The sequence below is a fragment of the Nomascus leucogenys genome, unplaced genomic scaffold (assembly GCF_006542625.1).
Source record: "Nomascus leucogenys isolate Asia unplaced genomic scaffold, Asia_NLE_v1 Super-Scaffold_3068, whole genome shotgun sequence".
Classification (NCBI taxonomy): Eukaryota; Metazoa; Chordata; class Mammalia; order Primates; family Hylobatidae; genus Nomascus; species Nomascus leucogenys.
Genome location: NW_022095790.1, coordinates 37160 through 181338, shown reverse-complemented (window position 1 = coordinate 181338; position 144179 = coordinate 37160). Strand labels below are relative to the sequence as shown.

Here is a 144179-nt window from a genome sequence, read left to right as displayed (position 1 = left end):
CAGGCGCTGAGTCTCACACCTGTAATCCCAGCACTTTGGGAGGCCAAGACAGCCCTATCATGGTCAGGAGATCGAGACCATCCTGGCTAACACGGTGAAACCGCGTCTCTACTAAAAATACAAAAAAAATTTAGCCAGGTGCGGTGGCAGGTGCTGTAGTCCCAGCTACTCGGGAGGCTGAGGCAGGAGAATGGCGTGAACCTGGGAGGCAGACCTTGCAGTGAGCTGAGATCGCACCACTGCACTCCAGCCTGGGCAAAAGAGTGAGACTCCATCTCAAAATAAATAAATAAATAAAAAATAAAAAAAATTAGCCAGACATGGTGGCATCCACCTGTGGTCCCAGCTTCTCAGGAGGCTGAGGCAGGAGGATCACTTGAGCTGGGAGTTGGAGGCAGCAGTGAGCTATGACCGCAATACGGCACTCCAGCCTGGATGACAGAGCAATATGCTGTCACAAAAAAATAAATAAATAAATAAAAAATAAGGCCAGGTGCGATGGCTCACTCCTGTACTCCCAATACTTTCAGAAGACAAGGTGGGAGTATTGTTGACCCCAGGAATTCCAGACCAGCCTGGGCAATATAGTGATATATCATCTCTACAAAGAATATTTTAAAATTTAGCCAAGCATGTTGGCAAAGGCCTGTAGTCCCAGCTACCTGGGAGGCTGAGGTGGAAGGATCACTTGGGCCCTGGTCAGGAAGGCTGTAGTGAGTTGAGGCAGCACCATTGCACTGCAGCCTGAGCAACACAATGAGAAAAAACAAAAACAAATCAACAAAAAAGAACTTTCCCTAGGCTGCTGCGGTGGCTCATGCCTGCAGTCCCAGCACTTTGGGAAGCAGGCTGATCACCTGAGGTCAGGAGTTTGAGACCAGCCTGGACTACACGGTGAAACCCCGTCTCTACTAAAAATGTAAAAATCAGCCAGGTGTGGTGGTGCATGCCTGTAGTCTCAGCTACTCAGGAGGCTGAGGCAGGAGAATTACTTGAACCTGGGAGGCAGAGGTGGCAGTGAGAAGAGATCACGCCACTACATTCCAACCTGGGCGATAAAGCAGGACTCCGACTCAAATAAAACAAAAAAAAAAAGAACTTTCCCATTACTCCAGGGAGTTCCCTCTGACCCCTCCCAGTCAATCCACCTTCCACCCCAACCCAGGCAACCACTGATCTGCTCTGTGTCACTATGGATTAGATTTGGTGTTTCCAGAATTTCACATCAATAGAAAAATACGGGATGCTCTTTTGGGTCTGGCTTCTTCCACACGGCATATTTTTGATATTCATCCATTTCCTGCATGTTTAAGTATCTTGTTCCCAAGTACCATTTTTAGCAACAGAAAACAGAACAAATTTCGTATTTCAATTACACATCTTATTCAGATAAGATTCTTTGAATCAATTTTATGACATGAAATGTTGTCTACCACTTTGCAGCTGCTGAAGAGACACATCCTCTTTCTTTTCTTTCCTTCTTTTTTCTTCTTCTCTTTTCTTTGAGATGGAGTTTCACTCTTATTGTCTGGGCTGGAGTGCAATGGCACGCTCTCAGCTCACCAGAACCTCTGCCTCCTGGGTTCAGGCGATTCTCCTGCCACAGCCTCCTGAGTAGCTGGGATTACAGGCGTGCGCCGCCTTGCCTGGATAATAATTTTTGTATTTTTGGTAGAGACGGGGTTTCACCAGGTTGACCAGGCTGGTGTCGAACTCCTGATCTCAGGTGATTCACCCGCCTTGGCCTCCCAAAGTGCTGGAAACATATTTTATTACATTTTTTAAATATCACAAAGAGGTCTTAGGAATCATTTGACATCTTCCTTTTTTTTTTTTTTTGAGATGGAGCCTTGCTCTGTTGTCCAGGCTGGAGTGCAGTGCAGTGCAGTGGCATGATCTCGGCTCACTGCAACCTCCGCCTCTTAGGTTCAAGCGATCCTCCTGTCTCAGCCTCAACTCACAGCTGGAACTATAGGTACACGCCACCATGCCCGGTTAATTTTTATATTTTTAGTAGAGAAGGGGTTTCGCCATTTTGGCCAGGCTGGTCTCAGACTCCTGACCTCCGGTGATCCACCAGCCTTGGCCTCCCAAAGTGCTGGGATTACAGGCGTGAGCCACCGTACCCAGCCAACATCTTCTTATTTCTGTAGGTCTTACTCATAGACTCTTAGATCTTATTCATCGGCATCCTGATCTGTTTCTTTTTTTTTTTTTTTTTTGGAGATGGAGTCTTGCTCTGTCGCTCAGGCTGGAGTGCAGTGGCACAATCTCAGCTTACTGCAAGCTCCACCTCCCGGGTTCATGCCATTCTCCTGCCCCAGCCTCCCAAGTAGCTGGGACTACAGGCACCTGCCACCATGCCCGGCTAATTTTTTTGTATTTTTTGTGGAGACGGGGTTTCACCATGTTAGCCAGGATGGTCTCTATCTCCTGACCTTGTGATCTGCCCGCCTTGGCCTCCCAAAGTCCTGAGATTACAGGAGTGAGCCACTGAGCCCGGCCTGATCTGTTTCTTTTTCAGAGACACAGATACTATCCAATATTTTTCTTTTTTCTTTTTTTCTTTTTTCTTTTTTTTGTTTTTTGAGACAGAGTCTTACTCTGTTGCCCAGGCTGGAGTGCAGTGGCACAATCTCAGCTCACTGCAACCTCCACCTCCCAGGTTCAAGCAATTCTCCTGCCTCAGCCTAACAAGAAGCTGGGATTACAGGCGCTCACCACCACACCTGGATAATTTTTGTATTTTCAGTAGAGACGGGGTTTCACCATGTTAGCCAGGCTGGTCTCAAACTCCTGACCTCAGGTGATCCTCCAGGCTTGGCCTCCCAAAGTGCTGAGGTTACAGGCATGAGCTGCCATACCTGGCCATCCATTCAACATTTTTCTGATATCTTTGTTTTAGATGTCATGTTTTGCTGAATTAAAGCATCTGAATTTGGTGAACATTTGTAAATCAAAGAAAATTACTGAAGCATGCCTCAGTCATCTTTAGAGATCATTTTGTGAAAGTTGAGGATGCAGTGGGAGGAAAAAAGAAATAAAAACTGCAGGAAATATTTGTGATGCATGCCTTTTTTTTTCCAAAAACGGTCTGGGGACTTCAATATTTAAAGGGAAAAAGAGGTCGGGCTGGGTGGCTCATGCCTGTAATTCCAGCACTTTGGGAGGCCTAGGCAGGTGGATCACCTGAGGTCAGGAGTTTGATATCAGCCTGGCCAACATGGTGAAACCCCGTCTCTATCAAAAATACAAAAATTAGCTGGGCATGGTGGCACATGCCTGTAATCCCAGCTACTAAGGAGGCTGGGGCAGGAGAATTGCTTGAACCCAGGAGGCAGAGGTTGCAGTGAGCCGAGATCACACCACTGCACTGCAGCCTGGGCAACAGAGCAAGACTCGGTCATAAATAAATAAATAAATAAAGGGAAAAAGAGTGAGTAGTAGGGGAATGCAAAATAAAAAAACAAGTGGGGAGGGAGAACAAACTGAAGCGCCAAGTGATCGTGTTCCTTTGAGTCTTTGATCAGCGTTTACGGAATCCACATTTTACATGTTGAAAGAAAAGTGTGGAGAAATAGTCAATTGTGCATTTATCTTGCGCTCAGTGAATCTGCATTTTTTCATAAGATAAATAAACATAGAGTACAGGAAGCAGTCAGATATGCTTTTGTCTCCAGTGCACAGAGGGATGACTTTTAGTTCTGCCCTTTGTCCTTTACCTGTGAAGACAAGTTTTTCATTTATGTTGTCAGGGTGAAATTCAACAGAACTGTTTTGGCCAGGCATGGTGGCTCATGCCTATAATACCAGCACTTTAGGAGGCCAGGGTAGGTGGATTGCATGAGGCCAGGAGTTGGAGACCAGCCTGGCCAACATGGTGAAACCCCATCTCTACTACGAATACAAAAATTAGCCAGGTGTGGTGACGCACGCCTGTAATCCTAGCTACTCAGGAGGCTGAGGCAGGAGAATCACTTGAACCAGGAGGTAGAGGTTGCAATGAACTGAGATGGTGCCATTGCACTCAAGCCTGGGCAACAGAGCAAGACTCTGTCTCAAAACAAAACAAAACCAGAACTGTTTTAGATGAAATTCAAGAAATTAAACAGAACTGTTTGTTTTCCTTTCACATATTCAATGTCAGTACTCATCTTTCTGGGTTTGAGATATTGAATGAGCAATGTCTGGCCTCATCCAAACCCTGGTAGATTTATCACCCAAGAAATTTTGAATATCAAGACCCCACCCTCTTCCCTGAATAATGACTGTGAAAGGAAAATAAATCTCAGGACCACCGACTCACTAAGCCAAAAGCAAAAGTCAAGCTGGAAACTGGATCATGCAAACCTGCCTCTCCCATTTTGTTCCTGAATAGATAGCTACAAATATATATATATATATATATATATATATATATATATATTTTTTTTTTTTTTTTTTTTTTTTTTTTTTTGAGATGGAGTCTCGCTCTGTCACCCAGGTTAGAGTGCAGTGACGCGATCTCGGCTCACTGCAAGCTCCGCCTCCTGGGTTCATACTTTGGGAGCCCAAGGCAGGCGGATCATGAGGTCAGGAGATCCAGACCATCCTGGCTAACACGGTGAAACCCCATCTCTACTAAAAATAAAAAAAATTAGCCAGGCATAGTGGCACATGCCTGTAATTCCAGCTACTTGGGAGGCTGAGGCAGAATTGCTTGAACCCAGGAGGCAGAGGTTGCAGTGAGCCAAGATCATGCCACTGCACTCCAGCCTGGGCAACAGAGCAGGATTCCATCTCAAAAAAAAAAAAAAAAATAGAGACAGGGTCTATCTCTGTCACCAAGGCTGGCATGCAGTGGTGCAATCATAGTTTGCTGCAGCCTTGATCTCCTGGACTCAAGTGATCCTCCCATCTCCACCTCCTGGGTAGCTGGACCATAGGCATGCATTACCATGCTTGGCTAATTTTTTTATTTGTAGAGATGAATTCTCACTATGTTGCCCAAGCTGGTCTTAAACTCCTGGCCTCAAGCAATCTTCCTGCCTTGGCCTCCCACAGTGCTGGGATTTCAGACATGAGCCACCACGATGGCACGATCGATTAAATCATTGGTCACTGGTGATCAACTCAACCTTCAGCTCCTCCCTATCCCTGGAAATCTGGGGGCAGGGGGCTGAAAGTTCCAACCCCCTAATCATGAGATTGGTTCCCCTGGCAACCAGCCCTCATTTTGAGGCTATTCACGAGGCCCCAGAGATCAGTCGTCTCATTAGCATCCACAAAGACACTTACCACTTTGCAGATTTCCAGGGTTTCAGGAGCTGTGCACCCACGACGCAGGGGCAGAGACCATAAATATGTTTTTGTGTATATATGTATATATGTTTGTGTGTGTGTGTGTATTCTTTTTGTGTGTTCTTCTTTCTTTTACACTGTAGTTTTCAGATCTTACAAATACATATTATTATTTCATGTTTATATTATAAAAGGAAAATAAAATCTCGGGACCTCAGACTCACTATGCTACAGGGAAAAGTCAAGCTGGGAACTGGGTCACGCAAACCTGTCTCCCATTTTTTTTTTTCTAAAGAGATAACTACAGGCCGGGTGCGGTGGCTCACACCTGTAATCCCAGCACTTTGGGAGGCCGAGGCGGGCAGATCACGAGGTCAGCAGATCGAGACCATCCTGGCTAACACGGTGAAACCCCGTCTCTACTAAAAATACAGAAAAAAAAAAATTAGCCGGGCATGGTGGCAGGTGCCTACAGTCCCAGCTACTCGGGAGGCTGAGGCAGGAGAATGGCATGAACCCAGTAGGGTTCATGAGCTGAGGAGCTTGCAATGAGCTGAGATCGCACCACTGCACTCCAGCCTGGGTGACAGAGTGAGACTCCGTCTCAAAAAAAAAAAAAAAGAGAGATAACTACAAAGATAAAAGACTGCATACCTCCCTCCGAATTTGCTCCAAGAAAATTCCTTGTGGGCCTGAAGATATTGACCCTAAAAGAGTTCTGTTGAGACTGGGTGTGGTGGCTCACGCCTATAATCCCAGCACTTTGGGAGGCTGAGGCAGGTGGATCACCTGAGGTCAGGAGTTCAAGACCAGCCTGACCAACATGGTGAAACCCCATCTCTACTAAAAATACAAACATTATCCAGGTATGGTGGTGGGTGCCTGTAATCCCAGGTACGTGGGAGGCTGAGGCAGGAAAATTGCTTGAATCTAGGAGACAGATGTCGCAACAAACCGAGATCATGCCACTACACTCCAGCCTGGGTGACAAAGCAAGACTCCGTCTCAAAAAAAAAAAAAAAGAGTTCTGTTGAATTTCACCCTGATAATGTCAATGGATAACTTATGTTCACAAGTGATGGACAAAGGAGGACAGAACTAATCGTCACTCTTCCACCCACCTGAGACAAATCCATATCTGGCTGCCTCCTCTACTCTGTGTTTATTTATCTTATGTAACATGCAAATTCACTAAGTGCAAAATTAATGCCCAGGTGACTGTTCTTCTACCCTCTCCTTCCACATGTAAAATGTGGATTCAGTAAACACGGATCAAAAGATTCGAATGCAATTGCTTTCTAATGCAACTCTATTAGATATATACCTTCTCTTTTTACTTTCTTTGCTCTTTCTCCTACTGCCCGCTATTTTCCCTTTATTTATAGAAGTCCCCAAACCCTCTTTGGAAAAAGCACAGATAGCAGATGTTTCCTGTACTTTTGGGTTTTTTTTTTTCCTGTACATGCCCTTAACGTTGGCAAAATCAACTAAAATGATTCAGACTCACCTCAGTCCTTTTTTTTGGCTTGCGATATAAATGGAATCATAGAGGCCAGGTACGGTGGCTCACGCCTATAATCCCAGCACTTTGGGAGGCGGAGGCGGGTGGATCACCTGAGATCAGGAGTTCAAGACCAGCCTGGACAACATGGCAAAACCTTTTCTCTACTAAAAATAAAAAAAAATTAGCTGGGCATGGTGGTCCCGCCTGTAATACCAGCTACTTGAGAGGCTGAGGCAGAAGAATCACCTGAACCTGGGAGGCGGAGGTTGCAGTGTGCCAAGATCATGCCAGCACACTCCAGCCTGGGAGACAGAGTGTGACTCCACCTCAAAACTAAATAAATAAATAAACAAATGAAATCATATAATGTGTGATTATTTGCCTCTTAATGTTTTAAAATCAAACGTTTACACTGCAATTCTGCTTTGTACCAAAATTCATCAGAAACAATCTTTTTAGCTCTGTGGTTTTATTTTCTTTTCAAAATTAGCTGAACATTATAGCAAAACTAAGTTACAATTTTCTCCTGCCTTCCCTGAAGAAAAGCCCTGAGGGATTTTGTTTTATTTTGTTTTTAGGTTTTCTTGTTTTGTTTTGTTTTGAGACACAGTTTCACTCTTATTGCCCAGGCTGGAGTGCAGTGGTGTGATCTCAGCTCACTGCAACCTCCGCCTCCCAGGTTCAAGCAATTCTCGTGACTCAGCCTCCTGAGTAGTTGGGATTACAGGCATGTGCCACCACAACTGGCTAACTTTTGTATTTGTAGTAGAGATGGGGTTTCACCATCTTGGCCAGGCTGGTCTTGAATACCTGACCTCATGATCCACCCGCCTCGGCCTCCCAAAGTACTGGAATTACAAGTATGAGCCACTGTGCCCAATGTTGCCATCTGTTTTCCATTAGTGGAAACATGTCTGTTGTACTGGAACAGGAATTAAAAGAAATTAAAGAAAGAGTAAGCAGAAACTCAGTTGTATGTGAGAAAACCCAATTCCCCCTTAGAAAGAAAGAGCTGGAGTCCTTTAAAAATTAACTGCCTGTTTTTCTGTGGCTAGTGAGCCTTATCTCTCCTCCTTTCCCAGGCTTTGTGAAGACCCTGTTTCTTTTTTCTTTCTTTTTTTTTTTTTAAGGGTGAGAAGGGCAGGGTTTATTGGGCAAGAGGGAAATAAAAAGGGAAACAGGGACTCTCAGCAAAGTGAGAGTTCTGCTGGTAGCTCCCTGCCTCACTGATTGAATTCCCAGTTACCACCCCAGAACAGGGGAAGCCAGAATCCTCCCCTCTGCAAATGGTGTGAAATTCCATGGCTCCACCCCAGTGCACATGCCTCCCTGTGCACAGGCCAGTTGAAAGTTCTCAGGGAACCACTTTATACTTGGCTGTCTCACTGGGGTCAAACAATCCTCCAGCCTTGACCTCCCAAAGTTCTGGGATTACATGCATAACCTACTGCATCCAGCCTCCAGTACTTTTATCATTGTGTTTCTGTGAGATTTCTTTACATATATATATATATATATATATAGATTTTTTTTTTTATTATACTATAAGTTCTAGGTTACATGTGCACAACGTGCAGGTTTGTTACATATGTATACATGTGCCATGTTGGTGTGCTGCACCCATTAACTCATCATTTACATGAGGTATATCTCCTAATGCTATCCCTCCCCCCTCCCCACACCCCACAACAGGCCCCGGTGTGTGATGTTCCCCTTCCTGTGTCCAAGTGTTCCCATTGTTCAATTCCCACCTATGAGTGAGAACATGTGGTGTTTGGTTTTTTGTCCTTGTGATAGTTTGCTGAGAACGATGGTTTCCAGCTTCATCCATGTCCCTACAAAGGACATGAACTCATCCTTTTTTATGGCTGCATAGTATTCCATGGTGTATCTGTGCCACATTTTCTTAATCCAATCTATCATTGTTGGACATTTGGGTTGGTTCCAGGTCTTTGCAATTGTGAATAGTGCCAATATCCCTGATGAACAATGATGCAAAAATCCTCAATAAAATACTGGCAAACTAAATCCAGCAGCACATCAAAAACTTATCCACCATGATCAAGTGGGCTTCATCCCTGGGATGCAAGGCTGGTTCAACATATGCAAATCAATGAATGTAATCCAGCATATAAACAGAACCAAAGACAAAAACCACATGATTATCTCAATAGATGCAGAAAAGGCCTTTGACAAAATTCAGTAGCTCTTCATGCTAAAAACTCTCAACAAATTAGGTATTGATGGGATGTATCTCAAAATAATAAGAGCTATTTATGACAAACCCACAGCCAATATCATACTGAAAGGGCGAAAACTGGAAGCATTCCCTTTGAAAACTGGCAAAAGACAGGGATGCCCTCTTTCACCACTCCTATTCAACATAGTGTTGGAAGTTCTGGCCAGGGCAGTCAGGCAGAAGAAAGAAATAAAGGGTATTCAATTAGGAAAACAGGAAGTCAAATTGTCCCTGTTTGCAGATGACATGACTGTATATCTAGAAAACCCCATCATCTCAGCCCAAAATCTCCTTAAGCTGATAAGCAACTTCAGCAAAGTCTCAGGATACAAAATCGATGTGCAAAAATCACAAGCATTCTTATACACCAATAACAGACAAACAGAGAGCCAAATCATGAGTGAACTCCCATTCACAATTGCTTCAAAGAGAATAAAATACCTAGGAATCCAACTTACAAGGGATGTGAAGGACCTCTTCAAGGAGAACTACAAACCACTGCTCAATGAATTAAAAGAGAATACAAACAAATGGAAGAACATTCCATGCTCATGGATAGGAAGAATCAATATTGTGAAAATGGCCATACAGCCCAAGGTAATTTGTAGATTCAATGCCATCCCCATCAAGCTACCAATGACTTTCTTCACAGAATTGGAAAAAACTACTTTAAAGTTCATATGGAACCAAAAGAGAGCACACATTGCCAAGTCAATCCTAAGCCAAAAGAACAAAGCTGGAGGCATCACGCTACCTGACTTCAAACTATACTACAAGGCTACAGTAACCAAAACAGCATGGTACTGGTACCAAAACAGAGATACAGACCAATGGAACACAACAGAACCCTCAGAAATAATACCACACATCTACAACTGCCTGATCTTTGACAAACCTGACAAAAACAAGAAATGGGGAAAGGATTCCCTATTTAATAAATGGTGCTGGGAAAACTGGCTAGCCACATGTAGAAAGCTGAAACTGGATCCCTTCCTTACACCTTATACAAAAATTAATTCAAGATGGATTAAAGACTTAAATGTTAGACCTAAAACTATAAAAACCCTAGAAGAAACCTAGGCAATACCATTCAGGACATAGGTGTGGGCAAGGACTTCATGTCTAAAACACCAAAAGCAATGGCAACAAAAGCCAAAATTGACAAATAGGATCTAATTAAGCCAAAGAGCTTCTGCACAGCAAAAGAAACTACCATCGGAGTGAACAGGCAACCTACAGAATGGGAGAAAATTTTTGCAATCTACTCATCTGACAAAGGGCTAATATCCAGAATCTACAAAGAACTCAAACAAATTTACAAGAAAAAAACAAACAACCCCATCAACAAGTGGGCAAAGGATATGAACAGACACTTCTCAAAAGAAGACATATATGCAGCCAACAGACCCATGAAAAAATGCTCATCACTGGCCATCAGAGAAATGCAAATCAAAAGCACAATGAGATACCATCTCACACCAGTTAGAATGGCCATCATTAAAAAGTCAGGAAACAACGGTGCTGGAGAGGATGTGGAGAAATAGGAATACTTTTACACTGTTGGTGGGACTGTAAACTAGTTCAACCATTGTGGAAGTCAGTGTGGTGATTCCTCAGGGATCTAGAACTAGAAATACCATTTGACCCAGCCATCCCATTACTGGGCATATACCCAAAGGATTATAAATCATGCTGCTATAAAGACACATGCACATGTATGTTTATTGCGGCACTATTCACAATAGCAAAGGCCCTGTTTCTTTAGCTGTGCAGCTGCAAGGTCACTAGACAGATAAACTCAAGTTGTAAAACATGTTTTTCCTTGAAAAGTAAGAAATGATGTAATGCATGTCTCAGTTAATTAAATAACTCTTTGTTTCTCTCTTCTGTAATATGCTTCCCCCTGCACAGATCTCTCCCCACCCCATGAAATGCTTTTTTTTTTTTTTTGAGACAGAGTCTCACTCTGTCCCCCATGCTGGAGTGCAGTGGCACGATCTTGGCTCATTGCAACCTCCACCTCCTGGGTTCAAGCAATTCTCTGCCTCAGCTGCCCGAGTAGCTGGGATTACAGGCACCCGCCACCATGCCTGGCTAATTTTTGTATTTCTAGTAGAGACGGGGTTTCACCATCTTGGCCAGGCTTATCTTGAACTCCTGACCTCAGGTGATCCACCTGCCCTGGCCTCCCAAAGTGCTGGGATTACAGATGTGAGCCACATCACCCGGCCCATGAAATGCTTAAAAGGTAAGTTAACTCTTTATTCAGGGCTCAGTCCTTTGGATGTTAAGCGGACTGGGCCGGTACACCTAAGTAATAAATATCCTCCTCAATCCAATCGGTCTCTCTGATTCCTTATCAATCTCACTACATTTCCTTATAAAAAACATACTCGGCCAGGCATGGTGGCTCATGCCTGTAATCCCAGCATGTTGGGAGGCTGAGGTGGGCAGATCATGAGATCAGGAGATTGAGACCATTTGGGCCAACATGGTGAAACCCTTTCTCTCCTAAAAAAATACAAAAAAAATCAGCCAGGTGTGGTGGCGGGTGCCTGTAGTCCCAGCTACACCTGTAGCTCACACCTGTAATCCCAGCACTCTGGGAGGCTGAGGCAGGAGAATGGCATGAACCTGGGAGGCATAGCTTGCAGTGAGCCAAGATTGCACCACTGTGCTCCAGCCTAGGCAGCAGAGCAAGAGTTCATCTAAAAAAAAAAAAAAAAAAAGAATACCCTATTTTCCTTGCATACTTTTCACACAGTCACCTGTATTATATTTAGTAGGTCAATTATGTATATTGATCAGAATTCTTAATGCTTCCTAACTTTAATTTCCAGTGAAAATGAGGTTGTAGGCAATTGTGGACTACTTGTCATTTAACAGCATTCTCTAGTAGATTAGCATACTTATTAATACACCATTTTATAATTTTTTTCTGAGACAGGGTCTCACTGTGTCAGCCAGGCTGGAGTACAGTGACATGATCATAATTCTCATGGAAGCCTCAAACTCTGTGGCTCAACAGACCCTCCTGCCCCACCCTCCAGAATAGCTGAGACTACAGGCACGCACCACCACATGCTGCTAATTTTTGTATTTTTAGTAGAGTTGGGGTTTCACCATGTTGGCCAGGCTGGTCTCAAACTCCTGACCTCAGGCGATCCACCTGCCTGGGCCTCCCAGAGTGCTGGGATTACAGGTGTGAGCCACTGCACCCAGCCTCATTTTCTTTTACTTCACTTTATTGTGCTCCACAGATATTGTATTTCTTAATTTTTTTATTTAAAAATATAATTAATATTTAACACAATTGAGATGGAGTCTCTCTCTGTTGACCAGGCTAGTCTCGAACTCTTGGCCTCAAGCAGTCCTCCCATCTGAGCCTCCCAAGGTGCTGGAATTATAAGCATGAGTCACCATGCCCGGCCCGTTTCTTTCTTGTTTTTTGTTTTTTGTGGTTTTTTTTGTTTTTTTGATGGAGTCTTGCTCTGTCGCCCAGGCTGGAATGCAGTGGCGCGGTCACGGCTCACTGCAAGCTCTGCATCTCAGGTTCATGCCATTCTCCTGCCTCAGCCTCCCAAGTAGCTGGGAGTACAGGTGCCTGCCACCATGCCCAGCTAATTTTTTTTTTTTTTTGTATTTTTAGTAGAGACGGGGTTTCACTGTGTTAGCCAGGTTGGTCTTGATGGTCTTGATCTCCTGACCTTGTGATCCACCCGCCTCAGCCTCCCAAAGTGCTGGGATTACAGGCATGAGCCACCTGCCCAGTCTCTTTTTTTTTCTTTGAGACAGAGTCTTGCTCTGTCGCCCAGCCTGGATTGCAGTGACGTGATCTCAGTTCACTGCAACCTCCGCCTCCTGGGTTCAAGTGATTTTCCTGCCTCAGCCTCCTGAGTAGCTGGGATTACAATAGTGTGCCACCATGCTCGGCTAATTTTTGTAATTTTAGTAGAGATGGGGTTTCCTCATTTTGGCCACACTGGTCTCGAACTCCTGACCTCGTGATCCGCCCACCTTAGCCTCCCCAAGTGCTGGAATTACAGAGGCTGCAGTTCAACGGCACGATGTTGGCTCACTGCAAACTCCACCTCTCAGGTTCAAGCGATTCTCCTGCCTCAGCCTCCCAAGTAGCTGGGATTACAGGGGTCCATCACCAGGCCCTCCGAATTTTTGTATTTTTAGTAAAGATGGGGTTTCACCATGTTGGCCAGGCTGGTCTCGAACTCCTGACCTCAAATGATCCGCCTGCCTTGGCCTCCCAAAGTGCTGTGATTCCAGGCGTGAGCACTTGTAACATGCTGGGGAAAATGATGTCTGGACCGTGCAACTTGGTGTTGTGTTACTGTCATTCTTCTATTTACTGATCGCCTATGACTTGATTCACTTTACAGAATCTTGTTAGAACAGATCATTCTGGGCTCTGTGTCAGACAATATAGTGATAACCATGTAAACAATATATACTGATAGAACCAAAAATTTTGACATAAGTACAAATTATGGTATAATTGGGAGGGGGACAGGGAAGTGAAAGTCTACCAAATCATAGTCTAGTTTAGCATACAGTGATAGATGATCCAAAAATAATAAGTGGCCAGGCCTGGTGGCTCATCCCTGTAATTGCAGTGCTTTGGGAGGCTGAGGTGGGAGGATCACTTGAGCCCAGGAGTTTGGGACCAGCCTGGCCAATGTAATGAGACCTCATCTCTACAAAAAAAAATTTTTTTTAATTAAAAAATATGAGTAAAAATAATAAGGCATTTTTGTAAAAAGAAATTTGTGGGTAAATATGAGAGAAACCACTAAATTGAGTTGCTTCTAAGGAGGATAACTCAGGGGTCAGAGGAATGCTGCTTTTTGTTCCAAGTCTTGTAGCACTATCTGATTTTTTAAACTATATATATGTATAACTGTAATAACATTAAAAATAATGAAAACAAAACAGCAACTTACCAAATAAGTTTACAAATCTTCCACTAAGTTCCTCAGAACATCTTACATGCACCCTTCTAAGCCTCGCAAATTTTTCTCCCACCTTTTTAGACTTTCCAAGGTCCATTCTTCCTTTTTAATGGTTAGGAGTTCGAGACCAGCCTGGCCACCATGGTGAAACCCCACCTCTACTAAAAATGCAAAAAAATTAGCTGGAGGTAGTGGCAGGCACCTGTAATCCCAGCTACTCAGGAGGCTGAGGCAGGAGAATCCCTTGAACCTGGGAGGCAGAGGTTGCAGTGAGCCAAGATCGCACCACTGCATTCCAGCCTGGGCAACAAGAGTGAAACTCTGTCTCAAAAATAAATAAATAAATAAATAAGGATAATTTTAAGATTATTGTTTTAAAGAATAAATGTTGATATTCTTAAAAGTGGTAAAAGCAAGATGATTGCATATTTATGGTAACAAAAATTTAAACAACAAAGAAAAAAGGAAATGATTTCCAAAATATCTATAACGAATCAGTAAATAAAGGTAATCAGAAATTTAACTTACTTAAGGCTGGGCCCACTGGCTTGTGCTTGTAATCCCAGCACTTTGGGAGGCCAGGGTGGGTGGATCACTTGAGGTCTAAAAAATTCAAAAAATTAGCCAGGTGTGGTGGAACATGCCTGTGGTCCCAGCTATTCAGGAGACTGAGACAAGAGAATCACTTGAATCCAGGAGATGGAGGTTGCAGTGAGCCGAGATCGTGTCATTGCATTCCAGCCTGGGCAACACAGCGAGACTCCATCTCAAAGAATAAATATAAAAATAAATAAAAGAACTAAAAGTAACTCTCAAGGGATGAGTATGTAGAGGTGAAGATGAAACAAGAAAGGCATAATTATTAAAGCTGGGTAATGGGTACATGGGTTTTTTTGTTTTGTTTGGCCTGTTTGTTTTGTTTTTATTTGGCTTTTCTCTTTACCATAGCAAAACAATACATGGGGGTTTATTACACTCTTCTGCTCACTTAGTGTATATGTATTTGAAGTTTTTTAGTATAAAATAAATTTTAAAAAAATTCAACTGGGCACAGTCATTCACGCCAGTAATCCCAGCACTTGGGGAGGCCAAGGCAGGTGGATCTCCTGAGCTCAGGAGTTCAAGACCAGCCTGGGCAACATGATGAAACCAGGCTCTACCAAAAATACAAAAACTTAGCCTGGCGTGGTGGTGGGCACCTGTAATCCCAGCTATCCAAGAGGCTGAGAAAAGAGAATTACTTGAACCCGGGAGGCAGAGGTTGCAGTGAGCCGAGAAAGTGCCATTACACTCCAGCCTGGGTGACAGAGCAAGACTCTGTCTCAAAAAATAAAAATAAAAATAAATAAAAGAACTAAAAGTAATTCTCAAGTGATGAGTATGTAGAGGTGGAGATGACACAAGAAAGGCATAATTATTGAAGCTGGGTGATGGGTACCTGGGATTTTTTGTTTTTTTGTGTGCGTTTTGTTTTTATGATACCTTTTCTCTTTACCATAGCAAAATGATACATGGGTGTTTATTACACTATTCTCTTCACTTTGTGTATATGCATTTGAAGTTTTCTATTACATAGTAAACTTTTTTTGTTTTTAAAGAAGCAATATTTGGCCAGCCACAGTAACTCACACCTGTAATCCCAGCATTTGGGGAGGCCAAGACAGGTGGATCACCAGAGCTCAGGAGCTCGAGACCAGCCTGGGAAACATGGTGAAACCCTATCTCTACCAAAAATACAAAAATGAGCCAGGCATGGTTGTGGATGCCTGTGGTCCCAGCTACTTGAGAGGCTCAGGAGGGAAGATTGCTTGAGACTGGGAGGTTGCAATGAGCCCAGATCCCGCCACTGCACTCCAACATGATTGACAGAGTGGGACCCCGTCACAAACAAAACAAAACAAAACAAAACAAAAAAAAACAAGCAACATTCTGGCTTACCATATTGGAAAGTCAAAAGATAATATTTAGGGCTGGATGCAGTGGCTCACGCCTGTAATCCTAGCACTTTGGGAGGCCGAGACGGACTGATAACCTGAGGTCAGGAGTTCGAGACCAGCCTGGCCAACATGATGAAACCCCATCTCTACTGAAAATACAAAAATTAGCTGGGCGTAGTGGCGGGTGCTAGTAATCCCAGCTACTCAAAAGGCTGAGGCAGGAGAATCACTTGAACCCAGGAGGCAAAGTTTACATTGGGCTGAGATCGTGCCACTGCGATCCAGCCTGAGTGACAGAGTGAGACTGTCTCAAAAAGAAAAAAAAAAAAAAAGAAATAGCAATGTAAACATATTATTTAGAAATGTGGAAGTAAATAAGAGTGAAAACAATTAACAGACATCAAAGTGGTTGCCTCTGGGGATGAGAACTGACTTGGGGAGGGCTGGAGGAGGGAACATCTCTGTATTAGAAGGCTTTGATGTTATTTTATTTTGAAACCTTATGCATGTATAACTTTGATAATATATTCATTTGTGGATTGCCACATTGTTTTCGAGGAGAATACCCATGTGGTCTTACATGAATAATCAGGCATAGACCAATGCTTTGAATATATAAAAATTCTGTTTAGCCATGATAATTTTGGCAGTATGCCACTTATTTCTGTTGACAAAGGCAGTGATTTAAATTGGAATTCCTGCCTGGGATGAGTAGGGCTAAGAGGTTTGATTGCATATCATTTCCCCCTGTCTCTACTCTGGCCCCCAGCAGTTTGTTCTTTATGCAACAGCGAAGAGTGATCATAAATAAGCTTATCTCACTCTCCGGTTTGAAAGCTACTAAACATCTTTCATTGCAATTAGAATAAAATTCAAACTCTTCGGCATGGCCTACACACAAGGCCCTAAATAATGTAAATGATTGACTCGCGCCCAGTTCTCCTGTCACTCTCCTCAATCAGCATGCCCCAGCCTCAGTGGCCGTCCTTGGCACACCCACAGCTCATTCCTACCTCAAGGCCTTTGCCTTGCCATTGCTCATGAGACCGATTGCTTACCATCACTCAGGATCTCATTCAAAACTTAATTCCTGGAATAGGTCATTCCTGACCATCGAGCTAGAGGAGCTTGCTGCACCCCTTCTCTGCCCACAGCTGTGGATCTCCAAGTGTGGTCTTCAGACCAGAAGCGTCAGTGTCGCCTGCAAGCATTTCATTTTGTGTTGTGTTTTCTCTGGAAATGCAGAGCCTTAGGCCCCACCACAGACTCACTGAAGGAAAAGCTACATTTTAACCAGACCCCAAAGTGATTGCGCTTTAAAAATTTCAGAAGCACCAATCTAGAGTTTCCCCTTCTAATTTTCCTGTGTATCTGTTACAAGGTGTGTCCATTGCTGCAGGTAATCTGGCATTTGTTTACCTGTTTATTATTTCTCATCCCTAAAAGAATTTAAGGTCCACAAGGGCAGCACCTTGTCTGGCTCATTCACTTCTGGATCCCTGGCACCTAGCACCAGTGCACACAGTACATGCTCAATAAGTATTTAGATGAGTGAAAGAATAAATGAATATAATGGAAATTATTGTATGTTCTTTGAAATGTATAACTGAAGGCTGGGTGTCGTAGCTCAGCCTGTAATCCCAGCACTTTGGGAGGTCAAGGTGGGAGGATTGCTTGAGTCCAGTACTTTGAGACCTGCCTTGGCACATGGCAAACCCCAACTCTACAAAAAATACAAAAAAAAAAAAAAAAAGGATTGTATAATTGTACAATAAAAATCTTCATGGCAACTGGGCCCGGTGGCTCACGCCTGTAATCCCAGCACTTTGGGAGGCTGAGGCGGGTGGATCATGAAGTCAGGAGATCGAGACCATCCTGGCTAACATGGTGAAACCGCATCTCTACTAAAAAAAATACAAAAAATTAGCCGGGCGTGGTGGCGGGTGCCTGTAGTCCCAGCTACTCTGGAGGCTGAGGCAGGAGAATGGCGTGAACCCAGGAGGCGGAGCTTGCAGTGAGCCGAGACCATCCACTGCACTCCAGCCTGGGTGACAGAGCAAGACTCCATCTCAAAAAAAAAACAACAAAAACTTCATGGCTTTCACTTGTTTGTAAAGTCGGGGTGATTTTTCTCTCCCAATATCATCATTATGCAGGGGTTTCATTCTACATCTTGGGCATCGAGTGCCATTAAACTATTGTGGTCCATGAAGAATCACTTATTTGTCCTTGCTTTGGAGCAGTTTGTCTTCAGAACCGAAGTTTAGATTTTGTTTAGAGTGTTTCTCTACTGACTTAACATCATAACTGGTTATTTTTTTTTTTAGTATTTAAGAAGCACTCTCGTTCCTTCCAGAGTTAACATTATCTTTAAAGGTTTTGTTATTCACAGTGAATGTTAGCGTGTTATTTGTATCAAGTTTTATCAAATCGGTATTAACAATTTAAAAAAAGAAAATCAGGGTTTAAAAATGTTAAGTCAAATCCAAGATTTAAAATTAAATTGCAAATAAAAACTGATAGGTCATATAATGTATCCGGTTTTTTACTTCTGAGGTAGGATTCCAGGAAAGACCTACAGTTTCTGATATTGTCCTGCATTTTTTTTTGAAGTGGAGTTTTGCTCTTGTTGCCCAGGCTGGAATGCAGTGGTGCAATCTTGGCACACTGCAACCTCTGCCTCCTGGGTTCAAGCGATTCTCCTGCCTCAGCCTCCAGAGTAGCTGGGATTACAGGCGCACGCCACCATGCCCAGCTAATTTTATGTATTTTGAGTAGAGACAGGCGTTTCACGATGTTAGTGAGCCTGGTCTCGAACTCTTGACTTCGTGAACTGCTCACCTCGGCATCCCAAGGTGCTGGGATTACAGGCATGCGCCACAGGCCCGGCCCTACGTTTAAAAAATACATTCTCAGTATATTTCTTAATGTATATCCTGGTGAAATTTGTGAAGAAACAACTTTTCAATCTATATTCTTTGAGTGAATAAATAGCATCCCTTACATCTATGGCTTTCAACTGGGGGCAGTTGTGTCCCAGCGGACGTTTGGTAATGGCTGTGACTGCGTTTTTAGTAATCACACCTGGGGTGGAGGAGTACTGGCAGCATCTAGTAGGTGGAGCCCCAGGGTACTGTTAGTTATGTAACGCACAGAACACCCCACAGCACAAAGAATTATCTAGCCCAAAATGTCAGTGGTCCACTGTTAAGAGACCCTGGCTTAAGCATAGAGAAGTCTCCTTCTGCAAATACTAATGCCATTGGAAAACGAATACTTTGCCCTACGTTCTGGAGAAGAGAATATATAGAAATTGGCAACTGAGAGATTCAGATGGGTATACTGGCACTTTTAGATATGTTCATTTTAGATGATTATTTCTAAGGAGAAATCTAGTGACTGGCCTCCCTCTCTTTGGGGCAAATCACTCTCTCAACACAGGACATTTAAGACATTTGACAACTTAGTTGATTTTAGAATTGGATAACGTTCTCAAATAATTATACTTTTTTAAAATAGGGAAATTCAAATCTAGGGTTACTGGTTTTCCTTATTTTACAGATGGGGTGGAGGATTTGGTCTTTTGGGTTCCATTTTTGGAAAGGATGGTGTATTAAACCAGCCCAACAGTGTCTTTGGACTTATATTTTATATACTACAGTTATTACTTGGTAAGTATTTATCAATACAAAAATAAGTTTGTTATATTCTGTTTAGTACTTTGTGTCTTTGCCCTGAAGTGTCTTGATGTTAAATAAAAGCATGTGTTATTTATAGAACCACTAGCGTGTACAACATTTTTGTGTTTTGAAAACTTGATTGACCAAGATTTTTATTATATTAATGGTGAATTTATGTCAATTGCTGTTTAATCATGGAGAGCAGTCTCTCATGATGTCCAGAAAAACCAGTCCCATTCCAGGAAATTGTCACTCCCATCTTCCCTGTTAACGTTTTTCCTTATTTTATAGACTCTGCAGCCTTGAAAAATATCATATATGAAGGTGACATTAACAAGAAACCATATTCATAATCCCATCACCTTTATATCCACTAATTCTACAGTCTTCTGCTTTAAAAAATAATTTTGGGGCTGGGCGCGGTGGCTCACGCCTGTACTCCCAGCACTTTGGGAGGCTGAGGTGGGTGGATCACCTGAGGTTGGGAGTTCGAGACCAGCCTGACCAACATAAAGAAAACCCATCTCTACTAAAAATACTGAAAGTGTGGCCTTCCCCTCCACACCTGTGGGTATTTCTCGTCAGGTGGGAGGAGAGACTGAGAAAAGAAATAAGACACAGAGACAAAGTATAGAGAAAAAAAGTGGGCCCAGGAGACCAGCGTTCAGCATACGGAGGACCCGCACTGGCCCCAGTCTCTGAGTTTTCTTAGTATTTATTACTATTTTTGCTATTTTAGTAACAGGAATGTGGCAGGAGAGCAGGGTGATAGTGGAGAGAAGGTCAGCAAGAAAACGTGAGTAAAGGAATCTGTGTCACAAATAAGTTTAAGGGGAGGTACTATGTCTGGATGTGTACGTAGGCCAGATTTATGCTTTTTTCCATCCAAACATCTCAGTGGAGTAAAGAATAACAAAGCAGCATTGCTGCCAACATGTCTGGCCTCCCACCACAGGGCAGTTTTTCTCCTATCTCAGAATTGAACAAATGCACAATCGAGTTTTATATCGAGACATTCCATTCCCAGGGGCAGGCAGGAGACAGAGGCCTTCCTCTTATTTCAACTGCAAGAGGCCTTCCTCTTTTACTAATCCTCCTCAGCACAGACCCTTCACAGGTGTCAGGCTGGGGGATGGTCAGGTCTTTCCCATCCCACGAGGCCATATATCAGACTATCACATGGGGAGAAACCTTGGACAATACCGGGCTTTCCAGGGTAGGGGTCCCTGTGGCTTTCCGCAGTGCATTGTGCCCCTGGTTTATCGAGACTGGAGAATGGCGATGACTTTTGCCAAGCATACTGCCTGTAAACATTTTGTTAACAAGGCACGTCCTGCCCAGCCCTAGATCCCTTAAACCTTGATTCCATACAACACATGTTTTTGTGAGCACAAGGTTGGGGCAAAGTTACAGATTAACAGCATCTCAGGACAAAACAATTGTTCAGGGTACAGGTCAAAACGGAGTTTCTTATGTCTTCCTTTTCTACATAGACACAATAACAGTCTGATCTCTCTTTCTTTTCCCTACAAATACAAAATTAGCTGGGTGTAGTGGCACATGCCTGTAATCCCAGCTACTCGGGAGGCTGAGGCCAGAGAATCACTTGAACCCAGGAGACAGAGGTTATAGTGAGCTGAGATCATGCCATTGCACTCCAGTCTGGGCAACAAGAGCGAAACTCCGTCTCAAAAATAATAATAATAATTTGGGGCCAGGTGTGGTGGCTCACGTCTGTAGTCCTAGCACTTTGGGAGGCTGAGAAGGGCAAATCACTTGAACCCAGGAGTTCAAGACAAGCCTGGGCAACATGGTAAGACTCCATCTCTACAGAAAATACAAAAATTAGCTGGGTGTGGTGGCACACACCTGTTGTCCCAGCTACTTGAAAGGCTGAGGTGAGAGAATTGCTTGAGTCCAAGAGATGGAGGTTGCAGGGAGCCGAGATCACACCACTGCACTCCAACCTGGGGGACAGAGCAAGACCCTGTCTCAAAAACTAGTAATAATTTAATGTGAACTTTGTTTCAACATAGTGTCGTTTGTCCTAAGTGTTATTGTTAACATCTAGGTTTCACACCTTTTACATCTAAATAATGCTGCAGTGATCAACTTTGTTTAAAGACCTCCTGCTCCTTCCTTCTTTGAATTATCTCCACAAAATAAATTTCCAGGCATAGGATCAAAAAACACAGATATTTTCAATTTTAATCAGTGTTACCAAGTTGCTTTTCTCTCAGTTATTTGGTTTCCCTGAAGCTCCAGCTGTCTTTATTTTTAAAAAGTGTTTTGTAAAATTTCTTTTTTTATTGTAATGATAATCTTCTTTATTGTAATGATTATCATTACATTATTCATGTAATTATAATAATTAGAAAAATTGCTAATACTTACACATTAGTACCTATTACTTTAAATTTTACTCTATTTAATTTCCTTTTATTGCCCATTTAGTTATTGGGTTCCTGATAATAGTACATTTTTATATGTGTTACAAACATTTTATGCATTCTTTATCCTTTTTTGTTACTGTTATGACTTTGTATCGTATTAAGTTTTTACACTTTTAGAGTTAAATCCATCCATTGTTGCCTTTGCATTTTATTTTACTTCTTTTTTATAGATCTTGTTGCATACCAATGCTTTTGTATTTTAATTGTTAATATTCCATTATCTGTCAGCTCTTTTGATTTGGTTCATTAAAAATACATGTAACTCTTCTATCTGAAATTGATTTGTTATGAGGCAAATTATAAATCTAAATCATTCTCAGTAGTTCTGTCGAGTTTGCCCAGTTCCATATCTATGTATTTATCTTGCGGAAGTACAAAGATGTGTGCACAAGGATATTCATAGCAGTACAGTGTAAAATAGCAAAAAAAAAAAAAAAAAAAAAGGAGGTAGCTTAGAAGTAGGTAATGGTTGAATACATTAGAAAATACTATGAAATACTATGTAGCCATTAAAGGAAAAAGGAGATCTATATTATATCCTAGAAAGATAAAGACACTATTTAGTGAAAAAAGCAAATTTTGGTATAATAGGTATAGGATAAACGTGTTTGTATACATATAAATGCATAGAAAAGGGTCTGGTGGTTGGGAAGGAGGGAGAAATTTCACGCTGTATTCTGCATATTTCCATTGTGTTGGATTTCTAGAGAAGAATATGAAGTATAAACCCCAATGCAAGGCATTTTCCTCTTAAAGGCAAAGAACTTAAGAAAAGCCTTTGACTAGATTAACTTTGGAAGATAGAGGTGTGACAGCCAAATTTTTGTTTTACCATTAATTTAATGCCATGGTATATACATATTTTAAATCATATTTATCATATGTGTTTTTTCATTTGCATTTTTTGACTTGCATTTAGATGGTTCACGTGCCTTTTAATGTTGGTGTCTTCATGGGAGGCACATTTGAACTAACCTAACAGTTTCCAGAGCACAGCATCTGTACTCCCTTCTAAGCTGTTTGAGATACAGCATTTTTAATTTAATTTTTTCATAGGCAATCCATTCACATGGTTCAAAAGTTTTAAAAAAGGACCAGGTGCAGTAGCTCATGCCTATAATTCCAGCATTTGGGGAGGACAAGATGGGCAGCTCACAAGGTCAGGAGTTCAAGACCAGCACGGCCAACACAGTGAAACCCCGTCTCTACCAAAAATACAAAAAACAGCCAGGCGTGGTGACGCACACCTGTAATCCCAGCTACTTGGGAGGCTGGGGCAGGAGAATTGCTTGAACCTGGGAGGTAGAGGTTGCAGTGGCTGACATCACACAATTGCACTCCAGCCTGGGCGACGGAGCAAGACTCCTTCAGGAAAAACTATATATATATATAAAATATTACACAAAGAAAAATCTGTCCCACCCCTTCCCTTTTTGCCTGGTTTCCACTGCTCCTCAGCCCCGACTGGTAGCTTGTTATTTATTGTCTCTATATATACTATACTATATATTATATATATATATATATATACTATATATAATATATTGGCCATGTTGGCCAGACTGGTCTCCAACTCCTAACCTCAGGTGATCCACCCACCTTGGCCTCCCAAAGTCCTGGAATTACAGGCATGGGCCACCATGCCTGTCCAAATGCCAGTTTTATAGCTGCAATATATGTTTTTTATATACATATACATATAATATAATATATAAAAACCTGCTGCAAAATAAATATATTATATATTATATATACTATATATAATATAGTATATATGTATATATAATATTTATCAATAAATATATATTATATATAAATAAATATAATATATGTTATATTATATATAAATAAATATATTATGTTATATTATATATAAATAAATATATTATATATTATATATAGTTATATATATTATATATTATATATATTTTTCCAAAGCACATACTTCACATCAGAATTGATGCACCAGCCTTGCCTTACTGGAGCCTGAGAGGGAGGACAGATTCCTTAAGGAAAGACTGTGCTCTGGGAGGGGGCAGGTGGCGTCATTTTGGGGTGTAAAGACATGGAATGCTGATTCGTAGGCAGAGTTGTTTAAGGAGGTCTTGTCACATTCAGCGGCATCCGCTATGATAAAGCCAATGGGCTTTTATACTCATCTGTCCATTTCTGTCAAGACCCTATGGCTGAGGTCAGAACAATGTTCTGGGAGAACCAGTTACCTCTAACCTTCCAATTCAGACACTGCCAGCTTAACTATGTGGAAACTGGCACACAGACCCTGTTGTTAAGTGCTGCAGCAATGACAGCGTTTCTATGAATTTGTTGGTACATGTGGGACTTTAGCTCATCTGAGGAGTCGAACAGCAGCTGTGAGAGTCTTCTACTCACTCCCTGTCGAGGCTGGCCTGGTTTGCTACACAAACACGGTGGCCCTAGGACCATGGGGCCATTCCTGCAGACACCCTCTGGAACCAGCTGCTCTGAACGTGGTGGGGGTGTTGGAGCAGCAGTTTCTCAAAAGTCCACACATAGTTAAGGCTCTGAAAACAGCGCGACGCACAGAAATGATTTCAGATGCTTTTCAGTAGCCACTTTCATGCCAACTCTTTATTTCCATACTAGAAAATCTTTTATTTCCACCTTTAGTGTTCCCCGCTAGCACAGATGACCACAGAACCCAGACCAGAAACGTTCTGGTCTGTCGTGAACAGTCCAGGAGGCACTTGTTCTGCTGCTGTGGAAGTTGCCCTGACGCGGGGAGGAAGGGACACGCAGGTGGTGTCAGTCTTGCTCAAGTAAACCGGCTGTTTCCCAAACATTGTGACTTGGCTACTGAGTGGGGATACCTGGTTTCATTGGCAATCTTCCAGTATCTCTCTCGCAAAAGGAACGCTGCACTTTTTGGTTGTCTCTGCCGAGTGAAGATCCCCTTTTTATTCCCCAGTACTCTCGTCGGTGCTAAAAAAAAAAAAAAAAAGAAGACACAAAGCGATTCAGATGACTTCTGATGGGTCAAGTTAGAACCAGTCTGGATCCAACGTAGGCACTAAATACAAATGTCTTTTTTTTTTTCTTTTTGAGATGATCTCACTGTCGCCCAGGCTGGAATGCAGAGAACAATCATAGCTCACTGCAGCCTCAACCTCCTGGGCTCAGGCGATCCTCCTGCCTCAGCCTCTCAAGAACCACCATGCCAGGCCGGGCGCGGTGGCTCACGCTTGTAATCCCAGCACTTTGGGAGGCCGAGGCAGGCGGATCACGAGGTCAGGAGATCGAGACCACGGTGAAACCCTGTCTCTACTAAAAATACAAAAAAATTAGCCGGGCGTGGTGGCGAGCGCCTGTAGTCCCAGCTACTCGGAGAGGCTGAGGCAGGAGAATGGCGTGAACCCGGGAGGCGGAGCTTGCAGTGAGCGGAGATTGCGCCACTGCACTCCAGCCTGGGCGACAGAGCGAGACTCCGTCTCAAAAAAAAAAAAAAAAAAAAAAAAGAACCACCATGCCCGGCTAATTTTTTATTTTTATTTTTTAGTAAAGACAAGGTCTCATTATGTTGTCCAGGCTGGTCTCAAACTACTGTGCTCAAGCAATCTGCCCTCCTCAATCTCCCCAAAGTGCTGGGATTATAAGCAAAAGCCACCATGCTCACAAGCCACCATGCTCAGCCAAACGTCCTCTTATAGTCTCCGAATGCTTGCTCTGAAGTGACAATTTATGGTTTGAAATATTTAAATACCACTGCTCTGCCCAAACACCCAGGTTCCCTGGTGTGTTAATTTCTAGTTTTCTAGTCTGTTAGGGAAAAAACCCAAAACAGTGGCCAGGTGTGGTGGCTAACGCCTGTAATCCCAGTACTTTGGGAGGCTGAGGCAGGTGGATCACCTGAGGTCAGGAGTTGGAGACCAGCCTGGCCAACATGGTGGAACCCCATCTCTACTAAAAATACAAAAACTGGCTGGGCACATTGGCTCATGCCTGTAATCCCAGTACTTTGGGAGGCCGAGGCAGGTGGATCACAAAGTCAGGAGTTCAAGACCAGCCTGGACAATATGGTGAAACCTCGTCTGTACTAAAACTACAAAAATTATCTGGGCGTGGTGGTGGGTGCCTGTAGTCCCAGCTACTCAGGAGGCTGAGGCAGGAGAATTGCTTGAACCCAGGAGGCAGAGGTTGCAGTGAGCTGAGATCACACCATTGCACTCCAGCCGGGGGACAGAGTGAAACTCTGTTCCCCCCCCAAAAAAATACCAAAAGTTTATCTTTTATTTGCAAACTAAGGTTTACATGCTGGGTACCCAGCTGTCTGGTAACTGGGTAGGCAGAGGGTTGGGGGTATCTGGGACAGTTACCCTTGAAAAGGCTTGGGCCTTTCTGAAGAGATAGCGCCTAGTGGGAGCCAGGGTCCTGACCAGCCACAGGTGCCTATGTGGGACCTACTCATGGAGTTCAAAGTCCACCGGGGCTGACATCCAGCTTGGCAGCACCCACCACCGGTGGTCATTCCCCCCAAGCTGAGGCTGGTGGGGAGCACAGCTAGCAACGACCTGTCAGGGCTGGGCTCTCAGGACATTCTCTGTCCCTGGTGAGAACACCACTAAATGGAAATGTTAAATGGAAAGGAGGCCTTCCCCACCAAAAGGTTCAAGGCTGTTTCTTCCGTAAGTGAACACAGGCACCGCCAAGTACTTCATCAAATGCAGACCTTACAACAACCCACAAGGAGGTGGCATTATCCCCACTGGACAGGCTTATGAAAAGCTTAGAAGACTTGCCCAACGTGATGCAGCTCATTTTTTTCTTTTTAAGACAGAGTCTCAGCTGGCCATGGTGGCTCACACCTGTAATCCCAGCACTTTGGGAGGCTGAGGCAGGCAGATCACCTGAGGTCGGGAGTTCAAGCCCAGCCTCACCAACATGGAGAAACCCCGTCTCTACTAAAAATACAAAATTAGCCGGGTGTGGTGGCGCATGGCTGTAATCCCAGTTAATCTGTAGGCCGAGGCAGGAGAATTGCTTGAACCCGGGAAGCGGAGGCTGCAGTGAGCTGAGATAGCACCACTGCACTCCATCCTGGGAAACAAGAGCAAAACACCATCTCAAAAAAAAAAAATTCTCACTCTATCATCCAAGCTGGAGTACAGTGGTGTGATCTTAGCTCATTGCAACCTCCATCTCCCAGGTTCAACCAATTCTCCTGTCTCAGTTTCCCAAGTGGCTGGCATTACAGGCATGCACCACCACACTGGCTAATTTTGTATTTTTAGTAGAGCCAGGGTTTCTCCATGTTGGCCAGGCTGGTCTCAAAGTCCCCACCTCAGGTGATCTGTCCACCTCAGCCTCTCAAAGTGCGGGATTACAAGCATGAGCCACCGCGCCCAGCCTGCAGCTCATTTCTTATCACATAAAGCCTCGCACCTCTCCACAAAACTGCCATCAGGGATGTCCCCAGAGACCATTTATCGCAGGTGTCACGCAGAGGAGAGCTTCCTGTTCTCTTTTTCCCTTTACCTCTTCCTTCTCACCTCATCTTGTTCATTCGTTCAGCTCTTTTCCATTCTCATTTTTAAGCTTTAACCATTCAAAGGCCTGTCTTCCCCTATAAGGAATGTATTGTAATTCCTGCCATCACCATATCCTTCTCCAACCCACCAAACTGCTATCTTCAGTTTATGGTAAGTCCATAAACTAAGAAGAAATGGGACATATTCATTGCGAACTTGGCAGCCCCTCGTCCATCCTCATATGAGAGTGCAGATGTTATTCTCTTTGAAGACCAATTTTGTTTTTTAAAGACAAGTCTCACTCTGTTGCCCAGGCTCTCTGGGCTCACTGCAGCCTCCAACTCCTGTGCTCAGGTTATCCGCCTGCCTCAGACTCCAAAGCAGCTGGGACTACAGGCACACACCACCACACCTAGCTAATCTGTTTATTTTTTATAGAGATGGGGTCTTGCTATGCTGAACAGGCTGGTCTTGAACTCCTGGCCTCAAGCGATCCGGCCAGCTTGGCTTCCCAAAGTGCTGGGATTACAGGAATGAGCCACCACACCCGGCCTGAAGACTTTTAAATGCTGCCAAATTCAAGATGCATTGAAACTCACCTGTATTCGATGAGCCTGCTTTTCGCAAGTGAGTAATATACAACAGACTGAAATACCTTAAGCTTCTCAGGCTTTGTACCCTTCTATGGAATAATGAGTGTATCCCAAAAGTAAATCCATAATGAGGTCCCGCTTTTCCTTCCTCCTTGGCTATGAAATAGACAAGAAAAAGGCAAGCCAGCCCTTTCCGATTCACTATAGCAGACTCTCCTGTTTGCTTTTTGACCATATTTGGGAGGTGGGGGCCTGACTGCTTTCCTACTTCCTAAGCACAACTTACTTTTCCTAGGAAATTCTCAACACAACCTACATGGATTAAACCAGCTTCCCCACTTTGTTTCCAATATTCTTACAACCGAAATGGCTAGAATTGGAAAGGCAACCTGAAAAAATAAGGACGGGTACATTATCCCATGAGCCAAACTGCCACTTACACTGTTCAGTCATGAAATCGGCAAAATTCCAGATGAGCTCTCCAACCACGTATTTTCTGCGTTTTTGATCCAGACCCAGATGGTACTGCTCTAGCAGACTTTTCTGGTACTCTTCAGTGAACATCAGAGGTGGATCCTGGGATTCAAGGCAAAGAGAATGTAAGAGTCAGAACTGGCAGAATTGTAAACGTTAGATAAAAATAAAGATCTACTTGATGGTGACCAAAATATCTGTCCTCGCAGGGGGCTATAGTGACTGCAGGACTCACTGAGGTAAAGACAGCTAGGGAATGATGTAACCCAGAATAAAAAAGGATGCTTAAAAAAAAAAACCTTAATGAGCAACTGCTTTATTTATTTATTTATTTATTTTTATTTATTTATTTTTTTTGAGATGGAGTCTCGCTCTGTCGCCCAGGCTGGAGTGCAGTGGCGCGATCTGGGCTCACTGCAAGCTCCGCCCCCCAGGTTCCCGCCATTCTCCTGCCTCAGCCTCTCCGAGTAGCTGGGACTACAGGCGCCCGCCACCACGCCCGGCTAATTTTTTTTGTGTGTTTTTAGTAGAGACAGGGTTTCACCATGGTCTCGATCTGCTGACCTCGTGATCCGCCTGCCTAAGCCTCCCAAAGTGCTGGGATTCCAAGCGTGAGCCACCGCGCCCGGCTGAGCAACTGCTTTATTTATAAACGTAATTTGATATTCACTTTACATTACTTTTCCACCTCTATCTGCTGGTACAGTCTTAAAGCTGAACTACACTACAGGTAAAAATATGTCTTTGGGCCAGGTGCAGTGGCTCATGCCTGTCATCCCACCACTTTGGGAGGCTGAGGTGGAAGGACTGCTTGAGCCCAGGAGTTCAAGACCAGCCTGGGTACCATAGCAAGACCCCCATCTCTACAAAAAAATACAAAAATTAGCCAAGCCTAGTGGCACACATCTGTGGTCCAAGCTAGTTGGGAGACTGAGGTTGGAGGACTGATTGAGCCCCAGAGATCGAAGCGGCAGTGAGCTGTGTTCACACCACTGCACTCCAGCATGGGTGACACAGTGAGACCCTGTCTCTAATATATATATAATTTAATTATCTGAACTAAACTAGGCTGGGCATGGTAGCTCAGGTCTCTAATCCCAGCACTTTTGGAGGTTGAGGCAGGAGGATCACTTGAGCCCAGGAGTTCAAGACTAATCTAGGCAACACAGTGAGACCCAGTCTCTACAAAAAATCAAACTATTAGCCAGGCGTGGTGGCGCACGCCTGCGGTTCCAGCTACTTTGGGGGCTAAGGAGGGAGGATCGCTTGAGTCCAGGAGGTTGAGCAGTGAGCTGTGATTATGCCACTGCACTCCAGCATGGGCAACAGAGTGAGGCTGTCTCAAAAAAATGGTTTTTAATTAAACTAAATCAATTCAGTTATCCTAGTCATATCTCAGGACTTCAATAGCCATGTGTAGCTAGTGTGTACCATTGCAGACAGTGCAAATATAGAACATTTCCATCATTGCAAGAGTTTCTTTGTTTTTGTTTTGTTTTGTCACCCAGGTGGGAGTACAGTGGTGCAATCATGGCTGAATGCAGCCTCAACCTACTGGGCTCAAACAATCCTCCCACCAGCCTCCCAAGTGGCTTGGACTACAAGCACTCATAACCATGCCCAGCTAATTTTAAATTTTTTGTAGAGATGGGGTCTATGTTGTGCAGACTGGTCTCAAACTCCTGGGCTCAAGAGATCCTCTGACCTCGGGCTCCCAAAGTGCTAGCATTCCAGGTGTGAGCCACCATGCCCAGCACTGCAGAGGTTCTATCAGCACTGACCTAGACCCTCTCAAGAGTTTCTTAAGAATTCAGAGCTGGGGCTTGGCACGGTGGCTCATGCCTGTAATCTCAGCACTTTGGGAGGCCAAGGCGGGCGGATCACTTGAGGTCAGGAGTTCAAGGCAAGCCTGACCAACATGGTGAAACCTCATCTCTACTAAAAATACAAAATGAGGTAGGCATGGTGGCGCATGCCTGTAATCCCAGCTACTCGGGAGGCTGAGGCACAAGAATCACTTGAACCTAGGAGGTGGAGGTACGTGAGCCGAGATTGTGCCATTGCAATCCAGCCTGGGTGACAAGAGCAAAACTCTGTCTGAAAAAATTTTTAAAAATTAAAAAAAAAATCAAAGCTGGTTACATTTTCAAAGAGGTTGAGCAGGCGTGCACTTCCCCCTACTTGACTAGTTTGCAGAAGTGGCATTCTGTAAGCACCATAAATTTAAGTGTGCAAACAGAACAGCGCAGTCCACTGTGGGTGGCTGTTCCCAGTGTGTTAACGAGAGTCCCAGGAGCTGTGACAAACAAGTGTGAGCTGGCTGGGGTGGGAAAAAGGGGCTGGACGGGGTTCAGGAATCCACAGGAAAAAAAAACCTCACAAGATAAACCAATATGTCTTTGGTGAGGAGGACAAAAAAATGAGATGGATTAAAAAAATGAGGACAGGCTGGGCATGGTGTCTCATGCCGGGATTCCCAGTATTTTGGGATTCCAAGGCAGGAGAATCACATGAGGCCAGGAGTTCCAGACCAGCCTGATAGGGAGACTCCATCTTTACAAAAAAATTTAAAAATAGTCTGCACATGGTGGTGCATGCCTGTCATCCCAGCTACTCAGGAGGCTGATGCAGGGGAATCATTTCAGCCCAGGAGTTCAAGTCTGCAGTGAGCTATGATGACACCACTGCACTTCAGCCTGGGCAACAGAACAAGACCCTGAAAAAAAAAAAAAGGCTAGCACAGGGGATCACGCCTGTAATCCCAGCTCTTTTGGAGGCCAAGGCAGGAAGATCAATTGAGTCCAGGAGTTCGAGACCAGCCTGGACAACATAGCAAGATCCTACCTCTAAAAAAAGTTTTAAAAAAGGATCTTTTATTTGATGATTATGGTGTCAACATGGGCATTCCAGGCAGAAGAAACAGCTCAAGCAAGAGCAGGAGAGCAAACGAGTGCAGTGGAAACAGATCAGTGGCTGGGAGTGAGGGGAAGAGGATGAAAACCCAGGAGAGAGCAGAGGACACTGAGTGTCCTGACCAGGGGTTAGGACTTTGTCCTGTGGGCCTGGGGGAGCCAATGACAGGACTCCCAAAATTTTCATCTGTGGCTGGCACAGAGGCTCACACCTGTAATCCCAGCACTTTGGGAGCCTGAGGCAGGAGATCACTTGAGCCCAAGAGTTCAAGACTAGCCTGGGCAATATAGCAAGACCCCATCTCTACAAAAGTAAAAAAATTAGCCAGGCACGTTGGCATGTGCCTATGGTCCCAGCTACTCAGGAGGCCCAGGTGGGAGGATCACTTGAGCCCAGGAGGTTAAGGCTGCAGTGAGTAGTGATCGCACCACCACACTCCAGCCTGGGTGACAGAGAGACCCGGTCTCAAAAACAAACAAATACAAATTTGGATTTGTTAGAAAGACTACTTGGGGCCAGGCGTGGTGGCTCACGCCTGTAATCCCAGCACTTTGGGAGGCCAAGGTGGGCGGATCATGAGGTCAGGAGATCAAGACCATCCTGGCTAACACAGTGAAACCCCGTCTCTACTAAAAATACAAAAAATTAGCCAGGCGTGGTGGTGGGCGCCTGTAGTCCCAGCTACTCGAGAGGCTGAGGCAGGAGAATGGCTTGAACCCGGGAGGCGGAGCTTGCAGTGAGCCGAGATTGCGCCACTGCACTCCAGCCTGGGCAACAGAGTGAGACTCTGTCTCAAAAAAAAAGAAAGACTACTCGGGCACGGGTGATAGGAGCCTGTCTGGTAACAAAGCCAGTAAGGAGGCCACCTCTGAGGACCAAGCGAGTGGGGCAGAGGCCTGGCTGCTGGCGGGGAGGAAACGTGGATGGGGCAGTGGGAGATGAGCCCAAAGCTAAAGCGAGGGGAGCAGTGCAGTGGGCGCAGGGCAGGCTGGAGGAGGCGAGTGACATCTCTGCCCTTAGAGAACACACAAGCAGAAAGCTCAACACTGCTTACCTGGTGAAACCCTGCAATCGTTTCTGCTCCATACTCGCTCTGAATAATGGGCTTCTGATACTTCTTATACCAGTTCTCAAACTGGGTGGCCAGCTGCCGCTGAATCAACTCCAGGTGCCCAAAGTCGTAATACCAAGAGTAGTAGCTGTTCAAACAGATCACATCCACATACGAAGCCTAGGACCAGAGCGGCAGAGCCCGTTCAGCACCCAGAAGACAGCATGACTCAGCACTCACACAATGCAGAGGCTCTTCTGGCAGAGAAGGTAATAAGGGGATGTAATCCCAGCACTCTGGGAGGCTGAGGCAGGAGGATGGCTTAAGGCCAGGGGTTCAAGACCAGCCTGGGCAACACAGCAAGACCCTAGCTCTACAAAAAATAGTAGTAAAAAAATTAGCAGGGCATGGTGGCTCATGCCTGTAATCCCAGCACATTGGGAGGCCAAGATGGGAGGATCGCTTGATCCCAGGAGTTTGAGACCAGCCTGGGCAACATCGCAAGACCTCATTTCTACCGAAAAAAAAAAAAAACCCTAGAACGGGAACAGCTGCCTCCTGGGGCTGAGAACATCCAAGTGCACCAATTTAGATCCTGAAATTACCCTGCTCCATAGGCAGGAAACATGGTCACAGAGTGGCCCAAAGGAGGCAGGCCTGTGACTCCGTGCTGATGCTCACAACGTGCGCAGCTGGGAAGGGCTGTGAGAGGCAGAGCAGCTGCCAAAGCGCAGTCCTCAGCCAAAGCCCAGGGCCCCCACCACTGGAAATGACTCCTCTCCAGGCAGCACTCCCATCACTGGGCTTCCCCTCACCTTGCCCTGGAGAAGCGCTCCCACCCGAAGGGCTGATGCAGTCATTCTCACAGAGAATCTTTTTTTGTTTCGTTTTGGAGACAGAATCTCACGCTCTGTCGCCCAGACTAGAATGTTAGTGGTGCCATCTCAGCTCACTGCGACCTCTGCCTCCCACCATCAGGTGCTTCTCATGCCTCAGTCTCCCGAGTAGCTAGGATTACAGGCGTGCGCCACCACGCCCAGCTAATTTTTTGTATTTTTGGTAGAAACGAAGGTTCACCAGTTGGCTGGGCTGCTCTTGAACTCCTGACCTCGAGAAATCTGCCTGCCTCGGCCTCCCAAAGTGCTGGGATGATAGGTGTAAGCCACCATGCCCGGCTGTCACAGAGAATCTTGAGGCAGCTTTCACGAGGCAGCACTGTGGGCTGCAGAGGGCCTGGAAGAGTCCGTCCTGAGAGCATGGCAGAGAAGACCGAGTGGGACCACCCCAAGCTTCAGCACAGCAGTGCTCACGGCTGAGCAGCACGGGCTTCTGTGTCCAACTGGCTAGTTTCTAATGCGTCCTGAACACACTTCTTTCTAGTAAAAATGCTGGCCGGGTGCGGTGGCTGACGCCTGTAATCCCAGCACGTTGGGAGGCCAAAGTGGGCAGATCACCTGAGATCAGCAGTTTGAGACCAGCCTGGCTAACGTGGCAAAACCCCATCTCTACTAAAAAATACAAAAAAGCCAGGTGTGGTGGCGTGCACCTGTAATCCCAGCTACTCAGGAGGCTGAGGCAGAATTGCTTGAACCTGGGAGGAGGAGGTTACAGTGAGCTGAGGCTGCACCATGTCACTGAAGCCTGGGCAACAGAGGAAGACTCCAACTCAAAAAAAAAAAAAAAGAAAGAAAGAAAAAAAAATGCTAATGTCAGCCAGGCACTGTGGCTCGTGCCTCTAATCCCAGCACTTTGGGAGGCCAAGGCAGGATATCACTTGAGCTGAAGAGTTTGAGACCAGCCTGGGCAACATAGAGATCCCACCTCTACAAAAAAAATATAAAATTAGCCAGGCGCGGTGGTGAAAACCTGGAGTCCCAGCTACTTGGGAGGCTGAGGCAGGAGGATTACTTGGGCCCAGGAATTCAAGGCTGCAGTGAGCTGTGATCGCACCACTGCATGCCAGCCAGGGCAACAGAGTAGGACATTGCCTCTACAAAAGAAAAAGAAAAACTCAGGTTCCAACCCTGGACTTACTAAATCAGGATCTCAGAATGCAGAGATCTGGCATTTCATAAAAACTTGCCCTAGAGATTCTCATCAGCCAGGTGTGGGCCAGATGAACTCTAAGCTCCCTAAAACCTTAGACATTTTATGTCTATTAAATCAAAGTGCAAAAAATGCCGAGTCCAAACTGAGCAAACAAATCCCATCTCCCTATGCCCAGCCTCCTTGGATTGAGAAAGCCACACTGCCTGGCGAGTAAGCAGGGGGAGAATTCTCATTAACCCAAAGACAATCTGTGAAAACAGACTGGCTGCAGCCGGGGTGTGGTGGCCCACACCTGTAACCCCAGCCCTTTGGGAGGCCAAGGCAGGAGGATCGCTTGAGCCCAGGAGTTGGAGACCAGTCTGGGCAACGTGGCAAGACCCTGTCTCTATCTTTTTAAGTAAAAAAGAAAGTGAAATAAAACCCAGACTGGCAGCGCATGGTTCTTTCCAGCTGTCCCCATGAGCAGGCTTCAGGACAAACCCAGGCAAAGGCAGAGAGAAGTGGGGTGGGGACTCCCAGGCTCACCGCCTTGTCTGCTGTATAGTTGGATTTGGACACAAAGGTCACAGGCCGGGAGGGGTCCAAGGCTTTGGTGTGAGCGATCACCATCCTGTCCACAAAAGGCAGAAGACACAGGTTCCATCAGTCCAGGAATGGCTCAGACACCCTCCCATCCTCTCTGTCCCATCTTCCCCCGCCAGAACACAACACGGGGCCAGGCATGATGGTTCACACCTGTAATCCCAGCACTTTGGGAGGCCAAGGTGGGTGGATCACTTGAGGTCAGGAGTTCAAGATCAGCCTGGCTAACATGGCAAAACCCCATCTCTACTACAAAAACAAAAATTAGCCAGGCATGGTGGCGCATGTCTGTAACCCCAGCTACTCGGGAGGCTGAGGCACAAGAATCACTTGAACCCCCGAGGTGGAGGTTGCAGTGAGCCGAGATCGTGCCACTGCACTCCAGCCTGGTCCACAGAGCAAGACCTATCTCAAAACAAACAAAAAAACAAAAACAAAAAAAGAAAAAAAAAAAACAAAGCGTGGAGCCTCTGCTTTCTTCCCTAACTTGAGATGTATTTTACGTAAGGGCATATGATCTTCTAGTCCTAGACTGAGCTCTCTAACATCACTCTTTCTCCCCCCATCTCCCGAATCCTATCCCCCAAGAGGAGCAGCCACTCTTCCAGGTACACAGAGATGAGGCCACTGGGCTGAACACTGGCAAAAATGAAGTTGACTCCCTGAAACAGCTCTTGAACACAGGAGTGGATGGATGCAGATTTGGGTGGGGTATTTATTAATGCATCAAGCAAACAGGGGCACTCCCTGGGAGGTAGGCATAGGGCTGGGTGAGAGGTTCTCAGCAGTGACTCAAATCTAAGTCCACAGGTCCTGGGCAGTGGGAGTGGAGACGCATGCACAGAGAAATGGTGCAAGTGCCGGGCAAGGTGGCTCACACCTAGAATCCCAGCATTTTGGGAGGCTTACTGAGACCAGGAGTTCAAGACCAGCCTGGGCAACATAGCAAGACCTTGCTTCTACAACAAATTTAAAAATTAGGGGTGGGCATGGTGGCTCACGCCTGTAATCCCAGCACTTTGGGAGGCCGAGGCGGGTGGATCATGAGATCAAGAGTTTCAGACCAGCCTGGCCAGCATGGTGGAATTCCATCTCTACAAAAAAAAAAAAAAAAAAAAAAAAAAACTAGCCAGACACAGTGGCACACACCTATAATGCCAGCTGCACATGAGGCTGAGGCAGGAGAATTGCTTGCACCCAGAAGGCAGAGATTGCAGTGAGCCGAGATTGCACTACTACTCTCCAGCCTGGGCAACAGAGCAAGACTCCATCTCGGGAAAAAAAAAATTTTAAACTTAGCCTGGCATGGCGTTGCACACCTGTGGTCCCAGGTATTTGGGAGGCTGAATGGGGAGGATCACTTAAGCCCAGGAGGCCGAGGTGGCAACAAGCCGTGATTGCACCACTGCACTCCATCCTGGGGAACAGAGCAAGACCCTGACTCTGAAAAACGAAACAATGAAAGAAATGTTGCGAATGGAAGTGACAAGTGGTGGCAGGAATTGGGCTCTGCGAGACAATAAATATAACTTGGACTGGAGAGTCAGGGACAGCCTTATAGAAGAAATGGCCCTCAGGCTGGGCCCAGTGGCTCACACCTGTAATCCCAGCACTTCAGGAAGCCGAGGCAGGCAGATCACTAGGTCAGGAGTTCGAGACCAGCCTGACCAACATGGAGAAACCACGTCTCTACTAAAAATACAAAATTAGCCAGGCATGGTGGCATGTGCCTGTAGTCCCAGCTACTCAGGAGGCTGAGGCAGGAGAATCACTTGAACCCAGAAGCCAGAGGTTGGGGTGGACTGAGATCGCACCATTGCACTCCAGCCTGGGCAACAAGAGCAAAACTCCATCTCAAAAACAAAACAAAACAAAAACAAAAACAAAAAAAGAAGAAACAGCCCTTATGCCGAGTAGAGTTAACCAGGAGGGATGAAGGGAAGAAAAACCCAACAGAAGGACCCATCCATGCTCAGAGCTCCCAGCACCCGCCCAAGGCCTCCACAGTAGACTGTTTTTGTTTGTTTGTTTGTTTGTTTGTTTGTTTGTTTGTTTGTTTTGAGAGACAGAATCTCACTCTGTAGCCCAGGCTGGAGTGCAATGGCATGATCTCGGCTCACTACAACCTCCGCCTCCCGGGTTCAAGCGATTCTCCTGCCTCAGCCTCCCAAGTAACTGGGATTATAGGCGCCCACCTCCGTGCCTGGCTAATTTTTGTATTTTTAGTAGAGATGGGGTTTCAATATCTGTTGGCCAGGCTGGTCTCCAACTCCTGACCTCAGGTGACCCACCCACCTTGGCCTCCCAAAGTGCTGGGATTACAGGCGTGAGCCACTGCACCCGGCCTAGACTGTTGTTGAAGCCTGTTTTCCTCTTCTCTTTCCTCAGTTAATTTCTTCTTTCACGCCCTCCCCCATCATTGCCCTGCCCATCCGAAGGCTGTGGCTGGCACAGGTCAGAACAGAACCCCCTGGCCTCAAGTTCCAAACCCACACTCTCCCACAGCCAGGCTCTCAGATGGGAAACTTCAAAGCCTTGTGACAGCCTGGCTGAACCTCTCCAGCCTGGGTGGCTCCCTCCAAATCCTGCCCCAGAAAACAGGCATCTCCTCTGTCCACCTCCCAAAGAAGCCTCCAACACCTGCTCCTGGAAGCCTGTACTCTTCCCCTTCGCAACAAACGTCCTGTCCACCCAGTCCTGCTGAGCACACCCCTGTGCCCCGAGCTCTGAATTGTCCTTGGCCCAGCCTGCAACAACTTCTCAGAGCCTTCTGCCTGCTGCAGACTTGGCTCAGCCCAAAGCACTGCATGAAATTGGGGTGTGCTGTATGAGTCAAGAAGCATTTCTACCACCTCTCCTGCCTCTACTCAAAGTGAAAAATCCAACTCTGAACGCTGAGTTACAACTGCATGATTGTAAGGAAGAAAAGGGGGCCGGTGGCGGTGGTTAACACCTGTAATCCCTGCACTTTAGGAAGCTGAGGCAGGAAGATCACTAGAGGCCAGGAGCTCCAGGCCAGCCTGGCACACATGGTGAAACCCAGTCTCTACTAAAAATACAAAAATTAGCCGGGCACGGTGGCTCACACCTGTAATCCCAGCACTCTGGGAGGCCGAGGTAAGTGGATCTCCTGAGTTCAGGAGTCCAAGACCAGCCTGGCTGAACATAGTGAAACCCCGTCCCTACTGAAAAATGCAAAAGTTGGCCAGGCACGGTGGCTCACGCCTGTAATCCCAGCACTTCGGGAGGCCGAGACGGGCGGATCATGAGATCAAGAGATTGAGACCACCCTGGCCAAACTGGTGAAACCCCATCTCTACTAAAAATACAAAAATTAGCAGGGTATGTTGGTGAGTGCCTATAGTCCCAACTACTCAGGAGGCTGAGGCAGGAGAATCACTTGAACCTGGGAGGTAAAGGTTTCAGTGAGCTGAGATTGCACCACTGCACTCCAGCCTGGCCGCAGAGTGAGACTCCATCTCAAAAGAAAAAAAAAAAAAAGCAAAAGTTACCTGGGCGTGGTGGCACAGGCCTGTAATCACAGCTACTCAGGAGGCTGAGGCTGGAGAATCACTTGAACCCGGGAGGTGGAGATTGCAGTGAGCTGAGATCATGCCCCTGCACTCCAGCCTGGGCAACAGAGGGAGACTCCATATCAAAAAAAAAAAGCAAAAATTAGCTGGGTGTGATGACACACATCTAGAATCCCAGCTACTTGGGAGGCTGAGGCAGGAGGATCACCTGAGCCTGAGAAGTCGAGGCAGCAGTGAGCCAAGATAGTACCGCTGCACTCCAACCTGGGCAACCAGAGTGAGAACCTGTTTTGGAAAAAAAAAAAAAAAAAAGTCCAGGCAAAGTGGCTCATGGGTGCCTGTAATCCTAGCTACTCAGGAGGCTGAGGCAGGAGAATCACTTGAACCCAGGAGGCAGAGGTTGTAGTGAGCCAAGATCATGCCACCACACTCCAGCCTGGGCGACACAGTGAGACTCCATCTCAAAAATTAAAAATAAATAAATAAAAAGAAAACCACAATTTGGGTGGGTAGATATTTTGTCCCCTGAACTTTCCGGGTATGGACGACCTTCCCATTGGGCTGAACATGAGGCTGATCTTGAACAGCACACGCCCACCCCAGCCAGCCACCTGCCAGGATCTCCTTCCCAATCTAGCCGAGGGCAGGCAGGGGGAACTCACTTCAAGTAGTAGCCAGCGGATTCTAGGTGGGACGCAGGCTCATTGGCCACAGACCACATCACGACGGCGGGGTGGTTCTTGTCCCTACGCACCACTTCCTCCATCACCTGCACGTGGTGATGCAGAGACACGTTGTTGAAGAACTGCCTGCAGGCCAGGAGGGAAGGGACAGAGGGTCATGGTGAGGCCCCCAGGCTGGGCAGGCAGAGCAGGTGCACAGCGGGGACTCACGGCAGCGCCAGGCCCACGCCGGGACACTCATCGATGACCACAATCCCATGGCGGTCACACATCTGCAGCACTTCCTCCGCATAGGGGTAGTGGCTGGTGCGGAAGGCGTTGGCACCAAGCCAGCGAAGCAGGTTGAAGTCCTTCACCAGCAGCGGCCAGTCAAAGCCCTTCCCTCGGATCTAGGAGACAGCAGAGCCGAGTGACCCCTGTCCCTGTTAAAGCTGCACTTCCTCCGAGAGCCAGGACCCTGGAGAGCCACCCCAGGAGCCCCCTCTCCATTTGGAGCCATTTGCCTCATTGCCTTGAGCTGCCCTCAACTGCAGGACGCAGGGAAGGTGAAAGTGGAGGGTGACCAGAAGCAGCCCCCACAAGGACCCAGGAGCCCCGACGCACGTCCGCATCCTCGTGCTTGTTGACGCCGTGGAAATAGAAAGGTTTCCCATTGATGAGGAACTGGCTCTCGGTGACAGCCACAGTGCGGATCCCCACAGGGAGCGTGTAGAAGTCAGACACAGGCCCCAGTGACGTCTGTGCAGTCAGCCGCACCTACGACAGCCAAAGTGCCAGGTGTGAGCACCCTGACAGCCTGAGCCCCATCCGGCCTGCCCTCTGGCAGGAAGGCCCCTCGTGCACCCCAGCAGCCGCCTCTGGGCCTGTAAGCAGAGATACAGCAATCAGAGGCTCTGCCCTTCCCTGGCTGACCCTGGGACCTGCCCTTCAAAATGGGGCCTACCCTGGGGCATTCCCCTTGACCAGACGAGGAGGCTCATGCCTGGAGATCTCACACTTTGGGGGCTAAGGCAGGAGGATCACTTGAGACCAGTAACTCAAGACTAGCCTGGCGACAGACTGTGACCCATCTCTATAAAAAAAAATTTTTTTTTGAGATTCTCACTCTGTCCCCCAGGCTGGAGTGCAGTGGTGTGATCTCAGCTCACTACGGCCTCTGCCTCCTGAGTTCAAGCAATTCTCCTACCTCAGCCTCCCGAGTAGCTGGAATTACAGGTGTGCAACACCATGCCCAGAAAATTTTCAAATTTTTAGTAGAGATGGGGTTTCACCATGTTAGCCAGGCTGGTCTCGAACTCCTGGCCTCAAGTGATCCACGTGCCTCAGCCTCCCAAAATGCTGAGATTATAGGCATGAGCCACTCTGCCCAGCCTACAAAATGCTTTTTTTTATTAGACAGGCATGGTGGCATGTGCCTGTAGTCCCAGCTACTCAGGAGGCCAAGGTAGGAGGACTGCTGCAGGCTGAGAGTTCCAGGCTGCAGTGAGCTGTGATCAGGCCATTGCACTCCAGCCTGGGTGACAGAGTAAGACCATCTCAAAAAAAAAAAGAAAAAAAAACACTGGGCCTCCCACCAAGGGTGAGAAACATCAGAAAGCTCAGAGGACCATGCCTGCCCGTCCACCTGCCTTGGGCTCCTGCTGAAGCCGGGGTCACCAGATGGGGGCAAAAGACCTCCCTTAGGCATGTCCCAAACCACCATTACCTCCAACGAGTACAGATAGGCGGGGCGTTCGTGCATCAGATACGGCCACCAGAGGCTGGCACCCGGCACCTTCAGTTGGCCCTGGGTCACAGACCCGTTTGCCACAACTTTGTTTTCTGCATCCAAAAGACGCACTTCCAACTCGAACAGGTTATTGCCCTTGACAGAGATCTGGTAATTCACCAGCCCTGCAAGAAACAAGAGAGACCAGGGCTGAGGGAGGGACACGACCTGAGTCACGCAAACGGGAGTGCCCTGCAGCCACTGCTGCCAGGCAGCCATTTGTTTCTGTTGCTTTTTTTTAAATTTTTTAATTTTTTTTTTTGAGACGGAGTCTCACTCTGTCCCCCAGGCTGGAGTGCAGTGGCATGATCTTGGCTCACTGCAACCTCCACCTCTGGGGTTCAGGTGATTCTCCTGCCTCAGCCTCCCAAGTACCTGGGATTATAGATGTGCACCACCATGCCCGGCGAATTTTTATATTTTTAGTAGAGATGGGGTCTTGCCATGTTGGCCAGGCTGGTCTCGAACCCCTGACCTCAGGTGATCCACCTGCCTTAGCCTCCCAAAGTGCTGGGGTTACAGGTATGAGCCACCACACCCGGTGCTTTTTTTAATTTAAAAAAAGATTTTTTTGGCCAGGCGCAGTGGTCACACCTGTAATCCCAACACTTGGGGAGGCTGAGGTAGGAGGATCGCTTGAGACCAGGAGTTCAAGACCAGCCTGGGTAACATAGGGAAACCACGTCTTCCCTAAAAATACAAACAATCAGCCAGGCGTGGTGGTGCGTGCCTGCAGCCCCAGCAGCCCCTGCAGCCCCAGCTACTTGGGAGGCTGAAGTGGGAGGATTGCTTGAGCCAGGAGTTCGGGGCTGCAGTGAGCTATGATCTCGAGGCAGGGTAGGTAGTCAAGGAAGTGACCGTGTCCTTCGGACATGCCAACCACGGTGCTGAGACACGTGACGTGTGAACAAGCATGTACAGCTACTACGCATGTGCAACCAGAGGACCTGTGCTTACAGTAACACCTCTTCCCAGCTCCTTAGGAATTCATCATGGAAGACTCCCAGAAAGGGAGTTTCCCCAGTAATAATCGGCGCTGTCTCATCCTTACGAGCAGCCTGTCCTGAATTCTCTGTCTCAGGGTAAACTGTGCATTCTGCACTTTACCATTTTTTTTGAGATGGGGTGTCGCTCTGTCGCCTAGGCTGGAGTGCAGTGTTGCAATCTCAGCTGACTGCAACCTCCACCTCCCGGGTTCAAGCAATTCTCCCATCTCAACCTCCTGAGTAGCTGGGATTGCAGGCTCACACCACAATGCCCAGCTAATGTTGGCTAAGCTGGTTTGAACTTCTGAGCTCAAGTGATCCACCCACCTCGGCCTCCAAAAGTGCTGGGATTACAGGCATGAGCCAGTGCACCCAGGCTGTTCAAAACTTAACTTCCAAAATAGTTTTCCTTGGCAATAAATTGCTCTATGCTGCATAGCCTTTGCTGTGTGATTCTTTTTTAAATTCTTTTTTATTCATTTATTTTATTTATTTATTTTTTCTCAGACAGGGTCTCACTATGTTGCCCAGGCTGGTCTCAAACTTTGCAGCTCAAGTGATCTGCCCACCTTGGACTCTCAAAGTGCTGGGATGACAGGCATTAGCCACCACACCCAGCCTAAATTATTTTACACTTAGAACTGCAGCCCCACAACAGCTGTCAATAATCTCACCACTGCACTCCAGCCTGGGCCACAGTGCAAGACCTCATCTCAGAAAGAGAAAACGATATATTTTTAGAAAGAAAAAAGCTCAAAACAAAAATTTTTCTTAAATACAGAATATCCCAGGCCGGGTGCGGTGGCTCACACCCGTAATCCCAGCATTTTGGGAGGCTGAGGAGGGTGGATCCTGAAGTCAGGAGTTCGAACCAGCCTGGCCAACATGGTGAAACTCTGTCTCTATTAAAAATACAAAAATTAGCTGGATGTGGTGGCGCATGCCTGTAGTCCCAGCTGCTTGGGAGGCTGAGGCAGGAAAATTGCTTGAACCCCGGAGGCGGAGGTTGCAGTGAGCCAAGATCGCACTCCAGCCTGGGCAACAGAGCAAGACTCCATCTCAAAAAAAAAAAAAAAAGGTATCCCAGCTGGGCGCAGTGGCTCACACCTGTAATCCTTGCACTTGGGCAGGCTGAGGAGGGTGGATCACCTGAGGTTAGGAGTTCAAGACCAGTCAGGCCAACATGGTGAAACCCCGTCTCTACTGAAAAAAAAAATACAAAAATTAGCCCGGCCTGGTGGCAGGTGCCTGTAATCCCAGCTACTCGGGAGGTTGAGGGAAGGGAATCGCTTGAACCCAGGAGGCAGAGGTTGCAGTGAGCCGAGATCACACCATTGCCTTCCAGCCTGGCAACAGAGTGAGACTCCATCTCAAAAAAGAAAAAAAGAGAGAAAGAAAGACAGGGTCTCCCTCTGTTGCCCAGACCAGACCAGAGTGCAGTGGCACGGTCATAGCTCACTGCACCCTTGACCTCCCAGGCTCAAGTGATTCTCCTGCCTCAGCAGCTGGGACTACCGGCACGCATCACCATGCCTGGCTAATTTTTTAATTTTTCGTAGTGATGGCCTTGCTATGTTGCTCAGGCTGGTCTTGAACTACTAGCCTCAAGTGATCCTTCTACCAGGGCCTCCTTGCAATGTGCTGGATGACAGGCATGAGCCACCATGCCCGGGCCCCCAAAGCTGCCTGTTCCTTGAGCATGATGTGTATGTAGCAAGGGGAGCTGGAGTGAGAGCAGCACAGTGGCAATGGGACAGGATGGCCACCCTGAGCTGTGTGACCTTAGGCCAGACTCCTCTTCTCAAAGTGAAGTCAACCACACAGGTGATTTTGGGAGACCGTGCCCGCTCAGACAGGCTGGATTTTAGCTTTGTAGGTGGATGGGAACCTGTGAGGGTGTAGAGATGCTGGGAGAACCTTTTTCCTGGGAGAGCTTTCCAAACAGGGAACAAACAGAGCCACCCTGGGCCCGCTGAGGGAGGATCCTACCAGAAGCCCTCACCACTGTCTTGCTCCACGTCGGTGGTGACGGTGATGTCATCGATGTAGGTGGTGGGTGTTGTGTACAGAAGTACAGACCGCTGCAGTCCCGCATAGTTGAAGAAGTCAAAGTATATGTTCTGTACAAAGTAACCCTTGGGATACCTAGGGTGGGAGGACTGTGGTTCGCTGGGCCCTTGCCCTGGGTCCCCTGACCTCAGCTTACATGCCTCCCCAGCCTCCCCAGATCCAGGACCTCCACTCTGCGAAGGCCACCTTGTCCCTAGCAGGAAGACCACAGGGTGGGGCGGGAAGGTGGGTGCGTGCAATGGAGGCAGGATGGTACCCACTTGGAGGTGTCGTTCATGTACTGGATGGTCCCTGGTGGCAGGGTGGAGGGGGTGAGTGTGTTGTTGATGGCGATAGTGATGCGGAGCCAGGAGGGCAGGGCCCCTACCTGGACCAAGTTGCTGATATCGGCCTCGAAGGGGAGGTAGCCCCCCTCATGCTCTAGCGTGTGGACCCCATTCACCCACTGCAGACACAGGAGACATGGGGAGGGGGCGGCAGGTCAGTGCATGAGGAGGGGCCCTGCTATCAGGCACTCCCTCACATAACCTGCAGCATGGGGCTCTGGGGCCTGCCAGCCAGACAGGAAGAATAACATCCGTAGATCAGGCCACCTATCCCCCTATACAGGGCACAGCCCCCAGGGCAGGGCAGGACCCCCCACCATCCCACCCCTGCAGACACACTGTGGGTGGCAGCTGGAGGTCCCATGCTGTTCAGCAGCCGTGCCCACCCATCCGCCCTGCCTGCTCCTGGCCGCACTGACCACGATGGCATAGGAGTGGGCACTGCCAATCCTCAGCACCACTCTTGTGCGCAGGTCCTGGGTCCATCGCTCTGGCAGGATCACCTCCCGTTCGTACCACACCCAACCGACAAAATCCCACAGACGCCAGTCCTGGCCGATGTCGTTGAAGCTGGACGGAACTGGCATGTCCAGGGTGGGGCCTGACTGTGGAGAGAAGGACCGAGCTCAGCTCCTAGGCCCCCAAAGTGATCCGGGACCAGTGTGCTGCACAGCTGTGACCCCAGGCCTAGCGCAAGCCCTGACACATAGCGGGGACTCTTGGCAGAACAGACATAACTTGCTGATGACAGGTCAACTGCCAGGGCGGTTTGTGCACCTGGGCCAGTGGGGCAGAAGTTCCTCCTCGGAGTGGATGGGGCCCAATATCTCCTGAGACAGGGGCGAGCCCAGGGCCACATCCCAGCCAGAGGCAAGAAGGTTCAGACCCGTGACTAAGAGGCAGATGGCCCACTGCCTGTCACAGGGAGGAGGGCTGGTTGGGGGGAATGGGGGGACCTTTGCCTAGGACACTGTGAGTGGGGCACGCACTGGTGAGAGGTGACAACATGCTGGCAGCCCTGGCAGCCCTCGCTCGCTCTCCGCACCTCCTCAGCCTCGGTGCCCACTCTGGCCATGCTGGAAGGGCCCTTCAGCCCGCCGCTGCACTGTGGGAGCCCCTATCTGGGCTGGCCTAGGCAGGAGCCGGCTCCCTCAGCTTGCAGGGAGGTGTGGCGGGAGAGGCGCTGGCGGGAACCGGGGCTGCGCATGACGCTTGCGGGCCAGCGCAAGTTCCGGGTGGGCATAGGCTCGGCGGGCCCCGCACTCAGAGCGGCCAGCCAGCACCACCGGCCCCAGGCAGTGAGGAGCTTAGCACCCAGGCCAGCAGCTGCAGAGGGTGTGGCAGGTCCCCCAGCAGTGCCTGCCCGCAGGCGCTGGGCTGGAATTCTCGCTGGGCTTCAGCTGCCTCCCCGTGGGGCAGGGCTCGGGACCTGCAGCCCGCCATACCTGAGCCTTCCCCAACCACCCCCACCCCCACCCCACCCTCTACCCCCCACCCCTCCAGCCCCCACCGTCCACCCCCCACCGCACCCCCCACCAAGTGAGACCAAGAACCCACCAATTCCGGACACACTGGCACCCAGCCCCCTCCTCTCTCCCTCCTGTACTGAATGCACAAAGTCAGAAAAAGAGGATGTAGACCTCACCGGGTCCCACTTTTCTGCTGACCACATCCAAGTCAGGAGGGGAACAGGGGTGGCGTCCTTGGCCTGATGTCAGGTCCTGTCCTCTATCTGAACCATGAAAACCAAGGGACCTTCTTTCCTCAGCAGAGCTGACCTCAGGACGTCTAAACTGTCCCCTCCTCCCTATCCCCTTGCCCAGCTTGTGCAGCACCTGTCACTCTGGCCAGACGAATGTGTGGGTGGCTCATGCCTGTAATCAGTGCTTTGGGAGGTCAACGTGGGAGGATGTCTTGAGGCCAGGAGTTCGAGACCAGCCTGGGAAATGTAGTGAGACCGAGACCCTTTTTTTTTTTTTTTTTGAGACGGAGTCTCGCTCTGTCGCCAGACTGGAGTACAGTGACGCGATCTCAGCTCATTGCAAGCTCCGCCTCCCAGGTTCATGCCATTCTCCTGCCTCAGCCTCCAGAGTAGCTGGGACTACAGGCACCGGCCAACACGCCTGGCTAATGTTTTTGTGTTTTTAGTAGAGACGGGGTTTCACCGTGTTAGCCAGGATGGTCTCGATCTCTTAACCTTGTGATCTACCCGCCTCAGCCTCCCAAAGTGCTGTGATTACAGGCGTGAGCCACTGCACCCGGCCAAGAGACCCTGTATCTTAAAAAAAAAAAAAAAAAAAAAAAGTTTTTTTTTGTTGAGTTTTGTTTTGTTTTTGAGACGAAGTCTCGCTCTGCTGCCCAGGCTGGAGTGCAGTGGCACAATCTCGGCTCACTGCAAGCTCCACCTCCCGGGTTCACACCGTTCTCCTGCCTCAGCCTCTTGAGTAGCTGGGACTACAGGCTCCCGCCACCACGCCCAGCTAATTCTTTTGTATTTTTAGTAGAGACGGGGTTTCACCATGTTAGCCAGGATGGTCTCCATCTCCTGACCTCCTGATCCGCCCTCCTCGGCCTCCCAAAGTGCCGGGATTACAGGCATGAACCACCACACTCGGCTAATTTTATACTTTTAGTAGAGATGAGGTTTCATCATGTTATGTTGGCCAGCCTGGTCTCAAACTCCTGGCCTCAGGTGATTCGCCCGCCTCCTTCTCCCAAAGTGCTGGGAGCCACCGAGTCTGGATAAGGTAGTTTTTTTTTGTTTGTTTTTGTTTTTGTTTTGTTTTAAATTAGCCAGGCGTGGTGGCCCCAGCTAAACTGCAAGGCTGGGGCGGGAGAACTGCTGGAGCTCAGAAGTTAGGATGGTGCCACTCCGTTCCAGCCTGGGAGACAGGGGCAAACCCAGTCTCAAAAAAAATTTTTTAATTAAAAATAAATATTAAAAGGAAGGACACTGCCCAGGCTCAGCCTTCACCTCGGGAAGGGGCTCGGCAGAAGCCTTTTCTCCTCCTCCTGCCTCCTCCTGCCTCCTCCACCCCAGCCCTCCAGGGTGCTCCCGTTCCCCCGTCCCCCAACCCCAGCCCATTGACCTTTAACCTCCTGCGGGCCCCTAGCTGGGGACGCCCAGGGGAAGGAGCTTGAGGGGGCCCGGGCTCTCCGACTCCCACCGCCGGGCTTCCGGGCGCCTGCCGGCCCTGCCCGGAGATCGCACCTCCCGCAGCGGCCGCCGGTACCACTGCTCTTCGAAGCCCCGGCGTCGATTGTCGGAGAAGTCGGCGCGGAAGCTCCAGAGGCCGTCCAGCTCCTTGCGCTCCCGCGACGGGCTCTCCTGGGGGTACAGCATCCCGCCCTGCAGCGCCAGGGCGCAGCCCCACAACAGCGGCCCGAGAGCCGCCCAGGCCACCAGCGTCCTCAGGGCCATGCTTCCCGCACCCCCGCTCGGCCACCATCTGCGGGGTTAAGAGCAGCGCGGGAGGTGCCCGTAGGGCGGGTAGCGTGACACTCCCCGGTGGCGTGACGCCCCCGAGGCTGTCTGCGCAATCTTGGTTCAGGATGAGTGCCAGCCTGGAGGGGCGGGGCGGGGCCGGGCGCTGCCCATTGGGGCTTGCGGCTGGAACGCCAGGCTAGGCCTCTGGGGAAACGGGACCCTCACCCTCAGCCCCAGCCAATAAGGGCGAGGTCTGCTCCCCACCCTGGCCCAGGCTGGACGATCCAGGGCCACAGGCCAGGACAGAACCCCTGAGATCGGTGGGATCCCCATTTCTTCAAGGAGCACCTCCACTTGCTTTCCCCAGCAGGAATTCGAGGAGGCCCCAGCGGAGCCTCTTCCATGCCTGGCAGATGCAGCCTCTTGCAGGGATGCACGTCCTTAGGATGCGGCCGTAGCCTTGACCCTGGGCCTCTGGGGCCCTGACCCTAATCCAGGGGCCAAGAGCTCCCTCTTGGTGTTGCAGGCACATAAAGATGCAGGGAGAGAGGCCAGGTGCAGTAATCCCAGCACTTTGGGAACCAGAAGGGGACGGATCACTTGAGGCCAATGTTTTCCCATGTATCTGTTACCAGGTGTGTCCATTGCTGCAGGTACCTGGCATTTGTTTACCTGTTTATTATTTCTCTTCCCTAAATAGAATTTAAGGTTCACAAGGGCAGCACCTTGTCTGGCTCGTTCACTTCTGGATCCCCAGCACCTAGCACCAGTGCACACAGTACATGCTCAATAAGTATTTAGATGAGTGAAAGAATAAATGAATATAATGGAAATTATTTTACCTTCTTTGAAATGTATAACTGAAGGCTGGGTGTGGTAGCTCAGCCTGTAATCCCAGCACTTTGAGAGGCCAAGGTGGGAGGATTGCTTGAGCCCAGTACTTCGAGACCAGCCTTGGCACATGGCAAAGCCCCAACTCTACAAAAAATACAAAAAAAAAAAAAATAGCTGGATGTCGTTGTCTCAGCTACTTTGGGAGGCTGAGGCAGGAGAATCACTTGAACCTCGGAGGTAGAGGCTGCAGTGAGTCATGATTGCAACTGCACTGTAGCCTGGGCAACAGAGAAAGATCCTGTTCCCCACCCCGCTCCCCCCTCCAAGAAAAGGATTGCATAATTGTACAATAAAAATCTTCATGGCTTTCACTTGCTTGTAAAATCAGGGTGATTTTTCTCACCCATCATCATCGTTATGCAGGGGTTTCATTCCATATCTTGGGCATTGAGTGCCATTAAATTATTGTGGCCTGTGAAGAATCACTTATTTATCCTTGCTTTGGGGCAGTTTGTCTTCAGAACCAAACTTTAGATTTTATTTAGAGTGTTTCTCTACTGACTTAACACCATAACTGGTTATGTTTTTTATATTTAAGAAGCACTCTCGTTCCATCCAGAGTTAACATTATCTTTAAAGGTTTTGTTATTCAAAATGAATGTTGGTTTAATATTTGTATCAAGTTTTATCAAATCAGTATTCACAATTTATAAAAAGAAAATCAGGTTTTAAAAATGTTAAGTCAAATGCAAGATTTAAACTTAAATTGCAAATAAAACCTGTAGAGCATATAATGTATCTAGTTTTTTACTTCTGAGATAGGATTCCAGGAAAGACCTACAGTTTCTGATATTATCCTACTTTTTTTTTTTTTTGAAATGGAGTTTTGCTCTTGTTGCCCAGGCTGGAGTGCAGTGGTGCAATCTCGGCTCGGCTCACTGCAACCTCTGCCTCCTGGGTTCAAGCGATTCTTCTGCCTTAGCCTCCCAAGTAGCTGGGATTACAGGCGCACGCCACCATGCCCAGTTAATTATTTGTATTTTCAGTAGAGACAGGGGTTTCACCATGTTGGCGAGCCTGGTCTCGAACTCTTGACCTCGTGATTTGCTCACCTTGGCCTCCCAAAGTGCTGGGAATACAGGCGTGAGCCACCATGCCTGGCCCTATATTTAAAAAATACATTCCCAGTATATTTCTTAATACATATCCTGGTGAAATTTGTGAAGAAACAACTTTTCAATCTATATTCTTTGAGTGAATAAATAGCACCCCTTACATCTATGGCTTTCAACTGGGGGCAGTTGTGTCCCAGCGGACGTTTGGTAATGGCTGTGACTGCGTTTTTGGTAATCACACGTGGGGTGGAGGAGTACTGGCAGCATCTAGTAGGTGGAGCCCCAGGGTACTGTTAGTTATGTAATGCACAGAACACCCCACAGCACAAAGAATTATGTAGCCCAAAATGTCAGTGGTCCACTGTTAAGAGACCCTGGCTTAAGCATAGAGAAGTCTCCTTCTGCAAATACTAATGCCATTGGAAAACGAATACTTTGCCCTACCTTCTGGAGAAGAGAATATATAGAAATTGGCAACTGAGAGATTCAGATGGGTATACTGGCACTTTTAGATATGTTCATTTTAGATGATTATTTCTAAGGAGAAATCTAGTGACTGGCCTCCCTCTCTTTGGGGCAAATCACTGTCTCAACACAGGACATTTAAGACATTTGACAACTTAGTTGATTTTAGAATTGGATAATATTCTCAAATAATTATACATTTTTTAAAATAGGGAAATTCAAATCTAGGGTTACTGGTTTTCCTTATTTTACAGATGGGGTGGAGGATTTGGTCTTTTGGGTTCCATTTTTGGAAAGGATGGTGTATTAAACCAGCCCAACAGTGTCTTTGGACTTATATTTTATATACTACAGTTATTACTTGGTAAGTATTTATCAATACAAAAATAAGTTTGTTATATTCCGTTTAGTACTTTGTGTCTTTGCCCTGAAGTGTCTTGATGTTAAATAAAAGCATGTGTTATTTATAGAACCACTAGCGTGTACGATATTTTTGTGTTGTGAAAACTTGATTCACTGAGATTTTTATTATATTAATGTTGAATTTATGTCAATTGCTGTTTAATCATGGAGAGCAGTATCTCATGATGTCCAGAAAAACCAGTCCCATTCCAGGAAATTATCACTCCCATCTTCCCTATAAATGTTTTTCCTTATTTTATAGACTCTGTAGCCTTGAAAAATATCACATATTAAGGGGACATTAACAAGAAACCATATTCATAATCCCATCACCTTTATATCCACTAATTCTATAGTCTTCTGCTTTAAAAAATAATTTTGGGGCTGGGCGTGGTGGCTCACGCCTGTAATCCCAGCACTTTCAGAGGCCAAGGTGGGCAGATCACCTGAGGCTGGGAGTCGAGACCAGCCTGGCCAACATGGTGAAAATCTGTATCTACTAAAAATACAAAATTAGCCGAGTGTGGTGGCAAACGCCTATAATCCCAGCTACTTCGGAGGCTGAGGCCAGAGAATCGCTTGAACGAAGGAGATGGAGGTTTTAGTGAGCTGAGATCGCACCATTGCACTCCAGCCTAGGCAACAAGAGCAAAACTCCATCTCAAAAAAAAAAATAATAATAATAATGATAATGATAATTCTGGGCCAGGTGCGGTGGCTCACGCCTGTAATCCTAACACTTTGGGAGGCCAAGAAGGGCAGATCACTTGAGTCCAGGAGTTCAAGACAAACCTGGGCAACATGGCGAGACTCTGTCTCTACAAAAAATACAAAAATTAGCCGGGTGTGGGGGCACACACCTGTAGTCCCTGCTACTTGAAAGGCTGAGGTGAGAGAATCACTTGAGCCCAAAAGATGGAGGTTGCAGGGAGCCAAGATCACACCACTGCACTCCAGCCTGGGGGACAGAGCAAGACCCTGCCTCAAAAACTAATAATTTAATGTGAACTGTGTTTCAACATAGTGTTGTTTATCCAGTTATTGTTAACATCTAGGTTTCACACCTTTTACTTTTTTTTTTTTTTTTTTTTTTAAGACGGAGTCTCACATTGTTGCCCAGGCTGGAGTGCAGTGGCATGATCTTGGCTCACTGCAAGCTCTGCCTCCCGGGTTCATGCCATTCTCCTGCCTCAGCCTCCTGAGTAGCTGGGACTATGGGCACCCGACACCACACCCGGCTAATTTTTTGTGTTTTTAGTAGAGGTGGGGTCTCACCGTCTTAGCCAGAATGGCCTCAATCTCCTGACCAGTGATCCGCCCACCTCGGCCTCCCAAAGTGCTGGGATTACAGGCATGAGCCACTGCGCGGGGCCCACACCTTTTACTTCTAAATAACGCTGCAGTGATCAACTTTGTTTAAAGACCTCCTGCTCCTTCCTTCTTTGAATTATCTCCACAAAATAAATTTCCAGGCATAGGATCAAAAAACACAGACATTTTCAATTTTAATCGGTGTTACCAAGTTGCTTTTCTCTCAGTTCTTTGGTTTCCCTGAAGCTCCAGCAGTCATTTTTAAAAAGTGTTTTGTAAAATGTCTCTTTTTAAAAATTGTAATGATAATCTTAACCTGGAAAAATTGCTAATAGCTACACATTAGTACCTATTACATCAAATTTTAGTCTTTTTCCTTTTATTGCCCATTTAGTTATTGGAACCCTGACAGTAGTATGTTTTTGTATGTGTTACAAACATTTTACGCAGTCTTTATCCTTTTTTGTTAGTGTTATGAATTTGTATTGTATTAAGTTTTTACACTTTTAGAGTTAAATCCATTGTTGCCTTTGCATTTTATTTTTCTCCTTTTTTAAAGATCTTGTTGCATACCAATGCCTTTGTATTTTAATTGTTTAATTCCATTATCCGTCAGCTCTTCTGATTTGGTTAATTAAAAATACATGTAACTCTTCTATCTGAAACTGATTTGTTATAAGGCAAATTGTAAATCTAAATCATTCTCAGTAGTTCTGTCGAATTTGCCCAGTTCCATATCTATGTGTTTATCTTGCAGAAGTACAAAGACAGGTGCACACGGATATTCATAGCAGTACAGTGTAAAATAGCAAACAAACAAACAAAAAAGAGGTAGCTTAGAATTAGGTAATGGTTGAATACATTAGAAAATACTATGAAATGGCTAGGTGCAGTGGCTCACGCCTATAATCCCAGCACTTCGGGAGGCTGAGGCAGGCAGATCACGAGGTCAGGAGATCGAGACCATCCTGGCTAACATGGTGAAACCCCATTTCTACTGAAAAATAAAAAATAAAAATTAGCCAGGCGTGGTGGCAGGTGCCTGTAATCCCAGCTACTGGAGAGGTTGAGGCAGAAGAATGGCGTAAACCAAGGAGGCAGAGCTTGCAGTGAGCCAAGATCATCCCACCGCACTCCAGCCTGGGCAAGAGAGAGAGAGAGACTCCATCTCAAAAAAAAAAAAAAAAAAAACAGAAAGAAAGAAAAGCCTTTGACTAGATTAACTTTTGAAGATAGAGGTGCTACAGCCAAATTTCTGTTTATAACATTAATTTAATGCCATGCTGTATACATATTTTAAATCATATGTATCATATGTGTTTTTTTATTCGCATTTTTTGACTTGCGTTTAGATGCTTCATGTGCCTTTTAATGTTGGTATCTTCATCGGAAGCACATCTGAACTAACCTAACAGTTTCCAGAGCACGGCATCTGTACTCCCTTCTAAGCTGTTTGAGATACAGCATTTTTAACTTAATTTTTTCTTTTTTTTTTTTTAGCATTTCCCATCAGTTTTTAAAAGCCATTTACAAAGTGTTATTCTACTACCACTTTTAAATACATCAAGCACTTCCAAATATCTAGAAAGACTAGATATTTCATATAACTTGTCCACCACATACACAGCACAGTTAATTTTTTCATAGGTAGTCCATTCACATGGTTCAAAAGTTTTAAAAATGGACCGGGCTCAATGGCTCATGCCTATAAGCCCAGCATTTTGGGAGGCCAAGACAGGCGGATCACGAGGTCAGTAGTTGGAGACCATCCTGGCCAACATGGTGAAACCTCATCTTTACTAAAAATATAAAAACCAGCCAGGGGTGGTGTTGCACACCTGTAATCGCAGCTACTCAGGAGGCTGAGGCAGGAGAATTGTTGAACCTGGGAGGCAGAGGTTGCAGTGAGCTGACATCATGCCATTGCACTCTAGCCTGGGTGACAGAGTGAGACTCCATCTGGAAAAAATATATATATATAAAATGTTACACAAAGAAAAATCTGTCTCTTTAATTGACTTCTTTAAACCTGTTCCCACCTGTTATTTTGTTCCTGTTTCTGTTATCCTTATCCATGAGTCACTGGGTAGGAGGGTAGTTTAACATGCTCTGCCTTCTCTGTCCTTGAAAATAAATGCACATATTCTCCATACTATTGCAAATAGGAAATTAAAAACAATACATGCGAAGATAGAGTCCAGAATTCAGGTGCCTTTTTTATCCTTTTTTAATTTTTGTTGTTGTTGTTGAGATGGAGTCTCGCTCTGTCGCCCAGGCTGGAGTGCAGTGGCGCAATCTCGGCCCACTGCAACCTCCACCTCCTGGGTTCAAGCAATTCTCGTGCTTCAGCCTGCCTTGTAGCTGAGGTTACAAGTGTACAATACCATGCCCGACTAATGGTTTTTGTTTTTGTTTTAGTTTTTGTTTTTTTGGTATTTTTTAGTAGAGACGGGATTTCACCATGTTGGCCAGGCTGGTCTCAAACTCCTGACCTCAAATGATCTGCCTGCCTCAGCCACCAAAAGTGCTAGGATTACAGGCATGAGCCACCGCGCCTGGCTTCAGATGCCTTTTTGTATTGATAGCCTGGATTTAGCACACATGTCCACCATTTTTCTTGATCAGATTTGACCCACATGCAGCCAACGGGCAAAATGTGGTTTCCCTTATCCACCAGGGTGAGCCCTTCCTGAAATGTTTATCAAGAGTTTCTTTTTCTCTCTTCAGCAGCTTGTTGGTGTAGTCACGTCTTATTGTGGATTTTGAATCAATTTGATCTAAACATGGAAAAGAAAATTTTACTTTCTGCAGATGGGGAGGCTGTAGTGAAAGTCCAGAGAAGGTTCTCACCAAATGTGTGCAGCTCAGAAGAAAAAGACTCCTCATGTCCCTTTATTCATTTGGTGTCTTGGGGCTGTTGATGTTACAAGTCAGCTTCATTGCTTAATGTAATTTTGAGATTGCATGTTTTCTTTGTGTGCGTATTTTCAACTAGGCTAGTTTGTGAAATTAGTAATATTTCACCAGAAAGATTGAGAAATCAAAAACATTGCAGCTATAAAACTGGCATTTGGCCGGGCATGGTGGCCCATGCCTGTAATCTCAGCGCTTTGGGAGGCTGAGGCAGGAGGATCACCTGAGGTTAGGAGTTGGAGACCAACCTGGCCAACATGGTGAAATCCCGTTGCTACTAAAAATACAAAAATTAGCCAGGCATGGTGGCACGTGCCTGTAATCCTGGCTACCTGGGAGGCTGAGGCAGGAGGATTGCTTAAACTCAGGAGGTGGAGGTTGCATGAGTCAAGATTGTGCCACTGCACTCCAGCCTGGGCGATAGAGTGAGACTCCATCTCAAAAACCCCAAAACCTGGCATTTGATCTGCAGAGTCAACCTGTGTAATTTTAACAAAACAGACCAGTATTTCTGTTCTCATTTTCAGAGTTGGCAGGAAGACCATATTCAAACACTGCAGCAAGTCACACAGTGTTAGTCTTGTCACTCAGAAAGCCTCTCTCCAGCACCAAGGCCTGACTGAGCCCGCATCTCTTCTCTTACAGGCATGACAGCAAGCGCTGTGGCGGCTTTGATCCTCATGACGTCCTCCATCATGTCGGTCGTGGGGTCCCTGTACCTGGCCTACATTCTGTACTTTGTGCTGAAGGAGTTCTGCATCATCTGCATCGTCACGTACGTGCTGAACTTCCTTCTTCTCATTATCAACTACAAACGACTAGTTTACTTGAACGAGGCCTGGAAGCGGCAGCTGCAGCCCAAGCAGGACTGACGCCCGACAGACTCTGCCCTGACAGAGTCTTTCCATTCAGTTTATTTTGCCGCAGGTTTTTATTTTTTATTATTATTATTATTATTATTATTATTCACAACAGACACTTTCCCTAAGAATCTCAAACTGATTTTTTAAAATCCTGTAAATTAGAAGGGGCCCTCGCTATTTTCTGTGTCAGTCTTCATTTTAAATATTGATACAAAAAGGACAAGCTGAGCCAATCAAAGACAAGCTTTAACTTTACTTTGAAGATGTTTCTGAAATGACAAAATGTAGCCCTAGCCCCCTGCCCTCAATTGTAACGTGAGCAACCATTGCTAGTAATTCTTTAATGTGTATAAATTCAATTTCAGGTATAACAAATGTGATAATAACATGAAAATATTCTAGAATAGATACTGTATTAAATATTGCCATGTTTACAATATGTAATGTTTTTAGCCGATGGATTTAAACATGTAGATTCCACTAGAATCCATTCATGTGATATTTGTAAATAAAGGTAGAAATATTAGATCCATTTCTGCAGAACTTACTGTACAGTGTAGTTGGAGTGTAGCACTGAAGAACTGTCAGCTCAGCATTGACTGAGGAGATAGTGAAAACAGCCTATACACAGCATCTTGTGAAAAGTACTGGCAACCGTGGGTGCAGCAAATAATAGGGTGAAAAAAATAATAATAGGGTGGTCGGTTCCCTTTCATCTCCCTCTTCTCAAAGGAAGTCATTGAATTGGAACGTTCAAGTCCGGTTTGTGTTCAGTCATAAAACTGGGCCAATTGTTAACCTTACAGAATGAGTCATGCGGCCAGACCTTCAAGTCCAAGGCCTTCAGGACACTAAGGATGGGAAAATGGGTATTTTTCCTTTTTTTCTTTGAGATGGAGTCTCACTCTGTCACCCAGGCTGGAGTGCAGTGGCGCAATCTTGGCTCACTGCAAGCTCTGCCTCCTGGGTTCACGCCATTCTCCTGTGTCGGCCTCCCAAGTAGCTGGGACTACAGGGGCCCACCACTGCACCCGGCTAATTTTTTGTATTTTTAGTAGAGACAGGGTCTCATCGTGTTAGTCAGGATGGTCTCGATCTCCTGACCTCGTGATCCACCTGCCTAGGCCTCCCAAAGTGCTTGATTTACAGGCTTGAGCCACCGCGCCTGGCCGAAAATGGGTATTTTTATTTGGAGAAAAGCTGGAAATATAAACATTTTTCTTTTTTTTTGAGGCGGAGTCTCGCTCTGTCGCCCAGGCTGGAGTGCAATGGTGCTATCTCGGCTCACTGCAAGCTCCGCCTCCTGGGTTCACACCATTCTCCTGCCTCAGCCTCCCAAGTAGCTGGGACTATAGGCACCTGCCACCGTGCCCAGCTAATTTTTTTTGTATTTTTAGTAGAGACGGGGTTTCATCGTGTTAGCCAGGATGGTCTCGATCTCATGACCTTGTGATCCACCCACCTCCGCCTCCCAGAGTGCTGGGATTACAGGCAGAAGCCACTGTGCCCGGCCAAATATGGCATTTTTAGGTAAAGTTTCTTCCACCAGTTGAATTTTCATGCAGATATTTTTCCTTAACGTTGGTGCCAGTCACTCAAACAGTATTATGATGGAAAAGACCAGTCCAAGCCCCATCGCTCCAGAGTGGGAGCCAGTGTTCTTGCTAATTGTTTCTTTCTGCAAATACTGGATTTGTAACCTTCAGGGCTGACATGCTGCGCAGTTTGCTTCATCGGGAGAATAGCAACAGGTAGACACATCTCAAGGCTAAATCTGGTTGTGTCGCCACTGCTTTCATAATGACACACATGCAGTTAAGAATTTTGGAAGGGGATTCAAGTAAACCCAAATGAAATGGTGACAGGACGTTTGTATGGTTAACATCTGATATCAGAATGTTAAAAGTGCCTTCTGTCTTAAATCTCAAGCCAAATATTCTGTGTGTTGACCTTGGGCAGAAGAAGTGTCCTTCCCTCCTTTCTTCACCATCAGGTAGAAAACCTGCACTCTGCAGAAGGGTCCTGTGTGATCATTTAATCTTCTGGTTGAGAAGCAGCAGTAATGTTTTTGCTTCCAACCAGATTAATCATTTTATGTTAAAAATAGTCAATGAGACCAGTATCTCTTGAGTACTTTATTTGCCTTCTCTTTGAAGGGAGGGGACAGGCTCTGCTCTGTAAACTCAAATGTGTAGAGTCAGCAACAATTCCGTAGCTTCCAACTGACTCAGAATTAATGCAATGCAGGTCTTCTGGCCCGAGGCACGTATCAAGTCCAAATTGTAATGAACTTTTCACCAGTTTCATCCAGTTTCTTAAAAGAAAGCTTAACTCAAGATTTCATCAAGACTTGTGTTTTCCCATGAATGTGAATCTTTCAATGGCTGTTGGAGTATGTATGTACTGTTCTTGTATTCTGAAGTAGTTAAAGAACTCTAGAAAGCACTGATTGGCCATCTGGTGTCTATGGAGAAAGAAGTCCTCAAGTTTGAGCGCTGTACAGTGAGGCCATCTTGTAGCAGCGCATCCAGCTCTACCAAGGCAGTCCTCTGGTTCTTTTTTCTAAGCTCCAGTGGAAATGGCCTAATGGTTAAAACTGTGGTATACATAACATCGGTTGTGCTAAACAAGTTCCTTGTGTCCCAATATCTAATGGTTTTTCATCCTATTTTGTATCAACAGAGTATAGTTAAAGCTTGTCTTGATGTTGCATTCTTGCAAATGTCTTCAACTCTTACCTGAGAAAACATGGGAAAATGGTCAGCCAGACCCTTCCAGTTTTTCCTTTGCTTTTCTAAGCCTCGGGGAAACCACTGTTTCAGTTGTATAAAAATTTTTGCCACATTCCTATGGCCCAGTCGAATTAATACCCTTTTTCTCACTGAGAGGAACACGTACAGTCTGTCATAACAGCATTGTAATGCCAGTATCTCAGTAAGTAACAGAACCCTGGCGGTTGTTAATTGGGTGTTTTTTGCCCTGGAGAATTCAGATTCCCTTCTATACCTTCTATTCTGCCCAGAAGAGGGGGGAATCACCAGTGTTATAAAATTAGAAGATTGTTTTGCCTGTTTTAGACTGAATATTTGAACACTGCAGCATTACTAGCCACCAGTGTTAAAGGACAGATGAGGGGAAACATTTGTTTTTAGCAGTAATTCCATGCTTCATCTTTTTTAAGTAATTTGTTCCAAATGAAGCCATTTATTGACTTGATGTTCACAAATATCATTTGAAGAAATAAGAGGAATTGGGGTTAGATGATAAATTCTAGGGAATCTAGGTGATTTGGAGGATTTCATTTGGTTTTGCATTACAGCTAGTTGCTCTCAGTAAAGGTAAATTTCCGGTGAAATAACTCAGGTTTAACTAGCTGTGTGCCGAGAATCACTGTTCCTTCAGACATGTGTCCTCTCCTTAAATTCATTACTTTCAAATGATGTTCAAAGCATTGACTATTTTCATTCAAAGAGACTACATTCAAAGAGGACCAAGACTAAAATGAAATTAAAACTATTTGCTGGCTGGGCATAGTGGTTCACACCTGTAATCCCAACACTTTGGGAGGCCAAGGCGGGCGGATCACCTGAGGTCAGAAGTTCGAGACCAGCCTGACCAACATAGTGGAACCCTCTCTCTACTAAAAATACAAAAATTAGCTGGGCATGGTGGCAGGCACCTGTAATGCGAGCTACTCCGGAGGCTGAGGCAGGAGAATTGCTTGAACCCCGTAGGTGGAGGTTGCAGTGAGTCCCAATTGCACCATTGCACTCCAGCCTGGGAAAGGAGTGAAACACTGTTTCAAAAAAAAAAAAAAAAAAAAAAAAAAAAAAAAAAAAAACTATTTGTTGAAGTTTTTCATTTAGTTTTTGAAAAGACTGCAAAAGTAGAGAGTTATCTTCAGCAATTACTTCGTAACAGATTGGTACCAAGAGTGGCAGGAGATCTTCTCTTGAAAATCATTATTAGACAGATGCCAACAAGGAGACCCACGGTGATTTCTGGTAACCTATTTGGGGAGACAGACCTAATGACCTATTATGCAATCTCTGTCCTCAGGTCTTTTCCTCCAACACACAAGCATTGGTGAAACATTTCAGACCCCTCGGGCAGCACTTATGGTTTCTAATTGTGAGAACTACCCTTCCATCAAACAAAAGGGGCAAGGGTGGGATCCCCAGCTACTTGGTTAAATATTTTTTACTACAAATTTGCCTAGAAAAGGTAAAATGTTTTGTTATAAAACTGTATTAGGCATGGCCTAAGTATTAGGTGTATGATCTGTGTAGTATGTTCCATCAGAAATATTTCTTACTAGTGCTTTAAGCTTCAGAGTAAACATTCATTTAAAATGGAGTTCACTGTGCAGGTTTCCCCTTTAATTTAGATAGAAATACTCTTTATCAGAGATTTAAGGCACCGTTTTGCTAACCGGTAAATAAAACCAAATGTAAATATGTAAGAATGTTTATTTGTTGCACATAACTTTTTTGGTATAAAATAAATGTAGAAGTTACCTGTGGAAGTTGTCCTCCCATTATTCTTAAACTGCAGGGTTGCATTCCAAAAGAGCTGAAACGAAGTCTTTTTAGACTCAGTAGGAGCCTTATATTCTTGAAGTCAATACTGTAACCTCATTTCTAAGGTATGCAGGGTTGATTCTTTTTCCCTTAAATCATATGTAACTTGCAGAAGATTCAGAGTCCTCAGACCTCTAGTTCTTGGAATTCCTGTGGGTTTACGGTGTATGTGATTGTCAAGAATTAATGACAAAATAATGTCACTGCCCACAGTTCTGTGAACACTCAGAATGTATTAATGAGCTGTTTTTCCGTAGTTTTACTTTTGCTTACCGTGAGTACTCCATGTATAATTCTCTAAAAAGGTAGCATCAGCAAGAAAGATGAATCCATTGGAAATACAGCTGAGCCATACTTCACGGAATAGAACAAGTGTGTTCTGTGCTGGAGCTTAAGACCTGTGGAAAGGGACTGCCCCCATTGGGTGCAATGGTTCACGCCTGTAATCCCAGCACTTTGGGAGGTGGAGGCAGGCAGATCACTTGAGGTCAGGAGTTCAAGACCAGCCTGGCCAATATGGTGAAACCCCATCTCTACTAAAAATACAAAAAAATTAGCCAGGATTGTGGTGTGTGCCTGTAATCCCAGCTATTTAGGAGGCTGAGGCAGGAGAATTGCTTCAACCCAGGAGAAGGAGGTTGCAGTGAGCCATGATCACGCCACTGCACTCCAGCCTGGGCAACAGAGGAAGACTCCATGTCAAAAAAAAAAAAAAGAAAGGAAGAAATGACTGCTCCTAATTTGTAAACCATTTAAATGTGTCTATTAAATTTAATTTTTCTTAATGTTTGTCAACTAAGTTTTATTCATTATACTTTGACATACTGGAACACAAAAGTTGATTCCTTTGAAAAACTAAAGAGAAGTTGATAACAAAAAATATATAGAAGCCCTAGATTCTTAATTGGAACTGACTACACTCTGATTTTTAAAAAATGGACTGACGATGCGTAATAAAACCACGTGAAATTATCTTTATTCTTTCCTTCATGCAGCTTGCACAGGAAAGCTAAAAAGGGGGATCTGTGTGGAGACATGGGCTCAACCACAAGAGAGGCAAAAATCAAGTTGTATAGCAAGAACCATATTGGAGGACAAGGCATGGTGGCTCACACCTGTAATCCCAGCACTTGGGGAGGCTGAGGCGAGCGGATCACCTGAGGTCAGGAGTTCAAGACCAGGCTGATCAACATGGCAAAATCCCATCTCTACTAAAAATATTTTTAAAAAAATTAGCTGGGCATGGTGGCAGGTGCCTATAGTTCCAACTACTTGGGAGGCTGAGGCAGGAGAATTGCTTGAACCCCAGAGGCAGAGGTTGCAGTGAGCCGAGATTGTGCCACTGCACTCTAGCCTGGGTGATGGAGCAAGATTGTCTCAAGAAAACAAAACAAAACAAAAAACACAAAAAAGACTCTATTGGTTCATTGTGTTCCAACTGACTGGACACCAAAAGGAATATTTTTCCAAAGCACATACTTCAAATCAGAATTGAAGCACCATCCTTGCCTTACTGGAGCCTAGGAAGAGAGGGAGGACAGATTCCTTAAGGAAAGACTGTGCTCTGGGAGGGGGCAGGTGGCGTCATTTTGGGGTGTAAAGACATGGAATGCTGATTCGTAGGCAGAGTTGTTTAAGGAGGTCTTGTCACATTCAGCGGCATCCGCTATGATAAAGCCAATGGGCTTTTATACTCATCTGTCCATTTCTGTCAAGACCCTATGGCTGAGGTCAGAACAATGTTCTGGGAGAACCAGTTACCTCTAACCTTCCAATTCAGACACTGCCAGCTTAACTATGTGGAAACTGGCACACAGACCCTGTTGTTAAGTGCTGCAGCAATGACAGCGTTTCTATGAATTTGTTGGTACATGTGGGACTTTAGCTCATCTGAGGAGTCGAACAGCAGCTGTGAGAGTCTTCTACTCACTCCCTGTCGAGGCTGGCCTGGTTTGCTACACAAACACGGTGGCCCTAGGACCATGGGGCCATTCCTGCAGACACCCTCTGGAACCAGCTGCTCTGAACGTGGTGGGGGTGTTGGAGCAGCAGTTTCTCAAAAGTCCACACATAGTTAAGGCTCTGAAAACAGCGCGACGCACAGAAATGATTTCAGATGCTTTTCAGTAGCCACTTTCATGCCAACTCTTTATTTCCATAGTAGGAAATCTTTTATTTCCACCTTTAGTGTTCCCCGCTAGCACAGATGACCACAGAACCCAGACCAGAAACGTTCTGGTCTGTCGTGAACAGTCCAGGAGGCACTTGTTCTGCTGCTGTGGAAGTTGCCCTGACTCGGGGAGGAAGGGACACGCAGGTGGTGTCAGTCTTGCTCAAGTAAACGGGCTGTTTCCCAAACATTGTAACTTGGCTACTGAGTGGGGATACCTGGTTTCATTGGCAATCTTCCAGTATCTCTCTCGCAAAAGGAACGCTGCACCTTTTGGTTGTCCCTGCCGAGTGAAGATCCCCCTTTTATTCCCCAGCCCTCTCGGCAGCGCTAAAAAAAAAAAAAAAAAAAAAAAAAAGAAGACACAAAGCGATTCAGATGACTTCTGATGGGTCAAGTTAGAACCAGTCTGGAGCCAAAGTGGGCACTAAATAAAAATGTCTTTTCCATTCTTTTTTCTTTTTGAGATGATCTCACTGTTACCCAGGCTGGAATACGGTGACACAATCATAGCTCGCTTCAGCCTCAACCTCCTGGGATCATGCGATCCTCTTGCCTCAGCCTCTCAAGCACCACCATGCCTGGTAATTTTTTTTTTTTTTAATTTTTTAGTAAGGACAAGATCTCATTATGTTGCCCAGGTTGGTCTCAAACTAATGGGCTCAAGTAATCTGTCCTCCTCAGCCTCCCCAAAGTTCTGGGATTATAAGCAAGAGCCAATGTGCTCAGCCAAATGTCCTCTTATAGTTTCAGGATGCTTGTTCTGAAGTGACAATTTATGGTTTGAAATATTTAAATACCACTGCTCTGCCCAAACACCCAGGTTCCCTGGTGTGTTAATTTCTAGTTTTCTAGTCTGTTAGGGAAAAAACCCAAAATGGTGGCCAGGTGTGGTGGCTAACGCCTATAATCCCAGTGCTTTGGGAGGCTGAGGCTGGTGGATCACCTGAGGTCAGGAGTTCAAGACCAGCCTGGACAACATGGTGAATCCCCATCTCTACTAAAAATACTAAAACTGGGCTGGGTGCGGTGGCTCACGCCTGTAATCTCAGCACTTTGGGAGGCTGAGGCAGGCTGATCACAAGGTCAGGAGATCAAGACCAGCCTGGCTAACATGGTGAAACCCCGTCTCTACGAAAAATACAAAAAATTAGCTGGGCATGCTGGCGGGCGCCTGTAGTCCCAGCTACTCAGGAGACTGAGGCAGGAGAACGGCATGAACCTGGGAGGCGGAGGTTGCAGTGAGCTGAGATCGTGCCACTGCACTCCAGCCTGGGCGACAGAGTGAGACTCTGTCTCAAAAAAAAAAAAAAAAAATACAAAAACTGGCTGGGCGCGGTGGCTCATGCCCGTAATCCCAGCACATTGGGAGGCTGAGGTGAGGCAGGTGGATCACAAGGTCAGGAGTTCGAGACCAGCTTGGACAATATGGTGAAACTCGTCTCTACTAAAAATATAAAATTAGCCAGGCATGGTGGCAGGCGCCTGTAGTCCCAGCTACTCAGGAGGCTGAGGCAGGAGAATTGCTTAAACCCAGGAGGCAGAGGTTGCAGCGAACTGAGATCGTGCCACTGCACTCCAGCCTGGGTGACAGAGTGAGACTCTGTTTCAAAAACAAAAAAAAGTACCAAAAATTTATCTTTTACTTGCAAAATAAGGTTTACATGCTGGGTACACAGCTGTCTGGTAACTGGGTAGGCAGAGAGTTGGGGGGTATCTGGGACAGTTACCCTTGAAAAGGCTTGGGCCTTTAGAAGAGATAGTGCCTAGTGGGAGCCAGGGTCCTGACCAGCCACAGGTGCCTATGTGGGACCTACTTGTGGAGCTCAAAATCCTCTGGGGCCAATGTCCAGCTTGGCAGCACCCACCACCAGTGGTCATTCGCCCCAAGCTGAGGCTGGTGGGGAGCACAGCCTCCTGTCAGGGCTGGGCTCTCAGGACATTCTCCATCCCTGGTGAGACCACCACTAAATGGAAATGTTAAATGGAAAGGAGGCCTTCCCCACCAAAAAAGGTTTGAGACTGTTTCTTCCATAAGTGAACACAGACACTGCCAAGTACTTCATCAAATGCAGACCTTACAACAATCCACAAGGAGGTGGCATTATCCCCACTGGACTGGCTTATGAAAAGCTTAGGCGACTTGCCCAACATGATGCAACTCATTTCCTTTTTCTTAAGACAGAGTATTTTAGCTGGCTGTGCGGTGGCTCACGCCTGTAATCCCAGCACTTTGGGAGGCCAAGGCGGGAGGATCACCTCAGGTCGGGAATTTGAGACCAGCCTGACCAACATGGAGAGACCCAGTCTCTATTAAAAATACCAAATTAGCTGGGCATGGTAGCACGTGCCTGTAATCCCAACTACTTGGGAGGCTGAGGCAGAATTGCTTGAACCCGGGAGGCAGTGATTGCTGTGAGCTAAGATACTGCTGCAGCACTCCAGCCTGGGCAACAAGAGCAAAACTCCATCTCAAAAAAAAAAAAGGATCACATTCTATCGCACAGGCTGGAGTACAGTGGTGTGATCTCAGCTCATTGCAACCTCTGTCTCCCAGGTTCAACCAATTCTCATGCCTCAGCCTCCCAGTTGGCTGGCATTACAGGCATACGCCACCATGCCTGGCTAATTTTTGTATTTTTAGTAGAGACAGGGTTTTGCTATGTTGGCCAGGCTGGTCTCAAACTCCTGACCTCAGGTGATCTGCCCATCTTGGCCTCTCAAAAGTGCTGGGATTACAGGCGTGAGCCACTGCACCTGACCTGCAGCTCATTTCTCTCATTTTTCTTTTTTTTCTTTTTTTTTTTTGAGATTGAGTCTCACTCTGTCACCCAGGCTGGAGTGCAGTGGCGTGATCTCGGCTCACTGCAAGCTCTGCCTCCCAGGTTCACACCATTCTCCTGTCTCAGCCTCCCAAGTAGCTGGGACTACAGGCGCCCACCACCACGCCTGGCTAATTTTTTGTATTTTAAGTAGAGACGGGGTTTCACCATGTTAGCCAGGATGGTCTCGATCTCCTGACCTCGTGATCTGCCCACCTTGGCCTCCCAAAGTGCTGGGATTACAGGCATGAGCCACCATGCCTGGCCATCATTTCTTATCACATAAAACCTCACGCCTCTCCACAAAACTGCCATCAGGGATGTCCCCAGAAATCATTTATCACAGGTGTCACACAGAGGAGAGCTTCCCATTCTCCTTGTCCCTTTACCTCTGCCTTCTCACCTCATCTTGTTCATTCATCCATTTTCCATTCTCATTTTTAGACTTTAACCTTTGAAAGGCCTGTCTTCCCCTATAAGTAATGTATTGTAATTCCGCCATCACCATATCCTTCTCCAACCCACCAAACTGCTATCCTGAGTTTATGGTAAGTCCACAAACTAAGAAGAAACGGGACACATTCATTGCGAACTTGGCAGCCCCTCATCCTTCCCCACGTGCGAACACAGATCTTACTCTCTTTGAAGATCAATATTTTTTTAAAGACAAGTCTCACTCTGTTGTCCAGGCTCTCATGCAGTGGTGCAATCATAGCTCACTGCAGCCTCCAACCCCTGTGCTCAGGTTATCCGCCTGCCTCAGCCTCCCAAGCAGCTGGGACTACAGGCACACACCACCACACCTAGCTAATCTGTTTATTTCTTGTAGAGATGGGGTCTTGCTATGCTGAACAGGCTGGTCTTGAACTCCTGGCCTCAAGCGATCCTCCCACCTTGGCTTCCCAAAGTGCTGGGATTATAGGCGTGAGCTACCATGCCTGGCCTGAAGACTTTTAAATGCTGCCAAATTCAAGACACGTTGAAACTCACCTGTACTCACTTTTGCTAGTGAGTAATATACAACAGACTGAAATACCTTAAGCTTCTCAGGCTTTGTACCCTTCTATGGAATAATGAGTGTATCCCAAAAGTAAATCCATAATAAGGTCCTGCTTTTCCTTCCTCCTTGGCTATGAAATAGACAAGAAAAAGGCAAGCCAGCCCTTTCCGATTCACTATAGCTGACTCTCCTGTTTGCTTTCTGACCGTATTTGGGAGGTGGGGGCCTGACTGCTTTCCTACTTTCTAAGCACAACTTACTTTTCCTAGGAAATTCTCAACGCAACCTACATGGATTAAACCAGCTTCCCCACTTTGTTTCCAATATTCTTACAATCGAAATGGCCAGAATTGGAAAGGCAACCTGAAAAAATAAGGACGGGTACATTATCCCATGAGCCAAACTGCCACTTACACTGTTCAGTCATGAAATCGGCAAAATTCCAGATGAGCTCTCCAACCACGTATTTTCTGCGTTTTTGATCCAGACCCAGATGGTACTGCTCTAGCAGACTTTTCTGGTACTCTTCAGTGAACATCAGAGGTGGATCCTGGGATTCAAGGCAAAGAGAATGTAAGAGTCAGAACTGGCAGAATTGTAAACGTTAGATAAAAATAAAGATCTACTTGATGGTGACCAAAATATCTGTCCTCGCAGGGGGCTATAGTGACTGCAGGACTCACTGATGCTGGGGTAAAGACAGCCAGGAAATGATATAATCCAGAATAAAAAAGGAGGTTAAAAAAAAAAGACCTTAATGAGCAACTGCTTTATTTATAAACGTAATTTGATATTCACTTTACACTACTTTTCTGCCTCTATCCACTGGTATAGTCTTAAGGCTGAACTACAGTACAGGTAGAAATATGTCTTCGGGCCAAGTGCAATGGTTCATGCCTGTCATCCCAGCACTTTGGGAGGCCAAGGTGGGAGGACTGCTTGAGCCCAGGAGTTCAAGACCAGCCTGGGCAACACATCAAGACTCCATCTCTACAAAAAGTGCAAAAATTAGCCAAGCCTGTGTTTCACTGTGTTAGACAGGATGGTTTCGATCTCCCGACCTCGTGATCCACACACCTCAGCCTCCCAAAGTGCTGAGATTACAGTCATGAGCCACCATGCCCGGCCTATTAGTAGTGTTTTAAGATTTACTTTCTATATTCTTACATATTTTAAAGAACTTAAGATAACAGAAATAGTCTTTTATGTCTACCCAATGTCATCGTTTTTTTCGCTCTCTATTCCTGAAGTTCTCTGTGTCCTTTTTATCATTTACTTCACCTGGAAGAACTTCCTTTGGCACTTTTCTGAGAATAGGTCTGCTGGCTACAAATTCTCTTATTTTCATTTAGCTGAGAATGTTATTATTTTCTTTCATTCCTGAAAGATAATTTCACTGGGTTGATTGGTCTTTTCCTTCAGAACTTTAAAGATGTCATTTCAGTGACTTCTGGCTGTCACAGTTTCTGATTAGAAATCTGTGATCAGGCCGGGTGTGGTGGCTCACACCGGTAATCTCAGCACTTTGGGGGACCAAGGCAGGATGATCACTTGAGGCCAGGAGTTTGAGACCAGCCTGGGCAACATAGCAAGACCCCATCTCTATTTTTTTTTTTTTTTTTTTGAGACGGAGTCTTGCTCTGTCTCCCAGGCTGGAGTGCCGTAGCCCAATCTCGGCTCACTGCAAGCTCCGCCTCCTGGGTTCACGCCATTCTTCTGCCTCAGCCTCCCGAGTAGCTGGGACTACAGGCACCCACCACCACACCCAGCTAATTTTTTGTATTTTTTTTTTTTGAGATGGAGTCTGCGCCCAGCTAATTTTTTGTATTTTTAGTAGAGACGGGGTTTCACTGTGTTAGCCAGGATGGTCTCAATCTCCCGACTTTGTGATCCGCCCGCCTCAGCCTCCCAAAGTGCTGGGAATACAGGCATGAGCCACCGCGCTTGGCCTCCTGTCTTTTTTTTCAATAGAGACAGGGTTTCACTCTGTTGCCCAAGCTGAAGTGTGGTGGCGCGATTAGGCTCACTGCAGCCTCCCAAAGTGCTGGGATTACAGGCGTGAGCCACTGCGCCCGGCCGGTATATGGGACATTGTAATACAGGCATACAATGTGTAATAATCACAGTAGAGTAAATGGGGTAGCCATCACCTCAAGCATTTATCCTTTTTCTTATAAACATCCAGTTATACTCTTGTAGTTATTTTTAAATGTATAATTAAACTATTATTGACCATAGTCACCCTGTTGGGCTATCAAATACTAGATCTTATTCATTCTTTCTATTTTTTTCATACCCATTAACCACGCAAACCTCCCCCCGCCTCTCACACCCCACTGCCTGTCCCCGCCTTTGTTCTGCTACGTTCTAGTCCTTCTCTTCTCTCTGTCTCCAGAAAGCATGGACTTCTTGGTTACAGCCTGTAGTGGTAGCTGAGATTGTGAGGCCTGGGTGAGGACGTCAGTAGGAGGGTCAGAGGATGCAAGTCAGCACCATGAGAGTGCCAGAGCCTCGCTGGAGAAGAGAAAATCCAGAAGGAGATGAAGAAGGGAGAGTCGGAAAGATCAGAAAAGAATTGAGAAAGAAGGTGTCATGGAAGCCTGAGGGCAGGCAGTTTTAAGGAGGGAATGATCAGCAGTATCAGATGTCACCAACAGGATGGAGTAAGACTGAAGAGCAGCCACTGGATTTGTCCGTGTGGAGGCACCAGGCCCTTGAAGCAAGATCACACTTTTGGTGATCACTTGGGCAAGAGCTAGGGTGCAGGGAGTTGAGAAGCAAGGGGAGAGAGTAGAGACAATGAAAGAGGCTTGGTTAGGCTGGCCGTGGTGGTTCATGCCTGTAATCCCAGCACTTTGGGAGGCCATGGTGGTGGATCATGAGGTCAGGAGATACAGACTATCCTGACCAACATGGTGAAACCCTATCTCTACTAAAAAAATACAAAAATTAGCTGGGTGTTGTGGTGTGCTCCTCTAATCCCAGCTACTCAGGAGGCTGAGGCAGGAGAATCACCTGAACCTGGGAGGCGGAAGTTGCAATGAGCCGAGATCACACCACTACACTCCAGCCTGGGCGACAGAGCAAGACTCCAGCTCAAAAAAAAAAAAAAAAAAAAAAGAAAAAGGAAAGAAAAGAAAAAGGCTTGGTTCTGAAGCCAGCGGGGAATGTTTGTGCGCTGACCCCCTTAATTCCCCCACCACCCCAGACTGGAGTGTGGACTGCGTAAGGGCCTGCTGTGACCACAGCAGTGCTCAGCTCCTTGGGTGTAGGACGGGGAACTTGCTTGGTGGTTTGACCTCGAGTTGGAGTTTTTCAGGGAGCGGTTGTGAATGTCGTTGCTGATCTTACTTCTGGTCGTCTCGTTACCAGATCCCCTGCAGCTTTTAGTCCTTGAGATCCCTCTTGTCCCTCTTCACGTGGAGACCTCTCAGATGGGAACTGAGAAAACTACCCGAAATGAACTCATCTCCCTTCCAGTCCATTCCAATTGGCTGCCGCTTTCCCCTCACCATGGTCTCGGTGGAATATCCCTTTGCTGGAGGTTTCAGCAGCAGTTTATGAGGGTCTTTCCCTTTCCCTCCTGGAGTTTCAACCTCTCCATGTGTTTGTCTCCCCAGCCAGTGGCCATTCTCCACTCTCCCTCCAGACCCTCCCTCCTTGGGCAGCAGTTGCTTTTTTACTTTCGTGTTATCAAGAGGCCGTTTCCTCTACAATCATTCCTCAGTCCCCAGAGTCCAGTTGTCATTCCACTAACACCAGAGCACAGGTGTCATTCCACTGAACTGCACAGGCCACCAATGACCTCTTGGTTAGCAAATCCAGTGACTTCTTTTTTTTCTACAAAAGAAAAATTTTATTTATTTTTATTATATTTTAATTTCTAGGGTACAGTGCACAACCTGCAGGTTTGTTACATATGTATACATGTGCCATGTTGATGTGCTGCACCCATTAACTCGTCATTTACATTAGGTACATCTCCTAATGCTATCCCTTCCCCCTCCCCCCACCCCATGACAGGCCCCGGTGTGTGATGTTCCCCACCCTGTGTCCAAGTGTTCTCATTGTTCAATTCCCACCTATGAGTGAGAACATGCGATGTTTGGATTTCTGTCCTTGCATTAGTTTGCTGAGAATGGTGGTTTCCAGCTTCATCCATGTCCCTAGAAAGGACATGAACTCATCCTTTTTTATGGCTGCATAGTATTCCATAGTGTATATGTGCCACTTTTTCTTAATCCAGTCTATCACTGATGGACATTTGGGTTGGTTCCAAGTCTTTGCTACTGTGAATAGTGCTGCAATAAACATACGTGGCATGTGTCTTTATAGCAGCATGATTTATAATCATTTGGGTGTATACTCAGTAATGGGATGGCTGGGTCAAATGGTATTTCTAGTTCTAGATCCTTGAGGAATCACCACACTGTCTTCCACAATGGTTGAACTAGTTTACAGTCCCACCAACAGTGTAAAAGTGTTCTTATTTCTCCACATCCTCTCCAGCAGCTGTTGTTTCCTGACTTTTTAATGATCACCATTCTAACTGGTGTGAGATGGTATCTCATTGTGGTTTTGGCAAATCCAGTGACTTCTACATTGACCCTGTCAACCTATTTTTCTTTCTCTGTCACCCAGGCTGGAGTGCAGTGGTATGATCATAGCTCACTGCAGCCTCAGACTCCTGGGCTCAAGCAATCCTGCCTCAGCCTCTCGAGTGGCTAGGAGGACTACAGGTGTCTGCCACCACACTTGGCTAATTGTTTTATTTTTAGTTTTTGTAGAGACAGAATCTCACTTTGTTGCCCAGGCTATTTTTGAACTCGTAGCCTCAAGTGATCCTCCTACTTTAGCCTCCCAAACTGTTGGGACTACAGATGTGAACCACTGTGCCTGGCTTCTCCTGGCCCCTTAAATGGAGGCACTTTATGGTGTTTTGTCCTGGTCTTCTCTCACTCCACAGTTGGTCTCTGGACCCATAATATCCACTCCATGGTTTCATGTAACTCCTTGCAAATAAATATAGTGCTGGTTTTTTTCCTTTAGTTCTAGACCAAATTAGACCTCAAACTAGGCACACTTTTTGACAGAAACCTCTTCAGAGTTATAAAGATACTACAAACTCAAATTTCATTTTAAATAATATATTTTTTTCTAAACACCCTAACCTTGACTCTATCTGTTCCCTCACTCCTCCTCCCCCCACACAATCTATGCAGGTCCTGTTAACTTTACCTGAGGGTGACGGGAAGCATTTCACGTATTTAGATGATTACTGGCATGCCTGTTGCTGCTTGCCAACTTCATAACCTTGTTCTCGCTCACCCAGGAGTGTTACAGTGCATTCCTCACTGTCTACCTCCATTTTTTGGGGGTCTTCCAGAATCACTGCCACCACCAGCCACAGCATGCCCCTCTTCCTTGGTTGTTCTCCTGTATTGACCAAGTCACACCCAGCGTCTTGATATTCAGAGCCCTTTTTGATCTTGTCCCAGATGACCTTTTCACCCCATGTCCTACCCCTCTAGCTGTTTTCTAAAATTCTGGGAGCTTTCTTTCCTCTGGGCATGTCCTTGTGTTGTTCCTGCCCTGGCTGTCTGTCCCTTCCATCCCTTTTGAGTTGAAAAGTCATCAGGGTCTAGTGCAAGGGTCATCTCTGTGGAGTCTCTCTTTTTGAGTCTAGAGTAAATGTTTGGGGGATTACAAGCAGTAGAAATTGACTAGAACTGCCCTAATAATGACTGCCATTTATGGAGAAACTATCGTGGGACAGATGACATTATGACACTTTCCACCCGTTATCACATGTACACTAGAAGCAGATGGCCAAGAACAGGAGCTTCTCTGCCATTTACTAGCTTTGCAACTATGGACAAGTTATTTAATATCTCAGTGTTAGTGAAATCTGAGGATTCGATGTACTTCCACGTGGAAAGCAAGCAATAAATACTAGTGGCAGCCTCTGGAAAGATTTTCATCCCTCTTAATCCTCTCATAAGATAGTAAGTACTGTTATCATTCCTATTTCACAGATGAGGAAACTGAGGCTCAGGGACAGTGGGTAAGTGTTCTGCTTCCCCCAACACATGGCTGCAGGAGTCGTGGCTTCTTCATGTTTTCACTCCAGAAGGTCTTTAATGCAATAAATACTTACTGAGCTGATTGGAAAGATGGATCTGCAGCTCCAGAGTCAAACTGAGAGAGAAATGTAGAAGTTGTCGCCTGCACAGGGGTGGTCACTGCAGTCGTTTGATCTCCTCTGAAGTTCTGTAGTCTTTCAGGGTCCACACGATTCGGCCACCCTTTCAGCAATGAGCTGTGTCTTTCTTTGAGGCAGATGATCACTATATCTGTCACTCAGATCTTTTGTTGTGAAAATTTGCATGTATTTGTCTTCTTTCTCCAGCTGGGTTAAGTGCTTTCAGGGCAGAGGCACTGTACCTTGTATTTCTGTGTATTAACTCCTGCCTCTTTAAGTCCCTGTTTTGTTTAGTAAGATAATAGGTCAAATCTGGGAAACAGTAAATCTTAATCTCAAAAAGGAATTCACCCATTTCTAGGAGATGACCAAACAAGATAATTTTGTGTGTTTTAATTTTTTAGTTTTAGTTTGTTGCAGCCCGAACCTGGCTTTCCCAGCGTTCTCACCGGGCACGGTCGTTATTTCTTTGGCTCTCTTTGATGGTACTGTGGGCTCAGGAGAGAGAAGGAGTCCTATTTATTGTTGCTTCGCATGTACTCTGCAATATCTGACACAGCATGCGTTAAGTAATACCTACTGAAGGCATGGGTGAGATCTTAGAGCCACATTTAATCACTCACTGTGTCCTTTTTTTTTTTTTTTTTTTGAGATGGAGTCTTACTCTGTCACCCAGGCTGGAATGCCATGGCATGATATCAGCTCACTGCACCCTCCACCTCCTGGGTTCAAGCAATTCTTTTGCCTCAGCCTCCCAAGTAGCTGGAATTACAGGCACCTGCCACTGTGCCCAGGTAATTTTGTATTTTTGAGATCACCTCAAGTGATCCCCGCTTTGGCCTCCCAGAATCCTGGGATTACAGGCATGAGCCACCATGCCCAGCCTGTTCTCATTTTTTTGCCCTCCTCAACAAAGATACGTTGCTTTGTCTTGTGGGTTTTTTTTTTTCATGTGGATTGCTGAACCCCAACCAGCCCCTCGTGCCCTCCCCATCCAGCTCACACTCATTCGTCACAGCTCCTGGAACTCCCGTTGACACACAGGGAACAGTCACCCACAGTGGACTGTGCTGTTATGTTTGCAGTCTTAAATTTATCATGCTTACAGAATGCCACTTCTGCAAACTATAGTCAAGTAGGGGGAAGTGGCTCATGGATATCCTCGCTTGCTCATCCTCTTTGAAAAGGTAACTAGCTATGAATTCTTTTTTCTTTGAGACAGACTTTCACTCTTGTCACCCAGGCTGGAGGACAGTGGCACGATCTTGGCTCATTGCTGCCGCCGCCTCCCAGGTTCAAGCAATTCTCCTGCCTCAGCCTCTCAAGTAGCTGGAATTACAGGCATGTACCACCACACCCACCTAATTTTCTACTTTTAGTAGAGATGAGGTTTGACTATGTTGGTCAGGCTGGTCTTGACCTGCTGGGATTACAGGTGGCTGGGCGCGGTGGTTCACACCTGTAATCCCAGCACTTTGGGAGGCTGAGATGGGTGGATCACGAGGTCAGGAGTTCAAGAACAGCCTGGCCAAGATGGTGAAACCCCATCTCTACTAAAAATACAAAAATTAGCCGGGTATGGTGGTACACACCTGTAATTCCAGCTACTAGGGAGGCTGAGGCAGAAGAATCACTTGAAGTCAGGAGGCAGAGGTTGCAGTGAGCTGAGATCGTGCCACTGCACTCCAGCCTGGGTGACAGAGAGTGAGAGTCTGTCTCAAAAAAAAAAAAAAAAAATTCAGCCAGGTGAGCCAGGTGTAATGGCTCACACCTTTAATCCCAGCACTTTGGGAGGCCAAGGTGAGCAGACCACTTGAGGTCAGGAGTTCAAGAGCAGCCTGGCCAACCTGGCAAAATCCCGCCTCTGCCAAAAATACAATAATTAGCCAGATATGTTGGTACACACCAGTAATCCCAGCCACTTAGGAGGCTGAGCATGAGAATCGCTTGAAGCTGTAAGGCTGAGGTTGTAGTGAGCTAAGATCACACCATTGCACTCAGCCTGGGTGACAGAGAGAGACTCAGTCTCAAAAAAAGAAAAAAAAATGGCTGGGTGTGGTGGCTCATGCCTGTAATCCCAGCACTTTGCGAGGCCAAGGCGGGTGGATCACAAGATCAGGAGATCGAGACCATCCTGGCTAACATGGTGAAACCCCATCTCTACTAAAAATACAAAAAAATTAGCCGGGTGTGGAGGCAGGCACCTGTAGTCCCAGCTACTCAGGAGGCTGAGGCAGGAGAATGGCATGAACCTGGGAGGTGGAGCTTGCAGTGAGCCAAGATCTCGCCATTGCACTTCAGCCTGGGTGACAGAGGGAGACTCTGTCTCAAAAAAACAAAACAAAACAAAAACAAAATAGCCAGGAGTGGTGGCAGATGCCTGTACTCCCAGCTACTTGAGAGGCTGTGGAGGGAGACTTGCTTGAGCCCAGGAGGTTAAGGCTGCAGTGAGCTATGACTGTGCCACTGCACTCCAGCCTGGGTGACAGTGCAAGATTCTGTCTCTAAATAAATAAATAAATATTTTTTCTCTAGTATTTTAATAGATTAACAAATCAGTTTAACTCTTTAATGCATCTGTTATTAACTTAGATGTAAGGTGTGTTTACTTAAGTCAATTTTTTTCCCAAGACTTATATATATATATATATGTGTGTGTCTGTGTGTGTGTGTGTGTGTGTGTGTGTGTTTGTGTACATACACCTCAATGATTTATCTATTCTCATTCTGGTATTACACATTATTACAGTTTTACTTTACAGTGTATTTTTCCATATAAGAGGAAGAATCTCTGTTATTACTTTTTTTTTTTTTTTTTTTTTGAGCCAGAGTTTCTCTCTTGTTGCCCAGGCTGGAGTGCAATGGCACGATCTCGGCTCACTGCAACCTCCACCTCTCCGGTTCCAGTGATTCTCCTGCCTCAGCCTCCTGAGTAGCTGGGATTACAAGCATGTGCCACCATGCCCAGCTAATTTTGCATTTTTAGTAGAGATGGGGTTTCTCCATGTTCGTCAGGCTGTTCTCCAACTCTCGACCTCAGGTGATCTGCCTGCCATGGCCTCCAAAAGTGCTGGAATTATAGGCATGAGCCAGCACGCCCAGCCTATTACACTTATTCTTCACAGATTTCTCAGTGGTTATTATGTTTATTTTTTGTTGTTGTTGTTGTTTTTTGAGATAGGGTCTCTGTGTCACCCTGGAGTACAGTGGCACCATCTCAGCTCACTACAGCTTCAACCTCTCAGGCCCAAGCAATTCTCCCACTTCAGCCTCCCAAATAGCTGGGACTACCGACGCATGCCACCATGGCCGGCTATTTTTTGCATTTGTTGTTTTTATTTTTTTAGAGATGGGATTCTTGCTATGTTATCCAGGCTGGTCTTGAACTCCTGGACTCAAGCAATCCGTGCACCTTGGCCTCCAAAGTGCTGGGATTACAGGCATATGCCACCATGCTCAGAATTTGCAAACACAGATCAAGAAACAGTGACTGCAGTGACTGCCAGCCCTGGCTGCACTTTGAAACCATTTGGGGACCATTTAAGAAAATATTGATGTCGGGACAGCAGGTTACTCCTACAACTCAAAGCTTTTCCCCATGGACCACTTATTGATTACAAAGAGGGAAAAATTACCTGTACAGCAGATAACTCTGGCAGACACCACATAAGTGACAAGCTTAGCACAAATAGTGGGACAACGTGACAAGAGGAAACTTCCACTGTGATGCCACAAGAGGATCACAATGTCATCCTTGTAGAATTTCTGCCCAAAATGATGAACTTGAATCTAATAATGACAGGGAAAAAAACAAACAAATCCAAATTGTGAGATAATCTGTAAAACAGATGCCCGGACTCCTGAAAAAATGTGTGTGTGTGTGTGCGTTTTCTTTTTTTTTTTTTTGAGACTGAGTCTTGCTCCATCGCCAAGGCTGGAGTACAGTGACATGATCTTGGCTCACTGCTACCTCTGCCTCCCAGGTTCAAGCAATTCTCCTGCTTCGGCCTCCCGAGTAGCTGGGATTACAGGCATGGGCCACTACACCTAGATAATTTTGTATTTTTAGTAGAGACAGGGTTTCACCATGTTGGCCAGGCTAGTCTCAAACTCCTGACCTCAAGTGATCCACCCACCTTGGCCTCCCAAAGTGCTGGGATTACAGGCTTGAGCCACCGCGCCCAGCCCAAAAATGTCAGTTTCATGAGGATCAAAAAAGACTGGGTGCCAGTGCAGCAATGTGTGCCTGTGTCCTAGCTCCTCAGGAGGTTGATATGGGAGAATCGCTTGAGCCCAGGAGTAAAAGTCCAACCTGGACAACATAGCAAGACCCCATCTCTGTATAATAAAATAAATAAAATGTTAAAAATAAAACAAGTAATATTAAAAATTTTTTGAGACAGTGTCTCACTCTGTACCCAAGCTGGAGCTGGAGTGCATTGGTACAGTCACAGCTCTCTGCAGCTTGAAACTCCTGGGTTCAAATAATCTTCCTGCCTTAGCCTCCCCAGTAGCTGGAACTACAGGCATGAGCCACCATGCCCAGCTATTTTTTTTTTTTTAACTATTATTACTTTTTTGTCTAGACAAAGCCTCACTGTGTTGCCCAGGCTGGTCTTGAACTCCTGGCCTCAACTGGTTCTCTCGCCTCAGCCTCCCAAAATGCTGGGATTACAGGCAAAAGCCACTGCTCCTGGATAAAAATTATTTGTTAAACAGACTGGGCAACCGCTCTAGATCAAAGGCAACTGGCTCAACAGGGAGACCCTGTCTCTACAAAAAATACAAAAATTAGCTGGGCATGGTTGTGCACACCTGTAGTCTCAGCTACTTAGGAGGCTAAGGAGGGAGGATCACTTGAGCCTGGGAGGCAGAGGTTGCAGTGAGCTACGATTGCACCACGGCACTCCAGCCTGGGCAACAGGGTGAGACTCTGTCTCAAAAAAAAAATAAAATAAAATAAAAACGTATGGTCTAGCTTAAAGGCAACTGACTCAACTTTATGCATTATGTGGTTACATAGTGCATTGGGGGGAAAGGCTCTGAAGGACATTTTCAGAACAACTTTGGAGAAATCTGAATAGTAATTAATAGAATTATATTAATGTTCAATGCTCTGGGTATGGTTAACTGTGATGTGGTTTATGTAGGAGAATACAACTGCTCTTAGAGTTACCTGCTTGTATGAATCTGTTCTCATGCTGCTAATAAAGACATACCCAAGACTAAGTAATTTACAAAGGAAAAGAGGTTTAATGGACTCACAGTTCCACATGGCTGGGGAGACCTCACAATCATGGCAGAAGGCAAAGGAGGAGCAAAGGCGTGTCTTAGGTAGGCAAGAGAGTGTGTGCAGGGGACTCCCCTTTATAAAACCATCAGATCTCATGAGACTTATTCACTCGCAGGAGAATGGCACGGAAAAAACCCACCCCCATGATTCAATTATCTCCACCTGGCCCCGCCCTTGACACGTGGGGATTATTACAATTCAGGATGAGATTTGGGTGAGGACACAGCCAAACCATATCATTGCCGAAATTTATAAAAACAAGTGTCATATCTATAATTTATTTTAAAAGGTTTTAAAAACAAAAGACCCAAAGAGAGTGATAAAATAAAGGTGGCAATATGCCAAATGCTAATTTGGCTGATGAAGGATCAGCAGACATTTTCTGTAAAGAGCCATATTGTAAATTATTTAGGCTTTGCAGCCTATAAAGTCTCTGCCAAAATACTCCACGTTGCTGTTTTAGCATGAAAACAGCCATAAACAATATATATACCAATAAGCATGGGTTGGGTGTGGTGACCCATGCCTGTAATCCCACCACTTTGGCAGGCCAAGGCAGGAGGACTGCTTGAGCCCAGGAGTTGGAGACCAGCCCTGGCAACATAGCAAGATCCCATCACTACAAAAAAATTTTTTTAAGTAGCTGGGCATGGTGGTGCACACCTGTAGTTCCAGCTACTTGGGAGGCTGAGATAAGAGGTTTGCGTGAGCCCAGGAGTTCAAGGCTGCAGTGAGATGTGCTGGCACCACTGCACTCCAGCCTGGGCAACAGAGCAAGACCCTGTCTCAAAACAAACAAAAAAGCATGACTGGGTTTCAGTAAAACTTGATTATGAACAACGAAATTTGAATTTTTTTTTTTTTTTTTTTTTTTTGAGATGGAGTCTTGCTCTGTCACCCAGGCTGGAGTGCAGTGGTGTGATCTCGGCTCACTGCAACTTCCGCCTCCCAGGTTCAAGCAACTCTCCTGTCTCAGCCTCCTGAGTAGCTGAGATTACAGGCATGTGCCACAATGCCCAGCGGATTTTTTTATTTTTGAGAGAGACTGGGTTTTACCATGTTGGTCAGGCTGGTTTCAAACTCCTGACCTCAAGTGATCTGCCCACCTCAGCCTCCCAAAGTGCTGGAACTACAGGTGTGAACCACTGTGCCCCAAATTTGGATTTCTTATCATTTTTATGTGTCTTGAAGTATTTTCTTCTGTTAATTCCTGCTTCCATAAGCATGAATTTTATCTAAGACCAGTAAACAGCCATTTCAAAACTTGGCTCTCTGAAAGTATATACACCAAAATGTTATCAATGATGACTCCTTCAGGATCAGGAGGGAGAAAATGAAAAGGAATTTTGTTTGTTTTTTGTTTTTGTTTTCCTGAGACAAGGCCTCACTCTGTCACCCAGGCTAGAGTGCATTGGTGCAATCACAGCTCACTGCAGCCTCAACCTCCAGGGTTCAAGTGATCCTCCCAGCTCAGCCTCCCATATAGCTGAGAATACTGGCATGCATCACTATGCGCTGCTTTTCTAAAAATTATTTTTTGTAGAGATGGAGTCTCACTATGTTGCTCAGGCTGGTCTTCAACTCCTGGGCTCAAGCTATCCTCCCACCTCGACCTCCCAAAGTGCTGGGATTACAGGCATGAGCCACCACACACCCAGCCAGAACTTCATGTTTTACTTTATATATATCTATATTGTTTAAATGTTCGCAAGAGGCCAGGCACGGTGGCTCACGCCTGTAATCCCAGCACTTTGGGAGGCCGAGGCAGGCGGATCACAAGGTCAGGAGATCGAGACCATCCTGGCTAATGCGGTGAAACCCCGTCTCTACTAAAAATACAAAAAATTAGCTGGGCGTAGTGGCGGGCGCCTGTAGTCCCAGCTACTCGGGAGGCTGATGCAGGAGAATGGCATGAACCCGGGAGGCGGAGCTTGCAGTGAGCAGAGATCGCGCCACTGCACTCCAGCCTGGGAGACAAAGCAAGACTCCGTCTCAAAAAAAAAAAAAAAAATGTTCGCAAGAATGCATGTGCTGGGCACAGTGGCTCACACCTGTAATCCCAACACTTTGGGAGGCCGAGGCAGGTGGACTGTTTTGAGCTCAGGAGTTCAAGAACAGCCTAGGCAACAAGGCAAAGCTCTACAAAAAACACAAAAATTAGCTGGGCGTGGTGGTGCAAGTCTGTGAACCCAGCTACTCAGGAGGCTGAGGTGGGAGGATCACTTCAGCCTGGGAGGTGGAGGTTGCAGTGAGCCGAGACTGCACCACTGCACTCCAGCCTGGGCAACAGAGTGAGACCCCATCCCCCAAAATAAATGAATGAATGGATGAATGAATGTTCACAAGAGAGCTTTGGTTTGAGGAGGTGGTGTATTTTTTGTTTTCTTTTAATTAAGCTGCTTCTTAGTCAGCTTTTGCTGCAGTAACAAACAACCCCAACATTCCAGTGGCTTACAACTACACATATTTGTTCCTCATATTACAGGAGGGCTGAGGGTGGGCTGGACATCAGCCCAAGGCATTTACTCACTCTGAGACCCAGGCCGAAAGAACAAACGTATCTAGAACCTGAAGGCAGAACACCTAGAGAACAAGCTAAACCACGCAACTGCTTCTGCTCAGATGTAATATAAACCATGCACTTCAAAGGTTAAAATAAGTGACATGGCTGAGCCTCACAACAGAAGGCATAGTTAGGGTGGTTTGTAAAATCATTGTAGAGGGGAGGGAATGAGTAATTGTGAGGCAATGATATATTTTACTACACTTCTATTGATTTTTTTTTTTTTTTTTTTGAGATGGAGTCTTACTCTGTCACCAGGCTGGAGTGCAGTGATGCAATCTCAGCTCACTGTAACCTCCACCTCCTGGGTTCAAGCGATTCTCCTGCCTCAGCCTCTTGAGTAGCTGAGATTACAGGCATGTGCCACCAGGCCCAGCTAATTTTTGTATTTTTAGTAGAGATGGGGTTTCATCATGTTGGTCAGGCTGGTCTCAAACTCCTGACCTGAGGTGATCCCATTTGCCTGCCTTGGGCTCTCAAAGTGCTGGGATTACAGGCGTGAGCCACCATGCCCAGCCACTTCTATTGAATTCAATTGGTCTATTTTGAAGAAATTTGTTTTGGTTATTGTGTAATTTTTTTCCTGTTGACTCATTTTTCTTTTCTTTTTTTTTCTTTCTTTCTTTTTTTTTTTTTTTCCAGAAACAGGGTCTCTGTCACCAGGCTGGAGTGCAGTGGTGCAGTCTCAGCTCACTACAACCTCCGCCTCCTGTGTTCAAGCGATGCTCCTGCCTCAGCCTCCTGAGTAGGTGAGATTACAGGCATGGGCCACCACACCCAGCTAATTTTTGTATTTTTAGTAGAGATGATGTTTCACCAGGTTGGCCAGGCTGGTCTCAAACTCCCGACCTCAGGTGATCCGCCCACCTTGGGCTCTCAAAGTGCTGGGATTACAGGTGTGAGCCAGCATGCCCAGCCACTTCTGTTGAATTCAATTGATCTACTTTGAAGAGATTCTTTTTGGTTATTGTATAATTATTTTCCTGTGGACTCATTTTTCTTTCTTTTCCTTTTGTTCTTTTTTTTTTTTTTTTTTTTTAAGAAACAGGGTCTCTCGGCTGGGTGCGGTGGCTCACGCCTGTAATCCCAGCACTTTGGGAGGCCGAGGTGGGCGGATCATGAGATCAGGAGATCCAGACCATCCTGCCTAACATGGTGAAACCCCGTCTCTACTAAAAATACAAAAAATTAGCCGAGTATGGTGGCGTGCGCCTGTAGTCCCAGCTCCTCAGGAGGCTAAGGTCTGAGAATGATGTGAACCCGGGAGGTCAAGCTTGCAGTGAGCTGAGATCGTGCCACTGCACTCCAGCCTGGGCGACAAAGCGAGACTCCGTCTCAAAAAAAAAAAAAAGAAACAAAGAAAAAGAGAAAAAAAAAAAAAGAAACAGGGTCTCTGTCACCCAGGCTGGAGTGCAGTGGTGCCATCACAGCTCGCTGCAGCCTCAAACTCCTGGGCTCAAGCAATCCTCGCACCTCAGCCTCCCAAGTAGCTGGGACTACAGGCACACACCACCAGTGAGCTATGATTGCGCCACTGCACTCCAGCTTAGGCAATAGAGCAGAACCCTGTCTCTTAAAAAAAAAAATAAGTAAGTGGCTCACGCCTGTAATCCCAGCAATTTGGGAGGCCAAGGTGGGCGGATCACAAGGTCAGGACATCGAGACCATCCTGGCTAACATGGTTAAACCCCATCTCTACTAAAAATACAAAAAATTAGCCAGGTGTCGGGGTGGGCGCCTGTAGTCCCAGCTACTTGGGAGGCTGAGGCAAGGGAATGGCATGAACCTGGGGGGCGGAGCTTGAAGTGAGCAGAGATCACACCACTGCACTCCAGCCTGGGCAACAGAGTGAGACTCCGTCTCAAAAAAATAAATAAATAAAAATAAAAAAATAAATAAGTAAGCAGCTCACGCCTGTAATCCCAGCACTTTGGAAGGCCGAGGCAGGCGGATCACCTGAGGTCAGGAGTTCGAGACCAGCCTGGCCAACATGGCAAAACCCATCTCTACTAAAAACACAAAAATTAGCTGTGCATGGTGGAGGTGCCTATAATCCCAGCCACTCAAGAGGCTGAGACTGGAGAATCTCTTGAACCCGGGAGGCAGAGGCTGCAGTGAGATGAGATCACACCACTGCACTCCAGCCTGGGCAACAGAGTGAGACTCCATCTCAAAAAAATAAAAATAAATATATAAGATAAATAAAGCATTTAAAGAAGAAACAAAGAGAGGGCTGGGGCCTGACTGAGTGAGTCATCACAGCAAATGAGGAGCTAGGCCAGCTGACCCCAGCTGATAGGATGCAGAGGCTGAACCCCCAGGGAACAGAGGTGGGTATGGTCCTGCAGGGCCTATTGGAAATGCCCAGCTGCAGCTGGAGAGGTGAACGTCCACCACAAAGCCTGATCCTGGAGGATCCCTGCAAGCAAGACCTGTTCCCGGCCTCATGCATCCCCAGCCCTAGGCCAATATACCAATCTTGGGCCACTATCAGACCAGGCGAGCAAGCCTCCAGCATCAGAGATCTGCAAATACAGGCTCAGGCTCCGCTGCCCTGGTCCTATGTGATCCTGGCTCACCAGAGCTTGTTCTTGGCTCCAATCCTTGACTGCAGTCCCCTCCTGTGACCTCGCCTGCATCAGTGACTTCCGCATCTCCCAGCATTGAGACCCTGGTTGTCCTCTGGTTTCCCTGGTTCAGTGCACCAGCCCTGACTCAAGACTGGTGTCCCTATGACTCAAGACTCTGGCTCCCTGTCCCAGGAACCCACCCTGCCCATGTTCTGATCCTCCCAGCTAAGGCCCCACAAGGGGGAGGAATAGAGAGCATTTAACCCAGAAGCTGCCAGGTTCCTGGAACCCTCTGCCCCTGCCCTTTGAAAGGACAACATGGGGCTTCTGGTTCTATGAACACAGCCACTGACCCAGCCGTGCCTGCAAGACACTCCAGAAGTGTAATTAATGACCCACGAAGCTTCAAACGGGCTCATTCTGAGCAGCTGGTACTATAGGGGGAGTGGGCGGGGGAGATTAACTCTTGGCCGCAAGCCATACCCAGCATGTCACAGCCCCCAGCCCTAAAGTCTACTTGCTCCATCTTCCTCCTTGGTCAGGGGTGTTTGGGAACAAGAAGGAAGGAGCTTTAGAAACAGGCTTGCTCAATAGAGCTGATACTTGGGCATTTCGAGTTCCCAGCAAACACTTGCTTCCCAAGACCTAGCACGTGATCTCTAGCTCTGGAGCAGACAGGTCTAGGTCTGCCTCCATCTCTTTTTGAGACATAGTCTCACCCTGTCTCTTAGGCTGGAGGGCAGTGGCACGATCTTTGGTCACTGCAACCTCCACCTCCCAGGTTCAAGGGATTCTCCTGCCTCAGCATCCTGAGTATCTGGGACTACAGGCGTGCACCGACCATGCCCGGCCAATTTTTGTAATTTTTGGTAGAGACAAGGTTTCGCCGTGTTGGCCATGTTGGTCTTGAACTTCTGACCTCAGTTGATTTGCCCGCCTCGGCCTCCCAAAGTGCTGAGATTACAGGCGTGAGCCTCTGTGCCCGGCCTAAAAAAATTTTTTTGTAGAGATGGGGACTCACTTTGTTGCCTAGCCAGGTCTCAAACTCCTGGCCTTAAGCGATCCTCCTGCCTCAGCCACCCAAAGTGTTGAGATTACAGGCATGAGCCACTGGGCCCTGCCATCTGCCTCCACCTCCACTGTTTGCTCCCTGGGAGTGCCTGGGCCATTGTTTTACTCTGCACGTTTGGTTTCCTCCTCCATGACACAGGGACAAGGCACGCAGAGCCCTTAGTGCAGCACCTGGAATTTGGTTGGTGTTCAAAAATAGTAGCTATTGGTTGAAGCAAGAACCATCACTAGATGCTAAGAGTAGTGAGTAAAAATGTGGTGAGAAAGAGAATATATCTATCTTAAATATCTCCCATAAATTGCTTGTTAATTAAAAACAGGAGCCAGGCACAGTGGCTCACGCCTGCAATCTCAGCACTTTGGGAGGCCGAGGTAGGAGGATTGCTTGAGGCCAGGGGTTCGAGACCAGCCCAGGCAACATAGTGAGAACCCATCTCTACAAAAAATAAAAATTCTTTTGGCTGAGGATTGACTTGGCAATGTGGGCTCTTTTTTGGTTCCATATGAACTTTAAAGTAGTTTTTTCCAATTCTGTGAAGAAAGTCATTGGTAGCTTGATGGGGATAGCACTGAATCTATAAATTACCTTGGGCAGTATGGCCATTTTCACGATATTGATTCTTCCTATCCATGAGCATGGAATGTTCTTCCATTTGTTTGTGTCCTCTTTTATTTTGTTGAGCAGTGGTTTGTAGTTCTCCTTGAAGAGGTCCTTCACATCCCTTGTAAGTTGGATTCCTAGGTATTTTATTCTCTTTGAAGCAATTGTGAATGGGAGTTCACTCATGATTTGGCTCTCTGTTTGTCTGTTATTGGTGTATAAGAATGCTTGTGATTTTTGCACATTGATTTTGTATCCTGAGACTTTGCTGAAGTTGCTTATCAACTTAAGGAGATTTTGGGCTGAGACGATGGGGTTTTATACAGTCATGTCATCTGCAAACAGGGACAATTTGACTTCCTCTTTTCCTAATTGAATACCCTTTATTTCCTTCTCCTGCCTGATTGCCCTGGCCAGAACTTCCAACACTATGTTAACAGGAGTGGTGAGAGAGGGCATCCCTGTCTTGTGCCAGTTTTCAAAGGGAATGCTTCCAGTTTTTGCCCATTCAGTATGATATTGGCTGTGGGTTTATCATAAATAGCTCTTATTATTTTGAGATACGTCCCATCAATACCTAATTTATTGAGAGTTTTTAGCATGAAGGGCTGTTGAATTCTGTCGAAGGCTTTTCTGCATCTATTGAGATAATCAAGTGGTTTTTGTCTTTGGTTCGGTTTGTATGCTGGATTACGTCTATTGATTTGCATATATTGAACCAGCCTTGCATCCCAGGGATGAAGCCCACTTAATCCCTGGATAAGCTTTTTGATGTGCTGCTGGATTCAGTTTGCCAGTATTTTATTGAGGATTTTTGCATCGATGTTCATCAGGGATATTGGTCTAAAATTCTCTTTTTTTGTTGTGTCTCTGCCAGACTTTGGTATCAGGATGATGCTGGCCTCATAAAATGAGTTAGGGAGGATTCCCTGTTTTTCTATTGATTGGAATAATTTCAGAAGGAATGGTACCAGCTCCTCCTTGTACCTCTGGTAGAATTCGGCTGTGAATCCATCTGGTGGCTGGAGGCATCGTGCTACCTGACTTCAAACTATACTACAAGGCTACAGTAACCAAAACAGCATGGTACTGGTACCAAAACAGATATATAGACCAATGGAACACAACAGAGCCCTCAGAAATAATACCACACATCTACAACTATCTAATCTTTGACAAACCTGACAAAAACAAGAAATGGGGAAAGGATTCCCTATTTAACAAATGGTGCTGGGAAAACTGGCTAGCCATGTGTAGAAAGCTGAAACTGGATCCCTTCCTTACACCTTATACAAAAATTAATTCAAGATGGATTAAAGACTTAAATGTTAGACCTAAAACCATAAAAACCCTAGAAGAAAACCTAGGCAATACCATTCAGGACATAGGCATGGGCAAGGACTTCATGTCTAAAACACCAAAAGCAATGGCAACAAAAGCCAACATTGACAAATGGGATCTAATTAAACTAAAGAGCTTCTGCACAGCAAAAGAAACTACCATCAGAGTGAACAGGCAACCTACAGAATGGGAGAAAACTTTTGCAATCTACTCATCTGATGAAGGGCTAATATCCAGAATCTACAAAAAACTCAAACAAATTTACAAGAAAAAACAACCCCATCAAAAAGTGGGCAAAGGATATGAACAGACACTTCTCAAAAGAAGACATTTATGCAGCCAACAGACACATTGAAAAAATACTCATCATCACTGGCCATCAGAAAAATGCAAATCAAAAGCACAATGAGATACCATCTCACACCAGTTAGAATGGCCATCATTAAAAAGTCAGGAAACAACAGGTGCTGGAGAGGATGTGGAGAAATAGGAACACTTTTACACTGTTGGTGGGACTGTAAACTAGTTCAACCATTGTGGAAGACAGTGTGGCGATTCCTCAGGGATCTAGAACTAGAAATACCATTTGACCCAGCCATCTCATTACTGAGCATATACCCAAAGGAATATAAATCATGCTGCTATAAAGACACATGCACACATATGTCTATTGCGGCACTACTCACAATAGCAAAGACTTGGAACCAACCCAAATGTCTAACAATGATAGACTGGATTAAGAAAATGTGGCATATATACACCATGGAATACTATGCAGCCATAAAAAGGATGAGTTCTTGTCCTTTGTAGGGACATGGATGAAGCTGGAAACCATCATTCTCAGCAAACTATCACAAGGACAAAAAACCAAACATCGCATGTTCTCACTCATAGGTGGGAATTGAACAATGAGAACACTTGGACACAGGAAGGGGAACATCACACACCGGAGTCTGTTGTGGGGTGGGGGTAGCGGGGAGGGATAGCATTAGGAGATATACCTAATGTTAAATGACAAGTTAATGGGTGCAGCACACCAACATGGCACATGTATACATATGTAACAAACCTGCACATTGTGCACATGTACCCTAGAACTTAAAGTATAATAAATATATATATATATATATAAAATAAATTAAAATAAATAAATAAAAATTTAGGCTGAGTGCAGTGGTTTATGCCTATAATCCCAGCACTTTGGGAGGCCAAGGCAGGCAGATCACCTGAGGTCGGGAATTCGAGACCAGCCTGACTAACATGGAGAAACCCCGCCTCTACTAAAAAATATTTAAAAATTAGCTAGGAGTGGTGGCACACGCTTGTAATCCCAGCTACCTGGGAGGCTGAGGCGGGAGAATCGCTTGAACCCAAGAGGCAGAGGTTGCAGTGAGATTGAGCCATTGCACTCCAGCCTGGGCAACAAGGGCAAAACTACGTCTCAAAAAAAAAAATTAGTAGCTGGGTGCAGTGGTTTGCAACTGTAATTCCAGCACTTTGGGAGGCCAAGGCAGGCGGATCACCGGAGGTCAGGAGTTTGAGACCAGCTTGCCAACATGGTGAAACCCCGTCTCTACTAAAAATACAAAAATTAGCCAGGTGCAGTGGCACACACCTGTAGTCCCAATTATTCGGGAGGCTTAGGTGGGAGAATTGCTTCAACCTGTTAGGCAGAAGTTGCAGTGAGCCAAAATCATGCCACCACACTCCATCCTGGGCAACAAGAGCAAAACTCTGTCTCAAGAAAAAAAAAAAAGAGCAAGTTTACCACTACTTGATGAGCCAAGTCTCTAGTCAGTGTGTGAAAAATCAGTTGTTGTTGTTTTTTTTCTGCCACCCCAGGCTGCAGTGAGCCGTGATTGCAACACTGCGCTCCAACCTGGGCAACAAGAGTTAAGACCCTGTCTCAAAAAAAGAGAAGCCAATTCATTACCTTGAAAACAGGCAAAAAATGGGAAAGAATCAAACATTCATCTTGCCTGCCCTATACAAACGATATCCTGCAGCATAAGTCACAAAGACACATTATGTCCCTCATGAGGAAAGATCACAATACCACCTATAGTGTTGCCAAAGGGATCAAATGTGAATCTGACCGAGCTTATAGATCCAGCTGCTAAATTGCAGGAAAAACATAAGACAGAGAACAAGTTGAACTGTGGTGTAAGAAAGCCATCAGCAAAATCCAGGACAGTGAGAAATTCTACAGGTCAAACTTCTTGGGCTGTTCATCATGAAACTGCAAAAATAACAAGGGATGAGGCTGAGGCAGAAGGATCGTTTGAGGCCAGGGGTTCAAGACCAGCCTGGGCAACATATCAAGATCCTATCTCTACAAAAAACAGTAAAATAAAGTAAAAAGAAATGAATCGAGGGTGATCCTCTAGAGTCTTTTTTTTTTTTTTTTTGAGACAGAGTCTTGCTCTGTCACCTAGGCTGGAAGGCAATGGCCCAATTCGGCTCACTGCAACCTCCACCTCCCAGGTTCAAGCGATTTTCCCGCTTCAGCCTCCTGAGTAACTGGGATTACAGGAAACTGCCCAGCTAATTTTTATATTTTTGTAGAGACGGGGTTTCACAATGTTGGCCAAGCTGGTCTCAAACTCCTCACCTCAAGTGATCCGCCTGCCTCAGCCTCCCAAAGTGCTGGGATTATAGGCGTGAGCCACCGTGCCCAGCCCCACCCCCCCCTTTTTTTTTTTTGGAAATGGAATCTCACTCTGTCACCCAGGCTGGAGTGCAGTGGTGCAATCTCAGCTCACTACAACCCTGGCCTCCCGGGTTCAAGTGATTCTCCGGCCTCAGCCTCCCGAGTAGCTGGGATTACAGGTGTACGCCACCATGCCCAGCTAATTTTTGTACTTTTAGTAGAGATGGACTTTCACCACTTTAGCCTGGCTGGTCTTGAACTGCTGACCTCAGGTGATCTGCCCACCTTGGCCTCCCAAAGTGCTGGCATTACAAGTATGAGCCACCGCACCTGGCCCACCACAGGCACTCTCAATAGCAGCGAATCTTCCCCCAAGTAATGATAGCACTTTCCACAGGCTCTGGCTGAGGTCACACTAACCCTCATCTCTTCTCTCTGCCTGTCATTAAGCCATGAGTAACGTATGTTGCTGATTAAAGCTGGAGGAGACATGACATGTGATCTTTAACCCAGAGGGACAGGGATTTATTTCTTGCTGTTCTGTTTGTTTTTTCTCTCCTCTAAGCTCTAAGTTGAATCTCCAACATAGCATAAAGCATGAAAACAATCAGGACACATGAGAAAGGGGTTTCTATTTAGCCTACAGGCGGGTTCCCAGAGAAAGGCACCCTTCATGGAAGGAAATGTTCTAATTTAATTTTGGGTGCATTCAGAAGGGCAGAAACAACCCTAGGAAGACAATGAACATTTCAGTAAAAATATCCTATGGCCTTTTGAGAAGTGTTTCCATGAGCAACTGTAAAAATCGTATTTTTCACTATTTTCTTCCATACTTTTCTAAAGGAAATTTGACAAAGAGCTAAGTATTTCTAAAGCTGACTTTGGAAACTGCTTTATTCTCATTTTCTTAATTCTCCAAAGCTTTTTTTTTTCCCCACTGGCAGTTAGATGGCCTCCTTGACATTTGTCACGTACCGATGCTCTCTGCCCTGTAATAAGAAGGCAGAGGCCACGGCATGCCCAGTGGCGACCGAGGTGTCTCCCTGCATCATTTCCCGGGCCCCTTACCCCATTGCAGGCCCCTCTACTCTGGCTGCCTCCTCCTATTCCAAAGCCTACGCTCTCAGTACAAAGCGGACTTCACGAGTGATGAGGCTTCACTAAATAAATGGTTTTATGCAGGGAAATGGGATCACATTCATGGTTTTAGATGTGATCTCTGATGGTGATGTGGGAGATGGACTTGGGGAGCCAGGGAGAATGGGGAGAGGACAACCACAAGAGTCGCGTGAAGAAACAATGGCAGAAATCAACGCAGTACAGGAGGGAGAGAAGAAAAAACAGAAGACAGAAGCAACAGAACTAGGCCGGGCATGGTGGCTCACGCCTGTAATCCCAGCACTTTGGGAGGCTGAGATGGGTGGATCACGAGGTCAGGAGATCAAGACCATCCTGGCTAACATGGTGAAACCCTGTCTCTACTAAAAATACTAAAAAATTAGCCGGGCATGATGCCGGGTGCCTGTAGTCCCAGCTACTCGGGAGGCTGAGGCAGGAGAATGGCATGAACCCGGGAGGTGGAGCTTGCAGTGAGCCGAGATAGTGCCACTGCACTCCAGGCTGGGTGATAGAGGGAGACTCCGTCTCTAAAAAAAAAAAAAAGCAACAGAACTTGGGGACTCTGTGACTATGAGATGAAAGGAAGAGAATGGCTTGCAGATTTCCAGCATGGGAGGCTAAGCCAGGAGATGAGCAAAGAAGAGAGCCGGTGGGACAGTGCACACAGGCTCCCCTCACCCAGAAGGAAAGGAAACAAGAGCAGGGTGAAGGGTGGGCATGGGGAGATAGAACGTTCACCAGAGACATGCTGAATTTCATGTTTTTATGCAACATCTGGTTGGCAACAACGCCTACAGGGAAGTAATGGCAGAATGGCCTGGACATCAGGGGAGACAGACAGCCGCCAAGTCATCAGCCAAAACCCTAGGGGAGGAATGAAATCTCCTCCAGTGTTTTGTGGTCCCTAAGTCCACACTAACTAGGATCAAACTGGCAAGGTCTCCTTTTCCTTAAAAAATGGGGTGGTTGGGTAGTCTCTTCAAAAAAAACGGCAGTTCCTGGCTTGTCCACCGCAGGCTTTCTAAATCTCAGACCCACAGCAGCCTCCCCAGGGCAGGCGCCCTTCACTCACCAGCTGGATCTCCATGGCGGTCACAGGCCGGTGGTTCAGCAGCTGGAGCTTCTCAGCTCTGTGGAGGGAAAGTACAGCATTGAGAACTCGCATAGCCCTAAGTCTTGAGTCCTGACTGAGCTGCACAGAGAATACTTTGTCAGATAAAAAATGGGAGAACCACTGGAGCGTGGCCCTCAGTTCCTTCAACTATAAACCAAGAATGGGAACAGAAGCATGTGTTTGAGTGACTCCCAGCCCAGGGTATGAATGGGTATCAGAGGCGTGATTGTAGGAAACAAAGCAGCAGTGCGTGTGCCATTTTATTTTTGTTTATTTATTTTGAGATGGAGTTTCACTCTTCTTGCCCGGGCTGCAGTCCAGTGGTACGATCTTGGCTCACTGCAATCTCCGCCTCCCAGGTTCAAGCGATTTGCCTGCCTCAGCCTCCTGACTAGCTGGGATTACAGGCACCTGCCACCACACCTGGCTAATTTTTTGTGTTTTTAGTAGAGATGAGGTTTCATCATGTTGGCCAGGCTGGTCTTGAACTCCTGACCTCAGGTGATCCGCCCACCTCAGCCTCCCAAAGTGCTGGGATTACAGGTGCAGGTGCCATTTTAAAAACAGGACGGTAATTTGTATCTGGAAAATGTGAAGAAAACAATGCTTTCTTCATCCAAATTATAGGAAGTACAGATTAACAAAACCACCTTGGGCCAGGTGTGGTGGCTCATGCCTGTAATCCCAGCACTTTGGGAGGCCAGGTGGGAGGATTGCTTGAGGCCAGGCATTCCTGATCAGCCTGGGCAACATTAAAAGACCTTACAAAAAAATTAAAATAAATTAGCTGGGTATGGTGGAGTGTGCCTGTAGTCCCAACTACAGAAGGCAGAGGACAAGGGGGTGAGGCAGGAGGATCCCTTTAGCCTAGGAGCTGGTGGCTGCAGTGAGCGATGATCGCACCACTGCACTCCAGATTGGGCGACAGAGCCACACCCTATCTCTAAAACTAAAAAATTAAAACACACAAAATCATCTTGTTTGGTCATCTCTTAGAAATGGGTGAATTCCTTTTCGAGATGAAGATTTAATGTTTCCCAGATTTCAACTATTATCTTACTAAACAAAACAGGGACTTAAAGAGGCAGGAGTTAATACACAGAAATACAGGTACAGTCCCTCTGCCCTGAAAGCACTTAACCCAGCTGGAGAAAGAAGACAAATACATGCAAATTTTCACAACAAAAGATCTGAGTGACAGATACAGTGATCATCTGCCTCAAAGAAAGACACAGCTCATTGCTGAAAGGCTGGCTGAATCGTGTGGACTCTGAAAGACTACAGAACTTCAGAGGAGATCAAACGACTGCAGTGACCACCCCTGTGCAGGCGACAACTTCTACATTTCTCTCTCAGTTTGACCCTGGGGCTGCAGATCCATCTTTCCAATCAGCTCAGTAAGTATTTATTGCATTAAAGACCTTCTGGAGTGAAAACATGAAGAAGCCACGACTCCTGCAGCCATGTGTTGGGGGAAGGAGAACACTTACCCACTCTCCCTGAGCCTCAGTTTCCTCATCTGTGAAACAGGAATGATAACAGTACTTACTATCTTATGAGAGGATTAAGAGGGATGAAAATCTTCCCAGAGGCTGCAGCTACCATTTATTGCTTGCTTTCCATGTGGAAGTACATCGAATCCTCAGATTTCACTAACACTGAGATATTAAATAACTTGTCCATAGTTGCAAAGCTAGTAAATGGCAGAGAAGCTCCTGTTCTTGGCCATCTGCTTCTAGTGTACATGTGATAACAGGTGGAAAGTGTCATAATGCCATCTGTCCCACGATAGTTTCTCCATAAATGGCAGTCATTATTAGGGCAGTTCTAGTCAATTTCTACTGCTTGTAATCCCCCAAATCTTTACTGGAGACTCAAGAAAGGAGACTCCACAGAGATGACCCTTGCAGTAGACCCTGATGGCTTTTCAACGCAAAAGGGATGAGAGGGACAGACAGCCAGGGCAGGAACAACACAAGGACATGCCCAGGGGAAAGAAAGCTCCCAGAGTTTCAGGAAACAGCTAGAGAGGGGCAGGAATGGGGTGAAAGAGTCATCTGGGACAAGATCGAAAGGGCCCTGACTATCAAGAGGCTGGGTGTGACTTGGTCAATATAGGAGAACAACCAAGGAAGAGGGGCCTGGCTGGTGCTGGCAGCGATTCTGGAAGACCCAAGAAAATGTAGGCAAACAGTGAGGAACGCACTGTAACACCTTCTGGGTAAGCAAGAGTAAGGTTATGAAGTTGGCCAGCAGCGGCAGGCATGCCAGTAAGTGTCTAAACATGTGAAATGCTTCCCGTTACCCTCAGGTAAAGTCAACAGGACCTGTGTAGATTGTGTGGGGGGAGGAGGAGTGAAGGAACAGATACAGTCAAGGTTAGGTTGTTTAGAAAAAAATACATTATTTAGGCCGGGCACAGCGGCTTACACCTGTAATCCCAGCACTTTGGGAGGAGGTCAGGAGATGGAGACTCTCCTGGCTAACACGGTGAAACCCCGTCTCTACCAAAAATACAAAAACTTAGCCAGGTGTGGTGGTGGATGCCTGTAGTCCCAGCTACTTGGGAGGCTGGGGTAGGAGAATTGCATGAACCTGGGGGGCGGAGCTTGCAGTGAGCCGAGATTGCACCACTGCACTTCAGCCTGGGTGACACAGCGAGACTCCGTCTCAAAAAAAAGCACATTATTTAAAATGAAATTTGAGTTTGTAGTACCTTTATACCTCTGAAGACGTTTCTGTCAAAAAGTGTGTCTTAAAAAAAAAAAAAAAAGTGTGTCTAGTTTGAGGTCTAATTTGCTCTAGAACTAAAGAAAAAAACCAGCACTAGATTTAATTGCAAGGAGTTACATGAAATCATGGAGTGGATATTATGCTCCAAAAACCAACTGTGGAGTGAGTGAAGACCAGGACAGAATACCATAAAGTGCCTCCATTTAAGGGGCCAGGAGAAGCCAGGCCTCCCCTGGGATTACAGGCACACGCCACCATGCCCAGACAATTTTTATATTTTTTTAGTAGAGACGGGGTTTCACCATGTTGGTCAGAATGGTCTCGATCTCCTGACCTCGTGATCCACCTGCCATGGCCTCCCAAAGTGCTGGGGTTACAGGCGTGAGCCACCACGCCCGGGCTAACCAAACCTCTTTTTTTTTTAATCGGAGTCTTGCTCTGTTGCCCAGAGTGGAGTGCAATAGCGCGATCTCGGCTCACTGCAACCTCTGCCTCCCAGGTTCAAGCAATTCTTCTGCCTCAGCCTCCCGAGTAGCTGGGACTACAGGGGCGTGCCACCACGCCTGGCTAAGTTTTTATATTTTTAGTAGAGATGGGGTTTCACCGTGTTAGCCAGGATGGTCTTGATCTCCTGACCTTGTGATCCACCCGCCTTGGCCTCCCAAAGTGCTGGGATTGCAGGCGTGAGCCACCGCACCCGGCCACCTCTTTCATTGTCTCTACTTTTTCCCCTTGCTTCTCAAGTCCCTGCACCCTAGCTCTTGCCCAAGTGATCACCAAAAGTGTTCTTCCTTCAGGGCCTGGTGCCTCCACACGGACAAATCCAGCGGCTGCTCCTCGGTCCTACTCCATCTCACACTGCTGATCATTCCCTCCTTAAAACTGCCTGCCCTCAGGGCTTCCACGACACCTTCTTTCTCAATTCTTTTCTGATCTTTCCGACTCTCCCTTCTTCATCTCCTTCTGGATTTTCTCTTCTCCAGCGAGGCTCTGGCACTCTCATGGTGCTGACTTGCATCCTCTGACCCTCCTACTGACGTCCTCACCCAGGCCTCACAATCTCAGCTACCACTACAGGCTGTAACCAAGAAGTCCATGCTTTCTGGAGACAGAGAGGAGAAGGACCAGAGAGTAGCAGACCAGAGGCGGGGACGGGCAGTGGGGGGTGGGAGAGGTGGGGGAAGTGTGCGTGGTTAATGGGTATGAAAAAATAGAAAGAATGAATAAGATCTAGTATTTGATAGTCCAACAGGGTGACTATGGTCAGCAATAATTTAATTATACATTTAAAAAATAACTATAAAAGTATAACTGGACATATTTATAAGACAAAGGATAAATGCTTGAGGTGATGGCTACCCCATTTACCCTACTGTGATTATTATACATTGCATGCCTGTATTGTAATATCCTATATACTGGCCAGGCACAGTGGCTCATGCCTGTAATCCCAACACTTTGGGAGGCCAAGGCGGGCGAATCACTAGGTCAGGAGATCAAGACCATCCTGGCTAACATGGTGAAACCCTGTCTCTAATAAAAATACAAAAAAATTATCTGGGCCTGGTGGTGGGCAGCTGCAGTCCCAGGTACTCGGGAATTTGAGGCAAGAGAATGGCTTGAACCTGGGAGACAGAGGTTGCAGTGAGCTGAGATCGCACCACTGCACTCTAGCCTGGGCAACACAGCAAGACTCTGTCTCAAAATAAAAAAAGGAATATCCCATATACCCAAAATATATACACCTATCATGTACTCAGAAAAATTTAAAAATTAAAGAACAGCCATGTCCTCATGCCACGTGACCTGAGCTTCACATATCTGTGGCCGACTGCCTGCTGGATTTCTCCACCTTGACATCTCTGACATGCCATGAACTCAACACACCCCAGAGTGACCCTACAGCCTTCCCGACAAACCAGCTCTTCCCACTGTACTTCTCTTCTCGGTGAAGTGCCAGGCACCCAGGCCAGAAATCTGAGGGTCCTCCTTGACTCCTCCTTCACCTACTGCACATATTCAGTCACCAAGTATCAATGATTACATTTCTTTCAGGATATCTACGCTAGGCATGGTGGCTCATGCCTGTAATCCCAGCACTTTGAGAGGCAGAGGCAGGCAGATCATTTGAGGTCAGGAATTTGAGACCAGCCTGGCCAACATGGTGAAACCCTGTCTCCACTAAAAATATAAAAATTAGCCGGGCATAGTGGTGACGCCTGTAGTCCTAGCTACTCAGGAGGCTGAGGCAGGAGAATCTCTTGAACCCGGGAAGAGGAGATTGCAGCAAGCGAGATCGCGCCACTGCACTCCAGCTTGGGCAACAGAGCAAGACTCCATCTCAAAAAAAAAAAAAAAAATGCCGGGCTCGGTGGCTCATGCCTGTAATCCCAGCACTCTGGGAGACTGAGGCAGGCGGATCAGGAGGTCAGGAGATCAAGACCATCCTGGCTAACACAGTGAAACCCTGTCTCTATTAAAAAATACAAAAAATCGGCCAGGCGTGGTGGCTCACACCTGTAATCCCAGCACTTTGAGAGGCCAAGGCGGGAGGCATGAGGTCAGGAGATCGAGACCATCCTGGCTAACACGGTGAAACCCCGTCTCTACTAAAAAAAAACAAAAAAATTAGCCAGGCATGGTGGCGGGCACCTGTAGTCCCAGCTGCTCGGGAGGCAGAGGCAGGAGAATGGCATGAACCCGGGAGGCAGAGCTTGCAGTGAACCAAGATCGTGCCACTGCACTCCAGCACTTCAGCCTGGGCGACAGAGCAAGACTCCGTCTCAAAAAAAAAAAAAAAAAAAAAAAAAAGGATACCTATCCCTTCCTCACCATTTCTACAGCCCTCTCCAACCTCTTGGTTAGAGGACAATGGCCTTCATCTGCAATGGGCTGCCACTTTTTCAATCCATCTGCATTCATACAAATAAAGTCTCTTTTAAAAGACAGAAACATAGTCATCTCATGATTCTGCTTGTAAGCCTCCACTGTCCTCACAGGTTGTAGTCTGAACTTGAATTTCCTTAGTTCAGCCCCCAGAACCCTCTGAAATCTGGTCCTTGTCAGACTCTATAGCTTTGTATGACCCTACTTTGCACTCATATCGCAATTGACCCAAACTGCAAACACCCTACAGAAAAGCATGAGGCTACTTCCTGATCTCAGGCCTTACTTGGCACATGGTGTTTGCTGACACTTCAGTGTCTCTCCACCGTGTCCCTACCACAGCACTTCCGCTGTGTTCATCTTTGTGTCCTCAACAACCGAGACAAAGCTGCCATGAGGTAAACGTAATCTGAAGCATAAGTGAGAGAAAGAGCTAGGGAAGCCCTGACTTGCAGAAGTTCATGGGAGAGAAAGCGGAAAACTCTGAGGAGATACGGGGCAGGACTCCACTCTGAAAGCAGCCAGGGTACCCGACTCCAGACACCAGGAAACCTACAACTCATCCATCGACTCTGAGCTTTGCTGGTCCCAGAGGAACACATTCCAAATATGTTGTCAACTCCCAAGAATAATCTGTGCCCAGAAGAGTCCCTTTTAGGGATGCAAAGTTATTTATGACCCTACCTAAGCTGGGTCTTGAAGGCAAGTCCTCTTGCTCTATTCCTGGCAGACCTAATCCCAACCCTAAAACAGAGCTGTATACCTTAGGGAGGAGATGTCAGCATGAGAGCTGGGGCTACAAGCCAGGCTGCAGTTCTTTGGAAACTAGATGCCTGAAGCAAAAACTAAAATGATTAAAGGGCCAAATGCTTCAGAGGAAGTAACATGCTGTAGAAAAAATGACACAGAGCCAGGTGCGCGGTGGCTCACATCTGTAATCCCAGCACTTTGGGAGGCCAAGGCGGGTGGATTCTCTGAGGTCAGGAGTTCAGGACTAGCCTCGCCAACATGGTGAAACTCCATCTCTACTGAAAAAAAAAAAACAAAAACAGAAATTAGCCGGGCATGATGGCAGGCGCATGTAATCCCAGCTACTCAGGAGGCTGAGACAGGAGAATCACTTGAACTGGGGAGGCGGAGGTTGCAGTGAGCCAAGATCACGCCATTGCACTCCAGCCTGGGCAACAAGAGCGAAACTCCATCTCGAAAAAAAGAAAAAATGACACAGGACATCGTATCACAGTGACTTGCAGTTGAGTCCCAACACTATTGTTTTGCTGAATAAGGTTATAAAGTCAAACAAAACATGGTTCCTACCCTACCCGCAAGGTCTCTGGTAGTGGAGGTATTTAAGCAAGTTAATAGAGCCCCAGCTTGCACTAACAGAACCAGATCCGTTAAGGGCTGTTATCTTGAATCTCCTCTCCCTGAGAGAATGGCAGAGAAAAATTCTGTTGTGGATATTCAAACACCAGGATTAAAGACGCTTCAGGAGTTCCTGTTGTAAGTGTAATGTCTTAAGCTGCAACTAGCACACAATGGTCCAGGTCTTGATGGCTTTGGTCAAGCAGCCCCCTGGGTCATGGGACCCTGAGGCTGTTTGAACTGCAAGGGCTGCAAGTTCCCAGAGAAGGAGCCAAGCCCAGACGAAGTGAAGAAGCCTGCTGGTCCCTCTACTGGCTGTTGGACAACAACACCGCCTGTAGCGTTTGCTCTTGGCAGAGTCATGGAACCAAGTAATTAATGAAAGGGTTGAGGTTAAAAGGTTTAGAAAGCCTTTTAAAAAGATTTTTGGCCGGGCACGGTGGCTCACCCCTGTAATCCCAGCACTTTGGGAGGCTGAGGTGGGCGGATCACGAGGTCAGGAGATCGAGACCATCTGGCTAACACAGTGAAACCCCGTCTCTACTAAAAATACAAAAAATTAGCCGGGCATGATGGCAGGTGCCTTTAGTCCCAGCTACCCGGGAGGCTGAGGCAGGAAAATGGCGTGAACCGGGAGGCAGAGCTTGCAGTGAACCAAGATCACACCACCGCACTCCAGGCTGGGCGACAGAGCGAGACTCTGTCTCAAAAAAAAAAAATTTTTAATCCTCGATTTGAAGATCACAAGTGGAAAAAAGGACTTGAAATTAATCCTTCTTGAATATTACAGTCTGCTTTAAATTTATATAGATTATGGCCAATCATGAATCAGCCTGCAAGACAATGCCTATTTATTTGTAGGTTTTTTGAACAGTTTTTGTCCATATTTATAGTGGAAAAGATGTTGGGCTTAGGAAGCAATACATCAGCCCAGACAAAGAGCTGAAAAGAGGCCTTAAAAATCAACTGTTAGCACTTCTGCTATAGGACAAGGTGGAGAAAGCCCAAGAAAGCCTTTCTCTCTCCACAGATTACAATGAGAAATTTCAAGACAGCTGGGCACAGTGGCTCACACCTGTAATCCCAGCACTCTGGGAGGCTGAGGCGGTGGATCACCTGAGGTCAAGAGTTCAAGACAAGCCTGGCCAACATGGAGAAACCCCATCTCTACTAAAAATACAGAAATTAGCGCTGGTGGCATGCACCTGCAATCCCAGCTACTCGGGAGGCTGAGGCGGGAGAATCACTTGAACCTGGGAGGCAGTGGTTGCAGTGAGCCGAGACTGTGCCACTGCCCTCCAGCCTGGGCAACAGAGCAAGACTCCGTCTCAAAAAAAAAAAAGAAAAAAAGAAGAAGAAATCTCCAGACAAAATACACAAAAATATATCTGACAACTCTGAAAAGCAAACAAAAGCAGGTGGCCTGGGAGGGAAACAAAACCTGAGAACCACTTGGGGTGGAGGATGAATCTGAGTTTCTTGGGGCTTTTTTCCCTCTTTTCTCTCAGGGCCTCAATCCTGGTGCAGCTCTTGTGGCACCATAGGCAACTCCAACTCCAGGAGAAATCCAATCTTTCTGGCCAGGGGACTGAGAAAGGCTGGAGACTTGGGAGGGGCTCACAACTCAAGGGCAGCCCCCAACGTGGGGACCAGCAGCAGGCGCAGCCCGGAAGGGAGCCCTTGCTGTCCAGAGTGCCTAAGAGTCATTTTTTCCTTTTCCACTTTCCCTGCTCTGCTCCAAGGACAGCTCTAGTAATAACCACACACAGGCAGGCAGGTAAACCTTTGAGAGACACTGGGAACAACCACGCACAGGCGGGCAGGCAAACCTTTGAGAGAAACTAGGAACTTGTGGCTAGAGGACCAAAAAAAGGATCTCATGTGAACCAGAGTACGAACGGGGGAGTCCCAGAGAGGAGAGCTAGAGAAGGGGACTCCTCCAAACTTGAATATCAATCAACACAAATCCTAGGTTCACCTGAGCTATTTATGTGTGGAACAGCACCAAAACAGCAAGCATGGAACAGACCCAGCACAGCAAAGACCCCGAGTGAGAAGGGAGCAAGTTCCACCACCAGTCCAGTCCCATATGCAAAGACCCAGAGTGGGTTTCAAAACCAAATGACACCGAAATCCTTGCCCCGACTTGAAGTCCGAACCTAACTGGATTGACAGCCTCCTAAAACACAAACCAGAGGCTTTTAACAGGACCCAGAGTCCAAACAATATAATACTCAAATGCCCAGAATACAATCTACAATTACCTCGACCACAAAAATATGACTCATTCTCCAGGGAAAAGATAATCAACAGATGCCAAGCCCATGATGACCCAGATGTTAAAATTATCAAGATTCTAGCTACTATAACAACTGGTGGTAAAAGTAAACATTCCTGAAATGAATGAAACAATACTAGTTCTCAGGAAAGAACAGAAGTTATAACAAATAACCAGATGGAAACTTTAGAACTGAAAAATACCTGAAATGAGAAATTCATGGGTAGGCTTGATAACAGAAGATGCCAGAACAATCTGTGCGTATACAGACAGATCAACAGAAATTATCCCATTAGACTTTGAGGCTGCAGTGAGCCTGAGGGCGCCACCGCACTTCAGCTTCGGCAACAGAGTGAAACCCTATCTCTATTAAAAAAGAGACAGAAAAAAAGAGAGAAATTATTCCATTTGAAATATAAATTTTTTAAAAAAAGGAACAGAGCCACAGAAACCTGTACAGCAGCATCAGAAGTCTACCAACCACCCAGGAGTGACTGGGTGATTGGAGTCTCACTCTGTCACCCATCCTGGAGGGCAGTGACACAGTCTCAGCTCACTGTGGTTTTGGAATTCAAGAAAAGGAGGAGAAAGAGATTGGGACAGAAAAAATATTTCAAGAACAGTTAAAAACTTCACAAATTTAGTAAGAAACATAAATTTACATAATCAAGAAGCTCAGTAAAGATAAATTGGGGAAAAAAGGCTGAAATATATCATTATCAAATTATTGAAGACCAAAGACTTGAACAATCTTTTTTCAAATTTAATTTTATTAAAAAAAATTTTCCTTAGGCTAGTCAAGTGAAGCAGTGGGAGTAGAAAGGGAATACAAAAATCTTAAAAGCAGCCAGAGGAAAATGACACAGGGTTAGGGTGATAGCCGATTTTTTAAAATTTTTTTCAATTAATTATTATTTTTATTATTTTCTTTTTTTGAGACAGTCTCACTCTGTCGCCCAGGCTGGAGTGCAGTAACACGATCTCGGCTCACTGCAAGCTCTGCCTCCCAGGTTCAAGCCATTCTCCTGCCTCAGCCTCCCAAGTAGCTGGGACTACAGGCACCCGCCACCACACATTGCTAATTTTTTGTATTTTTAGAAGAGATGGGGTTTAATTGTGTTAGTCAGGATTGTCTTGATCTCCTGACCTTGTGATCTGCCCTCCTCAGCCTCCCAAAGTGCTGGGATTACAGGCGTGAGCCACCACACCCGGCCCCCATCTCTATTTTTTAAAAAATAAAAAAAAAGGAAAAAATGTGGTTTACATATAAAATGGAATATTATTCAGCCAGACAAAGGAAGGAAGTTCTCATACATTATTTTTTGAGATAGAGTTTTGCTCTTGTTGCCCAGGCTGCAGTGCATTGGCGCGATCTCGGCTTACTGCAACCTCCGCCTCCTGGGTTCAAGTGATTCTCCTGCCTCAGCCTTCCAAGTAGCTGGGATTACAGGCATGCACCACCACACCTGGCTAATTTTGTATTTTTAGTAGAGACAGAGTTTCTCCATGTTGGTCAGGCTGGTCTCGAACTCCTGACCTCAGGTGATCTGCCCACTTCGGCCTCCCAAAGTGCTGGGATAACAGGCATGAGCCACCACGCCCAGGCAAAGACATTATGCTAAATGATATAAGGACAAATACTGTATGATCCCATTTACATGCAGTACTAAGTGTAGTCAAATTCATGAAGACAGAAAATAGAATGGTCGTTGCCAGGGGCTAGGAGGAGGGGAGAATGGGCAATTTATTGATTACTGGGCACAGAGTTTCAGTTTTGCAAGATAAAATGTTCTGTGGATAGATGGCAATGATTGTACAATGTGAATGTACTTAATGCCACTGAACTGCACACTTCAATTGTTAAAATAATTTTAAAAGTTAAACAATCAGATATGACTTAAAAAAAAAAAAAACACCATATGGTTCCACTTGTATGAGGGAGACAAACTCATAGAAACAAAAAGCAGAATGGTGGCTGCCAGGGACAGAGGAGAAGCAAGTGCAGAATTGTTTAAGGGATACAGAATTTCAGTTTTGCAAACTGAAAAGGTCTGCATATTGGTTGCAACAATTGAACTGTACACTTAGAAATGGTTAAAATGGTAATTTTTTTGAGACAGAGTCTTGCTCTATCGCCCAGGCTGGAGTGCAGTAGCGCAATCTTGGCTAACTGCAACTTCCCAGGTTCGAGCAATTCTCCTACCTCAGCCTCCCAAGTAGCTGGGATTAGAGGTACCTGCCACCATGCCTGCCTAATTTTTTATTTTTAGTAGAGACAAGGTTTCATCATGTTGGCCAGGCTGGTCTTGAACTCCTAGCCTCAAGTGATCCACCCGCCTCAGCCTCCCAAAGTGCTGGGATTACAGCTGTGAGCCACCGCACCTGGCCTAAAATGGTAAATTTTGTTATGTGTATTTATTTATATATTCTTTGAGACAGAGTTTCGCTCTTGTTGCCCAGGCTGGAGTGCGATGGCGCAATCTCAGCTCACTGCAACCTCTGCCTTTCAGGTTCAAGCGATTCTCCTCCCTCAGCCTCCCGAGTAGCTGGGATTACAGGCATCTGCCACCACACCCAGCTAATTTTGTATTTCTAGTAGAGACAGAGTTTCTCCATGTTAGTCAGGCTGGTCTCGAATTCCCAACCTCAGGTGACCCGCCTGCCTCCAGCTCCCAAAGAGATGGGATTACAGGCATGAGCCATGGCGCCCGGCTATGTTATGTGTATTTTACTACAGTTTTTAAAAAATGTTATACACAAATACAGAAGATACACATGGAAGATTTGCACACACACACGGAAGATGTTTTGTCTTAAGAGTTCACTTGGAGAAAGCGGGTGGGAGAACCTGTGTGCCTGATGTAACACCAAATGGGTCCTCCAAAATAAAATTACTGATTTTCCTAAGTGAAATGACAAAAGCTTTTGAAATTTATCAGCTCTAGAACTGACTCTAAAAAACTTGAGCTAGTTTTCTTCTCCTCTAAACTCTTGATCTATGATGTTTTCTATTTTAATAGGTTGAACTAATTCCAGACCAAGAAAAGGAACTGGACACTACAAGAACTCACAGAATATGATCAAGCCACTTTTGCCTCAAGCAAACACAAACATCAAAGGACTTCATTGATCAACTTTATAAAATGTACTTTAACTTGTAAACCTTACTTTTCATCCAATTTGGTCTGAATTCTGGGAATGGGCGTGATGGGATAGGTCATACAAACTGGGACTCCAAGAAAAGATTTTTAAAACTCCATTAAGTTTTGTTCCTTACTCTAGAAGGGTCCCTATGTCTAACTTTTAATTGTTTCATCTACAATACTATGATCCTCCTTTAAATCCAAACCCAGCTGAATATCAATACACAGTTGCTACTAATGGCTTTCCTCAGCTATCATTTCACCATGTGTCACTCTCTTCCTACTTAAGAGGTTTACTTACTTGGTCAACTTGTGGCTTTTCATTACTGTGAGAAATTCTCTGACAATCTCAGGACTCTGGTACCTGCATGGTGTTTTTGATATGTATTTTCACATCTGGGAAAAAAAAAAAAAGCCAAGCATAAGACAAAGAACCCTGAATGAGAAAAAGGAAACACAATGGCTGTAATTAAAATTCTAAAATTTTGTTTTAAAAATCCTGTACAGGCCGGGTGCAGTGGCTCACACCTGTAATTCCAGCACTTTGGGAGGCCAAGGTGGCTGGATCACCCAAGGTCAGGAGTTCGAGACCAGCCTAGCCAACATGGTGAAACGCCATCTATACTAAAAATACAAAAAAAAAAAGCTGGGTGTGATGGTGCACGCTTGTAATCCTGGATACTAGGGAGGCCGAGGCAGGAGAATCACTTGAACCCAGGAGGCAGAGGTTGCAGTGAGCTAAGATCGCACCACAGCACTCCAGCCTGGGTGACAGAGTGAGACTCTGTCTCAATAAATAAATAAATAAATAAATAAATCCTGTATAAAACAAGCAAAGAGGTGTTCAGGAGAACCAGTCTTCGTGTAATAGGAATTCCTGAAAGAGAAAACCAGTAGCTAGAATAGGAATAAGTAATTAAATTTTAGAAGAAAACTTTTCTGATGTTAAAAAAAAGAAAACTCAATCTGACAATTATATTTCGGACAATTTTTTTAAAGGGGGGAACCCAAAGAATAAAATAAGTTGCCATGAGTCTACATGGATATATACTAATGAATAAATAAATGGGTAAGAAGAGACAACTTTTTCTTATGGAAGAATTCTAACTCATATGACCTGGGTGCAGTGGTGCACACCTGTAATCCCAGCGCTGTGGGAGGCCAACGCAGGAAGATCACTTGAGCCTAGGAGTTTGAAACCAGCCTGAAGCAACACAGCAAAATCTAATCTCTTAAAAATATATATATATATATAAATCTAATAAGCATAGAAGGATGAGAAAAATTTTAAAATCACTATCAGGCAACTGTACCATAGTTATAATTACTGCAGGAAAGATCCACCAATGAATGCTAAAATTGATGGTTAAAAGTGTAAGCAAAGGGTAGGCTGTTTTCCTAGCTGCAAAGCATCTCCCACAAAATATTTTTTAATTACTGTGGTGGTTTTAACATACATCCACAAATTCTTTGATATCCCTCCCTTCAAGAGGTGGAGTTTAATCTCCCCCTTCCCCTTGAATATGGGCTGAACTTGGTGAATCCTTTCTAACATAATATGGAAATGAAGAAACATAGCTTTATAGTGGACAATCCAGGCAGATACTATCTTAACCAAATGACCAAAGTTAACAATAGTAGCCATAAGAAACATCGATATTGGCCAGGCGCGGTGGCTCATACCTGTAATCCCACCACTTTGGGAGGCCGAGGTGGGCGGATCACGAGGTCAGGAGATCAAGACCATCCTGGCTAACACAGTGAAGCCCTGTCTCTACTAAAAAAATACAAAAAATTAGCCGGGCATGGTGGCGGGCACCTGTAGTCCCAGCCACTCGGGAGGCTGAGGCAGGAGAATGGAATGAATCCGGGAGGTGAAGGTTGCAGTGAGCCAAAACTGCACCACTGCATTCCAGCCTGGGCAACAGAGAGAGACTCCGTCTCAAAAAAAAAAAAAAAAAAAAGAAAGAAACATCGATATCATGTACCCTGAGATATCATGACACGAGAAGGGGAGATCACCTCTGTGGTGCTCTTCCTCAAAAGCCATAAGTTCTGTGTAATCATAAGAAAACATCAGACAATCACAAATCAAGGGACGTTCTACAAAATACTTGACCAGCCCTTCACAAGTGTCAAGGAAGACAAAGGAAGAGTAAGGACACAGAACAAATAACATTATGGGGACATGTTAACTAAATATAAAATGGTATCCTGGGCTGGGAGCGGTGGCTCACGCCTGTAATCCCAGCACTTTGGGAGGCCGAGGCAGGCGGATCACGAGGTTAGGAGATTGAGACCATCCTGGCTAACATGGTGAAACCCCGTCTCTACTAAAAATACAAAAATTAGCCGGGTGTGGTGGCGGGCACCTGTAATCCCAGCTACTCGGGAGGCTGAGGCAGGAGAATGGCATGAACCTGGGAGGCGGAGCTGCAGTGAGCCGAGATCACGACACTGCACTCCAGTCTGGGTGACAGAGCGAGACTCCCTCTCAAAAAAAAAAAAAAAAAAAAAAAATGGTATCCTGAACTGAATCCTGGAACTCAGAAGACAGCAGTGGGAAAACAAGGTATTCAAATAAAATTTTAGCTTAGTTTAATAGTATGTACCAATGTTAATTTCTTGATTTTGATCAGTGTACCATGGTTATGTAAGATGTTAACATCAGAGGAAACTATGGGAAGGGTACATGAGAACTCCCAGCACTGTCTCTACAACTTTTATGTAAGAGAAAAATGGCTGGGTGCAGTGGCTCACACCTATAATTCGAGCACTTTGGGAGCCCGTGATTGGCAGATCACCTCAGGTTGGGAGTTCGATACCAGCCTGACCAACATGGAGAAACCCCGTCTCTACTAAAAACACAAAATTAGTGAGGCGAGGTGGCTCGTGCCTGTAATCCCAGCTACTCAGGAGTCTGAGGCAGGACAATCGCTTAAACCTGGGAGGCGGAGGTTGTGGTGAGCCGAGATCGTGCCATTGCACTCCAGCCTGGGCAACAAGAGCGAGAATCCATCTCCAAAAAAAGAAAAGAAAAATGATTTCAAAATAAAAGGTGTTTTTTTTAATTGATTTGCAATGATCTGATATTTTCTCATGATTACACAGAATTTGTGGCTTTTGAGGAAGAATACAGATGTAATTTGAGAGGAATTACAATTACATATTTTGGGAAGAATCTGAAACTTGAAAAATAATAGCCTTAAGCATCTAAGTCCCCAGCACTTTGGAAAGATGCGATGAGGAGACCCCTTGAGCCCAGGGGTTCAAGACCACCCTGGACAACAACAAAAAAATTAGCCAGGCCTGGCAGTGCATACCCATAGTCCAAGCTACTTGGGAAGCTGAGCTGGGAGCACCACTTGAGCCTAGGAGGTTGAGGCTGCAGTGAGCTGTGATCCCCTTTCAAGGAGAAGTGAGGGCAATCTTTTACACTATTCCTTATAACTTTGTAGCTGGCTAAACACTACACTTGACCAAACTCCTACCACTTTTATAAACAGAATAAAAATCAGGTTAGAGTAAAACTATTCAGATCATATAAAAAGCGATCTTGATTTCAGCTGCCAGTCATTGGGAGAATAAACCCCCCTCTCTCAATGGTACTTTAGGTAGGTCTACCAGAAGCCCAGCCTTACTTCATAGGTGATAGTGTTCAAGTTCTGTTGCCCAGAGCTGTGTTTATTCTTTCCACTTTCTTTACGCTGCTCTTTCAGATCAGTTAGTAACTGAAACACCCAGGAGGACATACACAAAAGACGTTTATGAATAAATTTGAGAAATATATCTATCTAAGGTCAGTGGTTTTAAAGGATAAACAGGAAACTGTAGTACTTCCTTTCACCCGCCCATTACGCAGCTTCCAATTCTTGGATTTGCGCAAATATGAGTCCCAGAGGCATATGACATAAAAAAAAAATGCTCTTTTATATAAGCCAAATAATCCAAATTCATTAATTTACTTAAAGTATTTCAAATATGGCCAGGTGCGGTGCCTCATGCCTGTAATCCCAGCACTTTGGGAGGCCGAGGCAGGCAGATCATGAGGTCAGGAGATCGAGACCATCCTGGCTAACATGGTGAAACCTCGTCTCTACTAAAAATACAAAAAATTAGCCGGGCGTGGTGGCAGGCACCTGTAGTCCCAGCTACTCGGGAGGCTGAGGCAGGAGAATGGCGTGAACCTGGGAGGCGAAGGTTGCAGTGAGCTGAGATCACACCACTGCACTCCAGCCTGGGCAACAGAGCAAGACTCCGTCTCAAAAAAAAAAAAAATTCAAATATTTCCTATCAATATTCACATCACTAATCTCCTCTGATCTCAAAAACATACTATTTGAAAGCAAACTTTCTTAAAGCAAATATTTTGTTAAAAAAGAATTCTGCTTCTCTAGTATAAAAATCTAACATAGGCCAGGTGCGGTGGCTCACACCTTTAATCCCAGCACTTTGGGAGGCCAAGGCAGGCGGATCACGAGGTCAGGAGATTGACGCCATCCTGGCTAACACGGTGAAACCCCATCTCTACTAAAAATACAAAAAAAAATTAGCCGGGCGTGGTGGCGAGCACCTGTAGTCCCACGTACTCGGGAGGCTGAGGCAGAAGAATGGCGTGAACCAGGAGGTGGAGCTTGCAGTGAGCCGAGATCGTGCCACTGCACTCCAGCCTGGGCGACAGAGTGAGACTCAGTCTCAAAAAAAAAAAAAATCTAACATAATAATTTCTTTCTGGAAAAGAAAAATTTTGAAGCAAGTGATAAGACAGAGTTTACCAAAAAAAGGGGAGGAAAAAATGCTATGGATTTTTAGAAGCAAACTTTCCCCACAAGGATAAAACATACATGTATTAGTGCTGGGGGAAGGGGGGAATCTCAATCTCATTCCTGTTTTAGAGATTCTACCAGAGAAGTGAAGAAAATGCAGGCTCACACACCATCACTAGATACAATGCAACCCCTCTCATCTGCTGTTCCTTTCAGAAATAGTGGCATGAGATCAATGAATGCAATGTTTCCCCAATGGATAAAACACCCAAACACCTAGCAAAGTCCAAACTGGACAAGGAGGCTCCTAAAAGCCAAAGGCTTGGCCAATAACCACTCAACCATTTCCTTCCTCTTCTAAGCTGCAACCACTCGAGACTGAGCCTTTAGGGAGGAAAGAATATGGCCAACTCTGTTTATTCTACTACCTTCTTTTCTTTTGGGGGGATGTGGGAGGGAGGCGGTTACTTTCTTTTTGCTGTCTTCCACTCTGGGAGGTTTTTTTAGGGGACAGGGTCCCAAAGGCTGTCTCCCAGGCTGGAGTACAGTGGTTATCACTGTAACCTCAAACTCCTGGGCTGAAGCAAACCTCCCCTCTGCCTTCCAAGTAGCTAGGACCACAGTAGGTGTTTGCCACCATGCCCAGCTAATTTATTTTTTTAAGAGCTGGGGGTCTTGCTAGGTTTCCCAGGCTGATCTCTAACTCATAGCCTCAAGCAATCTTCTCTCCTTGGCCTTCCTAAATGCTGAGATTACAGGCGTGAGCCACAGCACTTAACCTACTACCTTCTAGACCTCCTCTGAGTCTTCCTGAGTTCAGACTCTAGCACATGGAAAATTCACAGTCAAGGTATAAATGGTTCTTTCTACACCTGGATTGAGCCTATCAGATGGTTTTGCTAGTGCCAAATAGGAGGCAAAAATGCTGGAATATCTCCTGTCTTACCAACCTTTTTCCTCCTTTTCCTTTCCCCAGCAACCCCACCCTAAGCCCAAAAAATTATTAATTTGTTAATTTCTACTATTCAGAAAGGTGAGTCAACTAAACTCACTTTCAAAATAACAATGTTAATACCCAAAATACTATTTGAAGATTAAAATAACAATGTACAAAAGCATTACAAATATATAAATATATCAAGGGTGATAATTAGGAAAAAGCATAAATATTTCAATGGGAAATTTTGCAGAAACAGCTCTAAAATAGATGCTTCTATCCTATGACTACATCCCAAATGATTATCTAGAATCTTTGCGATTTACTGAAATTTGCCTACTCTGAATTAGTCTTCCTAGCTTCCCTGAAGTACTACGTATATCAAGTTTAGACTATTTCAAGGTCCACTAGATGGTGCCACATGTCTTGTTTTAAAGTGGAAAATGCAAACACTTTTTTTTTTTTTTTTTTTTTTTTAACAGAGCCTGGCTCTATTGCTCAGGCTGGAGTGCAGTGGCGCGATCTTGGCTCATTGCAACCTCCGCCTCCCAGGTTCAAGTGATCCTCCTACCTCAGCTGGGATCCCAAGGAGCTGGGACTGCAGGCGCGTGCCACCACAGCCGACTAATTTTGGTATTTTTAGTAAAGATGGGGTTTCACCATGTTGGCCAGCCTGGTTTTGAACTCCTGACCTCAAGTGATCCACCTGCCTCAGCCTCCCAAAGTGCTGGGATTATAGGCATGAGCCACTGCGCCTAGCCTGAATTCAGTCATTTCTAACCAAAATCAATTCAACAATCTTAGGAGCAACGGGCAAATTACCAGAGAGGAAAATGTAACAGTTCAATTTACCTCAGTTACTGAGAAGCGCAGAATCGACATCCTTCCTAAAAAAGAAAGTAAGCTATCAGTCTGGGCTCACACCCCTTTCTGGGTATCAAATATCTGTAAAAGAATTACCGCCTGCCAGGCGCTGTGACTCACGCCTGTAATCCCAGCACTTTGGGAGGCCGAGGCGGGTGGATCACGAGGTCAGGAGATCAAGACCATCCTGGCTAATACAGTGAAACCCCATCTCTACAAAAATACAAAAAATTAGCCAGGCGTGGTGGCGGACGCCTGTAGTCCCAGCTACTCGGGAGGCTGAGGCAGGTGGATGGCGTGAACCTGGGAAGCGGAGTTTGCAGTGAGCAAAGATCGTGCCACTGCACTCCAGCCTGGGCGACAGAGCGAGACTCCGTCTCAAAAATAATAATAATAATAATTCCTGTCAAGTTGGGGGCCGGGCACGATGGCTCACACCAATAATCCCAGCACTTTGGGAGGCCAATGCAGGCGGATCATGAGGTCAGGAATCAAGACCATCCTGGCTAACATGGTGAAACCCCATCTCTACAATAAGTAAATAAATAAATAAATAAAATACAAAAAAAAAAAAAATTAGCCGGGCGTGGTGGCAGGTGCCTGTAGTCCCAGCTACTCGGGAGGCTGAGGCAGGAGAATGGCATGAATCGGGGAGGCGGAGCTTGCAGTGAGCCGAGATCCGCCAGTGCACTCCAGCCTGGGCGACACAGAGAGACTCTGTCTCAAAAAAAAAAAAAAAAGAATTCCTGTCAAGATGTAGTAATCCAGTTTTGGAATTTGGGGACTACAACCTAAAATTGAAACTGAGAAATGTCCTAAGTCCAACGTGGTTTAGCTAGCTGTGGGCAATTTCAGAGCAGACTTGAGAACAAAGTGCTGTCCCATCCCACAGCCATATCCTCTCCCCATTACTATCTGCCTCCCATCAGCTATTGACATCTTGGGCAGCCACGTCCTCCTGCTGAATCAACAGAAATGGCCCACTTAACACTAATGTCACCACTGGGAATGCCAGCCATGGTCAAGTATCCTGCCAAATATCCACCATGCTCCCAAGGTGTTCACCACCTATGTCAACTCAATGGGTACAGTCAGGGTGGCAAGCAGTGGCCAAAAGCCTGCTTCCCTGTGTAACAGTTAATCCAAGCAATATGCCATCTTTCCTGAGTGAAGAAACACAACAATGTGACATATATTAAATCACAATCAATCCACTCTACAATAGCATATCAGAAAGCATTGTTTTCAGCAGTCTGGAGGCAGTGGAGTATGACAGAGAATATAGTTTTGAAATCAGATTTGGGTTCACATTCTAGCTCTGCCATTTATATGCTGTGAGAGTTTTAATTAAGTTAATTACTCCCTAAGTTTTCCTTCTAAAATAAAAATGGGATGAAACGAGTATCTAAAAGTGTGGCCTGGATTTCAATCCAGCTCTTGCATTCTTTGGCCATGTGAATCTGGGCAAGTTACTTAATCTCATTATGCTTAAATTTCCTATCTATCAAATGGCAATTATAGTATCAACCTTGTAAGACTGTTCACAGGGTTCACTGGAAACATGTAAAGTACCCGGAACATAGTAAGCACTCAATAAGCACCGTTATCATTACTACTACCTGTGCAACTACCACTACCACCAGCTCCTCCTACCTCATCAAACTGTTATGATGAAGTGAGACAACAAATTTTAAAAGTTTAGCACAGTTCTTGGTACTTGTATTGACATTTCCATAATGGAAAGTTATTATTTTTAAAAGATATTATCTCAGTTAATTGTCATTAAAAACCCTGTGATGTAGAAGCTATTCGTATGATTCCTACTCTATAGACAGGAAGCCAAGGTTCAGAAATTAAATAACTTACTCAAGGTCACACAGTAAGAAGTCTAAATAAAGTGGAAGGCAACTATGGAATTGTGGGAAATGAGACTGGACTGGATGAATGGAAACTGGTCATGCAGAATCCTGAAAAATCAGGTAGAGGGGTCTGCACTTGACATATTGTGCAACAGAGACCCTGTATGTTCTTAAACCAGGAGTGCAGCGAGATGATGCAAATGATGACCCAAGACTTCAAAAGCACGGGCCAAACAGATAGGTGATTTCCCAGTCAATAAATAAAGCAAAACCAACAGTGGTTCACACAGGGCTCAACCTAGGCCTTAGGTCATCAGCAGTGATGGCAGCATTGTAATCAAATCAGCTCTGTGAAGCTTACCAAATGCTACCAGTGATTCAAGCTGCGATTTCACAAAAGTGCTGCTTTGCCCAAATGACCACAAACACACTCAAGTCACAAAGAGTATCATATTTGAAAGGAATCTAACATAGGAAGGACAATGCATAATTAGTACATGTGACACAGTTCATTTAAAATTGAAAATGACAAATCAAACCACATGTCATCTTTGCCTACTTAATCAAGAAATCAGCCCACTGGCTTCCTCCTATCTTTGCTTGAAATTGAGTTATAACTCCCTGTGTTCTCCAAAATATGAGGCATTAAGACATCCCTTCCTGGAATAGTTAACTAGAGAAAAAATATGAATATTGTTTCTCTTCAGGACCAACGGATCCATCCCAGGTGCACTGTTACAATTTCATTTCCAAATCATGGCCCCTTCTCTGTCATTCAGAATATTCCACGCTCTGCGGAAATTTGTCCTTGGCCATTCCAAGTTACTACGCCACTGAAAAAGTCAATACTGTAATGTAAGAATCCAAAGAACATTCTCTGCCTCTTCTAGAACAAATATAAAGGAGGAAAACTCTCTTTCACATAAGTTTTAATGAATCTGTGCTTTGGGATCAAGAGAACAATCGATGTTTACACAGGTACTGCATTTTGCAGACTCTTGCTGACAGAAGCTGATTTATTCATTGATTTTCTTTAATCAGGAAGATATTTTTTTTTAACCCAGCTAAATACTCTCAGACAAAATGCCAATGTATGCTAGGCCCTTCTTTATTTAATAAAATGTCAAGAGGTACCTTATCTACCTTTTTATGAAGTCCTAAACGAGCTGTATGTGTTGGGGAATTTTTTTTAAAGGCAGTTTTTATCCTTGAGAAGTTACTGTAACCACCACTAAACGACAGGTTGTTGGCAACAGGATATGGTGAAACCAGACAGACATCAACTTAATCAAGTTATCCAATTTCACAGCACCAATAATGATGTGATGCATGAGAAAGACACATCCCTCAGAGCAATCTAGCCCCAAGATGTTTAATTCAAATCTATCCATGAGGATATAATCAGAGAATTCCAAATTGAGGAACAGTCTTCAAAACAACTGGGTTAGATTTAGACTCTTCAAATATCAATGTCATTTGTCACAGTGCCAATGTCACAAAAAGAAGCTAAGGAAACTTCCAAAGGAAAGGAAATTAAAGAAACATGACAACTAAATGCAATGTGCAGTTCTTCACTGGATCCTGAATTGGGAGGAAAAAGAACACTATTAGAGCAACTGAAGGAATGTGAGTTTACATTGTATCTTTTTTTTGTTTTTTGAGACAAAGTCTGGCTCTGTTGCCCAGGCTGGAGTGCAATGGCACAATCGGCTCACTGCAACCTCCGCCTCCCAGGTTGAAGCAATTCTCCCACCTCAGCCTCCCAAGTAGCTGGGACTACAGGAATGCACCACCATGCCTGGCTAATTTTTGTATTTTCAGTAGAGATGGGGTTTCATCAGGTTGGCCAGACTGCTCTTGAACTCCTGACCTCAAGTGATCCACCCGTCTCGGCTCCCAAAGTGCTGGGATTACAGGCATGAGCCACCGCACCTGGCCTACATTGCATCTTAATAATAGTAGATATATCAGCACTAAGTTTCTTGAGTGTGATAAGGCGATTGTAGCTACATAGAATGAATGCCCTTTTTCAAGAAGGGGTGAAATGATCTGCTATCTACAACTCTCTAATGGTTCAGTAAAGTAAGTGTGTGCACCTGTGTATGGAGAGAAAGCTCATGCCTGTGCAAAAGAAATAACGGAATGCCAGGCACAGTGGCTCACACCTGTCATCCCAGCTACTCCGGAGGCTGAGAAAGGAGGATCACTTCAGCCCGGAGTTTAGATCCAGCCTGGGCTCAAGTGTCTCTAATCAAAAAAAAAGAAAGAAAGAAAGCCAACCTGGCCAACATAGGGAAACCCTGTCTCTACTAAAAATACAAAAAATTAGCTGCACGGGGTGGCAGATGCCTGTAATCCCAGCTACTCGGGAGGCTGAGGCAGGAGAATCACTTGAACTTGGGAGGTGGAGATTGCAGTGAGCCGAGATCGCACCACTGAACTCCAGCCCGGGCGACAGTGTGAGACTCCCTCTCAAAAAAAAAAAAAAAAAAAAAAAAGGAGAAGGCGGAAGGGCAGCAAATACCCGAATCAAAATGTTAACAAGTGGTGACTTCAGGTAATGAGTATAATACAGGTATTTGTGGTACTGTTTTTGCAGCTGTTTCATAGGTTTAAAATTTTTCAGGCTAAGAAGTTAAGGAATATGAAAATGTAAAACTAAAATAAAGAATGCCATAAAGTTAAAAACAAAATGACTGTAACTTATAATTGAGGATGTAAAATACATTTGCCCCAAAAGTTTTTTTTGTTTTGTTTTTTTTTTTTGTTAGTTTTTTTTTTTGAGATGGAGTTTTGCTCTTGTTGCCCAGGCTGGAATGCAATGGCCCAATCTCATCTCACTGCAACCTCCACCTCCCGGGTCCAAGCGATTTTCCTGCCTCAGCCTCCCAAGTAGCTGAGATTAACAGGCATGTCCCAGCTAATTTTGTATTTTTCGTAGAGACCGGGTTTCTCCATGTTGGTCAAGCTGGTCTCGAACTCCTAACCTCAGGTGATGCCCCCGCCGTGGCCTCCCAAAGTGCTGGGATTACAAGCATGACCTACTGCACCAGGCCTTCAAAAGTGTTTTAGAGCTACTAGAACTTAATGGACACATCTAGCAATTATAAATGTACAAGCTGTAGATCTCTACAAAGCTGGAACTGTCTGCTCTACAGCTAACACTTTAGTATTATGTAATACGTTCACATGCAATCAGACTTCCAGAAACTGCTTACCTATACAAAAACTTCATATTCTCCTGTAGGACTTAGAATAGTACTCATTCTATTTACATGTGTTTAAAGCAAATACTCCAAGCACATTTTAAAGACTGTCTAAATCTATACTACAGGCAGGCAGTTACTTAATCTCCTTAAGTAATGAATTAGATGACTGAAGTTGACTTTCTAGTTGACACTTAATTTGTAAAATTTGCTTAACTTGGTGAGTCAATTAAATGGATATAAACAATTCAGTTTATTTGGAAACTGAATTCCGAATAAACAGAACAAAATGATCTCTTGGTGAACTTTCCTTAGAAGCACACACATACACAAATGGCACATGCAAACAGTGCCTAGTAATTGCCACACAGTCAACTCTTACGCAGGCAATGATGAAAAGAATTGCTCAAATTCTCCTATGCCCAGCCTATGCCATCAAGTCATGCTCTGAAAAACTAAACTCTGGTACAAGCAAACTGGGCAGCTTCGGAAGTCAATGAACAGCTTAACCTGTAGCATTCTCTTGGGAGCGAGCAAATGAGTATCCTCTTTGCAGTCCTGTTACTGGGTTGTTATAGTACCTATTACCCACCTTTTCTAAATATCAGTACTTCCAGCTGTAAAAGGAAAGAAATCCTGACACTACCTCAAAAAGATGGTACAGAGGATAGTGTCCATTTTCCTAATTATATATATTACGTTCAAGAATAAAAGAGTGGGCTGCGGGCGCAGTGGCTCACGCCTGTAATCCCAGCACTTTGGGAGGCTAAGGCGGGTGGATCATGAAGTCAGGAGACCGAGACCATCCTGGCTAACACAGTGAAACCCCGTTTCCACTAAAAATACAAAAAAATAGCTGGGTGTGGTGGCAGGTGCCTGTAGTCCTAGCTACTCAGGAGGCTGAGGCAGGAGAATGGCGTGAACCTGAGTGGCGGAGCTTGCAGTGAGCCGAGATCACGCCACGGCACTCCAGCCTGGGCGACAGAACGAGACTCCATCTCAAAAAAAAAAAAAAAAAAAAAAAAAGTGGGCTGCGCAGTGGCTCACACCTGTAATCCCAGCACTTTCGGAGGCCAAGGTGGGCAGATCATGAGGTCAAGAGATTGAGACCATCCTGGCCAACATGATGAAACGCTGTCTCTACTAAAAATACAAAAAAGTTAGTCAGGCGTGGTGGTGGGCGCCTGTAAACCCAGCTACTCGGGAGGCTGACGCAGGAGAATCGTTTGAACCCAGGAGGCAGAGGTTGCCATGAGCCGAGTTCGCGCCACTGCACTCCAGCCTGGTTGAGGGAGCAAGACTCTGTCTCAAAATAAATAAACAAATAAAAAGAATAAAAGAGTTGACACAAACCTTTCCAGCCATATCAATGATCATTTATAGACAAAGTTAGCCAAATAGTAAATACCTAATATACAGAAATACCTAACTTTGCTATATAAATATTTTGCATGGTGGCACATGCCTGTAGTCCCAGCTAGTCAGGAGTCTAAGGCAGGAGAATCGCTTGAACCCAGGAGGTAGAGGTTGCAGTCAGCCGAGATCGTGCCTTTGCCACTGCAGCCTGGGTGATAAGAGCGAAACGCCGTCTCAAAAAAAAAGAAGAAATTTCTGGTATTATTATTATTATGTATTATTTATTTAGTAGGTATTTACTCAACCAGAATTTTAAAAAGTAGCAAAAACTTAAGGGAGTTGTTCATTGTGCCTCCTCACTTCAGGTTCTGGGAGTGTCTGATAGAGGTACAATACACAGGCATCCTCTGGTATGTATTGGAGATTGGTCCCAGGACCCCCACATACACCAAAAGAACACGCTTGTCTCCCAGAGAGCCTTGCAGAACCAGCAGCTAGGAAGCCAGCTCTCCACATACGTGGGTATATTCTCATCCCTCAAATACTGTATTTTCATTCTCTGCGTTTGGTTGCAGATGCGGAACCTGCAGATACAGAGGGCCAACTGCATTTATTTTTTAAGATCTGCATATAAGGAGATCCATGAAGTTCAAGCTCATGTTGTTTAAGGGTCAACTGTATCTGCAACTCAAGGTTCTGCTAAAGATCCTAAGGAGCAGACTTCCAAAGGTCACGTCTCCTGCTGAAGACCAGGTGAGGACCAGAAGTTAGGCTTCCAGACCTTTCCACTCCAGGGCCCTTCCACTCCCAAATCACGTCTATCTCAGGAAAGCTCATTTTCCCATGATTTACTAACTGCAAAATTCTTGATTGGTTACAGGAAGTCACTGACCACTTGGCAGAAGTGGACAGGCTGTTACAAGAACAAAAACCCCTTGATTCAAACCATTTCACTTAGGAAAATCAGAAAATATACATGCCTAGCAACTAGGATGCTAGCTAATGAATTTATCCAGTTGGCTCTCCTTAGCCTCAGGTTCCACATCCTTAGATTCAACAAACCTCAAATGAAAAACATGCAAAAAACATTTTTAAGAAAATGCTACATTGTTGCTGACATGTACTATGTCAGGATGGCTGCCTCTGTACTGAACATGGATAGACTGCTTTTTGTCATTATTCCCTAAACAACACAGTACAACAGCTATTTACACAGCCTTTACATTGCATCATGTATTATAAGTCGGTTGAGAATCAAACTGGTTTTCCTCTGCTCTCACCTGACAACAATCAACACAAAAGACTTCTGTGACGAGATGCGTGGGGATTTCTCTCCACCAATAAGTAAGCCATCAATTCTGCAGCCAGCACCAGCTGGGTGCCTTCCAATCCAATTCAATTCAGACACTATCTGAAAACAGTGTCAGATTCCACGGGCTGAGGGCTCAGTCCCAGAAGACTGCTCCTACTTCAGACACCAGTCACACAAGTCAGGGGCTCCAGAACTTCTCAATGACAGGCTTCAAGCTGCAGTTCCCAGGACCTCCTCTTTAGGCTTCATTAATTTGAACACTTACTTAGGTTTACTGTTTTATTATAAAGGGTATTACCAAGGATACAGATTAAGTGGTACACAGGGTGAGGGATGGAGAGGGGGCACAGAGTTCTATGCCCTCCCCAGGCGTACGTACCACCCTCCAAAAACTTCCACCTGTTTGGCTATCCAGAAGTTCTCTTGGGCGTTTTGTAGAGATTTCACTGGAGAGAGATTATTGAAGCATGACCAACCTCACAGTAACTGATTGGACAAAGAGTGTGATCTAACTGAGTGCAGAAACCCAGCAAGGCCCATCCAGATTCTCCTTGGCCTCTATTCCTTCCTCCCGGGCAAGGGGCAGGACCCCCTCTGAAACGGGGGTCTTGTAACCTAAAATCAGACAAGATACGTCAGAGATTTCTTTACGGCCAGCTCTAAGACAGAAAGGCAGGGGATGATTAGAGGGCAAGAGACAGAGCTTCTGTTTTCTGAGGCCTGCTTCTGAGGCTTAGAGTGCCCCAACATTCTTTTTTTTTTTTTTTTTTTTTTTTGAGACAGAGTCTCGCTCTGTCGCCCAGGCTGGAGTGCAGTGGTGCAATCTCGGCTCACTGCAAGCTCCACCTCCCGGGTTCACACCATTCTCCTGCCTCAGCCTCCCGAGTAGCTGGGACTACAGGCACATGCCACTGCATCCAGCTAATTTTTTGTATTTTTTTTTAGTAGAGACGGGGTTTCACCATGGTCTCGATCTCCTGACCTCTTGATCTGCCCACCTTGGCCTCCCAAAGTGCTGGGATTACAGGCGTGAGCCACCGCGCCCGGCCTAGAGTGCCCCAACATTCTAACAAAAGACTGTCTTTCACCTTTACTGCTCTGAAGCTGTTCCAAGGCCGCTTCAGGAACCATGGACAAAGGACAAAGACTTTAACAAAAGTTATGCTTACTGTTTTAGTCATTTAGAAAGTAACAAGGGCTACGGCAGTTATGAGCCAGGAACCATGGACAAAAACTGGTATTACATGTCATGGTATCATAATAAGGCATCTAGAGATGATTTAAAGTATATGGGAGAATGTGCATAGATTATATGCAAATACTACACCGTTTTATATCAGGGACTTGAGCATCTGTGAATTTTGGTATATGCAGGGGGTCCCGGAACCAATCCCCCAAAGACACTGAGAGATGACTATATTTATGAAGCTAATAAAGTATTGTTACATTACTTTATTGAACAAGTATTTGCTGAATGCTTACTGTGTGCCAGATGCAATGCTAAGCACTAGGTGAACAGACACTGGTCCTCACCCTCCAAAAAAGTAAAAATACATTTATTATTGCAACTTGTAATTATTTGAGAGAACGTAAATCAAGGTGCTATGAAAGACAAAAAGAACTTATGTTAGTTAGACTTACTGAAGACGAAAGGCAACTTTGAAAAGGGACACAACCCAAGAAGAGAACAGGTGGCCAGGTGTGGTGGCTCACGCCTGTAATCCCAGCACTTTGGGAGGCTGAGGCAGGCAGAGCACCTGAGGTCAGGAATTCAAGACCAGTCTGGCCAACACGGAAACCCTGTTTCTCCTAAAAATACACAAATTAGCTGGGCATGGTGGCACACACCTGTAATCCCAGCTACTTGGTAGGCTGAAGCAGGAAAATCCCTTGAACCCAGGAGGCCAGGAGGCAGAGGTTGCAGTGAGCCGAGACTGCACCACTGGACTCCAGCCTGGGTGAGAGGAAGATTCCATTAAAAAAATTAAAAATAAATAAATAAATAAAGAGAACAGGGTGAGGGCGAGGAGGAAAGTATACCAGACAGAGGGTAACACAACACAATGGTCCTCAGGAAGTGCTTAGAAGGTTAGAGGAGAAGGAAATACCTGTCAGTGGAAAGTGTGTGTCAGGGAGGTTGGGAGAGTGGCAAGTGGTAAGGCTGGGGAGTAGGTGAGGTTTTACAGGGTCTTGCAGGTCCTGGTAAGAGATGGAGATTTCCTCTAAGTACAATGGAAAGTCAATGAAGGGTTTTATCCAGGGGTGACATGTTCCAATCATTACTTAAGATCACTCCAGTTGCCATGTGGAGAACAGAATGGAGGCTGGGGAAGAGTGAACACCCAAAGGCTATTGCTTAATCCAGCCCAGAGGTGATGGACTATAAAACTAACAGTGGAGATGGTGAAAAGTAACTGCATTCAAAATACATTCTAGGGTGGAGACAACAGGACCACTGATGGACTGGATTTACGGAGTGAAGAAAGAGGGCTAGATTTTTGGTCTACGCAATTGGATAGATGATGAGAAGGCTAGAAACATATCTTTGGGAACTATCAGCACATGGATGGGTTAAATGACAGAGTGTGGAGAGAAAGTGTCCCAGGACTGAGCCCTAAGATACCTCAACACTTAGACATCAAGCAAGGGAGGAACGAGACCCAGGGAAGGACACTGAAGTAGTCCTTGATGCAGGAGGAAATATCGCAAAGGAACATACATCACAAAAAAAGAAAAGTTTCTAGAGTTTCTGTATTAACCACTGCTGAGAGATCAAGAAAGTTGAGGCTAGAAAATCAACGTCTGCATTTGACAAGATGGAGGGATCAGGTTTTTTTTGGTTTTTTTTTTTTTTGAGACAGAGTCTTGCTCTGTCACCCAGGCTGCAGTGCAGTGGCACAATCTCGGCTCACTGCAAGCTCCACCTTCCAGGTTCACGCCATTCTCCTGCCTCAGCCTCCCCAGTAGCTGGGACTACAGGCGCCCGCCACCCTGCCCGGCTTTTTTTTTTTTTTTTTTTAGTAGAGACAGGGTTTCACCCTGTTAGCCAGGATGGTCTCAATCTCCTGACCTCATGATCCGCCCCCCTCGGCCTCTCAAAGTGCTGGGATTATTGGCGTGAGCCACCGCGTCTGGCCCCATCTGGCTAATTTTCTAAAACAAACATTATTTGTTGTCCAAAGGGTCAGCTAGAATTTTTTTTTTATTTTTTTGTAGAGATGGGAGAGTCTCTATGTTGCCCAGGCTGGTCTTGAACTCCTGGCCTCAAGTGATCCTCCCACCTCCACCTCCCAAAGTGCTGGAATTACAGGTGTGAGCCACCGCAATGGCCTCTGTTCCCTACTTTGTAAATAATAAGTGTGTTAGATAATCCTCATAAAGTGCTTGGCAAGTACAACCATGACTCTCTGTGAAGTAGATTCCTTTATTATTGACATTTTATAATTGAAGAAACTGAGGCAGTCTTAGAGAGATTATGATTTACCAAAAGTCACTCATCTAGGAACTTGTCCAGTGGGTATTGAACCCCAGTCAATCTGAACAAATACAAGGGATGCATTAACCAGAGACTGATGAGTGGATGAATAAAATGTGACACATTTGTACAATGGAAAACTATTTAAACATAAAAAGGAGGCCACGCTTGGTCCCAATACTTTGGGAGGCAGGGGCAGGAGGATTTCTTGAGACCAGGAGTTCCGGACCAGCCTGGGCAACATAGCCAGACCCGTTATCTACAAAAAGTTAGCCAGGTGTGTGGTGGTGAGCACTTGTAGTCTCAGCTACTGGGGAGGCTGAGGTGGGAGAATCACTTCAGTCGGGAGGTCAAGGCTGCAGGGAGCTATGATCACATCACTGCATTCCAGCCTACAGAGTGAGAGACCTCGTTGCAAAAAATACATATAGATAGATGGATAAATACATGCTACAACATGGATAACCTCCCAAAACATGATGCTATTAATAAGTGAAAGACGCCACACACAAAATAATACATATCACCTGGCTGGGTGGCTCATGCCTGTAATCCTAGCACTTCAGGAGGCCGAGGCGGGCGGACCATCTGAGATCAGGAGTTCAAGACCAGCCTGGCCAACATGGTGAAACCCTGTCTCTACTGAAAATACAAAAATTGCCAGGCACAGTGGCTCATGCCTGTAATCCCAGCACTTTGGGAAGCTGAGACGGGCAGATCATGAGGTCAGGAGTTTGAGACCAGCCTGGTCCACATAGTGAAACCCCGTCTCTGCTAAAAATACAAAAATTAGCCGGGCGTGGTGGCAGGCGCCTGTAATCCTAGATACTCAGGAGGCTGAGGCAGGAAAATAGCTTGAACCCAGGAGGCAGAGGCTGTGGTGAGCCGAGATTACGCCACGGCACTCCAGCCTGGGCGACAGAGCAAGACTCCTTCTAAAAAAAAAAAAAAAAATACAGCCGGGCGCGGTGGCTCACGCTTGTAATCTCAGCACTTTGGGAGGCCAAGGCGGGCAGATCGCAAGGTCAGGAGATCGAGACCATGGTGAAATCCCGTCTCTACTAAAAATACAAAAAAATTAGCCGGGCGTGGTGGCGGGCGCCTGTAGTCCCAGCTACTCGGAGAGGCTGAGGCAGGAGAATGGCGTGAACCCGGGAGGTGGAGCTTGCAGTGAGCCGAGATCGCGCCACTGCACTCCAGTCTGGGCGACAGAGCGAGACTCCGTCTCAAAAAAAAAAAAAAAAAAAATACATACCGTATGATTCACTTTATATAGAATGTCCAAGAAGAGGCCAATCTATGGATACAGAAAGAAGGCTAGGAGAGGGGTTGAGGGCAGGGATGGGCAGTGACTGCTAATAGATATGGAGTTTCTCTTTGGGAAACAAAAATGTCCTAAAAGTATTATGGATGGTGGTGGTGGTTGCACAACCCTGTGAATATACTGAAAACATTGAGTTGTACACTTTAAATGGCAAATTGTACAGCATATGAATCGTATATTAATAAAGCTGTTAAACATTTTTTATTCGGCTGAGCGTGGCAGTCCACACCTGAAATCCCAGCACTCTGGAAGATGAAGGCAGGTGGATTGCTTGAGCCCAGTTTGAGACCAGCCTGGGCAACGTGTCAAAACCTCATCTTTACCAAAAAAAAAGAAATTTACCAGCGCGGTGGCTCGCACCTGTAACCCCAGCTACTCAGGAGGCTGAGGCAGGAGAATCGTCTGAACCCAGGAGGCGGAGGTTGCAGATCGCACCGCTGCATTCCAGCCTGGGTGACAGAGTGAGACTCCATCGCAAAACAACAACAACAACAAAAAAGTACATAAAATGCCACCCAGACCCAGCTGGCCTGGTTAGTGTGGAAAATTCCCTGTACCTTTGTTGAGAAGATGGGGCCCCACAAAGAAATGCTAAAGATGCTCCTTGTGTTATTCACTCAACAAGTATGTAGCCATGGCCCATCGGGTGCTGATGATACAAATGTGACTAACATACCCTCTGCACTGGCTAGCTGACAGCCTAGTTGGGGAACCAGCTCTGGACATAAATAACCACAATGCATTGTGTTTTGACTCGATGGGGCAGGGGAGGGAATGACTAATGAGGTAGAGAGGCGTCCCAAAGCCACAGGCCTTTGAAGTGGGTGAGGGGAAAAGCACACAAGGCCAAGGGATTGGGTACGGGCTTCAGTGGAAAAGAGCAGTGCCTCTGACAGCCTCCATGATAAAATGACTCAGGTGTGACTTAGAGTAGGGAGTTAGCTGGGTGTTCAAATGGTACCCAGGATGCCGGGCACAGTGGCTCATGCCTGTCATCCCATCATTTCGGGAGGCCAAGGCGGGTGGATCACTTGAGTCCAGGAGTTCAAGACCAGCCTGGCCAACATGGTGAAACCCCGTCTCTACTAAAAATACAAAAATTAGCCAGGCATGGTGGCTAGCGCCTGTAATCCCAGCTACTCAGGAGGCTAAAGTAGGAGAACCGCTTGAGCCCGGGAAGCAAAGGCTGCAGTGAGCCAAGTAAAAGTTCTTTTTACCATCTGCACCTCTGGCCCTGAATAGTTGCTGATCACCATGACAATTAAGGGTATGGGCCTTGAGATGAAAAGAAAAGATTATCCTGGATTTTCTACATGGTATCAACCTAATCACAGGGGTCATTAAAAGCATAGAATCATTCTCAGCTAATGTCAGAACCCAAGGGAGGTGTGGCTAGGGAAGAATGGTCTGAGAGATGCAATGTTCCTGACTTTGATGGAAGAGGAAGAGACCATGAGCCAAGAAGTGTAGGTATCCTCTAGAAGCTGGAAAAGGCAAGAAAACAGATTCTCATCTGAAGCTTCCAGAAAGGACTGCAGCCCTACCAACACCTTGATTTTAGCCCAGTGAGACTCATGTAGGACTTCTGTATTAGTCCGTTCTCACACTTCTGTAAAGAAATACCTGAAGGCCAGGCACGGTGGCTCACATCTGTAATCCCAGCATGTTGGGAGGCCATGGCGGTCAGATCACAAGGTCAAGAGTTTAAGACCAGCCTGGCCAACATGGTGAAACCCCGTCTCTACTGAAAAAAAAATCCAAAAAAAATTAGCTGGGCGTGGTGGTGCACACCTGAAATTCCAGCTACTGGGGAGGCTGAGGCAGGAGAATTGCCTGAACCCAGGAGGTGGAGTTTGCAGTGACCTGAGATTGCGCCACTGCACTCCAGCCTAGGTGACACACACACACAAAAAAAAGTAAAAAGAAAAAGAAATACCTGAGACTAGGTAATTTATAAAGAAAGATTGTTTAATTAGCCTACAGTTCCACAGGCTCTAGAGGAAGCATGGCAGCATCTGCTTCTGGGGAGGCCTCAGGGAGCTTCTACTCATGGCAGAAGGCAAAGGGGAGCAGGAGCAAGAGGGGAGGGGAGGAGCTACAGACTTTTTTTATTATTATTTTATTTCTCTATTTTCTTTGAGACGGAGTCTCCCTCTGTCGCCCAGCTGGAGTGCAGTGGCGCAATCTCAGCTCACTGCAACCTCCACCTCCTGGGTTCAAGCGATTCTCCTGCCTCAGCCTCCTGATGAACTGGGATTACAGGCATGCGCCACCACGCCCAGCTAATTTTTGGTAGAGACAGGATTTCACCATGTTAGCCAGGCTGGTCTCGAACTCCTGACCTCATGATCTGCCCGCCTCAGCCCCCCAAAGTGCTGGGATTACAGACATAAGCCACCACACCTGGCCTTATTTAATTTTTTTGAGACAGAGTCTCACTCAATAGCCCAGGCTGCACAATCTCGGCTCACTGCAACCTTCGCCTCCTGTGTTCAAGTGACTCTCCTGCCTCAGCCTCCCGAGTAGCTGGGATTACAGGCATGCACAACCACACCCGGCTAATTTTTGTATTTTTAGTAGAGACAGGGTTTTACCATGTTGGCCAGGCTGGTCTCCAACTCCTGACCTCAGGTGGTCTGCCTACCCTGGCCTCCCAAAGTGCTGGGATTACGGGCATCAGCCACCGTGCCCGGCTGGAGCTACATACTTTTAAACAGCTAGGTGTCGTGAAAACTCACTCATTATTGCAAGAACAGCACCAAAGGGATGATGCTATACCATTCATGAGAACTTCGCCCCCATGATCCAATGACCTCCCACCAGGCCCCATCTCCAGCACTGGAGATTACAATTCGACATGTGAGGACACAGATCCAAACCATATCGACTCCTAATCCAGTGGTCCCCAACCTTTTTGGCACCAGGGACCTGTTTTGTGGAAGACAGTTTTTCCACTGACTGGGAGGCAGGGAGGTTTTGGGATGGTTTTTTTTTTTTATGAGACGGAGTCTCGCTCTGTCGCCCAGGCTGGAGTGCAGTGGCGCAATCTCGGCTCACTGCAAGCTCCCCTTCCCGGGTTCACGCCATTCTCCTGCCTCAGCCTCCGGAGTAGCTGGGACTACAGGCGCCCGCCACCACGCCCGGCTAATTTTTTGTATTTTTAGTAGAGACGGGGTTTCACCGTGGTCTCGATCTCCTGACCTTGTGATCCACCCGCCTTGGCCTCCCAAAGTGCTGAGATTACAAGCGTGAGCCACTGCGCCCGGCCGGTTTCGGGATGGTTTAAGCACATTACATTAAAGGTGCACTTTATTTCTATTATGATTACATTGTAATAGATAATGAAATAATTATACAACTCACTATCATGTAGAATCAGTGGGAGCCCTGAGCTTGTTTTCCTGCAACTAGACAGCCCCGTCTCGGGGTGATGGGAGACAGTGACAAATCATCAGGCATTAGATTCTCATAAAGAGCCCACAACCTAGATCCCGCACATGCGCTGTTCACAATAGAGTTTACGCTCCTATGAAAATCTAATGCTGCCACTGATCTGACAGGAGGCAAAGCTCATGTGGGAATGCGAGCAATGGGGAGCTGCTGTAAATACAGAAGAAGCTTCGCTCGCTCACCTACCACTCACCTCTTGCTGTGCAACGTGGTTCGTAGCAGGCCACAGACTGGTACTGGTCTGTGGTTCAAGGTTTGGGGACCCTTGTTCTAACCTATAAAATTTTAAGACAATAAATTTGTGGGGTTTTGTGCAGCAGTTTGTTATTGCAGTAAGAGAAAATCAGTACATTCCCATATATATCTGTTGTTCTGTGTAGACTGTCTCCTGCTTACTCAGGGTCCAAAGTTACAAAATGCTGCTTCTCCAGGTCTGTCCCCACCTTTTCTGCAGGAGGCTGAGTACCTCTCAGACACCTCCTAGATAGATCCAGGTGTCTCAAAGTATGATATGCACACACGCACACACACACACACACACATGCACGAGCACCCCCAGAGTCTGTGCCCCCGATGGTGGCTGCCACCAGCCTCTGCAGTAGGGGCTGCTATCTTGCTGCGGCAGGCCAGGCTGCTGTTATTCCTGTGCCCTGAGGCATGGCCTCCTGCCTGACACGATTTCTGCAGATGCCTTGAGATGCTTTAATTTATTATTATCTTCATTCTCTGGCTGCTGGAGTCCATGGGGCCTTGTAGGGGGACAATCAGAGTGACAGTCACAGTGTTCCACTCAGGACTGCCCCTTGGACCTTCCAACCAAGCAGGAGCCTTAACTCTGCACCCTTGGGAGGAAGGACTCTTTCCTGGAGGCTCCATGGTCCTGCGGGGGCCTGCTTTCCACTCCCAACCCAGCTCTCCAGGCAGGCCTGTCTCCTGGGGCCTCTGCTGTGGGCTTTTTCCCATAAACATATACAGTCCCCAGGAAAGTGCTTGGGATAGTGCTTGGCACTTAGTAAACACCGCATAAGGATGCTTATTGGCCAGATGCCATGCCTATGCCTGTCACCCCAGCGCTTTGGAAGGCCAAGGTGGGAGGATTGCCTGAGCCCAGGAATTCAAGACCAGATGGTGCAACACAGCGAGACCACATCTCTACAAAAAATTAGCTAGGCAGGGTGGCATGTGCCTGTAGTCCCAGCTATTCAGTAGGCTGAGGTGGAAGAACCACCTGAGCCTTAAGGTTTGAGGTTACAGTGAGCAACACTGCACTCCAGTCTGGGTGACAGAGGGAGATACCGTCTCTTTAAAAAAAAGAAAAAAAAAGTCGGGCGCCGTGGCTCATGCCTGTAATCCTACCACTTTGGGAGGCCTAGGCAGGCAGATTACCTAAGCTCAGGAGTTCGAGACCAGCCTGGGCAACACAGTGAAACCCCATCTCTACTAAAATACAAAAAAAAAAAAAAAAAAAAAAAGAGGCCAGGCATAGTGCCCCAGCAATTTGGGAGGCCGAGCCAAGTGGATCACTTGAGGTCAGGATGAGACCAACCTGAACAACATAGTGAAACCTCGTCTCTACTGAAAACGCAAAAATTAGCTGGGCGTGGTGGCACTTGCCTGTAATCCCAGCTACTCCGGAGGCTGAGGCAGAAGAATCACTTGAACCTGGGAGGTGGAGGCTGCAGTGAGCTGAGATCATGCCACTACACTCCAGACTGGGTGACAGAGCGAGACTCCATCTCAAAAAAAAAAAAAAAAATGGCTGGGCGCAGTGGCTCACGCCTATAATCTCAGCAATTTGGGAGGCCAAAGTGGGCGGATCACCTGAGGTCAGGAGTTCGACACCAGCCTTGCTAACATGGTGAAACTCCCATTTTACTAAAAATACAGAAAATTAGCAGGGCATGGTGGCTTATGCCTATAATCCCAGCTACTCGGGAGGCTGAGGCAGGAGAATCGCTTGAACCCAGAAGGTGGAGGTTGCAGTGAGCTGAAATCGCACCACTGCATTCCAGCTTGGGCAACAAGAGTGAACCTCCGTCTCAAAAAAAAAAAAGTGCTTATTAACAAATCCCCGCCGGACACAGTGGCTCACGCCTGTAATCCCAGCACTTTGGGAGCCCAGGGTGAGCAGATCACCTGAGGTCAGGAGTTTGAGACCAGCCTGGCCAACATGGTGAAACCCCATCTCTGCTAAAAATACAAAAATTAGTCGGGTGTGGTGGTGGTTTCCTGTAATCCCAGCTACTTGGGAGGCTGAGGCAGGAGAATCACTTGAACCTGGGAGGTGGAGGTTGCAGTGACCCGAGACTGTGCTTCTGCACTGCAGCCTGGGTGACAGAGCAACACTACGTCCCAAAACAAAACAAAACAAAAACAAAACAAAACAAATCCCCTTTATATTTTAGTCTAGTATAATTTCTATAGCATAGGGATTAAGAAAACAAGTCCTGGCTGGGTGGGTGGCTCACACATGTAATCCCAGCACTGTGGGAGGCCAAGGTGGGTAGATCACCTGAGGTCAGGAGTTCAAGACCAGTCTGGCCAACATGGTGACATCCCGTGTCTACCGAAAATACAAACATTAGCTGGGCATGGTGGTAGGAGCCTATAATCCCAGCTATGCAGGAGGCTGAGGTATGAAAATTCCTTGAACCTGGGAAACAGAGGCTGCAGTGAGTTGAGATCATGCCACTGCACTCCAGGCTGGGTGACAGAGTGAAACTGTCTCCAAAAAAAAAAAAAAGAAAGAAATAAAAAGAAATTGACACTTTTGGTCATAAAGCTTGAAACTTACATTTTATTTTACCTGAGTTCCTTCCTCAGGAAAGGATCCCCAGGCCTCCCAAAGTTTATCAAAGAACCGAAGCTCACCAGGTCATGGCATCCTGACAATGAGACTCCAGACCCCTCATTCATCATGATTGCTTCCTTACCCCTCCTGAGTTCCTGTATTCCCACACATAGTTGCATTTCTTCCCGCTGTATAAACCCCTAATTTTAGTAGTCAGGGAGATGGATTTGAGACTGATCTCCCATCTCCTCAGCTGCAGCACCCAATTAAAATCTTCCTTGGCAATAATCATTGTCTCAGTGATTGGCTTTCTGTGTGGCCAGCAGCTGGAGCTAGGCTGAACTCTGCTGCTTTGGTAACACTAAAAGAATGAAATGTGATCATACACATGCAGTGGTTCTAAAACATGTCTGCTAATTTCCTTTTTTTGAGACGGAGTCTCTCTCTGTCACCCAGGCTGGAGGGCAGTGGTGTGATCTCGGCTCGCCACAACCTCCACCTCTTGGGGTTCAAGCGATTCTCCTGCCTTAGTCTCCCGAGTAGCTGGGATTACAGGCGCCCACCACCAAGCCCAGCTAATTTTTGTATTGTTAGTAGAGACAGGGGTTTCACCATGTTGGTCCGGCTGGTCTCAAATTCCTGACCTTGTGATCCGCCCACCTTGGCCTCCTAAAGTGCTGGGATTACAGGCGTGAGCCATCGCGCCCAGCCCATGTCTGCAAATTCTCTGACACCCCTCATGGAGTGGAGTCTAATCCCTCCTCACCTTGAACATGATCTGGCTTTTGTGACTCACTTCCTTTTCTTTTGAGACAGGATCTCACTCTGTTTCCCAGGCTGGAGTTCAGTGGCGCAATCACAGCTCACTGCAGCCTCAACCTCCTGGGCTCTGGTGATCCTCCCACCTTAGCCTCCTGAGTAGCTGGGACCATAGGTGCTCACCACCACACCCAGCTGATTTTTATTTTATTTGTTTGTTTATTTATTTATTTATTTATTTATTTATTTATTTATTGTTTTTTGAGACAGAGTAATGCTCTTGTTGTCCAGGCTGGAGTGCGATGGCACGGTCTGAGCTCCCTGCAACCTCTGCCTCCCGGATTCAAGAAATTCTCCTGTCTCAGGGTCCCAAGTAGCTGGAATTACAGGTGCCTACCACTACTCCCAGCTAATTTTTGTATTTTTTACAAGAGATGATGTTTCACCATGTTGGCCAGACTGGTCTCGAACTCCTAACCTCAGGCAACCTGCCCACCTCCACCTTCTAAAGTGCTGGGATTACAGGCGTGAGCCACCACATCTGGCCCTGACTCACTTTTAAGGAGTAGAATGCGGTGGAAGAGACCTGCATGACGGCTGAGGCTGCGTCAGAAAAGGTGGTGCAGCTCCCACGTGTCTCTCTCTGGGAATATGGGCTGTTGAAGCACAGAGCCAGGCTATAAGAAGCCCAGCTGCCTCCAAGCCACCATGCTGCAGGGATTACATAGAGAGACCACACGGTTATACTGTGAGATGTCCTGTCTGTTCCAGCCCTCAGCCATTCGAGTCTTCCCTGCCTAAATACAAGACATGTGACTGACGAAGCTTTTGAAATGACTCCACGTGGTGGTGCGCGCCTGTAATCCCAGCTACTTGGGGGGCTAAGGCAGAATTGCTTGAACCCAGGAGGCGGAAGTTGCAGTGAGCCATGATCAAGCCACTGCACTCCAGCCTGGGCAACAGAGCAAGACTCCCTCTTTAAAAATAAAAATGAAAATGAAATGACCCCAGCCTCAGCCAGTACTGTAACCATAGGAGGAACCCTAGGCAAGACCTTTTCCTATGTAATTCAACACCCTGAATTATCAGAGGTAATAATTCTGACAGTTGTTGTTTAACAATCTGGGATGTCTCCTTACACAGCAAAAGACAACAAATAGACACATATAGTACTCTGCACATAAAAAACATTGAAAACATAGCAGTCCTGGCCAGCCACGGTGGCTCACTTCTGTAATCCCGGCACTTTGGGAGGGCGAGGCAGTGGGATCACCTGAGGTCAGGAGCTCAAGACCAGCCTAGCCACCATGGTGAAGCCCCATCTCTACTAAAAATACAAAAATTAGCCGGGTGTAGTGGTGGGCACCTGTAATCCCAGCTACTCAGGAGGCCAAGGCAGGAGAATTGCTTGAACCTGGGAGATGGAGGTTTCAATAAGCCAAGATCGTGCCACTGCACTCCAGCCTGGGCAACAGACTGAGACTCCATCTCAGAAACAAAAACATAGCAGTCCTAATTGTTATTATTATTTCAAACCAGTTTTATCTTGACCCACTAGGACCTCATGTATTAATCATAGCAACTATTATTTATTAAACACTTAGTATAAATCAGACATAGCACATATGCGCACACCCTGTTATACTGCTCTTTGATTTATTGTGCTTCACAGAAACTGCATTTTTTACAAATTGAAGGTTTGTGGCAACCCTGTGTTGAGTAAGTCTGTCAGTGGCATTTTTCCAACAGCACGTGCTCACTTCATACCTCTGTGTCACAGTTCGGTAATTCTTACAATATTTCAAGCTTTTTCATTATTACTATGTCTGCTGTGGTGATCTGTGATCAGTGGTCTTTGATGTTACTACCACAGTTGTTTTGGGCATCATACACTGTGCCCATTTAAGATGGTGAATTTAATCAACAAATGTGTGTGTTCTAACTGCCTCTCTGACAAACTGTGCCTCCATCTCATGCCCTCTTGCCCTCTTGGGTCTCCCTATTTTCTGAGACAGAGCAATATTGAAATTAGGTAAATTAATAACCCTACAATGGCCTCTGAGTGTTAAAGTGAAAGGAAGGGTCCTATGTATCTCACTTAATGTCAAAAGCGGGAAATGATTAAACATAGTGAGGAAGACATGTAGAAAACTGAGAAAGAACAAAAGCAAAGCCTCTTGTACCCGTTAGCCAAGTCTCTTGAGACCAAGTCTCACTCTGTGGCCCAGGCTAGAGTGCAGTGGCATGATCTCAGCTCACTGCAACCTCCACTTCTGGGTTCCAGGGATTCTCCTGCCTCAGCCTCTCAAGTAGCTGGGATTACAGGCATGCACTACCACACCTGGCTAATTTTTGTATTTTTAGTAGACACAGGGTTTCACCATGATGGCCAGGCTGCTCTCGAACTCCTGACCTCAGATGATCTGCCTGTCTCCCAAAGTGCTAGGATTACAGGCATGAGCCACTGTGTCTGGCAGGAAAATTCTTGAAGGAAATTAAAAGTGCTACTGCAGTGAACACATTAATGAAAAGAAAGCAAAACAGCTTTATCACTGATATAGAGAAAGTTCGAGTGGTCTGGATAGAAGACCAAACCAGCCACAACATTCCCTTAAGCCAAAGCCTAATTCAGAGCAAGGCCCTAAGTCTCCTGAATTCTATGAAGGCCAAGAGGGGTGAGGAAGCTGTAGAAGAAAAGTTGGGGCTGGGTGTGGTGGCTCAGGCCTGTCATCCCAGCACTCTGGGAGGCCGAGGTGGGTGAATCACCTGAGGTCAGGAGTTCGAGACCAGCCTGGCCAACATGGTGAAACCCCGTCTCTACTGAAAATACAAAAATTAGCCAGGCATGGTGGCCCATGCCTGTAATCTCAGCTACTCAGGAGGCTGAGGCAGGAGAATAGCTTGAACCTGGGAGGCAGAGGTTGCAGTGAGCTGAGATCATGCCACTGCACTCCAGCCTGAGCAACAGAGCGAGACTCCATCTAAAAAACAAAAAAAAAAAGTCCAGGCGCAGTGGCTCACGCCTGTAATCCCAGCACTCTGGGAGGCCGAGGCGGGCAGATCACCTGAGGTCCAGAGTTCGAGACCAGCCTGACCAACATGGAGAAATCCTGTCTCTACTAAAAATACAAAATTAGCCACATGTGGTGATGCATACCTGTAATCCCAGCTACTCCAGAGGCTGAGGCAGGAGAATGGCTTGAACCCGGGAGGCGGACATTGCTGTGAGCCAAGATCACGCCATTGCACCCTGGCCGGGGCAACAAGAGCGAAACCCCGTCTCAAAAAAAAATATATATATATATATATGTATATATATATATGCCAGGTGCAGTGACTCATGCCTGTAATCCTAACACTTTGGGAGGCTGAGATGGGTGGATCACCTGAGGTCAAGAGTTCGAGACCAGCCTGGCCAACATGGTGAAACCCCATCTCCATTAAAAACACAAAAATTAGCCGGGCGTGGCGGCACATGCCTGTAATTCCAGCTACTGGGAGGCTGAAGTAGCAGAATCACTGGAAACTTGGGAGTAAAGGTTGCAGTGAGCCAAGATTGTGCCACTTCATTCTAGCCTGGGTGAAAGAGCGAAACTCCCTCTCAATAAAAAAGAAATACATTGGCTGGGCATGGTGGTGCACGCCTGTAATCCCAGCACTTTGGGAGGCCGAGGCAGGTGGATCACGAGGTCAGGAGATCAAAACCATCCTGGCTAACACAGTGAAACCCAGTCTCTACTAAAAATACAATAAATTATCTGGGCGTGGTGGTGGGTGCCTGTAGTCCCAGCTACTCAGGAGGCCGAGGCAGGAGAATGGCATGAACCCGGGAGGTGGAGGTTACAGTGAGCCAAGATCATTCCACTGCACTCCAGCCTGGGCAATAGAGCAAGACTCTGTCTGAAAAAAAAAAATACATTTTGTAAGGCTATGGCTACAAGAGCTAGTGATTCCTCTGATGGATCTGGGTGAAGCCATTGAAAACTGGAAAGGATTCACCATTCTAGATGCCATTAAAAGCATTTGTTGGCGGGCGCGGTGGCTCACACTTGTAATCCCAGCACTTTGGGAGGCCGAGGCTGGCGGATCATGAGGTCAGGAGATCAAGACCACGGTGAAATCCCGTCTCTACTAAAAATACAAAAAAAATTAGCCGGGCATGGTGGCGGGCGCCTGTAGTCCCAGCTACTCGGAGAGGCTGAGGCAGGAGAATGGCATGAACCCGGGAGGCGGAGCTTGCAGTGAGCCGAGATTGCGCCACTGCACTCCAGCCTGGGTGACAGAGCAAGTCTCCATCTCAAAAAAAAAATAATAAATAAATAAATAAATAAATAAATAAATAAATAAAAGCATTTGTTATTCATGGGAGAAGATCAAAAGATGAACATGAATAGAATTTTGGAAGAAGTGGATTCCAACCCTCATGGATGATTCCGAGGCGTTCAAGACTTCAGTTGGGGAAGGAACTGCAAGTGTCGTGGAAATAGCAAGAGAACTAGAATTAGAAGTTCAGACCGGGTGTGGTGGCTCACATCTGTAATCCCAGCACTTTGGGAGGCCAAGGAGGGCAGATTACCTGAGGTCAGGAGTTCAAGACCAGCCTGGCCAACATGGCGAAACCCCATCTCTACTAAAAGTACAAAAATTAGCCGGGCATGGTGGCACTCGCCTGTAATCCCAGCTACTTCAGAGGTTGAGGCAGGAGAATTGCTTGATCCCGGGAGATGGAGGTTGCAGTGAGCCAAGATTGCACCACTGCACTCCAGCCTGGGTGACAGAGCGAGACTCCATCCCCCCCCAAAAAAAAAAAAGAAGTTCAGCCCGAAGATGGGAGTGAATTGATTGCTCAATCCCATGAGCAAACTTGAATGAATGAGCAGTTGCTTCTTATGATTGAGCAAAAAAATTGGTTTCTTCCAATGTGATGTATTCCTGGTGAAGATGCTGTAGATATTGTTGAAATAACAGCAAAAGATTTAGAATACTACATAAAAATCTAGTTGGTAAAGTAGCAGCAGGGTTTGAGAAGATTGACTCTAATTTTGAAAAAAGTTCTGCCATGTGTAAAATGCTATTAAACAGCATCACATGCTACAGTGAAGTTGGAAGTCAATTGATGCCATAAACCACTGTTGTTGTTTTTTTTTTCTTTTTTTTGAGACTGAGTCTCGCTCTGTCTCCCAGGCCCGAATGCAGTGGCACAATAACAGCTCACCGCAACCTCCACCTCCCAGGCTCAAATGATTCTCCTGCCTCAGCCTCCCCAGTAGCTGGGATTACAGGCGTGTGCCACCACGCTCGGCCAATTTTGTGTATTTTTAGTAGAGACAGGGTTTCACCGTGTTGGTCAGGATGGTCTCGAACTCCCGACCTCATGTGATTCACCCTCCTTGGCCTCCCAAAGTGCTGGGACGACAGGCGTGAGCCACTGGGCCAGGCCACACTGTTGTCTTATTTTAAGAAATTGCTGGCCAGGCTGGCTCACGCCTGTAATCCCAACACTTGGAGGCTGAGACGGGTGGATCACGAGCTCAGGAGATCGAAACCATCCTGGCTAACACGGTGAAAACCCGTCTCTACTAAAAATACAAAAACATTAGCCAGGCGTGGTGGCGAGCGCCTGTAGTCCCAGCTACTGGGAAGGCTGAAGCAGGAGAATGGCGTGAAGCCGGGAGGCGGAGCTTGCAGTGAGCCGAGATCGCGCCACTGCACTCCAGCCTGGGCGCCAGAGGGAGACTCTGTCTCAAAAAAAAAAAAAAAAATTGCTGGCTGGGCGTGGTGGCTTACACCTGTGGTCCCAGCACTTTGGGAGGCCGAGGCAGGAGGATTACCTGGGGTCAGGAGTTCAAGACCAGCCTGGCAAACATAGTGAAACTCCATCTCTACTAAAAATACAAAAACTTAGCCAGGCATAGTGGTGGACACTTGTAATCCCAGCTACTCGGGAGGCTGAGGCAGGAGAATCGCTTGTACCAAGGAAGCAGAGGTTGCAGTGAGCTGAGATTGCATCACTGCACTCCAGCTTGGGCAACAAGAGCAAAACTCCATCTCAAAAAAAAAAAAAAAGAAATTGCCACAGCCATCTCAGCCTTCAGGAACCACCACCCTGATCAGTCAGCAGCCACCAGCGTCGAGGCAAGACCCTCCACTAACAAAAATGTAATGACTTACTGAAAACTCAGATGATCATTAACATTTTTAAGCAATATTTTTTAAGGTAGGTACGTTTTTGGTTTTTTTGTTGTTGTTTTTGTTTTTTTTAAGATAGACTCTCACTCTGTTGCCCAGGCTGGAGTGCAGTGGCGCGATCTCGGCTCACTGCAACCTCCGCCTCCCGGGTTTGCACCATTCTCCTGCCTCAGCCTCCTGAGTAGCTGGGACTATAGGCGCCTGCCACCACGCCTGGCTAATGTTTTTGTATTTTTAGTAGAGACGGGGTTTCACTGTGTTAGCCAGGATGGTCTCAATCTCCTGACCTGGTGATCCGCCCGCCTCAGCCTCCCAAAGTGCTGGGATTACAGGCCTGAGCCACCGCACCCGGCCTACAATAGCATTTCTATTTTTTATTTTCTTTCTTTTTTTCTTTTTAATAGAGACAGAGTCTCACTTATTGTCCAGGCTGGTCTCAAACTCCTGACCTCAAGTGATCTTCATGCCTCAGCTTCTCAAAGTGTTGGGATTACAGGCGTGAGCCACTGCACCTGGCCAGCATTTCTATACAATAATAATCATTTATTAAAATATTATGAAAATAAGTTTAGGCGTGGTGGCTCATGCCTGTAATCCCAGCACTTTGGGAGGCTGAGGCTTGTGGATCACTTGAGTCCCATAGTTCAAGACCAGCCTGGCCAACATGGTGAAACTCTGTTTCTACTAAAAATACAAAAATGGGCTAACCATGGTGGTGCACACCTGTAATCCCAGCTACTCAGGAGGGTGAGGCAGGGGAATCACTTGAACCTGGGAGGCGGAGGTTGCAGCTGAGATTGTGCCACTGTGCTCCAGCCTGGGTGACAGAGTGAGACTCCATCTCAAAAAATAAAAGAAAACACAGATGAAATGCAGATATTTCCAGACATACAAAGGCTGAGAGGATTCATCACCAACAGAACTGCACTACATAAAATATTAAATAAGTTTTTCAGACAGGAGGAAAATGATAACAAATGAAAATCTGGATTGACAGGAATAAAGAGCATAGGAAATGGAAAGTACATAGGTTAATATATAAGATTTTTATTACTATTTAAATCTTTATAAGTATAATTCACTGTTTAAACAAACAGCAATAAACTAGAAAGAGAAGGAAACTTCCTCAACCTGATTATGGGCAACTATGGAAACCCCAATGTAGAGGATTAAACTGCGTCCCCAGAAATATAGGTTCAAGTCCTAACTTCCAGTACCTGTAAACCTGGTCTCATTTGGAAATAGGGTTTTTTCAGATGTAATCAAGTTAAAACAAGATCATTCTGGATTAGCATGGACCCTAAATCTAAGGACTGATACATTTATAAGAGAAAAGAGAGGGAGTGTTAGTCCATTCTCACACTGCTATAAAGAACTACCTGAAGGCTGGATGCGGTGGCTCACACCTGTAATCCCAGCAGTTTGGGAGCCCGGGGTGGGTAGATCACAAGGTCAGGAGTTCAAGACCAGACTGGCCAACATGGTGAAACTCCGTCTCTACTAAAACTATAAAAACTAGCTAGGCGCAGTGGCAGGCACCTGTAATCCCAGCTGCTCGGGAGGCTGAGGCAAGAGAATCGCTTGAACCCTGGCAGCATAGGTTGCAGTGAGCTGAGATCACGCCACTGCACTCCAGCGTGGGCAACAGAGTGAGACTCCGTCTCAAAAAAAAAAAGAACTACCTAAGACTGGGTCATTTACAAAGAAAAGACGTTTAATTGACTGTTCCACAAGCTATATGGGAGTCATGGCTGGGGAGGCCTCAGGAAACTTACAATCTTGGTGGAAGCGTGAAGGGGAAGCAAGCATGTATTCACATAGGCGGCAAGAGAGAGAGCAAGTGAAGGAGGGAAGTGCTACACACTTTTAAAAAACCAGATCTGGCCGGGTGCGGCAGCTCACGCCTGTAATCCCAGCACTTTGGGAGACTGAGGCGGGCGGATCAAGAGGTCAGGAAATCGAGACCATCCTGGCTAACACAGCGAAACCCTGTCTCTACTAAAAATATAAAAAATTAGCCGGGCGTGGTGGCGGGCGCCTGTAGTCCCAGCTACTCGGGAGGCTGAGGCAGGAGAATGTCGTGAACCCGGGAGGCGGAGCTTGCAGTGAGCAGAGATCGCGCCACTGCACTCAAGCCTGGGCAAGAGAACAAGACTCTTTCTCAAAAAATAATAATAATAATAAAAATAAAAAATAAGAAATAAAAAACCAGATCTCATGAGAACTCACTCACTATCACAAGAACAAGGGAGAAATCTGCCTCTATAATGCAGTCACTTCCCACCAGGTCTCTCCCCCAACACTGGGGATTACAATTCAACATGAGATTTGGGTGGGGACACAGAGCCAAACTATATCAGAGGGAGATTTGGATACAGAGACAGAGACCCAGGGAGAAGGTCATGAGATGATGGAGGTACAAATCACAGTGATGCACCTAGAAACCTAAGAATGCCAAAAATTGCTAGGTATCACCAGAAGCTAGAGAAAGGCAGAGGGAACTAGAGGGAGGCTGAGACAGGGGAATCACTTGAACCTGGGAGGCAGAGGTTGCAGTGAGCCAAGATCGCACTGTTGCACTCCAGCCTGGGCAACAAGAGCAAAACTATCTCAAAAGAAAAAAAAACAAGAAAATTTTATCTACAATAGCATCAAAAAAGAATAACATACTGAGGCTAGGTGCAGTGGCTCACACCTGTAATCCCAGCACTTTGGGAGGCTGAGGCGGGTGGATAACCTGAGGTCAGGAGTTCCAGACCAGCCCAGCCAACATGGTGAAATCCAGACTCTACTAAAGATACAAAAAGTAGCTGGGTGCGGCGGTGGGTGCCTATAATCCCAGCTACTCGGGAGGCTGAGGCAGGAGGATCATTTGAACCTGGGAGGCAGGGGTTGCAGTGAGCCGAGATCATGCCATTGCCCTCCAGCCTGGGCGACAAGAGTGAAACTCGGCCAGGCGTGGTGGCTCACGCCTGTAATCCCAGCACTTTGGGAGGCCGAGGGGGGTGGATCACTTGAGGTCAGGAGTTCGAGACCAGCCTGACCAACATGGAGAAACCCCATCTCTACTAAAAATACAAAATTAGCCAGGTGTGGTAGTTCATGCCTGTAATCCCTGCTACTTGGGAAGGCTGAGGCAGGAGAATTGCTTGAACCTGGGAGGCAGAGGTTGCGGTGAGCCGAGATCATGCCATTGCACTCTAGCCTGGGCAACAAGAGTAAAACTCTGTCTCAAAAAAAAAAAAAGAAAGAAAGAAAGAAAATAAATAAATAAATAAATAAAACCTTACATTTAGGTCAACTGATTTTTTACAAGAATGTCAAGAGAATTTCATGGGGATATTTGAAAAGACAACCTAATATAAAAATGAGAAAATGATTTGAATAGATATTTCTCCAAAGAAGATATACGAATAGCCAATAGACATATGAAGAGATGCTTAACATTATTATTCACTAAAGAGATGCAAATTAAATCCATGATGAGATACTACTTGGCCATGATTTGTCTTTGCAACAAATACTGCAAAGATTACTACATATCCACATGCAAAGGAATCACTTGCACCCCTACCTCATGCTATGTAGAAAAATTAACTCAAATCGGACCATAGACTTAAATTTAAGAGCTAAAACTATAAAACTCTTAGAAGAAAACAAGAGTAAATCTTTATGACCTTGGGCTAGGTAAAGTTTTCTTAGATATGACACCAGAAGTACAAAAAAAAAAGAAAAAAGAAATATGTTGGACTTCATCAAAATTAAAAACATTTTTGTTGCAAATGATGCAACCAAGAAAGTGGAAAGACAATCCACAGCACGGAAGAAAATATTTTTAGACTGCTAATAGCTGTGGAGTTCTTTTATGAAAAATTTTTTTGCTTTCTTTTTTTTTTTTTTTTTTCTTTTGAGATGGAGTCTCACCCTGTCTCCCAGCCTGGAGTGCAGTGGTGTGATCTTGGCTTACTGCAACCTCTGCGTCCCAGGTTCAAGCAATTCTCCTGCGTCAGTCTCCCAAGTAGCTGGGATTATAGGCACGTGCCACCATGCCCAGCTAATTTTTTGTATCTTTAGTAGAGACAAGGTTTCACCGTGTTGGCCAGGCTGGTCTCAAACTCCTGACCTTGTAATCTGCCCACGTTGGCATCCCAAAGTGCTGGGATTGCAGGCGTGAGCCACCATGCCCAGCCTATGAAAATGTTTCTAAATTAAGCTGTGGCAATGGTTGCGTAACTTTTGCATATAATAATCACCGAATCGTGCATTGTAAATGTGTGAATTTTACGCTATATGAATTATATCTCAATAAGCCTATTTTTAAATAATCAATGTAACTCCTTTATTAAACTAAAAAAGAAAACCATTAATATCTTTCAATAGATTCAGAAAAGTGTTTGACAGGATCCATTCAGCAAATTAGAAAAGAGAACTTCCTCAAACTGATAAAGGACACCATCAACCTACAAGTAACAGCATGCTTGATGGTGAAAGGCTAAATGCTTTCCCATAAAGATCAGGTCAATACAGGAATGTCCACTCCCATCACTTCTATTTAGCACTGTACGAAATATTCTCTGTTTTTTTTGTTTTTTTGTTTTTTTTTGTACAAAATAGTCTAGCCAGTGCAATGAGGTTTTTATTTTTTATTTATTTATTTATTTTTTTGAGACAGAATCTTGGTCTGTCACCCAGGCTGGCGTGCAGTGGTGGAATCTTGGCCCACTGCAGCCTCCACCTCCCGGGTTCAAGAGATTCTCCTGCCTCAGCCTCCCTAGTAGCTGGGACTACAGGCACGCACCACTGTGCCTGGCTAATTTTTGTATTTTTAGTAGAGACAGAGTTTTATCCCGTCAGGCTGGTCTCGAACTCCTGACCTCAGGTGACCCGCCCACCTCGGCCTTTCAAAGTGCTGGGATTACAGATGTGAGCCACTGCGCCCAGCCTCAATGAGGTTTTTTAAAAAAGACATTCAATTTAGAAAGGAAGAAGTAAATTCTAGTTATTCCCAGATGATTATCTATGTAGAAAATTTAATAAAATCTACTTTTTAAAAGCAGGATATAAGATCAACACAAAAATTAAGTGTATTTCCATATGCTAGCAACAACAAATCAGAAATTAAAAGTAAATTAATAATACAATTTATAATGGCATCAAAAATGTGAAATACTTATGGCTAAATTTGACAAAAGATGTTGTTATGGGTTGAATTGTGTTCTCCAGATATATAGGTTGAAGTCTTAACCTCTACTACCTCAGGTTATAACCTTATTTGGTGACAGGTTCATTTCAGATGGAATTAGTTAAAAGGAGGTTATACTGGAGTAGGTGAGATCTCAATACAGTATGACTGGTGTCCTTATAAGAAAACAATGTGAAGACACAGGGGGAAAATGCCATGTGATGATGAGGGTAGAAAGTGAAGTTATGCAGCTGCAAATCAAGTAATGCCAAACATTAACAGTGACACCAGAAGCGAAGAGAAAGAAACAGATTCTGGAACACATTCCCTTCTACAGCCTTTGAAAAAGGATGGCTCTGCTGACACCTTTATTTCAGATTTCTAGTCTCCGGAACTATGAGAAAATAAATTTATTGTTTTAAGCCAGATCAACAGAAATTTGTGTTCATAGTAATTTGTTATAGCAGCCCTAGGAAGCTAAGACAAATGTGAACGTGTGTACACTTTAAACTATAAAATATTGCTCAGAGAAGTTAAAGAAGACCTAAATAAAAGAGATATATACTTTAATAACATACAAAATTTCAAGAACATACAGAAACTCTTTATTTCCAGCTCTGTCTTCAACGCTTTCAGTTGCTGATGTACAAAATTATATCTTTATACATTGTGTGTCCCCAAACAGAAACTAATAATTCTTTTTTTTTGAGACAGAGTCTTGCTCTGTCACCCAGGCTGGAGTGCAGTGATGTGATCTTGGCTCACTGCAACCTCCGCCTCCCCGGTTCAAGCGATTCACCTGCCTCAGCCTCCTGAGTAGCTGGGATTACAGGCACACGCCACTAAGCCCAGCTAATTTTTGTATTTTTAGTAGAGACGGGGTTTCACCATGTTGGTCAGGCTGGTCTCAAACTCTTGACCTCATGGTCCACCTGCCTCAGCCTCCCAAAGTGCTGAGATTGCAGGCATGAGCCGCGCCTGGCCTAATAATTCTTTTAAATACATTTGTTTCTTAAATTATGTGGAAAACAAGATGTAGAGTTACAAACTGAAGTCACAATAACACTAGCTTTTAGACTACTATTTTTGAAAAGGTATTCTTTCTTTAAATCGTTTAGAAAACAAAACGTGGACGCCAGGTGCAGTGGCTCACACCAGTAATCCCAGCACTTTGGGAGGCCGAGGCAAGCAGATCACCTGACGTTAGGAGTTCAAGACCAGCCTGGACAACATGGTGAAACCCCATTTCTACTAAAAGTACAAAAATTAGCCGGGCATGGTCACTGGCACCTGTAATCCCAGCTACTTGGGAGGCTGAGGCAGGATAATTGCTTGAACCTGGGAGGTGGATGTTGCAGTGAGCCAAGATTGCACCATTGCACTCCAGCCTAGGCGACAGAGGGAAACTCTGTCTCAAAAAAAGAAAGAGAAAGAAAGAAAGAAAGAAAGAAACAAAGAAAGAAAGAAAGAAAGAAAGAAAGAAAGAAGAAAGAAAGAGAGAGAAAACAAAACAAAAAGTGGAGATACAGACTGTTATTACAATAATACTGGCTTTTATAATTACCCATGTATTTATCTTTATTGAGATATCTAGTTCCTCAAATGGCTTGGAGTTACTGACTAGTGTCTTTTCATTTCACCCTGCAGGATTTCTTTGAGCATGTCTTCCAGGGCAGGTCTAGTGGTAACAAACTCTCTCAGCATTTTTTTTTTTTTTTTTTTTTTTTGAAACACAGTCTTGCTCTGTCACCCCGGCTGGAGTGCAGTGGCGCGATCTCAGCTCACTGCAACCTCCGTCTCTCGGTTCAAGCGATTCTCCTGCGTCAGCCTCCTGAGTAGCTGGGATTACAGCCCCCCGCCACCACACCAACCTAATTTTTGTGTTTTTAGTAGAGACGGGGTTTCACCATGTTGGTCAGGCTGGTCTCAAACTCCTGACCTCATGATCCGCCTGCCTCAGCCTCCCAAAGTGCTGAGATTACAAGCATGAGTCATCGCGCCCAGCCAGCTTTTTTTTTTTTTTTTGAGACAGAGTTTCGCTCAGTTGCCCAGGCTGGAGTGCAATGGTGCGATCTTGGCTCACCGCAACCTCAGCCTCCTGGGTTCAAGCAATTCTCCTGCCTCAGCCTCCCGAGTGGCTGGGATTACAAGCATGTGCCACCACGCATGGCTAATTTTGTATTTTTAGTAGAGACGGAGTTTCTCCATGTTGATCAGGCTGGTCTCGAACTCCCGACCTCAGGTGATCCACCCGCCTTGGCCTACCAAAGTGCTAGGATTACAGGCATGAGCCACTGTGCCCAGCCCAAACTCCCTCAGCTTTTGTTTATCTTGAATGTCTTAATATCTCCCTCATTTTTTTTTTTTTTTTGAGACGGAGTCTCACTCTGTCACACAGGCTGGAGTGCAGTGGCACAATCTCGGCTCACTGCAACCTCCACCTCCCAGGTTTAAGCAATTCTCCTTGCCACCATGCCCGGCTAATTTTTGTATTTTTAACAGAGACAGGATTTCACCATGTTGGTCAGGCTGGTCTCAAACTCCTGACCTCATGATTTGCCTGCCTCGGCCTCCCAAAGTGCTGGGATTACAGGCGTGAGCCACCACACCTGGCCACTCTCTCATTTTTGAGGGATAGTTTTGCTGGATATAAGATATTTAGTCGACAGCTCCCCACATTTCACTATATTAGCTTTTTGATCTCTATAGCTTCTGATGAGAAATCTGCTGATTTTCATCTTATTGAGGATGCCTTGCATGCTCTTCTCTCATGCTCTTTTCAAGGTTCTCTCCTTGGTTTTCAAAACTTTGATTATAACGTGTCTCACTATGGGTCTCTGAGTTCATCTTACTTGGAGTTCATTGAACTTCTTGGATTTTTTATACTTATGTCTTTTATTAAATTTGGGAAGTTTTCAGCTATTATTTCTTCAAATATTCTCTCAGCACCCACCCCCCTTCTCCTTTGGAACTTTCACAATGTGTAGGTTGGGGCACATGATGGTTTCCCGCAGGTCTCTTAGGCTCTGTTCACTTTTCCTCAATCTTTTTTCTTTCTATTCCTCAGACTCAATACTTTCCATTGCCATTTCTTCAAATTTGCTCATTCTTTTTTGTATTAGGCCATTCTTTGTGTTGCTATGAAGGACTACCTAAGACTGCATAATTCACAAAGAAAAGAGGTTTCATTGCCTCGTGGTTCTGCAGGCTTTGTGGGAAGCATGGTGCTGGCATCTGCTTCTGGTGAGACCTCAGGAAGCTTACTTACAATCATGGTGGAAGGTGATGG

The 144179-nt window shown here is 45.8% G+C and overlaps 2 protein-coding genes and 1 pseudogene across 4 annotated transcripts; 1 reads left to right on the top strand and 2 right to left on the bottom strand.

Annotated features, from left to right (window-relative positions):
- Positions 1-24638: 24638 nt before the first annotated feature.
- Positions 24639-48010, bottom strand: LOC100600820 (beta-glucuronidase). 3 transcript variants are annotated; one of them, XM_030808554.1, is made up of 12 exons: positions 47801-48010; positions 45009-45194; positions 44524-44708; positions 44196-44338; positions 41145-41332; positions 40043-40195; positions 39650-39828; positions 39419-39565; positions 35167-35251; positions 32596-32772; positions 28595-28730; positions 24639-25018 (listed from the first exon to the last, which is right to left on the bottom strand). In XM_030808554.1, the coding sequence occupies exons 1-12, from the start codon at positions 48008-48010 to the stop codon at positions 24852-24854; spliced, it is 1956 nt and encodes a 651-aa protein (XP_030664414.1). In that variant the 3' UTR covers positions 24639-24851. The 3 variants fall into 3 exon arrangements, with proteins under 3 accessions (XP_030664414.1, XP_030664415.1, XP_030664416.1); XM_030808555.1 differs by lacking the exons at positions 44524-44708; positions 47801-48010; XM_030808556.1 differs by lacking the exons at positions 44196-44338; positions 44524-44708; positions 47801-48010 and having other exon boundaries at positions 45009-45139.
- A 1750-nt stretch (positions 48011-49760) lies between these two features.
- Positions 49761-55984, top strand: LOC100601157 (vitamin K epoxide reductase complex subunit 1-like protein 1; the record flags this gene model as incomplete). Its single annotated transcript, XM_003282541.4, has 3 exons — positions 49761-49783; positions 50685-50794; positions 55702-55984. Coding segments are annotated over 3 exons (360 nt in total), but the record flags the coding sequence as incomplete, so codon positions are not given.
- Positions 55985-58646: 2662 nt separating this feature from the next.
- LOC115833708 lies at positions 58647-111722 on the bottom strand (annotated as a pseudogene).
- Between the last annotated feature and the right edge of the window lie 32457 nt (positions 111723-144179).

Coding starts and splice junctions, on each gene's coding strand:
- LOC100600820 (XM_030808554.1), bottom strand. CDS start 48,010: ATGGCCCTGAGGACGCTGGTGGCCTGGGCGGCTCTCGGGCCGCTGTTG. Junction 41,333..44,195: donor CGACGTGGAGCAAGACAGTG/GTGAGGGCTTCT, acceptor TGTTTCTTGCAG/GGCTGGTGAATTACCAGATC. Junction 35,252..39,418: donor TCCGCTGGCTACTACTTGAA/GTGAGTTCCCCC, acceptor TTTTGTGGACAG/GATGGTGATCGCTCACACCA.